Here is a 128252-nt window from a genome sequence, read left to right as displayed (position 1 = left end):
CATTTCATAGAATCCCTCTCTTCCTTCTCTTAGTCAACAAATCCGATAGCTTTTTCTCAATCCTCACTTTCCCTGCCAAACACCCTCTCATCCTTATACTCTATTCTCTAGGATTTCAGGACACCTGGTTTTCCTCCTTCCTGTCTTTGTGGCTGAATCCTGCTTCAGATCATATCTTCTAATCACAGAAATACCTCCGGGCTCTTTACTGGGACTTCTTCTCTTCTCCCTTTATACTATTTCATTTGGTGGTCTCTTCAGCTGCCATGGATTTAATGAGCATTTCTTTACTCATGATTTTCATATCTACCAATCCATTTTAGTCTCTGTTAACTTCCAATCTTATGTCTCCAGCTTCAAACATCTGAATGTCCAAAAGACTCAATATGGCAAAAACAGAACTCATTATCTTTCCCTCTAAACTCCCCCTCCTATCTTTGCTATTACTGTGGAGGCCATCCTCCTCCTCCCAGGTCCTCAGGCTCTCCACTGAGGAGTCATTCTGGACGGTCTCTCTCTACCTTTCTCCTCATTTCAATCTGCCATCACTAATGTGAGCCTCTGTCACTTCATGTCTAGATTGTTACAATAGCCTGCTGGTGGGTCTGCAGGCCTCAAGTCTCTCCCTACTGCAATCCAACCTCTTTTCAACCACTAGTGATTTTCCTAAAACACAGGAAATTAAATCATCAACTCAAGAAATTCCATTGATTATCACCTTTAGGAGATATAAAATGCTCTTTTTGGCATTCAAAGACTTTGATTTGTTGTTGCTATTTAAGTCCCAAATAGAATTACACTTTCTACAGAAAGATTTCCCCAACCCCTCTTAATTCCATTGCCTTCCCTCTATTAATTATTTCCTACTTAATCCTACCTCTAGATTGTTTTATATATATTTGTTGCATGTTGTCTCTCCAGTTTGATTGTAAATTCCCTGAAGTCAGGGACTTTCTTTTGCCATTCTTCTAATCCCCAATTCTTAGCATAATGTCTGGCATATAGAAGATGCAAACAAATATTTCTTGAATTGAAGTTCAAGCACTAGCTTTTTTTGATTGCCTCAACCATGAATGCCATCTCTCTCAAATAACTTGTACTTATTTGCTTTGTAGTCATTTCTTTTTTCTCCTAACATTTTTTTTTCTCCTAACATTTATTCTGTATATACTTTATATAATTAAGCTTCCAACCAAACCTGGGACAATTGGGGTACTTTTGGTATTCAGGAAATGTGACTTATTTTTGGTTGAGAGAATGCTAAGGGAATGGTGTTTATCTGCATAAGGGGCAGAGATAATGTCAGAATTTGGGGAAGATATGTGAAGAAAAAGTCTTAGGATATTGCAGACATGTAGTGGAAACAGGTTTTTTCAATAGATTCTTAATTTTTCAGCCTGTGTCTCAAGAGACTGATGATTTTCCCTTGAGTAACTTTGGGATCTCTGAGTGGAAATTTCATTGCACTTGCAGTAAAAAAAGCTTATTCACTTGTGCATATTTTTATTTAATTAATTAAATTAATTTTTATAACTTTTGATTTCTGTATGCTATTTACTTGAATAAAAGGATTTACTTGCTACTCACTGTTGTGATGACTTTGGGTATAATCAGGGCTTAGTGAAAAGTTGAGCTTCTAAGTGTGAGATAAAGGTCTTCCCTTAAGGGTAAGGAGAGAAGTGGCTTTTATTCTGAATTTATTGTACCCTTAAACTGAGAGGGACAAATACATATACTTCCAACCCAATACCCTTTTGGAAATAAATGAGGGGAAAAAGCAAGCTCCTTTTCAAGATGGAAAATAATTTTCCTTGGAGAAAGATGGGCCGGATGCCAAAAATATCAATTTATGCCAACCATGATTCACATTTAGACAATTCACATGGACACACAAATATATTACATTTATTTCCCACTTGTTTTCCCCTACTAGAATGTAAACTGCTTGCAAGAAGAAATTTGGTAGCTGTCTTTATACCTAGTACCTAGTGTAATGCTTGTTGTCTTTCAATTGTGTCTGATTCTTTATGACTGCATTTTGGGATTTTTTTGGCAGAGATACTGGAGCAGTTTACCATTAACTTCTCCTACTCATTTTATACAAAAAAAAAAAAAAAATGAGGCAAACAGAATTAAGTGACTTGCCCAGGATCACACAGCTGTCATAATGTCTGAGACTGAGATGAGCTCATGAAGCTTGAGCCTACCAAATTCCAAGCCCACTGTTCCATAAATGATTGATTTGTAAATATTTGGGGAGGGGGAAAGGCAATACCATCTTTTTTGGCTAAACTGAACTGATTGCCTGTAAGGAGACCACAGTGACTAAAGATCCTGGGCATTCTTTTTCTTTCAAGCAAAAGAGGAGAGGACTTATCACAGCACTGACTGGAGATCTGAATTTCTAGAACAGTTAAGATTTCTATAAATCTCTCTTGAGATCTTCAGGCAGTAAAAATGGCACTTGCATCAAGAGCAGAATGACTATTCCCAGAAGGCTTAGAAACCTCTGATTGGTTTAGAGACTTTTTCTTTCCTTAACTCAGTTTATTGAGGGAATTCACCAGAAAGTGATTGAATTCTGACTTCTCCAAGAATCTGAGGGAATTGTGCTGAATCTACTTCACTAAGCTTTTTTTCTCTTAAATTCTAATGCCTAGAGCAATCAGTGACAAAGTTTATCACTAAGGATTGCTTTGATATTTAAACACAATAACTACTATTTATTTATTTTTTAAATCGTGGCTCAAAGTGATGAGTTTAAGGATATCCAGAGTTTGGATTTTTTGTTGTAAAATGTTTTGTTATAAAATGTGTGAAAGAAGTTAGATTGGGCTAAAATTCTACAGACAAAGATCACACCCTGGCTTTGCAATTGAGACTCTGAAGTCTGGGGGCTCAAACTTTTTATGAATCCTATTTGCATTCACATTTTAAAGTTTTTTAGCTTTGTAGAGAAAAGAAAACCAAGTGAAACTGGCACCTTTCCCCAGTCCAATACCAGAGCATTTAATACTGGAGACTGGTTGTTTTTTGCCAAGGACTTTTAGATTCTTTTCTCTGAACTAGAAAGAGGAGACTAGGATAGTGAAGCTCTTAAGAGAACGTCATGCCCTGAGGCAGCTATAAAGACTCCTTTTGGATAACTCTAGCCTTAATTGTTAGCATAAATATTACCATTAAGTTATTTGCAGATTAAAACAATTCTTCATGTTTTAAAGAAGTGGCTTTTTCTTTAAATTAAATATTTCTTAGTATTCTTGCTCCATTTTATGACAACTATTTAGACTTCAAATAACAAGTCTTACTTGCTTTAAGCAGTAAAGTAAAAGAAAAAGATTTTCTTCTGAGACAGAACAATAGAGTAAAACTGGACATATTTGTTAGTGGGGAAAGCATGGGCTCCCTTTGCCAACTCAGGTCAACAACAATTTACAGTCTTATAGAATTGCCTGGATAACTAAAAGATTAAATGATGATACAGGGTCACAAAGCCACTAAGAGGGGGAGGAAGGCCTTGACACTAGATCTTTCTAGCACCCAGATCAGGTACACTATTTACCATCTCTGCTGCCTCTAGAACTCAGAGAATAACTTCCAAAATATCTATTTTCAACAATAAATTTAAGTAATATGGAGAGGGCATCACATGAATAAATCCTAAAATTATAATAAAAAAGAAAGGGAGCCACTGTTCATTTATGTAACAATAACTGTCCTGGCCTATCCTGCCTGGAATTGTCTAGTTTCCAGCCACTGGCTCCAGTTCTTACCAATGGCACCTTTGTTGCCCATTTCCATTAACCCCTTAACAAAATAGCTTTTACAAAAGAATAGCAAGAACATGCAATCTCACATGACCCCCTCCAACCCTTGGGGAGGAGGGGGATAATCCTCCTCTGTACCCCTCTGTATACTGTGTACCCCAGTGTCTCTGGGAAAAGAAGGGCATCAGGTTCATAGCTGAGCATGATTCCTATGTAGCACAGTGCCATCAAGTTCCAAGTCTAAAAACCTCCCTATACTCATAGACACACTGACTTCTCAGGACTTCCTAGATGCTTGGGTAACAATACCAGGTCTAGAATTCTGTCTTCAATGCTTCAAGACTCAGTTCTGGGTCTGAGGATTCTACTACCTGGGCCTACAACTAAAAGGAATCAATGCAACAATACAAACCCCCAAGCCTGACTCCCGGGCCCCAGTGAGGTGCTCTTTATAACAGTATTTACTCTGACCCACACTGCCTGAAAGTCAAGGGTATTACCTTTCACTTATTCCCCCCCCCCCCCGTATTTTCTGGTATCCTTAAGGGACTTTGAGAGTATCTAGTCTCTCTCCCATTAGTTCAAGTCCCCACTGATGGTATTCCTTCCATTTAGAAATTTCCTGTATGCCATTTCCATTTAACCACTTAACAGACTTATTTTTTTAAAGGAATATTCAAAGGCATAGTGAGAACAAATAAACAAATACTACCTACCCACGTGTAGGGGTGTAATCCCCTTTTAGCCACCTTACTCTGGGAAGGAGGAGATTAAATTCACAGTTAAATTCAGTTTCAAAATGCACAGCCCCACCAGGTGCCAAGTCCAAAGCGTCCTTTTGCCTTGAACTTCAGACACTTGCTGGGGAGACAACATCCAACCTGAAATCCTGCCTCCTTGGTGACCACAGCTTGTGTTCAGGTCCAGTACCTGCAGCTAGAACGGAAAAGAACCAACACAAGACAACAAAGCCCTGAATCCTGCCAGGGGAGAGACAAAGGCAGTGTTTTCCCTCACCCAGCTCAGTCCAAGGTGTCCGTGCCTTAGGTGAGCCAGCCCTCACCCTTCCTAGATGGAGCTGGAAAGAGCTACAGTGTGCCAGGCTGGGAGTTTTAAAGATGTTGCCTGTTGCAGCTAGCTTTGCAACCAATGGAAAGAGGCTCCTCGAGCCCATGTGGTGGCGGAATTCAGAAGATTTGCTCCCAGGAACAGACCCCACCCCCTCCCCAGGAGAAGGCTTCTGGGCATGCTTGAAGGAAAACTCTGCTACATTTCAATGGTAGCACATCCAAGGCATTGAGAAAGATCTGGAATCTCCCTCCCACGACTGCCAGGCCTAACCTAGATTTGGGGAGAGCAGATCTCAAAGGGTCCAGAAGTCTGTATAATCTCATGACTAAAAGGCCAATAAGAATGGGAAATTATCACAAATGAAATTCTGTAGACATTACCAGGGAAAAAAGTATGATGAAGAGGAAAAACATGGTACTTGTCTGAAGAGACTGTGGTGTAAGTAGAGAAGATAATTAATTTTTAAAAACATTTCTTATTCTTATAAATGTAACATGCACCTAGAGTAATTCCAAGGTATTCATTACTCAGAGACCTTTGTCCGGTGTCAATGTCTCTACTGGATAAATTATTTTTTTTAATCTATTAATAATTTAATTTAATAAAGTAATAAATCAAAAGCATTAAACTAGGAGCAGTAAGGGTTCTTGTAGTTTAGGAGTGAAAGCCATTGGGTGAAAGGAGATGATGCTACATAAGAAGTGCATTATTATTGCTGGAGAAGTCAGTCATTCTCTTAAAAAGTTTGCATAAAAACAGCAACAGGTTCAGAATTGGACATGATAGCGGTAGGCTATAACAACTTCACCAAGCCCCAGAGAGAGTATACTTTGTAAGGGGATGGAGGTGGGCAGGGGTGGAGGTCACTGGACTAGAAAAGGTCTCCGTCTGATCCATACCCTCTTCCCCTGCTTGTGAATTTGTAAAAAGACTTTTCATAGGCCTTCTAGAAATGTCCCTGGGACAGCAGTAGCTTATGGCAATATTTGCTTTGGGAGCAGAAGACAAATTAGAAATAATGCCAACCTTTGTTACTATACCAACTAATATATCTCTTACTAAAAGTGAATTTCCCGGCTGACTCCTTGCCTAGTTGCACTAGTGGGAGCAGCATCCCTGTGGAAGCTCATCAGGTATTTCTCATTTAAAAGTATCTCAAGTTTCCTCTTAGAACTCTGTAGGGAGAAGTTGCCAGCTGCACTCTGGAGACCTAAACTGCCAATCTGAGGGGGTTCAGAAGAGTAGGCCCCAGAGCACCCACTGCATTTTTATGTGTTTAAAAACAGCAATGTACACAACTTCAACATGGAAAGAACAGGAAAAACAAAGACATATAAAAATCTGAACTTTTATCACATATGTTGTTAAATTATGTGGTAAATTTAACACAATTTTTAATAATAATAGCATTTATATAGTGCATACAGATTTTCATAGAACAGGTGCAAATATCTCATTTTATCCTCACAAGAAACCTGAGAGGGAGGTTCTGTTATTATCCTACTTTTACAGATGAGGAATCTGAGGCAGGAAAAGTGATTGGGCCCAAGTCAAATACCTAGAAAGTGTCAGACTGGACTTAAATTAAGAGCTTCCTGATTCCAGGTCAAATGCTCTATCCACTAGATTAACCTAGCTGCTGTTAAAACTGCCCGCTTTATCTATGTTTTTCATGTTTTACTGGTGACAAATTCAATGATGATCTAAATATTCCATGATGGCTTACTTTCTTCTTTTTTAGATCACTATTAATACAGAATTGTTCCCCTATTTCCCCTATTCATAAAAGCCTTCCCTATCTTCAAGCAAAACAAGTGCACATATTGGTCCTATTAGAAAAAATGTGTGCCCTCAGGTCCAATGATCAGGATATAGAGAATCATCTGCATCCAGAGAGAGGACTATGGAAACTGATATGGATCACAACATAGCATTTTCATTCTTTTTGTTGTTCACTTGCATTTTGTTTTCTTTCTTATTTTTTCCCTTTTCGATCTGATTTTTCTTGTGCCGCAAGATGACTGTATAAATATGTACACACATATTGGATTTAACTTATTTTTTACCATGTTTAACATATTTACATATTACATATTACATTACTTGCCATCTAGGGAAGGGAGTGGGGAGAAAGGGGAGAAAATTTGGAACTTAATGTTTTGCAAGGGTCAATTTTTAAAAATTATCCATGTATATGTTTTGAAAATAAAAAACTTTAATAAAAAATAAAATAGTAAACTTAGAGAAAAAATAAAATGTGTGCCTTGTTTTGTATTTCTAGGCCATGGTTTTCTTGATGAAACAATATCTCCATTTAAAGGAGTTTAGAGGCAGGGAGGTAGTGTAGTAGATATAGCACTGGCCCTAGGATTAGGAGGAACAGAGTTCAAATATGATTTCATACACTTGCTACGTATGAGGTATGAGCCGTGTGACCTTGGGCAAATCACTTAACTCTATTTGCCTTACCACTCTCCTTCCCCCCAAATAAAGTAGGAGATAACAAGAACATACATAATAATGTGCCCATATAAGGTAGGTACATTTATATGAGTTGTCTAAATGCCTCTATAAGATGGTATGATAGATATCTCTGAAATATGGTGTACCCCTTAAAGGTAGGCTGAAATTTCTGCCTTGAAAGGGGCAGAAGAAGGACCTGTGTAGGTGTCTGCTTCTTCATCTATCTTTTGGTTGTTTGATTTATATGGTACTGAATACATAAATTAGTTTTGATAGTACTGGTTTTTTTTTTTTAATGTCAGCACAATCTACACTGATTTCTGTAAAGAATATTTTATAGTTATAGTCATGTAGTTTCTGTGTATGTCTTGGTGAAGTGGGTTGTGATCCCTTTGAGAAACTGTATTTCCTATTGATTTGTGATTCCTTTCAGATTGATCTATGATTCCTTTCAGATTCCCAGCCCCTCCTGGCTGAGACATTTCAGTCCAGGAAGCCAGGGCGTTTGATTCACAAATCCTGGTCAAAAGCACCCCTTTGAATTCCAATAGGAGATTCTGCCTTGTCCTAGCTCCCACTGGAGCTGAGCCAACTTGGGCTCTCTCAGCCCCCCAGGTTCTGATCTGCTCCAGTTGTCCCAGCTTCCATTCGGCGATCTGCTCAGGTTTCCCAATCCCCACCAAGACAACCAATATAATGAGCTTCCATCAACTAAGGTCTTTGCAGATGGACTTTGGCAGTTCCCTTTACTGGCAGGACCTTCTGTCCACTGAAAACTGCATTCTCAGTGCAAAACTCCATTTTCCATAGATCTGTCCACTAGAATAATATTCTTTTCCAGTGCCATCCTCTCTTTATTCTCACTGATTTCTCTAATAAGACTTTATGCTTCCAATCCCCATAATAAACATCTTTTATCAATCTAGGTTTTGGGATCCGTAAATTCCTTTATGGAGAACCTCTGCGCCACCAGAAGGGTGTCCCCAAAACTCCTTATCTTTGTGCTGAATCCCAAGGAGTTTCAGGGGAGCCAAACCTATCCATTTGGCTCCCTGAACCCTGATCCTGCCAGTAGACCTTATCATTTAACTCCCTGACCACCAGAAACCCTAATTTCATTTTGGTTCCCCAAATCTAAACCTCAACTTTGGCAAATACTCTAGGAAGGATTTTATGAACTGTGAAGTTATCTTAAATAGAATTTCCTTTTCTATTTCTTCTTACTAGGTTTTGCTAGTAATAACAGATATGCTTATTGATTTAGGTAGATTTTTTGATATCCTGCAACTAATTGTTATGATTAATTTTAATTGATTATCTAGAGTTCCCTAGATAAGTCATCATATTATCTGCAAAAAAGTCATACTTTGGTTTCTATATTGCCTAGGGTTACTCCCTTAATTTCTTTTTTATTGCATTATTACCATAGCTAGCACTTTTAGCACTATGTTAAATAGCCATGGTGATAATTGATATTTTATTCCTGATCTTATTAGAAAGGCCTTTAGGTTATTTCCATTTAATATAATTTTGGCTCTTGTTACTTACTATGTTAAAGAAAAGTTCATTTATTACTACAATTTATAGTGTATATTTTTGTATGTGTGTTTTAAACATAAATAAGTGGGTTTTACCATGGTTTATTATGTTTATAGCTTCCTTTAAAAATTTTTTTTTAAATGTTTATACCTTCCTAAAATTGAACCAGGGCAGCTTGGTGACACAGTAGATAAGAGTGTTGGGCCTGAAGTGAGGCAGACTCATCTTTCTGAGTTCAAATCTGACCTTAGACCCTAGTAGTTGTGTGACCCCTGAGCAAGTCACTTCACCCTGTTTGCCTCAATTTTCTCATCTATAAAACGAGCTGGAGAAGGAAATGGCAGACCTTTGTAGTATCTTTGCCAAGAAAATCCCAAATGTAGTCACGAAGAATCAGACATGATTAAACAACAAAATATTGAGTCAACCTTGCTGTCTTGGTATAACTTTTGCATGGTTATAATATACAACCTCTTTGAGGTGGTTTTATAGTCAAATTGATAATATTTTAAAGGTTTTGTGTTGAATTCATTAAGATTCTTGCTTTGTAAGAACTAATTGCAAATAACTTTTCTCTTAATAGTTGATAAAATTCACTTGTAAATTCATCTGGTACTATTTTTTTTTTCTCTTTAGGAGGTCATTTATGGTTTCTCTAAATTCCTTTTCTAAAAATAATTCATCTTTACTCTTATCTGTTTCTTGTTCTGTAAATGTGGATTTATATATCATATTGTTATTTAGTACATATTAGACACAAATGTATAATATTTATTACTATATATGTTTATATATTATTTTATGCATATATATTAAGTATTCATCCATCTTGCTTAAATATCATTTTGTTGACCTAAAATTAAACAAGACAGTTTCTACTAATTACTTTATTTCTTCATTGTTGTTTCTTTTCTCATTTTTGACTTGGTCAACTTCATTTCCTTATACTCTTTTAATCAAGTTAGCTAATGGCTTAACTATTTTATTTAGTCTTTTTACCATTGTAGTTTCATTTATCAGTCTACTATTGGGTTTCTTATTGTTGATTTTCTTAACCACTTCCTGCCATTCAGATCCTCTTTCTCTCTGTCTGTTTCTCTCTGTCTCTCAGTCTCTGTCTCTGTTTCTCTCTCTCTCTTTCTCTCTCTCTCTCTCTCTCTCTCTCTCTCTCTCTCTCTCTCTCTCTCTCTCTCTCCCCTCTCTCTCTCCCTTTCTCTCTCTTTTTCTCTCTCTTTCTCTCATTGTTGATGATGAAAATGTTTAGAAACATAACATTTTCTCTTAGGATTGCTTTGTAACTCCAAAATTTTGATATGTGGTCTTTGTTTATATTCATTGATGAAATCCTTTCTTGTTTTCATGATGTATTTTTTGACTCACAATTTCTTTAGGACTAAGTTATTCTGCATTTAATTTTATTTTGTATTCTAAAGCTAAACATATTTTCACTTATCAAACAGAACACAAAATTGTATATTAAATTATGTCTCCATTTTGTATTGCTTGCTTTAAAACATATATATGTATATATTTCTACACAAAACTGTAAAAAATTGCCCTGTTTGTGATTTCTTTTGAATTTCCTTTTGTTCACTTTTGTGTATTTAAAAAAAATGTTTCAATGGCCTTCTCTTTTTTGTTACTATTATTTCTTGTTAGTATCACAATTATTTTCTCATCCCAACACTACCACCAATTAAGATTTTTTTTTAAACTTCAGTTATAAATAAGCATACTCAAGCAAAATAAATCTATATAGTAGCAATATTCAAAAATTTATGTTATTTCTATCACCTGTCTCAGGAAATGAGTAATATGCTTCAGCATAGGTCCTACTGAGATGGATAGTTGGTTATTGGTCAGTTGTTTTTGATGTCAGGGATCTTATGTTTTCTTTTCTTTGTTTTTCAATCTTTCAATTCTGTTCAATCATTTCTTACAGCTGCATGGAATCAGCTTGGGACCACCTCCCTAGCTAGTTTCTTATATAAGCTCTTCAATCTACTACCTCCAGAGATCTAAAACTATATGTCTTTCTGGTCATACTGAGACGCTATTGGCTTGTTTACCTATGTTTGCTTTCTGGATGGTTCCTTTTTCTATTGCTCATAGGTTTCTGATTGTTTTTTTTCCTTGTCAATTCCTGAGCTCAATAATTCATTGTAACTTTTCATTGAATTTCTTGATCATTATTTCATTTTCTGCAAATTTCAGGTTTTGTTATAGCAGGTATGTGGAAGGTCAGCTAAGTGTAATCGTGATGGACTTGGAATCAGGAAGACTCATCTTCCAGAATACAAATTCAGAATACTTATTGTGTGATCCTGGGCAAGTCACTTCACCCTATTTGCCCCAATTTTTCATTTGTAAAATGAGTTAGAAAAGGAAATGGCTAACTGTTCCAGTAACAGTAGCCCCAAAGGGGTCCATGAAGAGTTGTGCATGACCAAAAATAATTAAAACAATAACAAAATATGTTGGAGCTAGATAGTTGGTCTCCATTCAATCAGCTTTATTTAGGTCTGAGGGCGATATATTAAAATTCACAATTGATATAGTTTTCTATATATTTCTTCCTATAAATGCTTAACTTTTTTTAGATACTTAGATGTTATGCCATTTGGTGCACATTTATTAAGTATTCATATTAATTCATTGTCTATGGTAATTTCTTTTTGTTGATGGTTTTGAGTGTCGCCTTTTTTGAGATCTTAATGGCTCGTTTGATTTCAGCTGAAGTTTAATATAATTTGCTTTAATTTTAAGATTTAATATTTCAAGTGTTTCTTTTTCAAGTATTTTGTTAGGTTCTGCTTTTTTCTTTTTAAAAAAAAACTTGATATCTTTTATTATTATATTATCTAAATTTTTCTTGGTATTCTCCCCCTACTCCCAGAAAGCCGTCTCACATAATAAAGATTAATTTTTTTGATGAAAAAAATGAGAAGAAAATATCAGAAAATTCCACTGGAAAAAAAATCTAAAAACATATGCAAGGTTTCACACCCATGAATTGCCTCCTCTAGAAGGGGAGGGGGGGAGGGGGGGAGGGGGGGATATCTTTTTTTTGATAATCTTTGCCAATTTGCTGGATGTGAGGTAAAACCTTAAGATTGTTTTCATTTTCATTTCTCTTATTACTAATGATTTGGATCACTTTCTAATTCTTCTTTTGAAAACTGCCTGTTCATATCTTTTGACCACTTATCATTTAAAATACATTAATTCTGCTTTCTAATAAATTCTTTTACCTCCTTTATTTTATGGGTATGTAAATCTGAATTATCTTCACAGTTGTTATTGTAAATTGGGTATTTCCCTATGCCCTATCCTTTTATACTTTTGATACTTCTCTCTCTTTCTTTGCAAAGAAGTTGATGAGAGGCAAGTGAGCTTGACATTAATGGTTTTTATTTAATACAATCTGCTTTCTTCCTGCCACTTTCCTTCTCATCCACATACTCCATTCCTGATCACAAATTCTTCTCCTTTCATTTTTTCCATTTATTCTTCCTTTACAATCTTTTAGAGTTGGAGTTTGTTTTCCACAGGCTTCCTGATTTTCCTTCTCCTTCTGCTTCTTCCTCCTCCTCCTCTTCCTCTTTTTTCTTTTCTTCTTTTTCTTTCATCTTCAGCTCTTCCTCCTCCTCCATTTCTTCTTCCTTCTACTTCTCATTTTCCTCTCCTTCCCTTCCCCATTATAGACCTGATAACCATTTTACCTAGAAAATATATTTTTGTACACATAGTGACTAAATGTGAAGTAGGAAACATAGTTATATTTTCACATTAATCTCCCATAATGTTTTGTTTAATTACATTAATTCATACTGTCATTTTCATATTCATCCTTATGAGAATCCTTATCTTAAGATTTTTAGATTTTTTTTGTTTTTTTTAAAGCAGTTTTATGTGGAGAATGTAATTGGAGTTATTTTCAAAATTTTATAACATTGAATAAACAATTAGGTTTTATTTTAAAGCTAATGGAAAACTTCAGGGGAACAGATTAAAGGCTTGTTAGGTGATCTGTGGCTCACAAAGCCTTTGATACCTGGAACAATTATTTGCAAGAATTTGAGAAGCATAATGGGAGTGAGGAATGAAACACAAAGTCAACCAGATGTTGCATTCAAAGATCTCTCACTCTGTAATTCCTATGAAGTTTAAATGACCAAGACTGATGGAAGTGGGGTCAAAAGGTTTGAATAAGGGAATTCTTATCAATCTGGAACAAGTATGTACCAGAACAAGTAAAAACATAGTTTGGAAATCGAGTTCCTTCAGAACCAGCCAAGGGAGACTTATAATTAATATTATCTAGTGCAAAGGTTTCAGTTTTGCAGAGCCTCTTTTTAAGTATATAGGTCATAAAATATCTCTAAAGGAATAAACACTGACCTGGAAAAACAGGAACCTACAAGATATAACAAATTTTCTAAAATTTGGAGTTTATCACCATAACTTTGTAAAAATAATGCTTCTATGGCTAAATCATTTAACCATCTTACATGTGGATATATGGCTGAAGAGAACTATAACAAGAAAGATCCAAAAAAACTCTCAGAAGTTATTTGGAGATCACTGAACAGATAACCATGAACAAGTATTTAAAGATTCAGTCAGTCATTTCACACATGCCCCAGTTTTGTGCCATTCTGACCCTTTTGTTTTATGTACAAATCCAAGCTAGGAAGATTTAGGAACTATTATATGAAGAGAATGATGACCATCAGAAACTTATTTCTTTCTTTAACAGTAATAGTAATATCCAAAATTAATGCACCAGGGACAGCTAGTTGGTATAGTGGATAGAGCACCAGCCTTGAAGTCAGGAGGATCTCAGTTCAAATTTGGCCTCAGAGACTGAACACTTCCTGGCTGTGGGACCCTGGGCAAGTCACTTAACCCCAGTTGCCTCAGCAAAATAAATAAATAAATGAAATAAAAAGGTGACTCAAAAACAAATTAATGCACTGTCACAAGAATTTAACAACTAAGTATGTGGAGCTAAAACTCAAGTCTGACTAACTTTTTGAGACTGACAATAATCCACTGATATATTTTGCAAAGTGCCAAGTTAGATATTTGCCAAAGACAGCAAGTATCATTGAACAATGATGAAGTTAGCATCCGTTGTTCATCCTTTGGAATTGGGGAGGGTCAATGACATAATGACTTACACATGAATTAGATTTGTCAGACAGTATTACACAAAGTCATCAGCCTTACTCTCTCTTCCAGAATCATCAAATGTAGTGGCAGGACAAAAGTCAGAAGAGCTGGCAATGGCTTGGGAGGGACTGCCTTGGCATTTTTCATGTCTGAGCAGGCCACAAAGCTCACTTCAGCTGCCCTCATGGCCCCAGGAACAAATTGTGCCCATCTGCCTCTTCTGCCAGAGGAAGTCTTTACAAGCTTGGGATAGAAAAGCTTAAGTGACAACTTTGAGATCTGTTGGTCCCTCTCAAGCAAAATTAACCCATACACCAAGACAGTTTACTGGAGCATGTCACTGCATAACTGCCAGCCAAAGAAGACTAACATGGATTCTGAGGCTCTGTTGTTCACATAAGTTCTTGCTTTGGCAGTACATAGATTAAGACTGGAATGGTACAAAGAATAGCATGGCCTCTGTGCAAAGATCACATACAAATTCATAAAACATTCCATATTTCAGAGATATTTCCTCCTTTTAGGTTGGAATAATGAAAAAATATACTTTTATAATCCAAATAAGATCCAGACGTTAGTAAAGAAGCTGGTATACAATAAGTGCTTAATAAATGCTTTGACCATGCCTTGAATTGATTGTCAATTTCTATGACAGCAAAACAGTATTCTTTATTTCTTTAAAAATACTACTTCAACTCCCTAGAAATTATTTTACAGATCTAGAAAAAATAACAACAAATTTTCCTTCATCTGGAAGGAAATAAAGTCAAGAATTTCAAAAGAATTAATAAAAGAAATGCCAGTGAAGGTGGCCTAGCTGTGCCAGACCTAAACTATTTTATCAAGCAGAGGTCATCAAAACCATTTGGTACTGGCTAGAAAATAGAATAGTAAATGGAATAGATTAGGTTCACAAGACAAAATAGTCAATGACTATAGTAATCTAGTGTTTGAGAAACCCAAAGACCCCAACTTTCGGGATAAGAACTCACTATTTGACAAAAACTGCTGGCTATGTTGCTGCCATACTAGGCATTGTACACCCAGGGAAAGAACTCAGGGAGATGACTATGAACCACTACATAGAATTCCCAATCCCTCTATTTTTGTCCGCCTGCATTTTTTATTTCCTTTACAGACTAATTGTACACTATTTCAAAGTCGGACTCTTTTTATACAGCAAAATAACTGTTTGGACATGTATACTTATATTGTATTTAACTTATATTTTAACATATTTAACATGTATTGGTCAACCTGCCATCTGGGGGAAGGGGTGGGGGGAAGGAGGGAAAAAGTTGGAACAAAAGGATTTGCAACTGTTAATGCTGAAAAATTACCCATGCATATAGCTTGTAAATAAAAAGCTATTAAAAAAAAAAAAGAAAGAAAGAAACTAGGCATTGACCCAAACCTAACACCATATACCAAGATAAGGTCGAAATGGGTTCATGATTTAGACATAGATTGATATTATAAGCAAATTAGAAGAACAAAGGATAGTTTACCTCTCAGATCTGTGAAGAAGGAAAGAATTTGTGGCCAAAGAAGAACTGGAGTAGATTATTGAATACAAAATAGATAATTTTGATTATATTAAATTAAAAAGGTTTTGTATGAACAAAACTAATGCAGACAAGATTAGAAGAGAAGCAATCAATTGAGAAAACATTTTTATATTAAAGGGTTATGATAAAGGCCTCATTTTGTAAAATATATAGAGAATTGACTCAAACTTATAAGAATTAAAGCCATTCTCCAATTGATAAATGGTCAAAGGATATGAACAGATAATTTTCAGATGAAGAAATTGAAACCATTTCTAGTCATATGAAAAGATTCTCTGAATCACTACTGATCAGATAAATGCAAATTAAGACAACTCTGAGATACCACTACACACTTTCAGATTAGCTAAGATGACAAGAAAAGATAATGACAAATGTTAGAGGAAATCTTGGAAAAAAAAATAATAAAACTAAAATTAATTAATTAATTAACTAATTAAAAATTACATTGTTGGTAGAGTTGTAAACTGATCCAACCACTCTGGAGAGCAATTTGGACCTATGTCCAAAGGGCTATCAAACTGTTCATATCCTTTGATCCATCAATGTTTCTACTAGGCTTATATCCCAGAGATATCTTAAAAGAGGGAAAGGGACCCACATGTACAAAAATGTTTGTGACAGCCTTTTTTATATTGGGGAAAAAACTGGAAACTGAGTGGATGTCTATCAATTCAAGAATGGCTGAATAAATTATGGTATATGCATATTATGGAATATTAATGTTCTGTAAGAAATGACCAACAGGATGATTTCAGAGAGGCCTGGAGAGACTTGCATGAACTGATGCTGAGTGAAATGAGCAGAACCAGGAGATCATTGTACAAAGCAACAGCAAGATTATGTGATGATCAATTCTGACGGACCTGGTTCTTTTTAACAGTGAGATGATTCAGACCACGTCTGATGATCTTGGGATGAAGAGAGCCATCTGCACCTAGAGAGTGGATTGTGGAAACTGAGTATGGATCACAACTTAGTATTTTCACTCTTTTTGTTGTTTGCTTGCATTTTGTTTTCTTTCTTGTTGTTTCCCTTTTTTTAATCTAATTTTTCTTGTGCAGCATGTATACATATATTGGATTTAATTATATTTTAACATAATTAACATATATTGGATTACTTGCCATTTAGGGGAGGGGATGGAGGGAAGAGGGGGAAACTTTGGAACACAAGGTTTTGCAAGGGTTAATGTTGAAAATTTATCCATGCATATGTTTTGAAAATAAAAATCTAATAAAAAAAGAAAAAAGATAAAACTTCAATGCCCTTGAAATCTCTGAAAAACATAGAGTTCCACTTGGCATTTCCATTGCTGTTGAAAATAAATATATAAGATTTGAAAATCAAAGATTATGTAACTCCAAAACCATAGCAATACCTAAGGAGAGAATATAAGTTCCATATAATATCTAGGAGCAAGGTCACATCAAGTGGAAGTATAGTTGAAAGTATGAGAATTCTACTAGATATCATGACAGCAGCCTCTTGTTTCACTAAAACAATCCTCACCTTCAATTTTCTAAGAATGACACAGCAAGAGTAGATCTCAGGTTTAGTCAGGAAGGTCCTTAGGAGCCATTGAATGCCACCCCCTAATTTTATAGATGAGGAAAATGAGTAACAGATTTGTGAAATGAATGTACCCTGTAGTAATAATAGCCAGCATTTATGTAATGTTTTACAATTTTTGAAGTGCTTTATAAATATTATTTCATTTTATCTTCACAACTATCCCGGGAGTCAAGTGGTATTCTTATATCCATTTTATAAATGAGGAAAATGAGGCACTGAGAGTTTAAATGACTTGTCCAGGGTCATACAGTTAATAAATATTTCAGAAAGTATTTGAACTTAGATCTTTTTTAGTTCAAAGTCTCTAGAATAGGAGAGATGATATAATCCAAGAAACAAGAAAATGAAGCTAACAGATTCAAATTCTATCCCTTAAAGAACTTTTAATGTTGAAACACCAGCAAAAGTTCAAGTAATGCAATAGAGCCAGTAATTGATTCTCTAACATACCAGGAAGGAGATGGAAAAGGAGGAAGAGGAAAAGGAAAGAAGGAAAAGAAGAAGGAAGGAAAAGAGGAAAGAAAGAAGAAGGAGTGGAAGAAGGAGGAAGAAGAGGAAAAGGGGGAGAGAAAGGAGGAGAAGGAATCGTGTAGATTATAATCAAAGTGTTTCAAGAAAAATACATCAACTTGGGTTCTAAATGTGTGATAATCCAGTTGTTCTCAAAGCTGGGAAAGAAGGCTGTCCATCTATATTACAAATTCCAAGATTCCAGTTAGGTTTTAGACTTTACCTTGCCTATGAGGAAATCAGTCTGAGACTCATCTAAATAGAAATCAGTCCAAGAGTGTCTGAACATTCTGTTACACATATTCCATATTCCCATCCACAGTAGAGTCTGAGATCCTTGTGGGAAGAGCCAGCTTTATTTTTATTTTTGGATTCTCAGTGCTAGTAAAAGGTTTTACAGATAGTAGATATTTAATAAATAAATGTTTAACTTTTAAATTTTTTTACTATCAGAAATGATGAGCAGGCTGATTTTAGGAAAGCCTGGAAAGACTTACATGAACTGATGTTTAGGGAAGTGAGCAGAACCAAGAGAACACTGTACACAGTAACAGCAAGATCATGTGAAGATCAACTTAGTTCTCAGAAATATGGTAATCTAAAACAACTCCAAAAGACTTGTAATGGAAAATGGCATCCACATCCAGAGAGAGGACTTTATTGGAGTGAATGTGGATTGATGCATAGTATTTTCATCTTTTTTGTTTTTTGGTTTGCTTTTTCTTTCTCATGGTTTTTCCCATTTGGTCTGATTTTTCTTTTACAACATTACAAATATGGAAATATGTTTACAATGACTGTACATGTATAACCTGTTAGAATGCTAGCTGTTTTGGGGAGAGGGCAGATAAAGGAAGAAAAGAGGGAAAAAATATATCTTAAAAATCTTATAAAAATAAATGTTGAAAACTATATTTTTATATTAATATTTTTTTCCAAATACAAGTAAAGATAGTTTTCAACATTCACCCTTGCAAAACTTTGTGTTTCCAATTTTTCTCCCTCCCTCCCCACCTCTTCCATACTCTGGACAGCAAGTAATCCAATAGGTTAAATATGTACAATTCTTCTAAACATTTCCACATTTATCATGTTGCACAAGAAAAATCAGATTAAAAGGGAAAAAATGAGAAAGAAAAAACAAGCAAACAACAAAAAAGATGAAAATACTATGTTGTGATCTATATTCAGTCTTTATAGTCTTCTTTCTGGATAAAGATGGTTCGCTCCATCACAAGTCTATTGGAATTGACCTGGATCACCTCTTTGTTGAAAAGAGCCAAGTTCCTCACAATTGATCATCATATAATTTTGTTATTGCTGTGTACTGTGTTCTCTTGGTTCTAGTCACCTCATTTAGCATCAGTTCATGTAAGTCTGAATACTATCTTTACAATTGCATCTATTTGACCTATATCGGATTGCTTGCTATGTAGGAGAGGACAGGAAGAATGGGCATCCATTCCAAAAAAATTGGAAAGCAAAGTTTTGCGATATTGAGTGTTGGAAATTATCCTTGCCTGTATTGTAAAAATAAAATGCTAATAAAAGAAAACTATCTTTACATGCAATTGGAAAAGTTAGATAATATTGAGAAATAATATTTACTATGAGCTATATTCCCTAATAAAAGAGCAAACAATCTATGCCTCTTTGAGATTTGCAAAGGACATTACAAACATTATCTCATTAGTTCCTCATAACAACTCTGGGATGTAGTAGCTACTATTAACTTCATTTTGTACATAAAGAAACTGGGATAGACCGAGGTTGTGAGCCCAGAGTCACGCAGCTAATAAGCATCTGAGACTGGATTTGAACTCAATTCTTCCTGCCTCCATGTCTAACACTTTTCCAACTATCTCACCTTTATAGGTAACCTTTATAATTGATATAATTATAATTAGTAAGGTTCATAGCTGTCTTTTACCAAAAAAAAATCTAATTTCTGATTCTATGTTTTCATTTAGAGTTATCTCCCAAATGGCTTATTTTAGTATATGAACAAGCCATTAAGGATATATTTTCTAGTCTTTTACAGATTTATCAAAGATTAGTTAATATATTAAAAGAAGTTTACCATCCTTTTTGTATTTAAGGTAGAACATGGATTAGCCATTGAATTAGATTTATTTTTGTTTAGTTGGTACTACTGAAATAATAATCTTAGAAAAGAGAAGCATAATAAGGCCTAAAGGAAATATAATTATATCAATTAAATAAACTCCATATTTGTTTGTATTGTAGAATGTAGTCCTATATTCATTTCCTGAAACATTTAACAGTTCATTTATAAAGTATAATATAGAGGATGATTTTATACAATTATGACAAAAGATCATTTCCTTTTTGGAAAAGATTACTGAATTAGTAGAGCAGGAGAATGTTCTGGTTATCAATTATTTTGATTTTAACAAAGCTTCTGAGAAAAAAACCTCATACTATTCTTGTGAGAAAAGGGAAAGAAATGAATTGGATAAAAATACAATCAGATGACTTCAAAACTGACTGGATGACCAGACCCAAAAAGTAAATGTTTGTGGTTCAATTCCAGTGTTTTCTGTAATGGAATATCATGGGGAATCTGTGTTTGATCTATGCTATTTAATCTTTATTAATGATTTGGCTAAAGGCATGCTTATCAGATTTGCAGATGGCACAAAATTGGGATGGAAAGCAAATTCAGTGGATGACCATCACAATCTAAAAGGTTAAAGAATTTGGCTGAATCTAGTAAGATTCTATAGAGATAACTGTAAAGACTTTCACTTAGGTACAAAAAAACAATCAATGCCACAAATAGAAGATGAGGGAAGCAGTTGTTCAGAAAAGAATCATTAGTGTTATGTAGCAGCCAAAAAAAAAGTAACATAATCTTGGGCTGCATCAGGAGGGGCATAGCATCCAGGGAGTGATAACCCTACTGTACTTTGCTATTAGCAGACTTCATCTGAAAAATCATGCTCAATTCTGGCCAACCAGATCGACATAGATTAGCTAAAGAACAAACAGGGGAGGGCAATTAGAATGATGAAAGGCCTCAAATTCATGATATATGAGAATTGGTGGAAGAAACTATGCTTAACCCAGAGAAATAAGGACTTGGGGCTGGACATGATAACTATGTTAAGGTCATTTAGATAGTTCTGGAGTTGAATTGGGGGCAATAGAGAGCAGCACTTCAATGAAAAGGTCATCCCAACACATTACAATGGCACAGAGAGCCAATTGTGAGCAGCTCAGTGACAGTGCATGAGGGTGTCTCATGCCCCCACCCCAATGAAGGTAACTAGCAAGATTCTCTATGTTCTAACAGCTGGCCAATCAGTCATGTGTAAATAATTTTTAGCCACTGGATGAAATATAATGTATTGGTGCTGGTTGAAGAAATTAGACATATCTCTGAGAACCAGAGAAGAGCATTCCAGCAATGACTTCCGGAAGGCAGGGCACTAGAAATGACTTCGAGAAGGCAAGATATTAGAAAATATAGCAATTAATGATATTTAAAAGCAAGAGCCAGTATAATATGTAATAGGAATAAACTAGAATATTTTCCAATAAGATCAGAGGTAAAAACAAAGTTATCCATTGTCATCATTTACATTTTTAAAAAATTTTGTTAAAGCTTTTTATTTAAAAAACATATGCATGAGTAATTTTTCAACATTGACCCTGGCAAAACCTTCTGTTCCAAATTTTCCCTCCTTCCTCCCACCCTCCCCCCAAATGGCAGGTAGTCCAATACATAGTAAATATGTTAAATCCAATATATGTATACATATTTATATAGTTATAAAATTAAATTAAAAACTGAGGAAAAAAACAAAATGCAAGCAAACAACAACAGAAAGAGTGAAAATGGTATGTTGTGGTCCACACTCAGTTCCCACAGTCTCTGGGTGTAGCTGATTCTCTTCATCACTGAACAATTTGAACTGGCCTGAATCATCTCATTGTTGAAGAGAGCACCTCCATCAGAATTGATTATCATATAGTCTTGTTGTTGCTATGTATAATGATCTCCTGGTTCTGCTCATTTCACTTAGCATCAGTTCATGTTAGTGTCTCCAGGCCTCTCTGAATTCATCCTGTTGGTCATTTCTTACAGAACAATAATATTCCCTAATATTCATGTACCACAATTTATTCAGCCATTTTCCACTTGTTGGGCATCCATTCAGCTTCCAGTTTTTGGCCACTACAAAAAGGGCTGCCACAAACATTTTTGTACATGTGGGTCCCTTTTCCTCCTTTAAGATCTCTTTGGGATATAAGCCCAGTAAAAACAAAGGGTATGCATAGTTTGATAACTTTTTGAGCATAGTTCCAAATTGCTCTCCAGAATGGTTGGATCTGTTCACAACTCCACCAACAATGTATGAGTTTCCGGGTTTTCCCACATCCCGTTCAACATTTGTCATTGTCTTTTCCTGTCATCTTAGCCAATCTGAGAGGTATGTAGGGGTACCTCAGAGTTGTCTTAATTTGTGTTTCTCTGATCAATAGTGATTTGGAGCACCTTTTCATTTGGCTACAAATAGTTTCAATTTCTTCACCTGATTGTCTGTTCATATACATTGACCATTTATCAATTGAAGGATGACTTGAATTCTTATAAATTTGAGTCAATTCTCTATATATTTTAGAAATGAGGCCTTTATCAGAATCTTTGATTATAAAAATGTTTTCCCAGTTTATTGCTTCCCTTCTAATCTTGTCTGCATTAGTTTTGTTTATATGAAAACTTTTTAACTTAATATAATCAAAATTTTCTATTTTTTGATCAAAAATGATCTCTAGTTCTTCTTTGGTCACAAATTCCTTCCTCCTCCACAGATCTGACAGGTAAACTATCCTATGTTCTTCTAATTTGTTTATAATATCATTTTTATGTCTTGATCATGAACCCATTCGATCTTATCTTGGTATATGGTGGTAGGTGTTGGTCAATGCCTAATTTCTGCCATACTAGTTTCCAATTTTCCCAGAAGTTTTTGTCAAATAGTGAAGTCTCATCCCAAAAGCTGGAGTCTTTGGGTTTGTCAAACACTAGATTGCTATAGTCATTTACTATTTTGTCCTGTGAACCTAACCTATTCCACTGATCAACTATTCTATTTCTTAGCCAGTACCAAATGGTTTTGATGACTGTTGCTTTGTAATATACTTTTAGATCTGGTACAGCTAGGCTACCTTCATTTGCTTTTCTTGACTTTTTATTCTTCCAGATGGATTTTGTTGTTATTTTTTCTAGGTCAGTAAAATAGTTTCTTGGGAGTTTGATTGGTCACCACTTACATTTGACATGGCACTAGAAATTCTGTTTATAATATTTAGACAAGAAAAAGAAATAGAAGGAATAAGCATGGATGAAGAAGAACCATTATTGTCATTTTTGCAGATGATGAATGGTGTGCTTAAAGAGACCTAGATAATCAATTAACTAATAATAACAATTATTAACTTTAGCAAAATAGCAAAAGATAAAAGAAATCTATATAAATCATCAACTCTTCTGTATAATAACAATACAACCCAACAGAAAGAAATAAAGTGATTCTACTTAAAATAACAATTAAATGTGTAAAAATCTTTGGAGTCTACCTACTAAAATACAACCAAGAACTATGTAATTATATTTACAAAAGAAAAGAGACAGATCTCAAAAATTGGAGAAATATTAATTGTTCATGAGTAAGCCAAGCCAATTAATAAGAATGACTTTATTTTACTTATTTACTTCCATACCAATCAAACTACCAATGAATTACTTAATAGAACTAGACAACATAGCAAACAATGCATATGGATGCATTAAAAGTCAAAAATATCAAGGAAGATAATTAATAAAAATGAGAACAAAGGGAGTTTATCAATATCAGGTTTTAAACAGGAATTCTCAAAAGCAGAAATTCTCAAAACAATTTGATACTGGTTAAAAAATAGAGAGTTGAAGTCAGATTGAAAGAAGGGAAAGAAGGAATGAGTGGTGAAGAAACAGGTAGTAGATATAAATCACTTATTTTAAAAGTGAAAGAAAAGACAAATATGAGGTATTAATGAAAGGAAAACAAAGTCATGGAATTAATGGGAGGGATTTTCACATGGAAGAGCTTAAAGCATATTTCCAGTGTTCCTGTCTTACACTTTTCATTTTTACTTTTCAGATTCCAAAACTGAAAATAGCAGAAACTCATAAAATTGGGAAATACAGATGCATTCCATATGAGAACCTTTCATTTAGGAAATGGCAACAATCAAACACTAATTAAAAGTTTTTTCTGAACTTGGTCTCTTCAATTCTTCCCTCGTTTTAGAAATATAAATTTCAGTTAGAGCAAGTTGATAGCTTTGTTCTTTTGAATCAGCTAATCCATTTTTATCTTTTATTTCATGATATTCCAGAATATTTTGTGGGTTAATAACGACAAAAGTAGGAAGCACTTTTATAGCACTTTAAGGTTGCAAGGAGCTATGCATAATGTTATCTCATTTGATCCACACAATAATCCTGGAAGAGCTGGAAACTCTAATATCCAGATAAGGGAACTGAGGTTCAAAGTGGGTAACGTGCACAGGAAGGATCACATACTTAGTAATTATAATGGAACAGAATTAGAATTCAGATCTTCCTGATTCCAAAACCAACCCTGCCTCCATTGTGATTCTTAGCTACAAATTTTATCTGCTTTCCAAATATGTGATTTTACAATTTGTTTTAGACTCAGGTTTAAAAATGTACAGCTTACTTTTTATTATGACCCCTTATGAAATTGAACTCTCATTTTCTCATTAGAGATGGTAATCCTTTTATGATATCCGCTAAACAAACTTGTAAATATCCAACCACTATGATTTTAAGACTTTGACTTGAGTCCTAAAATTAAAGATGTATACAACTCTGAATCCTCAGTAGCTAATCTCATAAGGGAATTTAGGCTCCCTCTTAAGTCTTAAATTCTATTTGAAATGAGGAGGAAATATGACAGAAGTGGTACAGTTATAGTTAGTACTTATATAGCACCTTAAGGATTGTAAAATGCTTTATAAATATTTGGTTGAGAGGAAAAAATAATGATAAATGTTGAGGGAATGTAGGAAAACCAGGACTCTTAATATATTGTTGGTAGGAGTTGTGAACTGATCTAACCATTCTGAAGAGCAATTTGGAACTAAGACCTTTTGTTCCAGCAGTCTCTTTACTGGATCTATATCCCAAAGAGATCATAAAAGAGGAAAAAATATCCTACAGATGCAAAAATGTTTGTGGCAGCCCTTTTTGTAGTGGCATGGAACTGGAAATTGAGTAGTTGCCCATCAGTTGGCTGAATAAGTTATAATATATGAATGTTATGGAATATTATTCTATAAAAAATGGTATGCAAGATGATTTCAGAAAAACCTGAAGAGATTTACATGAACTGATACTAAGTAAAGTGAGTTGAACCAAGAAAACATTGTATAAAGCAACTGTGATGGACGAGGCTCTTTTCAGCAATGAGGTGATTCAGACCAGTTCCAGTGATCTTGTGATGAAGAGAACCATTTACACCCAGAGAGAGGACTGTGGGGACTGAGTGTGGATCACAACATAGTATTTTCACCTTTTTTATTGTTTGCTTGCTTTTTTAATTCTCATTTTTTTTCCTTTTTGATCTGTTTTTTTCTTGTGCAGCATGACAAAAATAGAAATGCATTTAGAAGAATTGAACATATTTATATTGCTGTCTGGGAGAGAGGGGAAAGGAGGGAGAAAAGTTTTGAACACAAGGTTTTGCAAAGGAGATTGTTGAAAAGTATCTTTACATGTATCTTGAAAATAAAAAAAAGCCATCATGGAATCCTGGTCTGAATCCTGGAAGACTGAGTAACCTTGGCTGATTGGAAATGCCAGGTCCAGCTGTGCTACAGAGACACAGTCCTGGTAAGCAGGAACCAACATATCCATGAGTTCATAAGCAGAGAGGCAGGGATGCTGCTGGCTGTGAGTACTTGTTGGAGGGTGGAGCTCTTGGTTTGGGGTTCCTGGTCAGAGGGAAGAGCTGAAGGGAAGCCAGAGATACCATCCACCCCATTCCAGGATTAGAGGTTCTCACCCCTTATTTAAAAGAAAATGAATCAGAAAAGAAGAATCCCACCATAGAAACATACTATGGGAATGGGGAAGACTGGGGTTCATCTTCAGAGGACACTGAAGTAAAAAAAAAGTTTATATATATATATATATATATATATATATATATATATATATATATATAGTATAATGTGAAATGGCTCTCTGCCCAGAGAGAATTTATAGAATAAATCAAAAAAGGATTTAAAAATCAAATAAGAGACACTGAGGAAAAACTAAAACAAAACAAAACAGAACAAAACAAAACTATCTAAGAAAAACAAGAAAATTATGAAAAAAAAAGTTAATCAACTGGAAAAGGAGAAACAGTCCCAAAGACAAAAATAATTCTTTGAAAATTAGAATTGGGTAAGGGGAAGTCAGTGAAGCTATGAGACACCAAGAAATAAAACATTATAAAGAATGAAAAAAATAGAACAGAATAGGAAACATAAGAAAAATGACAGATTTAGAAAACAGAACCAGAAGAGAAAATATAAGAATAATTAGACTGCCTGAAAGTTGTGATCAAAAAAAGGACCTTGACCCAATAATGCAGGAAATAATCCAAGAAAATTGTCCTGGAGAGTTAGAACATAAGGGGAAAATAGAAATAGAAAAACTCAACTAATCATCACCTCAATGAAAACACATAGGAACATTATTACCAAATTTCAAAACCCCCAGATCAAAGAAAAGACTTTACAAAAAAACAAGAAAAAACCAATTCAAATATGGTGGAGCTACAATTAAAATTGTACAGGACTTATCAGCAGCCACAATAAAAGACCACAGATCCTGGAATCATATCTACCGACAATCAAAAGAACAGCCTGTGGCCAAAAAATATCATATCCAACAAAATTCTCTATAATATTGAACACGAAAAAATGGATTGTCAATGAACTTGCAGATTTTCAGGACTTTCTATCAACCAAACCAAAACTTAACAGAAAATTTAACATATAAGAACCAATATCAAAGATCAATTTCAAGGAACTCAATATGGATAAGTTGTTTGTTTTTTTACATGGGAAATTCATAGCATATGTTTAAGATTGACATCAACAATATGACAGCTGAAAAGAAAAAGTGGGGCAGAGTTAAGATAAAAACAATTATTATATCATACAAATGAGATTCAGAGGAAACAAACCTGGAGAAATTTACATGAACTGATACTAAGTGAAGTGAGTTGAATCAAGAAAACATTGTATATAGCAACTGTGACAGACATGACTCGTTTCTAATACTAAAGTAGTAGAACAGGGAGGAAGACTTATAATTCTGAAAACCTACTCACATTGGGCATGGATTAAATAGGCAACATTATATATAAATTGTAAAGAAGTAAGGGGAAAGGGAAAGGAAGCAAAAGGTGAGGGAAGAAAACAAAGGAGGGATCCATGGGTTGGGGGAGGTTAAGTAATAGCAAGATAAATTAGCAGAATTCAAGCAAAGAGTCAGCAGGGATAGGAAAGTTATGTGTGTGTAGGGGGTATGTGTGTATGTATATGTATGTGTGTGTATACACACACACACACACACACACACACACACAAATAAATACATGTATTAACTATATCCTTTCTTAACTATAACTTACTTGGAAGTGGGGAGGATGAAAGGGGGAAAAAAGAATAAAGTAAAAAGGTACGCAGCAGAGAACACAAGAACAATTTACAAAGAAGTAAAGAAAAGATATGGACACTCATGAATATAATTTCTTCTACTAATATATATACTTTCTTGAACTGATATTTGTTGTTATATATTTTGAATCTTCCCTGATGTTTGCTGGGCGCATGACAATGTTCTCTTTTGTTTTGTATTCCTTTTCTGTTTTTTCTTTTTTCTTATTCTGTTTCTTTAAATAAAATAAACTTGGGGGGAAAAAGAAAATAAAAGGCTATTATTTGAAAAAAAATTTTACTTAAAAGCAAACCATGGAGGTAGGCATATATGAAGATAGTTTTATGTTTAAATAAAGCATAACCTACAACAACAAGATAAAATAAATAAATATTATATGATTTGATTCTCACAACAATCATATAGGGTAGGTGTTATTATCTTCATTTTTATAGAAGAAAAAACTAAGACAGACAAAGATTATGTGACTTGTCCAAGATCATATAACTAGTTAACTATATGAGGGTGTATTCCAATTCAGGTCTTCCTGACTCCAGATCTAGGGCTTTAATTATTATACCAATTAGGTTTTCTTTATAGTTATTGTAAGCCATAAAAAGAAGGGAATACATTTTAAAACTTTTTGAGAGAAATGAGATTTTTAAACATATTTAAATATATAGAGAAATATGCTTACAAAAAATAGAATACGACCACAATTAATTCCAAAGAGATTTTTTGAGTTCTGGTTAAAATATACATTTTATATTATACGTATACACACAAACACACACACAAAACATCCAAAATTAATAAAATTGCAATGCATATTAAAGCTTGGCATCCAAAATCTACACAAGAGACTTTCCAGGAAGTGAAAAGCTTAAGAATTGCCTACCCAGCAAATTCTGAAGCAGCAATAAAACAGGACTGCATTCATTATGTACAGCATGTGCATTATATGAAACAGTGTAGTGGAATAAATAGATTTAACTGAAGTCAAAACTCAAATGAGCTTATTAGAGAATTCAACTCTCACCTCATATTTTAGTGTTTTGGCACAACAGCACCATTAAGAAGCTAGCCTGGGCCCCATGCCAAGATGACATTTTACAATGCAAGAAGATAGGATTCTTTGAGAATGAGCCAGAGTGCCTGAAGGCCTGGAGTATATAGTTGCTAAAACATTCTGAAAAAGATTTAAATTCATTTATGTTGGAGAGAGTACCTTTCCAGATTGGTCATATTTTTTTCTGGAAAGCAATTTGGAACTATGCTCAAAGGGCTATCAAAGTTTGTATACCCTTTGACCTGGAAATATTACAACTAGGTCTGTATCCCAAAGAAATCAAAGAAAAAAAGGGGATCTATATGTACAAAAATATTTATAGCAGCTCTTTTGTGGTGGCAAAGAATTGGAAATTGAGAGTAGATTTATCAATTGGGGAATGGCTAAAAAAACTTGTGGTATATAATTGTGATGAAATACTATTAAGCTATAAGAAATGATGAGTGAGATGGTATCAGAAAAATCTGGGAAGGCTTACCTGAACTGAAGCAAATGAAATAAGAACCAAGAGAACACTATACATAATAACAGCAATACTGTACAATGATCAACTATATGATTTATCTACTTTGATGAATACAATGATTCAAGATAATTCTGAAGGACTTCTGATGAAAACTGCTCTCCATGTCTGGAGAAAGAAGAAAGAACTGATGGATTCTCGATGCAGATTGAAGCATACTATTTTTTACTTTATTTTTTTCATAGGTTTTTTTGGGGCTCTGTGTTTTCCTTCACAACCTAATATGGAAATATGTTTTATATGATTGCATATATATATATACATATATATGTATATATATATCCTATGTTAGGGGAGGAAAGAAAGGAAAGAATTTGAAATTCAAAATGATAAAAATGTTTAAAAGTATTTTATGTACAATTCGGGAAAAATAAAATATTATTTTAAAAAGAAAGAAATGAGATAAATATGTTTCACATTGAAACTCTTGGAGTACCTAAAGCTCCCCTCATATGTGGGCCCCCAGAAAAATACCCCAGATTTCAGGACTTTGTTGATCATCACCTGATCAAAATGATGTTTAATAAGCCAATCAATTAACATTAGTTCAAAATGGTGTATTTCATCTAACAAAATAATAAAAGAAGCATTAATAGTTTATATAATTATCTAACTCATTCATATATGTCTGTCTTGTGTTACTTATTAACAACTAGACTATAAAATCTTTGACAACTGAGATTATATATTTTTAAAATATACAAGCATATACACACATATAAAGATACATATATATTTATTTACTCTCTATATCTAATACAGTGTCTTGAACCTGGGCATTTAATTGCTTTCTATTGTATTTGTCATCTAGACTAATGTCTTTAAGGACAAGGACCAGCCATATTATTATTCTTTTGTATTTCGCATAACCTCCCAGAAACTGCTAAAGTATCAACATCTTTGTAGAATTGAATTATTCAATTTTTTTCATTGATTTTAAGACATTTAATTCTTTGAAGACTAGTATTCTGTAACTTGTGACAATGAAACAATACTAGTAGATAATAATTATTAAAAAGAATGGGTGATTGTAAGAGGGAATTGACTCACATTCCCCTTGGAGGCGGGATGAAGTGACTAAATTATGGGTGCCATAAAATTTTGCTGCTTGATTTATTATGACATTTCTGGTCTTGTTTCATTAAATGTTTTTGTATTGAACTCATGTCATATGACTTTATCTAAGGGGAACCTCTGATAGGAGATTGTTAGCTATATATAGACTTGTTTCGCTGCTCACCTCAAAAATAACTTGAATTCTGGGTATAGCTATCAGGATTCTGCATTGAGTTCACTGGAGGAAGAAGAGGAAACCAAGAAAATCTATGTTGAGCTATCTAGGTACAAATACATTTAACATACACACAACACACACAACAACAGACCATTTTCAGCCTTTTGGGGACAGCAATCTCATGTATAAACAATATGAAATTCCTGAACCTCTGCATTAGGACCAATTCTAGCCCAAAGCAAATATGCTGGCCAATATCATCTACATAAGACACACCAAAGAAAGAAAAACTAAATAAAGAGCCCTCCATGTTATCTTGTTTGCTTCCCCTATAGCATGCTTTAAAGTCTAAAGGCTGGCTCAGAAGAATTAATTCAGACATTTGGGTCATGAATAAATCTTAGAACCTTTGTTCCTCATATATGTTCATGACAACCTGTTTAAGGAAGTTTCTCAGAGTCTAGCCAGACATGAAGAACAGGACTAATAATGAGTGAGCATGGCTCCACTTCCTTTTCTCATTTTACTCCATCAACTAATCACACTACTTAATGATTTAAAATTACTTAAGCAGCCACATAATCAACCTATTCAGCCTACTTTCAAGATTAACTGTGTCAGGAATATTACTTTATATGATTTGCATATTTGATAAACATGTCTTTATCCAGGTCATTGATCTATGGGATGTAACTGAATGGGAGGTCTAAAATCTGAGCACTGGAGTAAAGAGGTCAAATTTTGCCTCAACTCACCGTGAGTAAAATTGGTAATATATAAACATAGCCACTTGTTAAGTATTGAAAGAAATTCTTTTTCTAGCTCTAGCTACAAGTCAAAAAGACTTATTTTTGAAGTACAACATAGGAAATCTGGAAATAGTTAAAGTTCTCCTGGAAGGTAAATAATTCCTTCTTCTGAGAGTAGAGGAAAACTACAGTAGATAGTATTGACTTAAGGCAGAACATTGAAAAGGATGCAACAAGGAGGGGCACCTGATGCCATATTCTGGGACCTGGGGAGAGCAGGAGTCAAAGTACATAAAGAGACATAGAAAGATGAATGGGAATGGTACAGTCAATAGCAACTAGTAAAATCTGCAAGAGCTACAGGAAGCATGAGCCACAGAAGAAACAATGCTATTAAGACTCAATGACTGCTGTGGAGAAGAACACTAATATGAAGGCCCCCTGGACACCTCCTCATGGAGATGTCCTTCCTTATTCCACTGTGACTGAGACTGTAGAGGCCCCTGCACAAATGGGTAGCTTTCTGTTACAAAATGTTCTTCTTTTTTTTCTTTTGAGAGACTGATATTATTCATATGTACTTTCCTTCACTTCTAAATACATTTCTTTGTGAACTTGCAGGGTTGCATTTGGTAACTACATACTTAGAAAGCTAGGTAGTGTCAGATATTGATGCTCAAAAATTATCTAGGCAGGGGTAATCAGGAAAACAGAGATATCCCCCACAGTGCACTCAGGTCTTTTATACTGGGAGGGAGCTTTTCTATAAGAATCATACACAGGCATCCAATAAACCATACTGGAACAGACTTCCAACTCCTAATTCCTAGTACTGCTTTTGTTGTTCTTGATGTTTAGTTGTCTCAGTTGTGGCCAACTCTCCATGACCCTATTCGAGATCTTCTTGGCAGAGATACTGGTGTGGTTTGCCATTTCCTTCTTCAGGTCATTTTACAGGTGAGAAAATAAACATGTGACTTGCCCATGTTCAATCCATTAGTTTCTGAGGCCAGATTTGAACTTAAGAATATGAGTCTTGTGATTCCAAGCCCAGTGCCTTATCCATTGTGCCACTTAGTTGCCCAGCTCCATGTTGTTACCTTAATCATCATCATGATAATAGCCAACAATTATATAACACTTTTAAGATTTGCAAAGTTCATGCCCAAAGGGCTATAAAACTGTGTAAACCCTTTGATCCAACAGTGTCTCTACTGGACCTGTATCCTAAAGAGATCATAAAGCAGGGAAAGAGACCCACGTTGCAAAAATGTTTGTAGCACTCTTTTTGTGCAAGAAACTGGAAACTGAATGGATGCCTATCAGTTGAAGAATGGCTTAATAAGTTATGGTATATGAATATTATGGAATATTTTTGTCCTATAAGAAATGATGAACAGGATGATTTCAGAAAAGCCTGGAAAGACTTAACATGAACTCATGCTGAGTGAAGTGAGCAGAACCAGAACATTGTACATAATAACAGCAAGATTATATGATGATCAATTGTGATAGACTTATTCTTCTCAGTAATACAGCGAGTGATCTAAGATAATCCCCATAGACTCAGAATAGAAACCAGAGAGAGAATAATGGAGATTGACTGTAGATGGAAACATGCTATTTTCATCTTTTTTTTGTTTGTTTGTTTGTTTGCTTTTTTTCCCTTGGTTTTTTCCTTTTATTCTGATTTTTCTTTCACAACATGACTAATATGGAAATATGTTTTAAATGATTGTATATGTATAATCTATATCAGATTGCTTGCTGTTCTGGGGGTGTGAGGAAGTATTGGATCTCTAAATCTTACAAAAATGAATGTTGAAAACTATCTTTACATGTAATTGGAAAAATAAAATACTACCAAAATAGAAAAATAAGTTATTTGTTACTTGAACTGACAGGCTCACTGTTCATTTTTGAGAAAATGATGCTCCATGAAAAAAAGACCAGTTCAGCTCATAACTTGATCACACAAGACCTTTTTCTCATGACAACCATTATTCTTTGGTATGCAGCAGAAGCTCTTTATTACATTTTATCATATGAAACATTAAAAAATATATTCAAGTGACCTAACCATTCCGGAGAGTAATTTTGGAACTATGTCCAAAGGGCTATCAAACTCTGCATGCTCTTTGATCTAGCAGATCTAATGGATCTATATCTCAAAGAGATCATAAAAAAGGGAAAAAGACTCAATGTGCAAAAATATCTGTAGCAGCTTTTTTTGTAGTGACAAGGAACTGGAAATTGAGTGGATACCCATCAATTGGAGAATGGATGAATAAGTTATGGTATATGTATATTATGGAATATCATTGTTCTATAAGAAATGACAGACAAGCCGATTTTGGAAAAACTTAGAAAGACTTACATGAACTGATGCTCAGTGAAGTGAACAGAACAGCAACAACAAGATTATGTGATGATTAACTGTGATGGACTTGACTTTTCTCAAAAATGTGGTGATTCAAGACAATTCCAATAGACTTGGGATGAAAAATGTCATCCGCATCCAGTGAGAGAAATTATAAATACTGAACGTGGATCAAAGCATAGTAGTTTCACTTTTTTGTTGTTTGTCTACTTGGATTTTTTTTTCTTATGGTCTTTTTCCCCTTTTGATCTGATTTTTCTTGTGAAGCATGATAAATATGGAAATATGTTTATAAGTAAAATTACCCATACCAATAACTTGCAAATAAAAACATATAATTTTAAAAATAATAATTAAAAAAATAATTAAATGGCTTTGCTTCCAATCAAAAGAAAGAAAGAAAGAAAGAAAGAAAGAAAGAAAGAAAGAAAGAAAGAAAGAAAGAAAGGACAAGAGAGAAAAAATGTCCTCTATTCTAATGCAGATTCATGTCAACATCAGATACCCTTGGGAGAGATACTTGCAAAATTGGTAGCTTTGGAACAGCCACAGAAAATAAACAGTAAGGAAAAGAAAGAAAGAAAGAAATACGTTTATAAGAAGAGCACATGTTTAACCTATATCAGATTTCTTATTTGTCTTAGGGAGAGGAAGAGAAATAGAGAATGAGAGAATATTTGTAGAGTATCTGGCATAAAATAATTCTTATTGAATGTTGACTGATTGAAGAGTCTGATGTCCTTTCTATATCCTAGCATGCACCTCTGCTCATAAAATGTGGGTCTATATGCAGTGCTTACATTCATTTCACAGGGAATGCTACATATATGTACTGGAATCTTGCCCACTCCTCAAAAGGGAAATTGTGATTCTTCCTTGGACAGAAGGAGGGTTAGGTTAGCTCACAGGCTGGCCATGTGTTCTCTTTCAGAGAGAGAGATGCTTGTCATTTCAGTTGTACTCAACTTTTCATGACTCCAAATGGGATTTTCTTGACAAAGGTACTAGACTAGTTTGCCATTTCTTTCTCCAATTCATTTTATAGATTAGGAATGGAAACAGTTATAAATGGCTTGTCCAGTGTCACTTAGCTACTAATGAATTTGAATTTAGGAAGATGACTTTTCCTGACTCCGGGTCTAGCACTTAACCACTGTGCCACCAAGCTTCCCCCAAAGGAGGGAAACAATACTAGAATAGAATACTATTTTTCCCCACTAAATATTGCTGGTCTAGGGCAGGACTGCTTAAACTTTTTCTACTCATGGCCCCTTTTCACCCCAGAAATTTTTACATGACCCCAGGTATATAGTTATACAAATCAAATATTTAGTGATAATAAATCAAAATTATGTGACCCCAAAGTCAGTTATGAGACCTCATATAGGGTCTTAACTTGCAATTTAAAAAACTGGATTCTAGGGGAATGATTTTTTAAAGCTATCTTGTATAATATCTCTTAAGTGTAAAAAAGGTACTCTAACCATACATCCACAGTCTTGATTCCTTGATTCCTAAGACATCACAAATAGTAAATAGCAAGTAACCCCATTTATCCAAGAAGACAGAAAATAAAAATCAGAGAAGTTATACAGACAAGAATATAACAGAAAATATACAGAATAAATGAGCTCTCTTGCTAAGAATGAACTATCTCAGCTCAACCAAGAGAATCTCCAGTCTCACCTAAGGGGAAAACCTTAAAAAAAATCTCAAGGGAAGCAAGATGGAAATGAGGGACATGTTCTAGAATTAGCTTTCTCCTACATGCCTACTGCTTCATTGAGTCTTTCCCTCTCCCTGGAATTGGTCCCCAAGAGCCTAGAATTAAATATATCCTTTCAAAGCAGGTAAAATTAGAAGGGAAATGGTTAACTGGGAAAATTTTATAGCAAGTTTCTCTGATAAAGATATGATATTTAAGATATAAAGGGAATATAAATAGGCAGTTTCAACAATAGAAAAGCAAACTATCAATAATTATATTGAAAAAAATTCCAAATCACCCCCCAAAAAAACCCAAGAAAAATATAAATTAAAACAATCCAGAAACCAAGAGGAATGGAGAAAGGATGCATATGTCCTAACATATTCATACCAGCTATTTTAGTTTTAGCAGAAAACTTAAATTAGCAGTTTCCTGCTGTTGTTTGTCCTTCATTCTAGAAGAGGATCTTAACATGAGGGAGATCATTCCATAATATGCAAGTGAATTGGATTTAAGTGAGGGAGGCTGGGCAAGGTCACCTGCCTTACCTTCCCCTACAGAGCCATCAGGGTCCAGTGGCCAGATATAGATCAGGACGACTGGAGATGGCCCTGGATGCAGAGGGACATCTCAGCCTTTTTAAGCTAAGGTCTTCAACAAATCAGTTTGAGGCTGCACCCATTCAGTCATATAATGGAATATTATTTATGTCCTAATAAATGATCAAAGACCAATTTCAGAGAATCCTTTCAACATCACTGGATATTAGTTCATATAAGTGAGAAATAATGTGCCTAATAAAGCACTTAATAATTGTACTGCCAGGTCAAAAAATGTGCATAGTTTATTAACTCACATATTTATTTCCTGAAGTGTTAGGCCAATTCACAGCTCTCCTAATACATGTATAAACTGATGCACGATGAAGTGGGCAGAACTAAAAGAACAATGCCTACAATGACTGTAACATTTGTGAAGCAAAACTTTGAAAATTATAAGAACTCTGGTCAATGCAATGACTAATTATGATGCTTCAGGACTGATGAGGAAACATCTTTCCTGCCTCTGGACAGTCAGATGATGAAATACAAAGAGATATATATTTTTTGAACTTGGCCAATGTGTGGATTTGTTGAACTTGATTAGATTAACTTATATAAAGGATGACTTTTTAAAATTAGGGGAGGAGAAGCAGAGTATTGGGGAAAAGGAGGTAGCAACAGTGATGCTAAAAAAAAAAATGGAAGGAAGTTCCTGGCACTGTGCCAAGTTCTTTACAAATAGTATTTTTATTTAATAAAAGATTTAAAAATACTTGGAAGAAATCAAAATGAAATTCAGAAGGCAACAAATACAAGAAGTAATCTGATGAAATGCATATATTTTTTAAAGCTATAATGACAATCTTTTTCTATGTTTATATATGAAAGTATATTTCTCATCTTTCAGAAATACAAAAAATCCTAAAAATATAACAATGTAAAAGAATATTGTTTTTCTACATTTATAGAATTCATTGGAAATTCCTATATTTGAAAACTAAAATTCTAATAGAATTAATGCACTCAGGATTATAAATTTAGAAGTAACATTAAAATAAGAAAGTGAAATTATACAAGCTATTTTGTTGAACCTGAGGAGAGACTTGGATTTGAATCCCAGCTCTGAAATTGACTGTTGGGCAGTCACAGAAATATCACAAAACCTCTCTGCCACTTAGTTTTCTTCTGTGTAAAAGTAATAATAATATTGTACTTTCCACCTCTTAGAGTTGTCATGAGAAGAGGGCTTTATGAATGTCAAAATATTGCATGAATACATTGCTCATTTTGCAGGAATGTGGTCCAGATGCCTTGATCAAATGGAGAAATATATGAGAAAGTGACTATACTTTCCCTGTGAATCAAATACCACCATTCTACATGGAACCCAAAGAAACTCAGGTACACTAAAATATTCATAGTAGCTAAAACAATGAAATAAAACAAGCAAACCTTAACTAGGGAATACCTAAAAGAAAATGAAATATTACTGTGCCATAAGAAATGACAACTAGGAAATAACTAAACATGGAGAGATAAAATGGCTTAAGAAGAACAATTAAAAAAAAAGACAATGTAAGTGAAAAGATCTTTAAAAGGAAGCTTCAGTCAATGAAAACCCAATAATAATCTCAAACAGATAATAAAATAGATCTCCTTCCTCAACAGCAAAATGATAGGAGATTATAGGGGCAAAATGCTATTGTTGCTTAACTGTCTTTCTTAAAAATCAATGTCTTTATTTTTACATCACTTTCATTTATGAATATGTCTCCCCTCTATTTTTGTTTTCTGTTACAAAGGAGAGATCTGGAGAGAAGAGTGGATTATTTCTTGAAATGAATACCATGTAAAAACAAAAAACATCTGTTTTTTAAAACTTCATTGTGCTATATACATTTGAGGGGGTTTTTTCTTAAGGAAAGGTGTTCTTTTGAAAAAGGATATATTGGAAAGCCTTAGGGTGTCAGTTAAATATATGCTACAATGTTGTAGAAGGTAGGAAGGTGGGAATCAAAAGAAACTTTAATTCTATCTGGCTTTTAAGGTATAATTTTCTCCTTTGTAGCTAAGAAAGTACAAGTAAGTCAACTTTCCAGATGAACTGCTCCTCTATCCAATATTCTACCTACGTTTTACCTTATCTTTTGCATCTATAGCAATCCTTTCAACTTACTTCAGGTCACATGAACCCTTATTTTTTGAAGTATAATTAGCATGCACCCTACAACTTAATAATAGAAAAGTGCCTTATCCTACTTCTTTGTATTTTTCAAAGCCCAGGCACAATGTCAGACATGTAATTTGGTTTTTAAAAGTTTTCTTTTTCCCCCTCCTATTTTTGGATATTAAGAAATTTAGAATTTACCTAAATCAACTTTCTCATTTTATAGATGAGGAAATAGATCCAAAGAAGTTAAAGAATATGTGCACAGCAAATAGAAAAGAGATATGACCTCAAGTCCTTTACCACTCTGAACTGTGGTGAGATTACTAATTGGTTCAATCCTGAGTTTAAGCCCAATCCACAAGGCCACATGTGTCCAGGTCTTCTTCCAGTTGTCATGCAGCTACTTCTATATTTGTCCTCCCTCCTTTTCAATCAATCAAAAAAAAATTTGTTAAATGCCTACTATGTGCCAGGAACTGTGCTAAACCCTGGAGATACCAAAAAAAAAAAAAAAAAAAAAAAAGGCGAAACAGTCCTTGATCTCACAGAATTTACAATCTAATAGTAAACATGCAAACAAATATATGCAAAGCAAGCTATATATAGGATAAACAGAAAATAATTAAGAGAGGGAAGGCACTAAGATTAGGAGAGGTTGGGGAAAGCTTACTATAAAATATGGGATATTTGTTGGAATTTAAAGGTAGCCAGAGAGGCCAGTAGTCAGAGCAGAAAAGGGAGAGTATTTCAGATGTGGGGTCAGACAGAGGGAATACTTAGAGCCTAGAAATGGAGTGTCCTGGTTGTGGAAGAGCCTAGAGGCCAGTGTCCTTGAATTGAAGAGAGCAAATGTTAGGAAATAAGATGTAAAAGTCTGGAAAGAGAGTAGGGGGCTAGGTTGGGGAGGAGTTTGTATGTCAAAGCATTTTGTATTTGGTCCTAGAGGCAGTAGGAAAATTTTAAGGAGTTTATTGAAACAGAGAGAGAGAGAGAGAGAGAGACAGAGAGAGAGAGAGAGAGGAAAGAGTCATGATGAGATTTGCATTTTAGAAAAATCATTTAAGTGGCTAAATGAAAGGAGAAAGGAAAGACTTAAGGCAGGCAGACCCTCCAGCAGGCTATTACAACAGTGCAGACATGAAACGATACAGGCCTACAATGTCAGAGGAGGATGCAAAGGGAATCTCAATAAGCCTTGGCAACAGTCTGTTTATGGAGAGTGAGGGTTGAGAGGAGTGAGAAATCCAACATGACTTCTGGGTTGTGAGCCCAAAAACCTAGAAAGATGGAGCCCAAAAACCTAGTAGGATGTATTTCCTCTACAAAACTAAGAAAGGGAAAAAAGTTTAGGGGGAAAGATGAATGGGTGTAATTTTTGGACATATCAAGTCTACAGGACAGCATGATTGAGATATCTGAAAGGCAGAAGAAGATGTGAGATCAGAAGACAGCAGAGAGACTGAGGCAAGAAAGGTAGATTTGAGAATCATTAGCACAGAGATGATAATTAAATCCATGGGAGCTGCTGAGATCCCCAAGTGGGTAAATACTATTTTATGCAGTTTTAGAGTGAATAAACTAACAGCCAATATAGAATTAGGACAGTAATCAGTTTCATGAGACCACTGGCCCAGCAAATCCCAACCAAGGTCTTATTTGGGTAATATGGAAAAATATCCCTCCTGTGGATCCAAATTTCTCCAGAAATTAATGAAGGGCTCACTTGGTAACGAATTTATACTCTGGTCTTATTATGTTTACTAACATGTTGAAAATAAATTGAAATAAATGTTTTTCAACTAAAAGAAACTCAAAATTAACTAATCAAAAATATATTCAAACATATACAAAAACTGAAGCTTTAGTAACTGGGGGCTTCTTTTCTTCGTGTATATTTCAGAATTTTTTTCTTCTGATAACTGGATTGATAACTCTCAACTGTTAAACAAAACCCACAAATTCCTCAAGCTTTTCACATGCAAATTATCTATAAAGGCAAACAGGTATGGGAGAGGCAATGAATTTTAGTTGGAAATGGTGTACTTTACTTTGTAGTCATTGAATCCCAGTGATTGAGTTCCCTCAATTGCATTAACAAAATAAACAGGCCTTTGATTCCCAGTACTACAGCAATTGGTTAGGATAACATCAGAAGTCACCATGATTCAATGACTTTTTGGAACACATAGTACTCTAAGCCTAGGTTAAAAAAAAAAAAATCACTTAATACCTGGCTGGTGTTACTTAGCTTCTTTCTTTCTGGTTGTTATTCTATATGTTGCTGATTATATTACAATGGGAAATAGCTATTCCATTTTTTTTTTAACTACTATTGACAGCTTAATTTTGGACATTTTAGACTAAAGCAAATGAAAAGGAGATTAAGCCTATAGGCCCCATTGTTTAATCCCATTGTCTTTTCTTCAGCACACTGAAGATCCAGATTTAGGTCAGGAACATTTTGGCACTGTCTGCCTTCTGAAAGACTTCTGGGAAGTTTGTGAAGCTTGTGGGAGGAGCACCTCCCTTCTACTTCTGGTGACCCACTTGTCCACCTATTAGAACAAGAAAAAACGACAACTAGGTAGAGACATCCAACTCCTTTGGCTGCAAGAGTAGAATGATAAGGAAATACAGAGTACAAAGCTAGGAGAATAATTGATTTATTTTTTAAAGAAGAAGAAAGCTAGAGGGAAGGATTGGTAGAATGCCCTTAGTACAAATAAACAAGCAGTACTAATTTAGGTTACAACATTTTATGTGTGTACTATTCTTTTTAATTATAGTCATTCTGCTTTGTATGTTTTGAGACAATACTCTTAGTATGTGATTTATTTTTACATATTTATTAAATTGTTGTTGTTGTTCAGTTGTTTTTCAGTCATGTCCAACTCTTCGTGACTCCATTGATATTCTGGCAAAGATATAGGAGTGGTTTGCTGTTTTCTTTTCCAATTTATTAAACATATACATATATTTATGCTCATAAATGTGTGTATATATTACACATAAACACATTTAAAGTCTTTAAATATATATTTATATTTGCACATATAAATATATATGTTTTTAATGTGTTGATGAACTGAATGGATGAATGACTTTTTGAGTCACAGCTAGTTACACCATGTTGTTGATCACAATGGTCATTCAGCTTCCCAGGGAGAAACTCTCTTCCATGATCATGGTTTGTACCAGTCAGATGGATCTTGGTGCTGGTCACTATATTAGCTCACATTTGTATTAGGATTCATGAAGATTACTAAGCACTCTCCTCACAGCATTCCTGAGATATAGATCATATAAGTATAAAATTCCTATTTTACACAAGAGGAAACTGAAAATGAGAGTATTTAAGTGACTTTCAAATGGTGTCATTGCTAATTGTCAATGTTGGAATATTAACTCTGATCTTGCCTTACTCCCAATTCCATGCTCGTTCTATTATGCCAAGAAAGTAGTAGACTGTTTATTAGAAAACCATTATTACTACTGCTAAGATACCACAAGCATCATTCCTACTGATATTAATAATAATATCATTTTGCATATTTATTTTACAAAGTTGTCAACATGGCAAAAGGAGAAAGACACTTGGCAATTATTTTATGTGTTTGATTTGTATATGCCAACAAATGATTTATTTAAGATCAAGAAAGGAAAGGAAATTGGAGAATCTGGGTTCTAATCCTAGTTCTATTACCTATTACTTATATGAACTTGGACAAGTTCTTCATCCAGAAAATGGCAGAGGGGGAGATTATCTCTTAAAAATCTTCTAGCTCCAAATCTATGATTTTATGGTAAAATTGTTAGCACCATATACAATACTTTTTCTTTAGCTTGAAACTTTATTATCAAGTACTTGTATTTCCCTTTATACATTTTCAGCATATTTCAGGACAATTGGCACAAGGAAATTGTGTGGTGCAGTGAACAAAGTATTAGTCTTGGGGACCAGTTGAACTGCAACTTAACTAGTTATATGACAATTGACAAATCACTTAACCGAGCTTCAGGTTCCTCATCTAGAAAATGGAGACACCTTTATTACCTATATCACAGGATTATTTCAAGATTCAAATGAGATAATGTATAGAAAGACTGTGGGCAAACTTTAAAGTATTTTGAATATTTCAGTTATTCAAAACATAAAAACATGGTTTTTTTCAATATTATTATGTAAACACTTGTATTATATTTGCAATTTCTGTTCCTCTGCAAAAAAGCAAATTAAGACAAAAAGCATTGCATTTGATTGATATATGTATTCAAGTATGTATTTATCTCTATATAAATATATATGTATGTATGTGTGTATGGCATGTACCTTACAGTAAGGTCACTTATTTATCCTTTGAATTCTCTGAAGATGGAGAAAACAGAAAACTATGAGCAGATGTCTCAGCTAAAAGATCACTTGATAGAAGAAGCCTATTCCCTAGCAATGGCCTCATTTCAAAGAAGCTCTGATAGAAACAAAGTACGATACAGCGAGAGGTGATAAAAGCTGCTAAAAAATCTCAGTATTAAAAAAATACAAAAGATATTAGACCAATGGAAGTGGACTGATATGAAGTAATTCAAAGAGTGGGCAAATTGTCAATTTAAAAAAGTCCCTGGAAATAGCAAAATGATGTATTGCAGTTTGTGCAATATATTATAATAGATATTGTTGCCCAGTAGAATATTAATGATACTCCTTGGCAAGAAAGAAAAAGGGAGTTATGAATAATCAGTTAAGCAGAATATAAGAAAAAATCAATTGCAAATAATATAAAGGATTAGTTGAGTTAGATAATAACTTGTAAGATGATGATTCAGATGGAGAAGGAATTGTGTATTGGTAACCACTGGAAGATCAAGGAAGTCAATTGAGTCCAATCTGGCTCTGTTCAGAGAGAGAGGGAGAGAGAGAGAGAGAGAGCACTCCTTTAAAGCCAAATACGCCAGCTGTGGAGTTCAAAGGGAAAGGACAGCATCTCTAAAGCCTGGAGATATTGATCAGCCTGGGTTACATAAGAGATCAAGAGATCACAAGAGAAATTTCCAATAGGATTATCTGGCCAGTGATGAAGTATATTTATGTTTCAGAAGAAATGGTTACTTATACAATTCTATGAAACTCATTGCTAGAATACATATAATAAATGGTTGACACATAATTTTATTAAGTGGTATATATTATTTTTATTATTACTTGTATATCTATGTATATGTTATAATGTTGATGATATGTTTGTATTCATTATTAGCACAAATAGTTATATGCATTGCTATTTTTTCTGTATTATTCACAATTCCATTATTGTGCATGTATAGTGTTTTGCACGGGACTTATATATTCCTGGTTTTATATATACAAAAATGCTGTCATGTTTATCATCATGTATGACATAGCTTTTTTATATGTATGACTAGCTACATGCAAGTCTAATGTAATCATACTGAATTTAGAACAAAAGAATGGGGTACAAGAGGAGGTCTCTTGGTGGCTCCCCCTGGTTTTTTGTTTTGCTGTTTTTGTCTTACCTCCGTGGGAGACCCAGAAGATCTTGAAGATTGAGGAAAAAACTACAATACCTGAGGCCCATATAAATTCTGTGGGATTTTAAAAAAATGATTTGAGGGGACCAGATCCTGTGAGACAGGGAGCTCAATTAGGAGGTCAGCGCAATAATTTAGGTGAGAGGTGATGAGGGTCTTAATTGAGTTGAAGAATGTCTAAATGAATCCAAGTGATAAAATATGAGAGAAATTGTGTAAGTAAGATGTCAATTGATGGAGACACAGAGTAGAAGGAACTGGAGAAAAACTCTACAATTTTGAACCTGAAATCTTTCAGGAAGTTGTCTCTGACTTTGGCAGAATTAGGAAAGTTTGTCAGAGGCGGGGGAGGGAGGAAAGATAATGAGCTCTGTTTTGGATATGTTGAGTTTGAGATGTCTCTAGATTACCTAATTTGAAATGTCTAATGGCCAATTGGTGATATGAGACTGAAGCACTGGGAGAGACTGGGGCTAGATATTTAGGTCTGTGAGTCATCTGCTTAGAGATGATTATCTGATCTCTCCAGCTGCTGATGAATTTTCTCATGGAGAAAGAATATAGAGAAAGAAGAGAAAAGGGCCTAGGAAAGAACCTCACTAAGACTTCTCATTGGTTAAAAAGCTCTATAAGAAAGCTTAGACATGATTCATTTCTAGAATATTAATGAGATTCTTTTAATAAAAATTAATCAATGGACAAAACAGATATCAAGTAAAGGACATTTCTGCTAATGCAAACACATACAGAAATGTTTAAAATACTAAAGACTTATAAGTGCATATTAACAAATACTTAAAATATAATCCAATAACCTATCATATCTATTAAAGTATCTCAGGAGATAAAGGTAACTTCTGGGGCACTATTGAATAGATGATACACATATCTTAATTCTATATTAGCAGAGCAACTCATCAGATCTTTACTGAGGTTCAAGATGATCCTATAATGGTCATTTCCTCTGAGAAATGATATAATTATAGGAAGGAGCTGTAACTGAGCAGGGAGCACCAATTTATGAACTTTTGGATCATAGACTCACTAGAGCTGGAAAGATCCATTTTTTAGGATCACTATTCAGTGACCTGGGTTTAAAGAAAGAAGTTCAAAACAAAAGAAGTAGACAACGATTTGAAGTCCAGTCTCAGGCTCACCTGAGCAAGCAAGCACATGTTCTACTGGAACTGTACTTGAGTTGTAATCACCATTATTGCTGGGGTTGCATGTGGGGGTGAACTGGTGTTGGATCTGCCCCAAATATTCTAAGGGAAAAAAGAGAGGGCCTTTCCACAGCTCTTATAAAAACGGAGAGGGAGTTTCTTCCACAAGAATCTGTCCTGAATGAGGTTTAATGGCCAATTGTCTTTGACACAATTAGCAGTCATAGGGACATCCAGGGATTGATTAGCAATATCTCAGCACCAGTAAAGCACGGGTCCTTCAGCAAGGGACCATCTCCATGCTCATGGAGCTGGAGCATAAGTTTCATGGTATTCACCATCACCTCCTCCTTCCCACAATGATATTTTGTTCTGGATTCACATAGAACCAATACTTATCCTGGCAGCAGCTTGACCCCAAAGAAGGGACTATTTTTGTACTCTCTGGTTCATTATTCTCTCCTTCCCCACCCTAACCCACTCCATAGTAGAACTCCAAGGGAAAAAAAAAATCTCTAAATAAAAACAAAAATATGGCTCATGTCTTAAGATCTCACCCAAACAGATACTTCATTTTGTTGGGATAGCACAGAAACTCTTGGATCTCAGGTCAGTCTCTATGACTTTGGGTTGTATCTGAGAACTGGCCATAGTGCATCACAGATGACTCACCATGAGAAATCCCTGGAGAAATCCCCTCCCCTCCCTGGTGGAAGTTTCAATGCACAAATCAGGCCCAAGAAAGGAGAGAAGGGTGGAGTCTTTCTATAGCTTTAGAATCTACAAAGCATTTACCAGGAGTTCAGATCCTGAAGCACCTGAGGCTATAGAACAGAGTTCTTTCTTTGAGGGCCTTCATTTGCATAGTTATGTTAAATTGATTGTGGAATAGAAGAACCAAAAAGTGCTAAAAATGAATTTACTAGGTATCTCCTTGCTTTGAGTTGATGACTACAATGTCAATATAATCAGTCAATAGGTATTTCTTTTTTAATGTATTTTATTTATTTTTAATTTAAGGACTAAAACAACCATTGTATACATGAAACTACATACAACATAGTATTCATGAAATATGAAACTGAAAATTTATTATGCACAACTTGCTATTCCTTTTAAATATATACAAAAGTTATCATATAAATTTCTTTTTTTCTCTCTCCTCTCATCTTAGAGTTGGCTACCAATGGACACATATATATGTGTATGTATGTAAATAAATACACACATGTGTATGTAAAATTGTTCTATATGTATATTTCTTAAGGCCTTAAGCCTTAAGGATACTATCCCTGGGAATACAAAGAAAGATTAAAATATATATATATAAAATATATATATTTTAAATATGTATATGTATATGTATACATATATGTATATGTATATAGTCCCAGGCGACCAGAAGTTCACATTCTAATGAGTAAAGGAAGGAAATAATCATTTAACAAGTTCCTATTATGTGCCAGGCACTATGCTAAGCATAAATCTCATTTTACCTTCACAACAACCTTAAGAGGTAAATACTGTTATTATCCCTATTTTACAAGTGAGGGAACTGCAGGGAATAAATAATATGCCCAAGGTTACATAACTAGTAAATGGCTAAGACCGGATTTGAACTCAGGTTTTCTTGAGTCCAGGCCCAGAATTCTATCCATGATGTCACCTAAAGCCTATTATAACACATACCAAATTCTATCTATTCCTTAATTAGCCCCATTTATAAAATATAACCTCGTTGAGGACAGGAACCATATTCTATTCATATTTGTACCTCCACTGTCTATTATAATGCCCAAAACATATGGGTCATTTAAGAAATGCTTAACTATCAGTAACTGACAGAAAGCAGTAGACATTTTGTTTTAAAAAACCACTGTGTGAGGTTGTGGCTTTATGATGTAAGGTCTCCTGGGTGTTGGAGAAGGGGAGGGTTTTGAGCAGCTGTGCAAAGAGGAACGGAAAGAACATGCTGTTTGTTAAAAGAAAATGGCAACTTTGCTTCAGGATTCAGGTTCATTTCCTCTAAATCAAACCAGGCAGGGACCACCTGATTGAGGCCAGAACATCTTGGCTGTTCTTCCTGTTTTCATCTCTGAAGGATGAAATAAATAGAAGCTTGGGGTGAATTCAGCCACAGGTTCAAGGTTTGGAAGAACAAAAAGTCAGCTCATATTTGCTGCAGTTTATAGAGTCTCCATAGATTTTTCTCACGATAGCACAATGAGTTAGGTAATTCCTTGACTGATTAACTCAATTTTATAGGTGTAATAGCAAAGGTTTAGATCTAATGAGAGATTCTTGGGTCTCCTAACTGCAAGCCCAGATTTTCTTTCCAAACAAGTCAGGAGAACAATCAGCACAGGCAATGGGAAGAATCTGAGTTCATAAACTGATATCTCTTAGTGCTGTTTTCCACCTCCAGTTCTTTAGATGGGGAGAGATGTTACCCCATTTCAACTCTCAGAGCTTTGGATGATAGAAGCAGAATGTTCAATGAGGTGGAAGGTAATAGGAAGTTCTGTGCTTTTCATGATGCAGAGAAGTCAGTGCTAATCCACCATGCAATAGAGAACCAGGCTGGGCATGCCTTATTCTTTGGTTAAGGAAGAAAAAGAATACTAAAATATGCTATGTAAGCATTAGTGGGCAGTGGGACACCTCTAGTCAGAAAGTCATAGAACTAAGTTATTGTTCTTATGCAGAAACTCAACTGTCATTTATTAGCTTCCTTCTTTCTTTTTATCTGTATCTTTAAGTTTCCATTGTTTCAAATCTTATTAATTACAAGCGGCTCCTTGAGGTCTGGATTGATGGCAATGGGGTACTAAGGTGAGATGTAGCTTATGGCACAGCTAAATGATACAGTGGACAGATTGCTGGGCTGGGAATCAGGAAGATTTATCTTCATGAGTTCATCTCTGGCTTCAGTCACTTACTGTGTGAGCTTGGGCAAGTGACTTTACCCTTTCTTACTCAGTTTCCTCATCTGTAAAAGGAAACAGAAGGTATTCTCTGCCACAAAAATACTCAACAACAAGAAGTTATGGTTACAATACCCTTTGTCACAACAGTACCCTTTACTGGGTCAGTCCCAACTCTCAGAGAGTTTACAATGACAAAGGGAAATAAAACTTACGTACAAATCAAGATGCAGTTAGAAATCTCACATCCAACATGGTGTTATCTATGAAAGTTCTATCCAGGCATGTGATTCTATTAGGATTCATCATTTCTTCAAATCCTTAGCACTGAGTTCCCATTTCAGACAAATTCCTGCCAGATCTTACCACAATGAATAACATGAAATCACAGCAAACTGAATTAAATTGTAACATTCTTGGCACCCAATGCAAATGGCTCCTGGGAGTTTCAGCTTGCTCCTCAATTAATCCTTTCTGAGTCTCTGTTCTAGCAGAAGCAGGACTGAGCTGATCAAACTCATAGCTTAGGGGCAGTTTATCAGGTATTCAAATTTCTCCCTGGGATGCTCAATGTTCATTTTACTCTCTTTACCACTCACCCCTGCAGCTTATGGATAGATGTCTTTTCTTTTTGCCTGCCTTTGCCATGGCCTTCTTCTCTCTTCTTGATCTTGTGGTTCTAAGCACATCCATGGAGCTACTCTGTCAACTAGGGATTCTAGGCCCTAGAATCTAAGGCATTTCCCCCATCACTACCTTTTTACCTAACCCCTGTTGTTCTTACCCATTTCTTTTTCTTCAAAGTTTTTCAATACATCCTGTGTTCAAAGGTACTCATTCTTGTGCAGTTTTCTGTAGATGCAGTTCCAAAGAAATTATGGGCCTCATGGTGTTCTCTTCCAGATACAATATAAATTTGAATATGAGAGGTAAAGAGGGCTGTAAGAATTTAGAGGAAGGAATAACTACTTTCAGTTGAGAGTATAAAGGAAGAATTCATGAAGGAGAGGCAACATTTTACCAGGCCCTTGAAGACTGAATGGGACTTGGGAAAAAGTAGGGGGGAGGGAATGAACAAGTGTGCCAAGCACTGTGTTAAGTCTCATACAAACTGTCTCTTTTGATTGTAAGGTCCTTGAGAGCAGGCACTATTTTTTGCCTCTTTTTTGTCTCTCCACAGCTTAGCATGCTTGGCACAGCATTTGTGCTTAATTAATATTTCTTGAATTGAAATGACTGGATAGGATTTCAACAGATGAAGATATGAGAAGGCATTCCAAGCACAGAGAAAGACTTGAACTAAGGCCTAGAGACTGTGTTCAGGTATGTAAATTTGAGAGCAGGATGGGACATTGCAAGAAAAGTACATTGGTCATGTAGAGGAATGGAAGAGACTAGAAAAGATGGAGAGGAAATGGGAAAAGTTATTTTAAATTTTTTTAACAAAAGAGAGTTATAGATTAGAAAGATTAATATGGCAGTAGGAAGATAAGAAATGAAAGGCACTAGAATCTGGAAGATTGATTAGGAATTTCTTACAATACTTTAGGTAAGAGCCAAAGCCAGAGAAAAATGGGAAGAATGACATGAATTGATACAGTTAAGAAAGCAGAACTAAGCCTTTAAGATCCCCTCAATTCTCAATCTATAGTCCTATGATTTAAGAAAACAATAATACACCTAACCTTGAGAAATTGTAGCTGGACTCACTCCCTTATCCACCAAAGGACTATTCTACTTTAGACCATGTGGTATAGACCAAGGTTCAAATATCATGGGTCCATAGGGAAGTCTGGTCTCTAATACTTCTTTTCTCACATACTTTAGTTCATTAAATCTCCATCCTAGTGTTCCAGGGGCAAATTATTTAAGATTCAGATTTAAGCTCACTTTTAGGTTATCTCAGAGAAGAAAAAAAAAAAAAGGAGTCAAAAGCTACTCAATAACAACAGGAACACTGAACACTTAGAAGTACACATTTGACAAAAACAAATTGTAAAATAGGATTTGATGAATTAACTTATAATTATTGCTAGGAGATTATAGATAATTAAACCTTATAGAACAAAATGGCAAGGCTCAAGTCAATCCTCTTATTAGTACAGAATATTCCTTTGCCACCAACTAGCACTACTCATTAGACTTGGGATTGTAGGACCTCTTAAAATTACAAGGTCCCTCCCAGACTGGAAATAGTTATCTCAAAACAGGTACTCATTTACCTAAGATTGGAAAGAAACAAACAACACAGAAGTGAAAAAAGTCATGGAACCCCAGGTATAAACTCATCAAGTGGAGACTCCCTACTCTGACTGCCCTATAGCCAAGATTGCCATGATATTGGGCAGAGATGGGCCTGCCATTCCTCAACCCTCATTATATTTACACATATTAGATTATTTGCCATCTTGGGGAGGGGATGGAGGGAAAGGAGGGAAATTTGGAACACAAGGTTTTCAGTGCTGAAAAAATTTCCATGCATATGTTATGGGGAAAAAAAGCTTTAATAAAAATAAATAAACAATTAAAAAATAAAAAGAAAGAAAGAAAAGAAAAGAAAAACCTCTGTTACATGACACCATTTGGAAAGTTGAAAAGAAGGCCAACCAGAAGCTGTTTCTCTTTTTAACAGATAGGACAGAGTTCCCTGTCTGATGCTATCACAAAGAAGAACTAATTGATCATTCAGGATTTTCTTTATCATACCAACCAATGGAGAGTCAAGGAGGCATCATAGGTAGAGAACTGATCTTGAAGCCAAGAAAAACTGAATTCAAGTACCACTTCTGGAACATGCTGGATGTGTGACCCTAGGCAAGTCACTGGCAGCTGTCTACAAATTGCAAAGCAGGTATTGGCATGTGGGAGGGCCTATTTCTGATGCTCATAATCATAGCTCCAATCTCTATCTCTACCAAAGGGAAAAGTCCTGTTACTGCTGGGCCATCACATGACCAGAAGCAGCTAGGGAGTTCATTATCTCCAAGAAACTCAAATGTTGAGTCATTATGTCTCTAATGGGAAGTTTCCACAGGAGCTCTGGACATATATTCCCTGGGATGGCCTCTATTGATCAATTCAACCTCAATACAGTCACTGCAGTAAACACAAATAACATGGAGAGGCAGCTGAACTTTGATGAATTGTAATGACCAGTTATGGTCTTGGAGACCAGGTAATGAAATGTATTCACCTCTCCTTCTGAAGGGAGGATTACTTATTGGGGGATATTGCATATGTTGTCAGATGAAGTCACTGTGTGGGCTGGTTTTTGTCTAACTAGTTTTTCTATTTTATGAGAACCAATTCAATACTGGTGTTTACAGGGAAATAATTCAACACTTTTTTTTAATCTGAAAAAGGATGGCAATGGTAATAAAAAAAAAAAAAGGAGGAGAGATATTTTCTGAGGTAGAAACAATAGGATTTATCAAGTGAATAGATGGGAAAGGGAGAGGGATAACAGAAAAGGAAGGAATCAAAAATGACTTCAAGGTTATGAATCTGAGTGACCAGCAATTAACAGAGATATAAAAGTCAGAAGTAGATTTTGAGAAAATGGGTAATAAATTCAAACTAAGATATCTTTTCTTTGAAAAATAGATGGGGTATTCGTTTAACACCGGCTAGCCTCAATCTTAAACTGGAAGAGACAAAGTTGCTTGCTGAGAATGAGAAGATACAAGATTGGGATCTTGAAAAGAATGGACAAAGTTTTAATCAGTGAAAAGGGAGACTGAAATAGGGAGTCAGAGATTCATGAAAGTATGGTGAATAGGCAATGATTTCATTTGATGAATTTATAATGAAATCAATGACTAGTTTTGTGTCTTTCTTCAGGGGATACAGTAGAAATTAAAGGAGGCAAGTAATTCTAGGGATGCTATTAATATTAAGATTGTCTTTGAAATGGCTGGTGAAGCCTAAGATGGAAGGGGTAGCAAATAAACTTAGGGAAGAAAGGTTCAAAGCATTGGAAGTTTTGATAGGGTTAACTTTAAGAAAAATGAGGGAGTAGTGTAAGGTTAGGAATAGAGAATGTTGTTTTGACAAACTTGTGTATTTCTATATGTCTCTTCCTTTGAAACATTTTATTTCTCCTTTTTCTTATTTTTGGAACACTGTAACCTTTATATTTCCTCTTAATATTACTTTTCTATTTTCTACTTGTTTTTTTTCTTTCCTTTGTTTAGCTCACTCTCAAAACATCTTTCCCCATTCCATACGCCATTCCTTATTTATGATCCACATTCTCCACATCCAGATTCCTTGTTCTGAGTTTTCTACCCACTCTCACTGTCTCTATTCTGTAGACTTTGGGCTTTTAACCTGAGGTCATTGGATATATTTCAGAGACTCCTGAAATCATTTTTATTGACTTAAGTTTAGTATTTTCCTTAATGATGATTTAAAATGTATAATTAATATAATTTTAATTTCACACTTCATTCTGAGAAGAGATCCATAGCTTTCATCAGACTGCCATGGTTCCTTAAAACACCAAAAAGATTAAGAAGCCCTCAAGTAGACCCTGAGTTACCATCCATGTATATTGAATCTGGTTGGTTTTTCTAATTTTTTTCAGGTTATCCAAATGCCTAGGTTGCATATGGAGCTTCAATAAGAAGTGATGTAAAGTATAATTGTTTTAGTTTTTAAAAGGATGAACAAAAATTATGTACAATTTCTCATAACACCAAAAAAGTTTAGAAACCCTTAAGTAGATCCTGAATTACTATCCATGTGGATTGAATTTGGTTGGTTTTTCTGATTTTTTTCAGGTTATCCAAATGCCTAGATTATGTTTGTCAGAAGAGTTTCAGCAAGATGTGATGTAAAATATAATTGTTTTAGTGTTTAAAAGGATGAAACAAAAATTATGTGCAATTATATAGCCTATAAATTAAATTGCTCATGGGAAATGTGTCTTCTTTCTGTACATTCAAAATCCAGTTCAAAGTAGCAGGGAGATGATGGAGAACAAGGACAGCAATAGCTGTAAGCATTTAGCATTCCCCTCCCCCCAGAAGTCTTTGTTCACTCTAGCAACCTCTATGTGTCTATCAAAGCGCTGAAGGTGCACAAAGATGTATTTCTAAAATTCTTTAGCTGCTTGGGGAAATAGGAAAAGCATATATGTATATGTGTATGTATGCAAAATGTACATATTTATCAAAATATAAAGTCCACACATATATGTATACACACATATTTAGCAAAATATAAATCTCCCAAAATAGATGTATACATAGTCACATATTTAGCAAAATATAAAAGTCCACCAAAATATATGTATTATATATATATATATACACATACATACACTTATTTAGCAAAACATAAAAGTCCACTAAAATTCATGTGTGTGTATAAAATATATATTTGGCAAAAATGTCTACCAAAATAAATGTGTATGTGTATGTATATACATACAACATATTTAACAAAACTGTATAAAAGTCCACCTATATGTCTATACATATACTTAACTAAATAAAAAGTCCACCAGAATGTATGTATATATGTATACACATACACACATATTTAGCAAAATTATATAAAAATCCACATATATACATATAAACATATTTAGCAAAATAAATCCACTAAAATAAATATTTAAATATGTGTGTATGAACATGTCCGTGTGTATGGATCAGATCTCAAGAAAATGTTTGGGTTTTTTTTGGAGGGGAGCGCTGGTAAGGGAAAATGGGGGCGGGTTATACACTGCGGCGTTCTCTCCAGCCATACTACTCAACCCGTGCGAAAGTTTTTTTGCCTCAGGCCCCCCCGCCACCTTCCTTTGTGTGGTGCCGTGAGAGAGAGGTGTTGCCTTGTCCAAGTAACACTAATTATAATAAAGAATACATGATAATTCAGGGGTGACCCATGGCCACAGGCCTCTCTAGGCGTCATGCAGGGGAGGCCCTAGAACCGCAGCATCCTTCTTAGGTGCTTGCATAGGCCTGCATCCGGCACAGACAGGTAAGAGGGGTCCCTGACGTAAGAATTTAAAAATCTAGCTCGAATCCCGATGCCCTACGTTCATACAATCTGGGAAATACCTTTGTGCCACCAGGTTTGGCAACCAGGCTGGCCGAGCTCTCAGGAAGAATGAAACCGGGATGGAATTCCCCCAGGACAGGTGGGGGTGGGGAAGAATAGGTAATGGGGCGATGCAAATACAGGCATCTGAGCATGCGCACTCAAAACAATAGAGTTGCTAAGGCCCGAAGGCAGATAGAGACTCTAGGTGCGGAGGGAGCCAATCCAAGAACTCAAGCACGTCTCTTTTTCACCAATCCAGAGTCAGGATTGTATCAAGCAATCAGCGACCCGTTTGTCCAACTCTAACCAATCAGAGAGCCGGCCACTTTGGGCGGACTTTTCAAAAACAGTGAAAACAAAACAAATCAGGGATCTTTAAAGGTCGTGATGCGTCAGTAAGCTCATCTCCTTCCGCCAACCCCATTTTTCCCCTCCCCGCCCCTGCCGGGCCTCAAGACCCCATAGACGATAAATTCCGGGGCTTCGAACGTCCGAGATGGAACCCAATACCTATAAACAGAATCTTTTCAATAAGGTGGGCTCTGTGGAGCCGGTTCTCAAGGAAGAGTGAGCAATTTTAGAAAGGGACTCTTTTTTCTTTCGGACTCGCCCGGATCCCTACGCAGGTCACGTGCCCTTCCCCCTCGGGGGCGTTGGAAGCTCAAAACAAAAACAAGAGACGAGCTCGAGCTTCCTTCCGCGGTGGCGGCGGCGAAGGCCGGAGAGAGGTGGGGGTGGCCGAAGGGTGGTGGGCCGGCGGTGGGCGTCGGACGGGGAAGAACTGGAGCGATGAGGCAATTGCTGTGAGGCCGGCGCTGTAAGGCAGCCGGCGGCGGAGGCGGAGGGAACACTGGGCTACGGATGAATGAGGGCCCCTGAGGGTCGCTGACCCGCAGGGTCCTATAGACGAAGCAGCTGGGCGTGGAGACCCGTCCCCTTCCCCGCGCTCTCCTGGCTAGGGCGCCACGGGGACGGGAGCAGGATCCCCGACACGGTGAGTGGGCGGCTGCTGGGGCTTTCTTTGTTCCCCGGGGCCAGAGCGCCTTACTCCTTTTGCAGGCAGAGGTCCTCCGGAGCCGGCCCTGCCTTTGGCCTTTCTTTGTCCCCCACCTCCCCGGCGCTTAGCACTGTGCCTGGCACACAGTAGGTGCTTAATTCAGGCTTGGTGACACCTGCATACAATTAAGCCCGCTGTCCCTTCCCCCCCACTCCCGGGACTGGCCGGCTGCGGGGGGGAGGGGGGCGGCTGGGGAGGGAGGAGGCGTTCCTGGGGTTGGGGTGGGAGTGGGGGGCTGGCCAAGGTCCGGGCTGCACTTGCTCAATGCCCCCGGCTGGGAAACGCGAAGCCCCCTGCCGGGATCTCTGGTGCTCGGCTCATTTCTCCTTCTCATTCGGCTGCAGATGAAGGACTTGGGAGCTGAGGAGCTGACCGGTCGGGAAGGGGTCCAGCTCTTCCGGCTGCTGAACCTCTACTTGGAGCAGGAGCAGAGATTTCAGCCCAGGGAGAAGGGGCTGAGCCTGATTGAAGCCGCCTCCGAGGTGAGCTGAGGGCTTAGTAGCAACACCCCCCCCCCCCAAAAAAAAAAAAAAATCCTACGAGTTGAGGCAAAATATGCCTCAAGGCATATTGAATGGGCACACACCTCAGATATTTGTCACCTAGCTGAAGGGGCGATTACTCATTGGATGAGTCTTTACAGATTGTTCCTTCTAATTTGAAGCTTCTTTGTGGAATACTTTCTAGGAATTAGACTGTAAATTGGTCGAAATGCCCTCGGGCTATGCACAGGGTACTTATTACCATAGAAACCTATTAATTAAAAAAAATAAACCTGTTCTTGTGCAGAGGAGTTAACATTTATTGGTCAGTTACTAATCCTGGATTAGGAACGCCTGGGTACAAAGGCTACAAACATTTTCTAAGAACCTTCTGTGGGCTAAGTACTGGAGATAAAGAGAAAGGCATAAAAAGTCTGCTTCTAAGGAACTAATTCACAGGCTAATGAGGGAGGGGAGACTACATGCAAGTTGCTATGTGCCCATAACTGAGACAGGATAAATTGGGGCAAGTATCAGAGGGAAGGCGCCTTCTAAGATTGAGGACTGGGAAAGGCTTCTGGCAAAATGTAGGGCTTGGTCTAAGATTTACAGAAAGGGAGTGTTTCCATCCTGTATAAAATGTGGGGTTTGGATCTCTAAAGTCCCTTAGAATTCTAAATCCTATAATCTTGCAGGATTGTGGCAGTTATTGTCTGTACAAACATATTAATTTGATGTAATTCTTTGTTTAAAAGATATGCATTTGTGCCATTGGCCAGTAATGTGTTTCAATTCCTCAGTTTCTTTTGTTTGTTTGTTTTAATTAGATTGAACTCAGCGTTTGGAAAAGTTTGGTTTTGATTTGAGTTCCCTTTTACGATAACTGGAAGTTTTGTTGTCTTGCTTAAAAACTCCCAAGTATTTTCCAGAGTTCTTTTTCACAAAAGAAAATTTTGTCTTCTTTTCATTTTTAATCACTTAAATAATTGGTTGTAAGGAATTTTTAAAATTTGCTTTCATTTTTGTTGTAGAATGAAAACACTTTGTGTCCAAGACTGAGAAATGTTAAGGTGGAAGATCTTAGGAGTTTAGCCAATTTTTTTGGATCACGAACTGAAACGTTTGTCCTGGCTGTCAACATTTTGGATCGATTCTTGGCTCTTATGAAGGTACCAACTACTTGTTTGTTTTTAGTAGGATTTTGTGGTATTTAAGACCAATGCAAGTTGATTCAAACTTTTCTTCAAACAATGAGGTGTGCTAGGTTTGGCAGCTTTCTAGACAGTCATTTGTTCAAGGTAACAACTTGGATGAGATAGTTTTAAAAAAAGAAAAAAGCAAACATTTTACTTATTTTCTATTCACTATAACTAGTAGCGGATGAAGAGAAGAGAAAGACATGCTACATAAATTTATTTTTAAAACTGGGGCAAATAAGGATTCTTTTCATTTGTTTGTAAGGAGGCTATTGTAGTGATTTCCAGCCCCCATTCTCCTGATTATAGCATCAATGAGGTGGTTAAACTGCAAAAGTGTACCCTCCCCAAATTGTAAAACTACAAAAATGTACAGGTACAGAATTTTTTAAGTTCATAAATTTAATGCCTAAACTGAAATTGTGTTTGGGTTTCTTTAGAATATATAATTTTCAAACCAAAACGAACTGTCTAGAATGTATTTGATAATTATCTAGAAACTCAGTGTTGACTGGTTTTGTGACCTTTCCCCCCCAAATACATAAAAATATCTAAGTGAGGTCTTCTTAAATAAAAAATTTACAGCCAGCCACTCAAGCATTTTTAAAGCTCCCACACTTACCTGACATTTGGAGTGCAAATACAATTAACAAAGCAGTTCTGACTTTTAAGAGCTTTTATTCTAATTGAGAAGACAAGTACATATGTAGATAAATGGACTAGTTTTATATGTAGTTGGAAGAGTAGGAAATTTTGATTGTAAAGGTTCTGCTTAATTGAATCTATTTTAAACAAAGAGAAGAACTCTCTGTGACATAGAGGAGGACAGTGTGCATGCTGGGTATGTGGTGGAGCCAGTGTCAAGATACAGATAGGGGACTTGAAGGTTGTTTGTGAGGAATAGAGAGGAGGTCAGTTTGACTGAATTACGAGGAGGAATGAGAATAATGTCATCCAGACTGGAAAGATAAGTTGCAATCAGGCTGGGGGAAGGCTAAACAAGAGTTTCTATTTTATCTTAGAGGCCGAATGAAGCCACTACAATTTGAATTGGGCAGTGGTGTGGTCGGTCAGATCTTTGCATCAGAAAATTACTTTGGTGTTATAGATAGGATGGTCTGAAGTGGAAAGAGACAGTACATTGGGAGGCCAATTAGGAGGTTGCAATAATCTAGGCAAAAGGTTACAAAGGCTTAAACTGAGGTGTCAACTGAAATAATTGCTGTATTTACCCTGAAGTTCATTCTGTTTAAAACAGGATCTGACAAATAGTGCAATAATGTTGTACTTCAAGTTGTACAAAACTTGTAATAGTGTTTGAACTTTAAATATGAGATACTTAACCAGTACAAACAAGTGGGACGTGTTGCTGGAGGAACTGAATTATATGAGTATTGCTGTAAGGAAAAAGAAAGAAGGCAAATGGAAGAATAGTTCACAATCCTTTACGACAGTTAGCAAAGATTTAGCTTATAATAACAGTAAAGAAAGGAATTGGCAGAAAGGGTTTTTATCATATGTACAGAATTTACAGAAAGTAGTTCATGGGACATTTGGTCTTTCTGTATTGTACTAATGATAAGCAATTGCAGAATGACCAGTGTGAACATAAATGCAGTTTACAGTATATTGGCAATGGTTGCTGAGGACAAAGTAGGAGGGAACTTCTCTAAAGAACTTGATAAGATTTTTCAAATCAAATTCTGATACACAAAGACTTCAGTGCAGAGATTGAAGAAGGTGGGGATAGCAAGAAATATTTAAAAGAATATAGTTTAGCTGTGCATACCTTTTGATCCAGCAGTGCTACTATTGGGCTTATATCCCAAAGGAGATACTAAAGAAGGGAAAGGGACCTGTATGTGCCACAATGTTTGTGGCAGCCCTGTTTGTAGTATCTAGAAACTGGAAAATGAATGGATGCCCATCAATTGGAGAATGGTTGGGTAAATTGTGGTATATGAATGTTATGGAATATTATTGTTCTGTAAGAAATGACTAGCAGGATGAATACAGAGAGCACTGGTGAGACTTACATGAACTGATGTTAAGTGAAATGAGCAGAACCAGGAGATCATTATATACTTCAACAACAATACTGTATGAGGATGTATTCTGATATAAGTGGATTTCTTTGACAAAGAGAAGATCTGACTCAGTTTCAATTGATCAATGATGGACAGAAGCAGCTACACCCAAAGAAAGAACACTGGGAAATGAATATAAACTGTTTGCATTTTTGTTTTTCTTCCTGGGTTATTTATACCTTTTGAATCCAATTCTTCCTGTGCCACAAGAGAACTGTTCAGTTCTGCACACATACATTGTATCTAGGATATACTGTGACATATTTAACATGTATAGGACTGCTTGCCATCCGGGGGGGGGGGGGGGAATTGGAGCAGAAGAAAGTGCAAGGGATAATGTTGTAAAAAAAAATTACCCTGGCGTGGGTTCTGTCGATAAAAAGTTATAATTATTAAAAAAAGGGAGAGAGAATATAGTTTAGGAGAAAGACGTGGATTATACAGATACCTCATGTAGCTATGTTTTCAATGCTTTTAAAAGGGGGGAGAGAGTGAGAGTGGCAAATTCTGAATATGGAGAATATCAAGTAATCATAAGTAATGAAACCCACTACATTATAAGAGAAAGAAAAACATTGAAATGAGAATTTTCCCTGAGTAAGCTGTTTACAATCATACAATGAATTCATCAGAGTTAAGATTCAGGTTTTGTTTTTTGTTTTTTGAGAGAGAGAATAATGAGAAAAGGAAGTAGGGGTATAGATGTGACTGTATACAAATGTATTTATAATTTTAAAAATTTTAACTGAATTATTTGAACAAATTGTTGAAAATAAATAATAGGTAATAGAAACAAATGACATTGATAAAGATTATCATTAATTCAAAATTTAAACCATTATAAATGAATTGTCATTATAAATGAACAAAGAGACTAGAACACCTGAGAGAACCTGATTCGACCTGTATTTAAATCACTTGCCAAAGGGAGAACAAGGCCTGCTGAAAACAACACTGACTGATGATGGGTGACAGACAGTAAGGACCAGTATCACCTTATAAAGCAGAGAGAAGCAGTAGAGGTACAATCAGTTTAAAGAAAACTTGGTAAGATATTTAGCTAAACAAAGTCATTTCAGAGTTCATCCAAGGATGAAACGGTAGGACCACAATCAAAAGACAAATGGGAAAGATTTGTAATAAATCATCTCAACAAGCTTTTTCCTGACAAGGTGATGGGACACAATCACACTTGGGCCCTATATCACAGTTCCTGAGGTGGCTCTTCAAACAGTAAAGAGCACTAAATTTGGAGAGCATTGAGTTACTTACTATAGTCTTACTATGACAGATCACATACTTAACCTTCTCTGGGCCTAAGTTTTGTTTTAGTTTTTTCCATTGGTAAAATAAAGGTATTGGATGATAAAGTAGATAAAGTCCTTTCCAGCTTTAAAAATCTAGTCTTATAAAATAGTACTATATATAGCTATATACATAAATATGTATGTGTATAAATAGATATAGATATGTATATTATATACATAAGAAGTAAAATTATAAAATTCCATTGTGCTTATATTTCATTAATTAAAAAAAAAATCAAAATAGCATCTGAAACAATAGAAGAAATTGCTTCCCTACTGTTTCTTTTACTATGTATCTTCCATCTAGCTGTTGAGGATTTCTTAGATGCTATACAACAAAAATAACCCTGTTCAATGAATTGATGATCATAAACATCAGGTATGGCATAAAACAATGAGATGTATTTGCTACTGTGATGGAGGAGAATGTGCAAAAAGTCTAGATCAAGTTGGGATATAATTGTGATGGTGGCAGGGATCGCTAGGTATTCCTGTTTGTGGATGACTGATTGAATCAAACCAGAAAACATTGCAGTGCTTTCTAGAATACTTGACCAATTGAATGAAGAATTCTTATTTCCTAGATTTCAACATACTTTTTAGATCAATATGTGTGTAGGATATACATCCTATATAGAGAGAGTTTATCCTCCCAACTATGTGGGTGTCTGGGACAAACAGAATAAATGGACAACAAATGGGCTGAGAGTTGAAAAGGAAGAGAACAAGCTAGCTGGATTGTTTTCTGGAAATTACAAAGCTCTTTTACTGACCTCATACTTCTTATGATGTCAGAGGCATTCTACTGTTGTTCGATGTGGCAGTGACATGTGGTACACCACTGACTGAAGAAGTAAAGGTTATTAGCATATAGAAAGCAGTAGAGAAGCTTCTGCTGGATTTGACTTGACTCTAATACATAACCAGGGAGTAATTTCAGAGAACAAGAATAAATGTTATCAAGAAATTGTATAACAAGACATAAAATGGACTGGTCCCATAGGAAAAGCGAGGGGGGGGGGAATTCCAGGGGCACAGCCAGAGACCCTCTGGTCTTGAGATGCCAGAGGCCATGAAAGAAGACCCTCTAGCATGGGATGTTGGGTAAACTCTCTCTGGCAAATTCTCTGGGAGAATGTGGTTGAGCAGACAGGAATAGTGGAATCACAGGATCCATTGGAGTAACTGGGAAATGAAACTAGGAGATTAACCATTTACTAAAGAATTTTGATGTTTCTGTTATGAAGTGAGAGCCTGCAGGTTGTCTTCAATGTTTGTTTCAAAAACATAGTGACCAAGTATTCTCATCTTTTTTCCATGGCTGAGAAGAAAAGGTCTTCTTTGGGGTACATTGACACAACAATGCATACACACATTTGAAGCTAGCTAAGCAGATAAAAAAGAGGAAATACTACTTTGAATTCTATAGAAGTTGTGGTTCCAATGTTGAAATACTTGCTGTATTGGGACATTGACATTGATAGCAGAGAACTAACTACTGAAGAAACTTAGGTATGGAAGACAATATAATTCAGTTTCAAAAAATTGGTATCCAAGCAAAAATTTTTTTTTTCAATTTGAGCATTACTGGCATTGTTGAAAAAGGGGGACAGCTGCTTTTTAAAATTTTTATAATTTAAATTTATTGTTGCTGAAAGTTGCTGCATTCTTTGGGAGGGATTTAGAGGTGTATATATTTTTTGAAGTATGAGCAATAGGGGCAACTAGATGGTGCAGTGGATAGAGCATCAGTCCTGAAGTTAGGAGGACCTTAGTTCAAAACTGACCTCAGGCACTTAACACTTCCTAGCTGTGTGACCCTGGGCAAGTCACTTAACCCCAATTGCCTCAGCAAAATAAAGTATAAACAATAGAATCATTGCAACAAGCTTCTTTCTATTGTGCCTGGATTCTTACTGGTTTTCCTTTGTTTTGATAAATATTGGTATAAGAGATTTTTTTGGAGGGTGACAATATATAAATATTTTAAGTACAAAGTTTGAGTTAAGAGGTCATCTGCCTTTACTTTAAATTCTTAAATGAGAAGGGAGTCCCAGATTTTCTAGAAATCATTTAGGGTCTCTGATTTTGAGTGTTTCTATGCATCAAGCTGAAACCTACCTCTCAAGAGAGAGGGCTGTGAGATATCCTCTCTAGTATACTGGATTTGGGATTAGGAAGACTTCAGATTCAAATACTAGTTCTCATATTTATTTATTTTTAATTTATTTATTAATTTTTGAAATTTATTTGTATAAGATTTTGATCTCCTTTTTCCCCCTCTCTCTTCTTACCTCTCCCCAAGATGGTAATCAATCTAATATAAGTTATGCATGTACAATCATATTCAGTGTATTTCTATGTTAGTCATGTTGTGAAAGAATCAGAACAAAAAAGAAAAATCACAAAGGAAAAATGACAGAAGTAAAAATAGTATGCTTCAATCTGCATCCAGACCCCATAATTCTTTTTCTGGATGTGGATAGCATTTTCCATCATGAGTCTTTTAGAATGGTCTTAGATCATTGTATTGCTGAGAAGAGCAAAGTCTATCATAATTACTCACACACAGTCTCTGTGTGCTCTCCACTCAGCATCCAGGCTTTTTTGAAGTAGGCCTGCTTGTCATTTCTCAAAAAACAATAATATTCCATTACATTCATATACCATAATTTGTTCAGCTATTTCCCAGTTGATGGGTATCCCCTCAATTTCTAATTCTTTTCAGTTCCCATATTTAAAAGCTTTACAACCATAAAAAAAATTATTTGACCTGTAAGACTTACAGCTTCATCATCTACCTACCTCCTTAACTGGTAAAATTCAAATGCAATCATGTGTGTAAATTTTTTTGTAAGCCTTTAAAACATGCTGTCAACTGTTCTTTTTTCCCCCTCATCTTTTGCCTTTTTGAGATTTTTAAAGATGTCTTTGTTCTTCAGGTGAAGCCTAAACATTTATCTTGCATTGGAGTCTGTTGTTTTCTTCTGGCTGCTAGAATAATTGAAGAGGAATGCAATATTCCATCAACCCATGATGTCATCAGAATTAGTCAGTGCAAATGTACTGCTTCTGACATAAAACGGATGGAAAAAATTATTTCTGAAAAGTTGCACTATGATTTAGAAGCTACTACTGCCTTAAATTTTTTGCACTTATACCACACTATCGTACTTCGTCATACTTCAGAAAGGTGAGCATAAGTTGGTGTCATGTCCCATAGTTTTATCGTCATCAACCAACATGGTGATGAAGCTTGATGTGTATACATCGTAAAACTGGTTCCTTCTCTAAGTCCAGTTCTGATGCTTCCATAAAGAGCTCTAAATTTTAAAATAAGTTATGGAAACATTTAAAATTTTAGTCTGGGCAATATTTGAATCAATATAAAACTTCTTTTCTTTGATATATTTCATAGGAAAGAAGTATTGAGCCTTGACAAATTGGAGGCTCAGCTAAAAGCTTGCAACTGCCGTCTGACTTTTTCAAAAGCAAAAGTAAGTATCTTTAAATTTTTATTTTTTAGTAACAATATAATTATATACTATGATGAGATCAATATACTGAGGAAATTCACACATAGCACTGTCCTTTTTTCCCCCACAGCCGTCTGTATTAGCTTTGTGCCTTCTTAATCTAGAAGTGGAAACTTTGAAATCTATTGAATTATTGGAAATAATTCTTCTTGTTCAAAAGCATTCCAAGGTAAATTGGCCTTTTTTCTTTTTTTAAGAAGCTTTACTTTTAAAAAGTCACACATAGGGATGAATTTTTTGCAAAAAGAATTTCCATCTTTAGTGGATTATTCTTCATTTTCCAGTGACATCAGAGACTATAGTTCTCTTCTGCTTCCCTTAGTCAGACTTGATTCAGAGTGTTGTGTGTTGCCCCACGTGTTTGGAGGTATAGAGCCAGAGGACTGAAGAGGGCAATGTGGGGATCAGGGGGAAAAAACCAGGACAGATAAGGAAGAAACTTGGTAGTGGGGTAGATGACATCTTCGTTTGCATACATGCTATGTGAACGAAGCTGTATGTGAATGTATATATTCATGATGCTCCTCTTCGTGGATGTGCTTGTCTGTGCCCTGTTTAAGCAGAGGCTTCTGGAGGTCTGGGATCGTTTTGTCCTGTCCACATGGATGGCCACTGCTCAGTACAAAATTGACTCCTCTTGGATGCATCATCAATATGGATTGGATGATTCACATGTTTTGAAGAGCTATTATTAGATGAGGGATTAAGCTTGTAAATGCTTGGCATGGAAGCAGAATGAAAAACAGTGAAGAACAGAAAAACAAAAGTTATGAAGTATATTTTTGCTTTGTGTAGGAGAAAATATTTTAAAAAATAAAAGTGCCCCAAACAGAGTGGTCTGCCTTATTAGGAAGGAAGGAGTAAAGCAGATTTTCCTTGATTAGATGAAGAGGCCAGGTGAATGTTTATATAAGATAATTCTGATTGTGGTTTGGTGAGAAAGTACAGTCAGCAGTTGTAAATTGTCTTTTAGGGAGTTTGTTGGTTAATTGTTTTTCAGATTATTATGGTCCTAAGATAAAATATATACAGTAGTGTATGTGGGATTGGAGTGAGTGTCAGACTTAATAACAATAATAAATAGTTGATATTTATATGATACTTCTATATGCAGGGTATTGTATGTAAGAACTTTACAATTGCCTCATTTGATCTTCACAACAATCCTGGGGGGTAGAGGTATTATTACTATCCTCATTTGTAAAATGAGGATGCTGAGGCAAACAGGTGTTAATGATTTGCCCAGGGTTGTACAGCTAGTAGTATCTGAGTCTGAATTTGAACTTGGGCCTTCTCAAATCCAAGCCCAGTTCAAATCCTGTGTCAGACACTTAGAACTGTGTGACTTTCGGCAAGTCATTTAACCTTACCTGCCTCCGTTTTTTAATCTGTAAAGTGGAGATTAAAATAGCCTCTATCTCCTAAGGTGGTTGTGAGAATCAAATGATATAAGTAATTGTAGAGCACTTAGTACAGTGTCTGGGACATAGTAAGCTCCATATAAATGTTGGCCATCATTATGTTATTGTCATTATTCTTGTTAAATGAGATATAGTATTTATAAAGCACTTGGAAAACATTAAAAAGCATTATATAAATGTTAGCTAGTTTCTCTTTGGTGATTGAAAGTCTTCACGTTAACTGTACAGTAATATTACCAAGGGAACTTGAAAAAGATTAAAATTCTTCCTTAGAAGCAAGTGGTATTATTTCCTCTTATTTGCGGTAATAACTCCTTTCTGAGAAATCTCTTAAGTTATAAAATAAATTTAACAAATACATTATAAAATTTTAAACTATTTAATGTATTTGAAGCTAGAATTCAATCCAGTAAATTTTTAATAAGCACCTTCTATACTAGTCACTGTTAAGCACTGGGGATACAAAAAGTGGCCAAAAAACCGAAACAGTTCCCTTCCCTCAAGGAGCTCAAATCTAATGGGAAGGACAACATGCAAAAAAGTATGCAAATAAAGCTTTCAGAGGACATGTAATATAATTTTTGATAATTGTTCAGGATTTACATTATTGAGGAGTCCTCAATAGATCTTGTAGTCTTGATACTTCTGGCACTCACCTTGGCATTTTGATATATGGAGTCTGATTGATACTATTGTTAAAAGACCTTTCTCGTTTTTTTGACATAAATAAAATTGTATTTTCAGATTAATGATGCTGATTTCTCTTACTGGAGGGAGTTAGTTTCAAAATGCCTAGCAGAGTATTCTTCTCCTGAGTGTTGCAAACCCGACCATAAAAAGCTAGTATGGATTGTCTCAAGACGCACAGCTCAGAATCTTCACAATAGCTATTATAGTGTTCCTGAATTGCCCACAATTCCAGAAGGGGGCTGTTTTGAAGAGAGTCAAAGGTGAGCCAACTGCCTTTTAAATTTCTTTTCAGTTTGACATCACGATAGAACATTGAAGATGTGAAGGACTTTTGAGATCATCGAATCCGATTTCTTCATTTGACAGATGAGGAAATAGCTTTAGCAATGAAATGACTCACTAGAGATTAAGCCAGCTGTGTGTGTGCAATCCCAGTCATGCAGATGTTTTTTCCCTAGGAGTGCTGACTGGAAAGAAAATTTAAATTCTTTTAATTCTGTCTGTCTAACACATTATGTCATCACGCACCCTTGTAAACATTTTATTTAAAACAACATTTTTGAGGCAGAGGAAAAAAGTTATATGTGAGGATGCACACTTGTGTGACTTCCTGTTCTTCTTTTGGTCTTTCTAGTTTAATATTTCCTCCGGAACTTTTGATAGGATCACATTCTTGAGTTTTTGGAGAAATACCAGACCAGCTGATTGTTTGTTAAACATAGATAATATAATTTATTTTGTTTTGGAAGTGCTGGTTAGCTTTCACTTAACTGTAACAGAACCTTGGAACTCAACTTAATCCATACTGTGTAGGATTTCTCTTAATCAGAAAACCACACACACAAAAAAAGTCCTTTTTTTTTAAATGGTTTCATCATGATAGAGATTTTTTTCTTCCAAATGTTTAATAATTGAAATAATTTGAAATGTCCATGAACAGTTTTTTAATGGTTTAATTTTAAGTTATGGCATACTATAGCTTTGAGATAGAATCTTTGGGGGATGATCATTAAATGCAATGTATTTTCCTTTGCAGATGAGGATTTATTTTGTATATCTGAGTCATGGGTTACTATTTATTTATAAAATAAAAGGGTTTATCTACAGTGATCTCTAAGGTCCCTTCCAGTTGTAAACATTTTATGAGATTGAAAATTCATTTCAATTATGATATGTTTCTTTATTTTATGGTAAGATACAATTACAACATATCAGAAAACTATCTTTTTATCTTGATTGCAATTAATAATCCAGAAGTCAAACAATGATAATATACTATTTCTTTGTGGTTGTGAATAGAGCACTAGCTTTAAAAATACTGAAGTCTTGAGTCTAAAGCCTGACTTGGATCTACTAGCTCTCTGGGATCCTGCGCAAATAACTTAACTTCAGTTTTCATCTGTAAAATGGAGATAAAAATAATGCCTGCCTATCAGCATGGGTTGTGAGAGATAAAAATAGTGCTTACCTATCCACATGTGTTGTCAAAGTCGCAGGAGTAAATACCTGTAATCTGTAGAGTACTTTACAAACTTTAGTGCTCTATAAATAGATTGTGTTTTCTAATTGGAGGGAGTAGATGTTGGTTGAGTCCTTGGTATTAACTGTCTCAGGAATAGCAGCTTGTTCACTAGTGAGAAAGTCTGGCACAAATGGTTCCTTTTGAAAGTAACTGAAATATTCTCATTTAAATACTGAAGAATTTACATTGGGAAGTTTTTGAAGGTTTAAAAAAAAAAAGGTGCCTCACTTATAACCTTGTAATTTCAAGATTACATTTAAAGTGGTTACAGAAAGTTTCCAAGTATATCGTAAATAAGATCTTTCTTTTTGCCCCCTTTCAGTGAGGATTCTGGTGAAGATATGAGTTGTGGAGAAGAAAGTTTGAGCAGCTCTCCTCCCAGTGATCGAGAATGCACCTTCTTTTTTGATTTCAAGGTGGCACAAGCCCTGTGCTTCCAATCTTAGAAATCTCATTGTACGAAGTACAAGTTTGGAATCCGCCTACAGGTTTCTAAGCAATAAATAGGGGATATTCTTCCCCTCACCTTTATCTTTCAGGAAGGAGTTGCATGGACTGGATCCACCTACTTTCTGTTTGTTATTCAGATCAGATCTGGCCTATTTTCATATTTAATTCTAAGCCATTAAATGGGTTTATGCTTCTTAGACAAGTAGTGAAAATACTTAGGGTGGCACTTTTTTTTTTCTTCTGAATAGTCATGCTTTTTTAGCTGGGGAGGGAGGATGATTAGGGGAGAGACAATTTAAACTTTGAATTTACTACTTTTTAGAGGGTTTTTTTTTTTTTTTTTTTTTAAGATAAATGCAGTCTAAGTATATATGGGTCTTTTACAACTTCACATAAAGTCTTCAGGTATTGTCATTTAAACATATTTGGGAGTGTGCCTATGCTCTCTTGGCAGGGACAGTAGATAGCCCTTTAAACAGTTTTCACAAATGTGTCTTCATGATGGAGGATACATTCAAACATGTCAGGATATGCTTTTTAAGAATTGAATGTAATATCCAATACAGACCCAGCAAAACTTAAAAATGTAGTAGTCTTGCTCTTGTGCATTTTAATATTTAGAGTCTTAGTTGAAGTTGATATACTAACTACAGAAATATTGACAAGCTAAGCTTGGCAAGTATTTGCATTCTTTTTAAGTAATTTTTAGCTCTTTAGTTTATTTTAGTGTTTAATAAAATCAGTAATCAGAACTAGTTTTGCATGCATATGTATAAAAGCTCTTAGTGCTGGATAAGGTTATTTCATAGAACTGGGTAAATGTGGATGTGACAACAAACACATGGTTTTGTTGCATTACAAGTATATGCTCTGAGAATACAGGAAGTTAATAGAATGTAATTCACATTTCAAGAATAACGGTATTAGACTGGGGGGCCAAGGCTGAAATATGAAGTAAAAAAGATGTCCAGTAGTGTGTGTGTGAGTAAATGTCTGTGCTGTAGTACAGATGTAAGAATGGTGATGTGTGAACTGATAAACTTTGTACACTTTGGGTTTTGTACAAAGAATGTATTTTAAAAAGTTTACAAAATGTACATAAAAATGTAAATCTTAAAAAATGTACATAAAAAGTACTGTATTTTTTTACATTGTGTAACTGTAGACATTGCATGTAGATATAATTTATTGTGTATTCTGTATCATAGAAACTGTATATTGATGACTTGCTTTGTTTCTTTTCTACGTAAATTGGCCTCTGATAGTTGTCTTTCCAAAGTATAGTTGGGGGTGATCTGACAGATTGCTACTCAAAATAAAGGAAAAGTTAATGAAGCATAATATATTGTATTCGTCTCATTTCTGACGCTCATTTCTAAACAAGGATCCATTCCTTTACTCTCCCTACCCCAAATTTTAAATAACTTATTGTACAATCTCAAGAATTAGTTTGATTTACATTTTTCTGATTAGAATTAGTTCTGTTAACTTCACTTCACAGTCTGACTTCCCTTTGTCTTTCCAATTTGATGTCACATTTTACTTTATCACATTTTTCTGTTTTGCCATAATCTTTGTTAATCTCCATATATTGTTTCCTACCTCCATGTCTTTGCATAGGGTATCCCCTGTGCCATAATTGACCCAAGAAAGATGAGTTACTGCATCGTAGTTGTTTCTTTGATGGGAGAAGGGGAACATTTTTTAAGGCAACTCTGGAGGACTGGCTTTATGACCCCCTAACTTCCTTCAGCCAGCCTGCTTTGGCTGCAGTTAGATCAGTAGCTAGCCAGTTTTCAAGAACTGATTTAAGGTTTTTAGGGTGTTTACAACTCAGAAATCAGCAATTGCTGAAAGTCATAGCTTGTGTTGTTTGTTGATTGTCTAGACCTCTTATGTGTGTGTGTGCCTAGAGTTTCTTTTTTTCAGAGAACCCACTTGTTAAACATTAACTAGCACATCCCCTGTGTTACACAATAATAATTTCTTGAGCCTCAGGAGTGCAATAAAAGGCTAAGGGAATTAGAGCACCAAACTGGAGGCATTTATATATTGATTTAGGTTTGCAAATTTTACATCCATTATCTTATTTGAGCCTCAAAACACTCCTAATCACCTTTAAATGCCACTTGGCTTTTTCTATGGCCCTTTTATATCAGACTATGGCTTACGACTGGGAAGATTAACTGGTGAAGTTTAAAAAGAAATTGGGGAATACCCAGCAGCTATTAGAGCAGATTTGTCCATTTAGATAAGGTAAGGGTAGAGGAAATGCAGAGAGACTGGAATAGACTTATCCGAATCACTGGTTTGGAAAATGAAAAAGGTACCAAAATATATAATTGAGTGCTAGAAACAAATACAGGCAGTTAAGTGGCATAGTGGTTAGAGTGCTGGACCTGGAGATGAGAAGACCTGAATTCAAATTTGGCCTCAGAATCTTTCCTGGCTGTGGAACCATAGTTAAGTCACTTAATCCAGTTTGCCTCAGTTTCTTGATCTGTGAAATGAGCTGGAGAAGCAAATGACAAGTCACTCCAGTAGCGTTGCCAAGAAAATCCCAAATGAGATCAGATCAACAACTAAACAACATGCTGTTACTATATATACTATTGTATTGATTGTGTATGTGTGGTGATTTAGTCCATAGTAAAGCACTAATAATATACAACCTAAAATGAAACCTAAAAGTGTACTGGACGTTTTGTTTTCATGATGTTGCTCTCTCCTGGTTCTATTACCACCTGTCAAATTGCTTCTTGTCAGTCTTCTTTGCTGGATCTACCCAAGGCATGTCTGCTAATGGTCACTGTCATTTAAGTCTCAGTTCTGAGCTCTTTTCTCTTTTCCTTCTATACTATTTTGCTTAGTGATCTCATTTGCTCCCATGAATTCAGTTATTATTTCTGTGCTGATAATTCTCTGATCTATCTAGCCTCCTTTGTATTATCCAGCCCTACCTGATCTTTTTTCTAATTTCCAGACCTGTATCAACCACTGACAATATCTCAAAAGTGATGTACTAGAGTCATCTTAAACTCAACATAGTCAAAACTGATTGTCTTCCCACCCACTCCTTACATCCTATTCTCTTTATAACTTCTACAATTATTGAGGACATCACTTTGTATCCAGACTCACAATCTAGAAGTCACCCTCAATGTCTCATCGTCTCTCACTATTCCCCCCAAGTCCTGTTATTTCTACCTTCCTAATAGCTTTTGGGTATACTTCCTCTTCTCCCAACACATACAGCTACTCTAAAGCATTGTTTTTGCTATTCTTCAGCATTTACTATAGTGTTTGATCCATAGCAGGAGCTTAGTAAATGCTTATGGTTGACTTGGAAAACCCATATTTTCCACTTGTGCCTTTTCCCCATAGTTTCCATTTACCAAGTCATTTATAAGAGTCTGCTTCTTTAGAATGAGGCCCAGAAGAGTCTTGAAAGAACTAGGCCAGCTGTCAGTTTTTCATCCTGGATCCTAGATCCTAGAAGTTTCTGCGTCCATTAGAACCAGGTTTAATGCAGCTTTTGGCAGGTGCCATTGGGTGATCTGAAATGACTTCTAGAACAGCGCACTTCCTAAAATGGCAACATGGCAAGATGCTTTTGGAGAACAAATGTTACTGGGCCCTAGTTAAGGGAGATGAAAGGGAGTTTTCAGGTCCTGCCCCACAATAAACTCCTTCACTCCCATGCCCTTGGCTTTGATTAGGGAACCTGTTTTACTGTGCAGGTGCAAGATTGGCCCTTTGTCTATATGTGCTGAGTTTTCTATCTTCCATATGCTTTCATACTTGTTTTTCATCTCAGGCAATAGATATCATAATACCCCAGCATGAACTTTCAAAAAACTGGGTTTTTTATCTTACCTCAGATGATCAGGTTGATTGTCCCATCTCCTAGAGGTTTTAGTCTAAGAAATCATCACTGCCCCAAGCAACTGAATGAAATCACTGAATAACTACAACATTTTTAATGCCTTTGTACTAGTAGCTTCCCTGGCTTCCTTCAAGATAGCTCAAATCCCACTTTCTTCAGAAGGATTTGTTAATGTGTTAATTTTTAATAGAGTTAATGAGGGCCAATAAATTAAACATAAGGATCCATACTGGCAGCATATTGACTTGGAAAAACATATTAACATTATCAGCTATTGTATTTTAATTTATTTTGTTAATTATTTCCCAGTTTTATTTAAATCTGATGTTACCAGTGCTCAAAGTAGTATGAAATGCATGTGGACCTCTGATATAGACAGTTCCTTCCAAAAATGGTCTGAGGAAGAGGGGGTAGAATTATTAGGAAGTATTTCAATTTTTAATGACACAGAGGAGCCCAAACTGTCATTTTTATAATTATGGTCAACAGGACTTCATTTGGAAGAAAGGTATTTCTTTAGTAATCTTGAATCCCTAGAATAAGGTGAAGGAGAGTCTTTAGCCAAACCACACAGGAAAAAAACTTTATTTTTCATTGTTATATTTGTTCAATAATGCCTGACTCTTTGTAAGTGTCAGTATTTGGTATTATCTACCTGATAGGATTCGCAGAAAAGAGCAAATTTTTGGATGGTGGTACAAAGAACATGGTAGGCTGGTAATATGGTGTGATTTCCTCTTCAACCTCTAGGAAGGTTTATGTGCAAGAGTTCTATGACTTATGAACTATCTTGATATAAGTAATTCTTATTTGTGTGGCAGATCTGATACTTGACATTGCTCTCAGCTATATTTTTTTGTTTGTTTAACATACTTTAACTAACTTGGGAAATAATTAAGAAAATATCATACAATATTGTATTACAATATTAATATGTGGCTTTCTAAGTCATTATGCAGTGAACAGGAATCATCATCTATAGTTCAGCAGCCCTGTTTCTGTATGTAGGCAAGTAAGACAACATCATGAAGAAGGTGTTGACTTTCTTTGATAGGAATTCCCCACCCTCACCAGGAAGTTCCTTATATTAGTGAAATCATAGGTCAACTTTTTATTCCTATTGTTTGGTGTTCCTCTTTCAGTACTGTTAAACTTAGAATTGTTTTAGTATTATCTTAGTAGCGGAGGCTCCCTGGAAAATCTAGGGGGGATTTACCATTGAGAAATAGGATATGGTACCAATGGGGCTTATTTTATGTAGATTGGGTTAGTTTCCCTTTAAGGAAACAGGTGGTCATTCTTGATATCACCATAGGTTTGCTTCCCTTGCTTAGTTGAAGTACAGAAATCCAAGTCAATGGGGAGTTGTCAAAAGTTTTAGTGGAATGCCCTTTGTGCTGTGGGAATGTATTATTGACCTAGATGATGGTTGAAGAATCATTCTCTTTGTTAAGCTTAGGACATTGTATTCTTTTATTCTTCATCACTAACAAAGTTTTTATTGAATTTTATGGTGAGTTTCTGATTGCCCTCTGACTTGAGTCTGAAATGATCTGAATTTGTGATGTATGTTTTTAGGTAAGCCTTCAAAAATGTTACCTCAAGATGAGCTGGAAATGAGGTTACCCACACCCATTGACCAGGAAGTTTCCTTCAAAGAGATGACAGACTTGAAAAGGAGGGTACAGGTTTCTTATTACTTAATTAGGAGTATTAAGAATACACTTCATTCTTTATTTTAAAAAGTCTGGCATCTGGACTGAGAATCTCTCAATCTCTCTCCCTCCCCCTCTCTCTCTCCTTCTCCTTCTCCTTTTCCCTCTCCCTCTCCTCTCCTTCTCTTTCTCTCTCTCTTTTCTTTTTTGCTTCATAAATGTTCATTTTCATTTTCTTTTTTTTATTATTATAGCTTTTTATTTTCAAAACATGCATGGATAATTTTTCAACATTGACCTCTTGTAAGACTTTGCACTCCAAATTTTTCCCTCCTTCCCTCTATCCCCTCCTCTAGATGGCAAGTAATCCAATATTTGTTATACATAGTTTAAAAAAATATGTAAATCCAATATAGGTATATATATTTATACAATTATCTTGCTGCACAAGAAGAATCAGATCAAAAAGGAAAAAAAAATGAGAGAAAATAAAATTCAAGCAAACAACAACAAAAGAAGTGAAAATGCTATGTTGTGAACCACACTCAGATCCCACAGTTCTCTCTCTGGGTGTATAATGCCTTTCTTCATCACAAGACCACTGGAAGTGGCCTGAATCATCTCATTGTTGAGAAGAACCATGTCCATCAGACTTGATCTCCTGATTTTGCTCATTTCACTCAGCATCAGTTCACATAAGTCTCTCCATAGCTTGAGATCTCCAGCTGGAGACAAGTGAGATTTCATAGCCAAATCTCAGTGAAACAACACTCTACTCTGTAAATAAGAACAGTAACATTGCTTCCATACTATTTTTTCCCCTTGAAGGTAAGGGTTTCTGCCTTTTTCAAAAGAGTCCTATTTAAAAAAACCTATATATTATGAAAAATAAAAGAAGATTCTTACTCTTCCCTTGATGGAGAGAGAAGCATGCAACAGGGAAGAAGAGGAAGAGAATTAGCACTCTCTGTGTGCTGAGAGCTTTGCAAACCTGGGAGGAAGGTGCTATTTTTACTCCCATTTTATAGATGAGGACTCCAAAGCAGACAAAGCCCAGTCACACAGCTAGTAAATGAGGCCAGATTTGATCCATGGTCTTTTTGACTCCTGGCTCCACTATCCCAGATAGCTGCCTGGGTAATTTTGTGCCCAACAGATGAGCATCATTCTGAGCAGTATCCAGAAAAGGACAGTCTGGTAGAAGCTACAAGACTAGTTTAATGGCATTCAGCTGAGCCATGTTGGATGGAGATTATGAGCCCACGGACTCCAGATCCAGCTGGCTTCTAGGGTAGCTTTTTGCGAGGGGCACTTTCCCTGGGATTTGGGAGTTTGCCAGTATGACCTCAAGGAGATGATTTCTTACTACAGGAGTTATTAAAGGTAAATATGTTAAGTCATAAAATATTTCTATTTGTGTTAGCAGATAAAAATGAAGGAGTTTTTGAAGCATTTAAGTCTCCTACATATCACTGAATCAGAGAAGCAGCTGTGATGTAGTATATAGGGAGCCAGCTTCAAGGCATAGATCCTATCCCCGATATATCTGGATGGCATGAACTTCCACGTGTCCAAGAACTTTTTAGCATCCCAAGAAGCTTCCTGTAATGAAGTTGCAGAGGAGACACTGATCTGGAGGGAATTCAATCATCAGCTTTCCTACCCTTCCAAAAATTCCTAAAATTAGAAAACCTTCTTAGATCATCAAGCCCAACTTTTTGCTAAATGCAAGAATTCTCTCTTTAATATCCTTGAGAAGGAATTATATAGAGAGGCTGTTTGAACACGTGGGTTACCCCCAAAGCAGGATAACATAAACACTGGACGTGTAACCTTCATCAGAACCATAATGCCAACAATGCTAGAGCTGAAGGGACCACATAATCTGGATCAACTCCCTTGTTTTTTTTAACTAAGGAAACTGAAACTCAGAGAAAATATGACTTGTTCAAAAGAATCAGTACTCGAATCTAAATCTCCAGAGTTCTGGTTCAGACAGATGACTGCATATAGTCATGTTTTGTTCTTGTCATCTTAAAATACATGAATTAAGTCCTTGCTTTCTTTGTTTTTAATTAAAAGTTTTTATTTTCAAAATATATACATGGATAATTATCAACAGTCATCCTTATAAAAGCTTGTATTCTAATTTATTTCCCTCCCTTCCTCCTTCCCTCCCCCTCATACGGCAAGTGATCCAATATATGTTAAACATGTGCAATTCTTCTATATGTATTTCTACAATTAATGTGCTGCAAAAGAAAAATCAGATCAAAAAGGAAAAAAATGAGAAAATAAAATGCAAGCAAACAACAATAAAAAGACTGAGAATACTATGTTGTAGACTACACCCAGTCCCCACTGTTCTCTCTCTGGGTGCAGATGATTCTTTTCATCGCAAGACCATTGGAACTGGTCTGGATCGTCTCATTGTTGAGAAGAGCTGTGTCCATCAGAATTGATCATCGTATAATCTTGCTGTTGCTGTGTACAATGATCTGATTCTGTTCATTCACTTAGCAGAATCCTAGTTTTCAAGAACATCACAATATACTCTAATATATCAGTGAATCTGTGTTCACACTGATGAAGGTATATCTTCCAGTGATGCAGTTTAAAATCTAACTACCTTGTGTCTGTTGTCCATATCTTTCCATAAATTCACCTTTGGGAGATGGGACACAATATCCTGTGAGGTCTTGGAATACCTTTATATAAATACATTATAGTTTATATTGTGACTATTCTCCAGTTATTGGGCATATATATTGTTTCTAATTTGTTAAACTTACATATTAAAGAGCTACAAATATTTTTGTACAGATAGGTCCTTCTTTCTTTTTTTAAGGCATTTTTAGGACAAAATCCTAGTGGGGGAATTAATTTATCAAAGATAAGACCAATTTTATGATTTTTTTTGTGTACTGCCAAAATGTCCTGAAAAATATTTGCATCAATCTGTAGTAACAGTGACAAACTGGTTATAGTGTCTATTTCCTCATAGACCTATAAAGACTGCATTTTTAAAAAATATTTTTGCCATTTCAGTGACATTTCAGTGCCATTTCCTGATTATCAGGAAATTTGAGTATCTTCATGATTTTTTACTATTTTAATTCTTCCTTTGAAAACTGTATATTCAATATTATTGACTTAATTGGGGAATGTGTAGTAACATTAATATATGTATCAGTTTCTGATGAATTCTGTTTGCCAAACTTTTTATAATTTACTTATTGTGGATATTCTTTTCTCAGTCTAGCTCTTTTCCTTTGGTTTTAGAGATCTTATTTTTTTTTGTTGCATTTTATATTTGTATAATCAAGTTGTCTATTGTTTTATATGTATATACACACATATATAGTTGTATATAATTCTAAAACCAAGTTCATTGATTATATATATGTAGTGTACATAATTGTATAATCAAGTTCACTGATTTTATCTTCAATAACTTGTTCCATATATTTGATGAAAAGTTCTCTTCTCTCCCATAGACAAAGGTTAAATTTTTTCTTTTTAAAAAATGCTTCATCTATTAAAAATTTCTTCATGTCAACAAAAACTCTTATCTCTAATATCTAGTATCTATTTCCAGGGCTCAGCACGAATAAATTTCATTGAAGTAAGGATAGTGTCTTTTAATTAGAAATGTAAGGAGAGAAAATTTAGTTTTATTTTCCTCCAACTCAGCTAATACAATCACCGGATGTAATTACCAAGTGTTAATGTGGTGATGAGGCATTAGCACCTAGTGATTCCTTTCTAGTTGTGAAAACTTCTATCTCAGTTTGAGTCAGAAAGGAGCAATGTCAACAAAGAAGCAGTGATGGAGCACTCCCCCAGGAGTAGCTCAAGAGAGAGCTGGGGAAGAACTCAGCTCTTCACTTCCTAGTGGGGGGAAGAGAATTTTCTCTTCTCTATCCTCTAATCCTCATCCTGTTGAGGACTGCAATGAGATCTAGCAATTACTCATCTACAAGGAGACACCCTATCTAAAAGCAGTTGAAGTCTTATTGGTCCCATGTTGACATGTAAGCTCCTTGAGGGCAGGAACCAGATTTTTGTTCTTCTTGTATCTCTTGTGCTTAGTATCGGGTCTGGCACATAATACATGTTTAATAAATGCATGTTGACTGACTCATGAACCAACAAAATGCAAAGTGTCCCTCAGGCTAAAATTAAATCTCTTCTTTTAACTTCTGCTGTATCTCAGATAGTGCTGGAATTTTCTACAATCATGGGGGATATACAGTTTGGTCAAGATCATGAATAATTGCAGTTTATCTGAATAATAGAGCATGGGATTGAATTCTGTCTTTGACACGTGTGATGATGAGAAAAAAATTAATATTTGATTTTTGGTTTCTTCATCCAGAAAACAGGGATAAAAATATTTGGAAGTATTATTATGTCATAGTGCTCTGATGAGGCTCAGATAAGATATTATTACCTTAAGGCACTATAGAGAATCAGGAAAACCTGAGTTCCAATCTTGCCTCAGAGGCATCCTACCTGTCTGACCCTGGATAAATTAGGTTCTTCTATCTGCCTGCAGTATAATTTCTACCTCTCAGAGTTAGGGATCAAATGAAATATTTGTAAACTGCACACAGAAGACTTTTAATAATTGTTTGTTTCCTTTCTCTCCTCTATCATTATTACTTGGGAGCAGAGGCCCAACGGTACAACATCCTCTCATTATTATATAATCACTCATTAGCTTAATTTTGTTAATTTCTACTTGGAAAACAAAGAACTGAATTTTAAGAGAAGAGGACATAGTGAGTCAGTTAAGAGCATTTATTAATATTATTATTTATTAAGAGTAACATGTACCAGGTACTGGGGATAGAGAAAAAGAGGTAAATACATGATCCCTGCCTTTGTACATACATACATACATATATATATATATATATATATATACACACACACACACACACACACACACACACAAATACAGAGAGGTGGGGAAGGGAGAGAGAGAGAGAGAGGAGAGAGAGAGAGAGAGAGAGAGAGAGAGAGAGAGAGAGAGAGAGAAGAGAAAGCGAGAGAGAGAGAGAGAGAGAGAGAGAGAGAGAGAGAGAGAAAAGAGAAAGAGAGAGAGAGGAGAGAGAGGAGAAAAAGAAAGAGAAAGAGAGAATAGAGAGGAGAGAGAAAGAGAGAGAAGAGAAAGAGAGAGAAAGAAGAGAAAGAGAGAGAGAGGAGAGAGAGAGACAGAGACAGAGAGAGAAAGAGACAGAGAGAGAGAGATGGGAGATAATCCAGAGGGAAGGCATTAGTAATTAGGGGGGATTAGGTAAAATTGGTAAAACTGGTATTTAGTAGGTCCTAAATAAATGGTTTCCTCCCTCTTCTTTATCCCTATACCACTGTGAACTGAAGCCTTGATAATGGATCTGCTCCAGCCCTTCCTAACTGAACTGGATCCAATGAATGTATTTCCAGTTTTTGAGCCTAGAGTCAAATGTCATTTTTGGACAACTTAATGACTATCATTAATGCCTAAATAATCAAGAGTTAGTTGTTTTCAAAAACTCCACTTACAGTGTGCATAAATGAAAACCTATCAAACAAGATTTAAATGGAGTGAGATCCCTTGGGGTTTCTTTTTCTTTGGAAGATGTTGAAGAGGGTACTGGACCACAAGTCAGAGAACTTCAGAGACCATCTCATCTAGCTGCCTCATTTTCAGGGGTGGAAACTAAGATCTGGAGAATATGACATGGAAGTAGTCAACATCAGAGTAGGATATGAACTCAGGACCTCTGACTCCAGAGCTAATGTACAACATTAATAATTGCTAGCCTTTGAATAGTGCTTTAAGGTTTGCAAAGTGTTTTGCAGTTATTATTTCATTTGCTCCTCAGAACAACCATGGGACATGCCTTCTTCATTATACAGATGAAAAAATTGATAATGATTAAGTCTCTTGCTCAGGCTCATTTAGCTAGTAGTAGTCTGAGTCCAGATTTGAACTAAGATATTTCTGAATCCAGTTCTAAAGCTCTGTCCACTGAGTCACCTAGAAATCTCAGTGTCATATTAACAAAAAAGGCACTGATTTAGAAATGGAAGACTTGGGGTGGATTCTATAAAATCAAATACCATGGGATATTGAGCAAGAAAATTTCAACTCAAAACTGCAGGAGATGACCAATCTATCTGATCTTCAGTTTCTTTATCAATAAATTCAGCGACTTTGACGGGCCCTTTAAGCTCTTAAGAGTCTAGGAAATACATCTTTAGCTGGCTTGTTGGGATAATGTCTTTAATATTTACTACTCCTTTCAATATGGATTATTTTTTTTCTTCAGACAAGAAGTAAAGCAGCCAAATGAGGTATAGAGATCAATGTATGTATGTGTATATATATCCACAAATTTGTGTTTATGTATATATGTTTAAAAATCTATATGCATATTTTTGTATGTATGTGTGTAATTTAAAATCATGAGAAATGACTGTAATTGAAAGTAATTTTGAGATATATTTCTGAACTTCTCTTAATGACCTTTTGAGATTATTCAAGATTTACAATCCATTAGTTATTGAATTTTCTTTCTGTGTTCCAGATACTGTGGAAGACATGACAAGAATACATAATTCTTGTCCTCATGAAGTTTGTAATTTACTCAGAAAGTTAAGATGTACACTTATGAAAGAAAAGTTAATTTACAGGAGACAAATTACAGGAGACAAGACAGCCTAGGTGGCTTGTGTAGGGATTTAGACAAATGCTGATGAAGCTCAGGGAAAGGTTGGAGCAATCAGGGCAGGCTAGCAGCTTGGTCTTGAAATCTGTCCAGGTATCAAGTGGGAAGAAAATGGAAGTAAGTAGAGCAATTCAGACAGAAAGGCTCTGAAGTAGGGATGTTGGAGGAATACTTGGAGGATGGTGGGAAGACCAGCCTTGCAGGGTTTTAGAAATTGTTTAAAAAAAAAAAAAAAAGAGCTTGAGAAGGAAATGGTAAACTGCTCTAAAAACTCTGCTAAGAAAACCCCAAATAGGGTCATGAAGAGTCAGACATGACTGGAATGACTGAACAACATAGCTGAAAAATTCCTAAATCTCACAAAGATACATAGATCCAAATGGAATCAGAGCATTATTTTTGTCTGTGCTCGTTAAATCATGATAATGCTTTTTCTTAACACATTAATCACATAAAGGGGTTTTTTTGGATCAAACATGCTCGTCATTTCTATCTTCTCTGATGACAATTTGTTTTTCTTGCAAAATTTAGCAATTGGGTTCAAAACATTTTAAAACTCTTTTGTTTGGAAGATTTTTAAACAAGTTAGAAAATCCTATTTCCAAAATATGAGAGTTTTTAATAGGTAGATAGGGAAGATTCTGTGATTTCATTGGAAACCTCCAAATAACTAATCTATTAATAGCTAGAATTTATATAGTCCTTTAAAGTTTGCAAAATCCTTTATAAATATTATCTCATTTGATCCTCTTAACAATCCTGAGAAGCTAGCACTATTATTATTATTACACATTTACACTATTTTGGACAACATAAGTTTCAGTTTGGTTTGGTTTTTTTAAAACAAGATGTTAACAACATCTTATTAATCTGGTGTTGATTCTCAGGAAGAGCTTAGGCAAAAACCTGCCTATTCTCTACCATCTTGGATCCACTCTAGCTCCATCTTGTTAATTGAGATGGCTTTATACCATCATTAGCTAATATTTTAAGGCATGACAAATGCTTAATGTAAATTTCATTCTTAATGACAGTGAATACAAATCTCTATTTTAAATCAGCTTCTACAGTTTTTTGGACATCTTCTTGTCATAATTTATTGGGTCTATTTTGTCTTTATTTTTTCATGTGACTGATGAAGGCATGACTCATGTCATGTAGGACAAGGGTCATCCCTGCTGTATTCTTCCTTCCTTATTACTAGCATTCTCTTTATGGGAATCTCTAAACTACTTGTTTATTTGTGAGAGTAAGTTTGGTTAAAACCAAATGATATAAACCCTCAGTCCACTAAACCAGACACAAATTACAAATTACAAATTACAAAACATCAAAATATCCTGATGTGGATAAAACTAAGTGAAAATGTCCATGTAAGACCCTCCATATTGTGGGACTCTTCCCCTAAGATACTTCACCTACCATGTGAGACACATAGCATGACCATCTCACATACAGATTGTGTAAAGGTATCAAGGTCAGTTCATATATTCAATATCAGTAAAGTTTAAATTTTTTTCTTTTAAGTTAAAAATTAGATATTAATTTTTTTTTTTAGATTCTGACTCTCCGTGACCCCATTTGGGATTTTCTTGGCAGAGATACTGAAGTAGTTTCCTTCTCCAGCTCATTTTACAGATGAGGAAACTGAGACAGACAGGTTTAAGTGACTTGCCCAGGGTCACTCACCTAGAAAGTGTCTGAGATAAGATCTGAATTTAGGAAGTTTTTCTGATTCCAGACCCAGAACTCTATCCACTGAACCATCTCACTGCTTTAATTATTCTAGTATAAGTCCTGTATAGAATGTCATGTGCCATACTTGGGTGTATTGAAGATCTTTTTGTCATGAAAGATATATCTAGATAAGAAATGTTTATCTTCTCCCTCTCATTTTTCCTCACTAGTGTGAAAGAATCATTTTTCTTTTATAAGGCTTCTGAATTGTAAGACCCTCCTGCAGAGAGATTGAGTCAATAAGACCAACTGCCGGTAGAACAGCATGGAACCTCATTTCACATATGGGCTATGCAGGAAGTGCTACGGGTTTTCAAAACTGTCCCACTGGCAGAGGAAAAAATGTAAAAAATAGAATTGTAGAGAGATCAGAGACAGTTCAGAATGGAGATGTAAAAAAAAAAAAAACAGGATAGTAAGGATTTTAGAATGTTAGAAATAGACGATTCTTCTTTGATGATAAACCCAAAGCTATTGAATCATGGTGTAAAAAGATATGGAAGGAGAAGAGATCTGAGTTTTTTTGAATAATGAAAATAACAGTAGCTAGAATTTATAGGGTATTTTAAAGTTAGTGAAATGATTGTCTCATTTGATCTCACAATAACCCTATTAGGTAGTCACTATTACAATCCCCATTTTACTGATAAAGAAACTGAGGTAGAGGAGTTAAGTGACTTGTCCAAGGTCCCCCATACACACACAGAGAAAAAGAAAAACCAAAAAATATTATTTCAGAGAAGTTGATCGATTGTGTGTCATATGCTAAATGGAAATCAGGAAAGACAGAAAAAGGTCATTTAGAACTGCCAATTAAGAAATCATTGGGAACTTGGAGAGAACAATTTCAGTTGGACAGTGAGGTCCAAAACCAATTTTAATAAGTTTAGAAGAGGAAGAAGCGAAAGTTTAATTTGACTTTTTCAAATTTAGTTGAAAGAGATGGGGTAATAGCTGATGATAGAGGCTCTAGTGAAGGTTTGTTTTGGGCAGAGGTTGGGTGGCAGACTCTTGGGCCTATTTGTAGGCATTAGGGAAGGAGCCATGAGATAAAGATTGAAAATTAGATAGTGAGAATGATGTTCTTGGCAATCTCCTGGAGAAGACAGGAAAGGATGGGATTAAGGGTGCATGTAGAGGGGTTGGTTTTGGCAAGAAAGACCACTTCTTCATCAAAAACTGGGGAAAAGGAGGAAGACAGCATGTCAGAGATGTATGAAATAATTAAAAAGGGAAAAGAGGAAGTTCTTGACTAACAATAATAATGATGAAGATGGTTTGCAAAGTGCTTTAAATCTATTTTCTCATTTAATCCTCACAACCACTCTGTGAAATGGATGCTATTATTAACATTCCTGTTTTACAGGTGATGAAAGTGAGCCTGAGAGAAGTTAGGTAACTTGTTAGTAAATATCCGAGGAACTCAGATTTTCCTAGCTTTTAAGTCCAGCACTATTTATTCATCCACCTAGCTATCTCAGCATCTTTTTTCTTTTCTTTTTGATTATATAAGGAAAGTTCCTTAACTAATAAGGTGGGGAGAGAGGGTTGCCAGGGTAGGCTTTAGGAGAGAATAGCTTTGGAACTGTTGAGGAGATGAATAGCAGAGGTCATTTTCATCTGAGAGGAATAAAAGAATTGCCTTGCTGCAGAAAGAACCCAATTGAGATGTGATAGCATAAATCTGTAGTGGATTCAGCACTTTTTAGTTTAGTGATTTTTCTTTTATTCTGTTCGACAGCATTTGAAATTGTTAAAATAAATAACATAATAAAAATTTAAAAATACTAGTACTGACAAATATATTTTGGGATGAGATTTAGTTTTTTAAGGTGTTAATGTGTCCATATTAAGAGACAACCATTTAGCAGTTGCCTCAGCTTTCCAGTGAATTGTGCAATTCCTGATTCCAGGTATAATGAAAAGAGACTAGATTCTCACTCCACCTCAGCTAGGCTAAGTCATTTTTACTTCCTGGGGTCTGGGCTTTCTCTTCTAAATTAAAGGCTTGAATAGTTGACTCCAAACTGTTTTACATTGCTAAAGCAGACAAGGTTGATAATCCCTAGTTTTTGACTTCTGTCAAAATAGTCTTTCCCTGCTTTCGGCATAGCCCTTGATTATTCCAGAAAATCTGGTTTGACTCCAGGATCTCCAATTTGTTCTCTCAATCTGGAGTTGAGAGAATATCCTGTGGAGGTGTTAATTGACTCGCATTCACCAACACCTCCAGAAACTTCCTGGGAATGAGAATTTGGCACTTTTCCTTAACATTACAAAGATTAACTCCAATGACATGAAGAATAAAGTATAAGACCACCCTGTTTGGGAGATCTATCTGCTTGGATACATATTTTTAGCTGTAACTTTTATAGCTATTTTCAATTTCTCAAAAAAAAAACTACATCAAACTTGGCTGGGATGTTGAAGGCCCTACTTATCTGTATATTTTAAATAATTTTTGTAAATCTGTGGCCTACTACCACTAAGATGTATTTTGAAACAGATGAAATAAGGTCATTGATAAGGATGTGTGTAGATATCTTAGTCAAATAGCATTTCACTTAGCATTTATGAAGTGCCTACTATGTGCTAGAGGGCAAGTAGATAGTATAGAGGCAGGAAGACTCATCTTTATGAATTTAATTCTGCCTTCCAACTAGCTCATCTATAAAATGAACTAGAAAAGGAAATGGCAAACTACTCTAGTATCTTTGCCAAGAAAACACCAACTGGGGTCATGAAGGGTCAGATAAAATTGAAAAACATTCAAAGAAATCTCAGTAGACTTTGGACAGAAAATGTATCTAGAAAAAGAACTAAGGAGACTGAATATAAATCAACACATTCTTCATTCACTTCTTTTTTTGTTTGTTTTTTAATCTCTCCCATGTTTTTCTCTTTTACTCTGATTTTTCTCTCCCAACATGATTCATAAAGCAGTGTGTTTAAAGAAAATAATAAAAATTTAGTATCTTAAAAAAATAAGAAAGAAAGAAAAATGGGGGTTTTAGGTAGCACAGTAGATAAAGCACCAGCCCTGAAGTCAGGAGGACCTGAGTTCAAATTTGATCTCAGACACTTAACACTTCCTAGTTGTGTGACCCTGGGCAAGTCACTTAACCCCAATTGCCTCAGCAAAAAAAAAAAAGAAAAAAAGTTCAAATAATAATGCTTAGTCATTATGTATTAGGAAGCATGCTAAGTGATGGAGATACAAAGAAAGGCAAAAAAGCAAGCAGTTTTTGCTCTTAAAGAATTCATACTGACTTTATTATTATTATATATATATAACAAGTGCCATGAGAATATGTATTAGACTAGTTCAGGTATAAGTTGTAATAGCAGCAACATCCAAGCTTTTTGGGGTCACCCACCAACTCAGAGCTCTTCTTCTGAATTTGCTTGATTACCAGGTGATTTTTACCATCTGTTCTTCCTGTTAATATTGGTTTTTTTGAACTCTGGTAGTCTCAGAGAACAGACACCTAAATTCTACTAGTGGAAATACCAGGCAGGGAGAGAAAAATTACCCTTTGGAATTTATCTTAGGCAGGGCTTGAGTTGGGGAAAAGAGAAATTGGGTAAGTTCTTACCAGCTCTGATAATATTCTACATTATTTTCTCTAACTCACACTTTGATAGGAAGTAAAGGCAAAGAGAGGTCCAAAAGTAGTCCATTAGTCCAGTCACGGAGTCAGTGAGTAAGTCTGGTACAAACTCTAGTAACCATCATTACACAACAATTACATTATTGTTAATCACCTTGATCCTTCTAATAGCCCCAAGAAGTAAGCATTACAGGTTCTATCACCCCGTGGAAGGGGAGGAAACTGAGACTCCTGGAGTAGTTAAATGGCTTGCCTTGGGCTAGCAAATGACTTACCCAAGAGGCTGGAATGAATATATTTATCAGTGGCAAAGCCACTGATAAATGACAGGTGGAATTTTTGTTTTGTTTGTTTTTAGCTCCTTGCACAACCATCCATTCTACTTCAGCCTTAACATTCTCATGTTTACAATGATTGCTGACAAAAGATCAGAAGAGATATTTCTAAAGTGCTTATGTTGACATCCATTTCTAGGTTATAGTTGAATAAAGTACAAAAATATCTCCAAATTGACACTTGTCAGAACTAAAAGCATTGTCTCCTGGTGTATTTTTTCTTTTTTAGGGAATTTATGCCAAAGAATGATGGCGAGGTATATTTTGTTGGGCTCACTTATGCCTTCTTAGAGTAGCCCTTCCCTTGGTTTGCTTGGATATTCCTTTCTTCAGGTCACCAGGGTCCATTGTGGTCCTGAGTGACTGTCCTGCTTCTGATGAATTGACAAGTGTTTGAGCTTGCTATAATGATGTCTTCTCCAAAGATGATACTTAAAAAACTATTTTTTTTCTCTGCCTGATTTTTTTTGACATGTGGTTGTCCTAGGAATGTAGGGAATTTCTTGAGAATCTATGGTTCTACAATGGGAATATCAAACAAATGTGTGGAATCCACTGAGCAATGTTATGGTGAAAATTACCTAGTTGATGGGCAGCAGTTATCCCTTCTTCCTCCATGTTCTCACTGTTAAAAGATGTCATGCCCTTTTTAATTTAATTTTTTTAACCATTTAAAATTTTTTTCTCAGTTACATGTACATTTTTTAACATTTAAAAAAGATTTTCAGTTTTAAATTTTCTTCTTCCCTCTCAGGGAAAATGCAAGCAATTTTATATTGATTATACACATGTAGTCATGGAAAATATTTCCATATTTGCAAAAGAGAACACAGAAAAAATCCTAAAAAAATAAAATTAAAAAAAAAAGCATCCTTCAATTTGCATTCAGATTTCATCCGTTTTTTTACTGGAGGTTAATAGCATTTTTTTACCATAGATCTTTCAGAATTATCTTGAATTATTGTATTGCTGAGAACACCTAAATCCTTCATGAGTGACCATTATAAAATATTATCATATTATATGCTATATTCTCCTGGTTCTACTCACTACATTTTGCATCAGTTCCTGTAAGTCTTTTCATGTTTTTCTGAAAGCATTCTGTTCATCATTTCTTATAGCACAACAGAATTCCATCACAATGATATGGTACAATTTGTTCAGCTATTCCACAATTAATGGACATCCTCTCAGTTTACAATTTTTTGCCATCACAAAAAGAGTTCTCATAAATATTTTATATGTATGTTATTTACCTTTTTATTGGATTTCTTTGGGATACAGACCTAGTAGTGATATTGCTGGACAGATGGTATATGCAAAGGGTTTTATAGCCCTTTGGGCACACTTCCAAATTGCTCTCCAGAATGGTTGGATCATTTCACAACTCCATCAGGAATGGTATGTCCTTTTTAAAAGAATCTACCTCAAGTCCTGTGCCTGCCTTTCTACAAACAATTTACTTGGATATAGAAGATAAAATCCCCAATTTTTGTTTTTCCTCTTGATTATGGTTGTATGTTTCTTTCACCCCTGCTCAGGCTTTTTGGATAATGCAGCCAAATGGAGCTGGTTTTCCCAAAGTCTGGGTAGGCACATACCTATATACTACACAGATACTAATAAAGAAATCTTGACATTTAAAAAAAGAAAGAAAAAAGAAAAGAAAATTACCAATTTAACCCAAACAGGATAGATAGATGCCTGCATTCTTCAAATCCCAATATTAAAACTAGAATTAACCTTAAAGATATACTAGTCTAATTCTACCCCATATTTTGTAGATGAAGAAACAACCTCCCCCCCAAAAAAAAAATATTAAGGGACTTATATAAAGTCTTATCTCAGGGCACTGTCAAAAGTGACTTTGTAAAAAATTGTGTTTTTATGTCATGTTCATTTCTGAAGATAGTCTTTACCCTCCTACCTCCCCAAAACTTACCTTATAATAAATATCTTTAGAAGATGAGAGGAAGGGAGGCAGATAGATAGCACAGTGGATACAGCATTAATCCTGGATTCAGGAGGACCTGAGTTCAAATTTGGCCTCAGACACTTACTAGCTGTGTGACCCTGGGCAAGTCACTTAATTCCAATTGCCTATTGAAATCAATCAATATATCACTTTTATGACAGGTGTATGTCAAATCCCCTACCCATAGTTTCCCACTTCTACTAGAAGGGTAATTATATTTCTTAATTCTGCCCTGGCACATATATAACACTTTGCACTTAATTAATACTTGTCAGTTGACTGATAGATCATTGTAATTACAGAGAGTGTTCAATCTGGGTTTTGTTGTTCTTACCCTTTATATTATTATCATCACTGCAGGTAGCATTTTTCCTGGTTCTATTTACTCCACCATGGATTGTTGGATGTATATAATTCTCTGAATTCTTCATGTTCATTATTTCTTTTAGGAGAATGATAATTCTATTGCATTCATGTACCACAATTTGATTAGACATTTCCTAATTGATGATTAAACAAAATTGGGAAGTCAAAGAGTGAGCCCCTTTCAGACCTGGGACTTGGAAACCTTCTCCTTTCAACATCTTCCTTAGACTTCTCAATAACAACGACAACAACAACAATAAGATCATAGTTCTAGAGCTGGAAAGAACCATAAAATCTCATTTTACAGATGAAAAAACTAAGGATTAAATAGTTTGCCCAAGGTCATAGTAGTAATGTAGTAAACCTCAGAGGCAGAATTTGTACTCAGATTCTCCACCCTTGAACTATTGTTTTTACCAAAAAGTGTACTAAAATTTTCCATATCAGGATTCAAATTCAGACCACTTAGGTGAAAATTGGGAATCTTAATACCTAGACCACATGAGACACTTGATAGATGTTTTGTATAGAGTTCTCCCTATCATTTTGTGTGCATGTCCCCAACCCTTTATGTTGAGCACCTAAGATTTGATAAAGCTCAGAAGAGAGAGACAAAAACTATAGTAGAATTGGTGCTGAATTCAAGGTCAGAGTTGGAGTCTTTTAGGGAGAAGACACCAATGCTTGCAGCCCCTTGGTAGGACTGGCTGATCAGTCCAGGAGCCCTTCTCCATAAGAGCTTACCTGGATCACAGCTAACCCAAGGTCATCACCAAGGCAACTGACATATCCCAGCCTGAGCTGAGATCGCCTAGATCCAGGGCTCTGCTGGAGCCAGCTAGAACTTGCTTCTAAGAATTGATTGGTAAATTTTCAGTATACTACAAAGGAGGGTTTAATTTCTTTTTTTTTAATTTTGGTGATTATCTACACTTAAGGAAGTAATGGAAAAAAAACATTAATAATACCAATTAAACCTGAAAATGTATGATGCATACATTCCTCTTTCCTTCTCCCTTCCCCTTCAGCATACCACTCCCTGGATCCCAAGTTCAAATTCTTTTGTCATGAGTTCCTGTTCCAGGGACTGTTTGTCTGGGGAGTCAAGATTTACTCTTCTGTTTGCTCAGTTTGGCAACCAGGACTCTCAAAGAGCCAGTTCCTTCATTTTCCAGATGAGTAATCTGACATTCAGAGAATTTAGATGACTTATCCAGAGTCACACAGTCAGTAACCACCCAAGGCCGGATTTGAATTCATGAGTTCTTTGACTTTCTGAATCAAGTGCTTTATTTACTTACTTATTCTGCCCTGTCTCAGCATTCACACATGTTGAAGACCCAGAAAAGAAAGTTCTTTGGCATTGTTGAATGATTTAACCTCAGAAATAGATATGATTTTATTAATAAAAATGACATTAATGAAAATTCACTACCATCTTCTTTGGCTCTGCACCCTAAGGACTTATAAACCCTGACATTTACTCTGAAGCTGAGATCTTCTGCAGGTGTTGCATGGAATTTCCATTATAATGTGAACTTCAGGAGAGCCTAGATGGCCACTGTTCTGTCTCTGTCCCCAGTGCTTGGTACATAGTGTTGTTTGTTTTCCAAGAGGATCGATGGTATCATGAATGATGTCTTGACTCATGGTGAATTAGGTTTAAATAAGGTGGATTTGAACAAAATTTTCAGCCTCACTCTCTCTTCAAAGACCAGTGTCAGGACAAAAGTCAGCTCTCCTGGAATACAGCTCTTGATGTTGGTGTCTGTAATATCTGACTAAGTTTCAAGCACTCCACGGCACCTGCTTCATGTGCCTTCATGGTTCTTGGAACAAATTGTTCTCATCCACCCATTCTGCCAGGAGAAGTCTTTACATACTGGGAGTAAACATCCTCCTGACAGCCACAGGATTTAGCCAGTCTGCTGAGACCGTTTTACCAGGGTGTACCCTGGTAATTACAATTGGAAATGGTTCTTAACCTCCTCCCAGGTTCAAAAATAAATTATTGTCTAGAGCTTAAGTGAAATTGGCCTATAGGGAGCATGCAGAGAATAGGATCCCAGACTGGGGTCTCACATGCATAATTCAGCATTTGGTGGTATGGAGGTAACAAACTTCCTGTTAACCCAGTGTTGAAAAGTTATGGTGTTTTGGCATTATTTGGAAAATCCTGAGTAGTTCCTTAGTCTTCTCCTTGACCCATAGCAGGTATGTATCTGCTACAGATTCTTGGACTCACTAGATGAGAGTTGAGTGCCAGTGGACACCCAAGATGGATAAAGAGCACCAAAAAGCCCTCCTACCAGAGGTGCTAGCCCTCCTTGACCACCTCCTTGACCACCAATGTTACAGATAAACATTTAGTAAATGCATATTCCTTCATTCATTTGTCTTTTTCTGAGGGCCATTTCCCCCAAAAAAGCTTTTCTCTACAGAAAAGGCTTTATTTGAGTCAAAGGGATCCTGCTGGGTTAATAAACAGAACAGTAACTCCTTAATCCACCTCAAAGTTATGAAATTTCTTGTTTTGTCTGGAACTACGCGGCAAGGTAGGTTATTCTTAGCAAGTTCCAAACAGCCAGAATGTCTGTAGATCTCAGCTGATAATTAATGATAAAGCCAGATGACTGATCAATCAGGTTACTGACTTCCTGCCAGGATATGAAACAGCAGGGGGCTGTTGGGGGAAAGGAGGGGAGATTAAAGGCAGATAAGACTATCTAGGTGTGCTGAATAAACATGAATTTTTACACCTTACAAAAAGCATTTGCCTCTTGACTTTGTGTAGAAATGAATCGGTCTGTTCTTAAGAAAACAGCAGAACTTAAAAAGTTAACATCTTGACCCAATAAACTCAGCACTGGAGGAGAGAGTAAGTAGGTTTAAGACATGGTTGGGCCATGGCACTGAATAATACGGAAATAAAGCTGATGACAGATGATTCATCCAGGCAGGACAATTTCATAATACAATTACAATTGGAAATGGCTATTAACCTTCTCTCTGGTTCAAAGGTAAATTGTTATCTAGAGCTCAGGTGAAATTAGAGTATAATCCCAGACTGGGGTCTCACATGCATGATTCAACACTTGGTGGTATGGAGGTAACTTCCTGGCTGCTCTTGTGAATGTGGTGACCCAGTTGAAAGTTTATGGTGTATTAGTATTATTTGGAAACTCTTGAGTAGTTCCTTAGTCTTTTCCTTGCCTATTGCAGGCAATGACACTGGAAAAGAGTGTTCTGTCACTTAAAAGGAGAGAGAGCTCCTGGCCGTTCCTCTCTTCAGGTGAGATCACATAATTACAATGTTTTCAGTGAGGAGTGATACTCCACCCAAATATCATGGCTACTCTCTAGCTGTGAGCCTAGAATGCAGGGGGATTTAGTTAGATGAGCATATACCTGGTCCCCTGACTGCCATATCTGCCTTTGTGTTTTTTTTGTGTGTGATTTGGGGTGAATGAGTATCTAACCCAAGATGGACTTGTCCAGGAGTGGAGATAGTCTTGTGAATTCAGGAGATCTCTACGTCCTCGATTCTTCTGGTCAGGGCTAAACAATAATAAGAGGAAACCTGACAATAGCTGCACTAATCTTACATTGAATGGCCACTGACAAGAGAAGTGGTGTAAGTCTGCCTGCTTCATTAGCAGACACATACCAAGGTTGTTTGGATAGTGCAGAACCAAAGCGAAATATGTCAGCAATTCCACAAACTACTTTATATATCATTTTAGGATTGGATATAAAAGTGATTAGCAATGCTGCTTGTTTAATTTGTGGGGCTATCAATTCATAATCCTGAAAATATTTTGTTTTAGCATTTCTTTTTTGTATAAGAAATTAAATCCTTTCCTAGACCTGATTCATACTGAACTCTGGGTACTTTTTTACTCTTTTTTTCTTTTGGAGAAACCCTAGTAGCTAACACCAAGTTATAATTAAATCATTCCTAGAATACAATAATCAGGATTTAATAAACCAAAGAATATGAGAAAAAGAATATGACACAATCTCATAATTTATCTCTCCCAGGTTTAAACTCAATTTGGCCCATATACTTAAGTTCTCAGCCTTTGTAGATCTAGTAGTAATTCTTTCATAGTTTTTTGGTAATTATTATGAAACTATATTTATTTGACAAAGGCAGTATGGTCCAGAGAATTTGGATCTGACTTTGAATCCTAACTTTGTCACTTACTACTTGGGCACTTACTACCTTACTCTACCAGTTTTTTCAGTCTTAGTTTTGTTATCTATAAAAGGAGATTAACAATATCACACCTCACAGTTACTGTGAGAATTAAATGAGAGATAAATATAAAAGTACTTAACCCTATTATGATTGTTATTATTGCTATTATTAATATACTTATTACCATAATCATTATTATTGTTACCTGTGGGGGTCTTGGAAAAATTACTTTGGGGTAAATTTTCATCATCTGTAAAATGAGGAGATTGGATTAGGTAACCTCTAATCTCTTATCCAGCTATTAATCTGTGATCCTATTATTATATGGCATTAATATTAATTATTGAAGCCTCCGGGATCTGCTTAAGCATTTGGGGCTTTGTCATCTAAAACATGGGTTTGGACTAAACATCCACTGAGTCCACTTGCAACAGCAAAATTCTGCATTCCTATGAAATGTAAGAGAGAGATTTTAGAAAGTCCAGGAAACTTGACTATTTGGTGGAAGTTAGTTATATCAGCCTTTGATAAACAGGTATAATTACATCATAGTTGATCATGTCTACAAGGTTGATTACCAATGGAAGGGAGGGGCAGTTCTTGAGACTCCTGTCTGAAAACTAACATCAATATTATTAGTCACACAGCTTATCCCCTTGGTAACCTCAGGAAATTGCTGCCTGACTTGGAAGGCCCAGCTTTAGAATATGTAAAGAGAAGCTGACTAAGGAATTAGGAAGTATTCTATTCAATGATGGAAGGATGAGAAGGCCTGTCTTTTCCTTTTTATTTGAACAAAAGCATTTTGTAAATACTGGCAGCTGGAGTTTCTCCTGGTATTTCCTCCCCACTGACTCTCAGATGAGTGGGTGGTGCTAATATATTCCTGGTTTCATAAGTAATCAAAGTGGATTTTAGTCCTTGGCTTTGTGATGCCCTCTGTCGGTATGATGGGCCATTTGCAAATTTGTGTATTTGTATATTTGTGTTTCAGTCTAGCGAGACTAATCATGCTAAATATAAATATCATTGCCTCATATGTGGAAAAATAGCTATACATCTTTCTCAGATAGAGTAGAGCAAATGAACTGGAACATTTTAATTTTTATTTTGCATTTCTTGGCTATTTAGATCTGTGATCTCTTGTTCTTTGGGTTGAGGATTGATGTCAGAAGTAAAGTTTAGTTTTTGGTTTAGTATTTCTTTCCCCATTCTTCTACTGAGATAGAACTGGTTTCAAGAAGGTCTTGAAGATGATTTACAAGTTAAGCTCAGGGCCATCATCAGTCATCCTGACCCATGTCTTATCACTGGCCCCGTGACTCTGGAGGAGAGATGAAGCTGGTGGTTTTGCATGACTCTCCATCATTTAAATCCAATTTACTTGCAAGTAAAGACCTCCTGATGTCCTTGGTCTTTTATGAGAACAGAAGGAAGAATAACATCAACAAGTTAAGCCTTTAAATGCTTGGGATACAAAGCAAGCAAAAAACAGATCCTGTCTTTAAGAAGCTGACGGTCTTATGGGAGAGAAAACATGCAAAGGAATATGGACAAGTAAGATGTATGCAGAATAAATAGGGAACAATCAACAGAGAAAAGGCACCGGAACTAATGGGGGAAAACTACTTGTAAAAGGTGAGATTTTTAGCTGGAACTTGAAGGAAGTCCAAGAGACAAAGATGAAGAGAGAGAATTTCAGGTACGGGGAAATGCAGCAGAAATACTTGGCGATGTCATATAATGTTTGAGGAAGAGCAAGGAGGTTAGGGTTAGGGTCACTGGATCATAAAGTATTTGGAGGAGTGAAAGTTGTCCAAAGAACTGGAAAGGTAGAAAGGGATCAGGTTTTTGAAGCCAAACAGAGGATTTAAATTTGATCCTCAAGGTAACAGGGATGAGGAACCACTGGAATTTATTGAATGGATATAAAAGTATTTGAATCAAGTCTATCTTTTTCATAAGTGGACATTTTGGTTGTTGAAATGGACAAAAAAAGAACTTTTGTATAAAAAGAGGTTGATAAAAAAACCTTGACAAGAAATACTACCTCTCAGATAAAATAGTATGAGTATGAGTACCAGATAGAGAAGTGCCCCTCCTGAGATAAGTATCCTAAAAAGACCTGTTCCGAGGCAGAGTAATGACGGAGGTAAAGATAGCCGTAGGGAACCGCCATTTAGCAGCTCATTTGCATGTGACCTTTTCCATTTAAACAGCAGAATACACAAAAGGACTGGTTATAAAACTGTGATTCTCCTTTTTTCTACTGCTTGTTTTAATAAGCCTATGATTTCTAAATTCAGAACATTATCTTTAAAGCTGTAGATAAATATCTTTAAAGCTCTTGCTTTTCTGTGATTCTTCTTGAACTTCTTTTTATTTTAAAACGATTTTATGGCAATCTTTTTTTTTTTTTTCATCATTATGCTATCTCTTTCTCTCCCCTTCAGTTTCTCCCCTCATCAGAAATGGGGCAGGCCATATCCCCCTCTTATGATGTATAATCTAAAACATCTGGAGAAACGTGGTTCCTAGAGGTAAAGCATCTGTGTTGTGAGTAGGGAGAAGAGAGGCTCCAGCAGGGGCTGTCTCAAAATTGATGTTGGGAGAGAGACAAACAGACAAAAAGAGACAGAAACAGAGAGAGACAGACAGACAGACAAAGAGAGACAGAAACATAGAATAATAGAGAGAGAGACAGAGAGAACAATAAAGACATCATTCTCCATTTTGGAGCTATATGGGACAACAGGATTGCCCGGTGCACCTGTTCTTTGTCTTGCCTTCCTTCTGAGATTTTAGTGGGTTCTACTACTCTTGAAGGGTCATCAGATTTATTAAATGCCAAGGAAACTGCTAGCTAAACAGCAGTTAATAAGACGGGCCATACTTCACACATATTTCTCTTTCCTTTCTCATCTTTGCTTCCATGCTGTGAGAGAGTAGCTACCATAACTACCCAACTCTTTCAAGATTTTGTTTCTTCTTCCATCTCATGATGAGTTAAAGAGATTTAAAAATAATAATCAAATGTCTCAAAATAACCAAATAAAAGAAAAGAAAAATATGGCTAAATAAAAAAAAATACATGGAGAAGAAACATATATGCTTCCCATATATCTTTGTAAAATATTTTGAATGAATAGTTTTTTTTTAATAATAGCTTTCTATTTTTCCAAATATATGCAAAGATAGTTTTCAATATTCCTTTGCAAACCTTATGTTCCAAAATTTTTCCTCTCTTTCCTCCCTGCCCCCTCCCCTAAACAGCAAGCAATCCAATAAAAGTTAAGTATGTGCAATTCTTCTAAACATATTTCCATATTTGTCATGTTGGACAAGAAAAATCAGATCATGAAAAGTTTTTAAAAATTTTTCATCATGCATACTTTAAAAAATACTCATTTATTATGTTTATACATTTTAAATGAAACCAGTGCTGCAGGTAACAAAAAAATCTATGCCTATGAAGCATCTGAGTCTCTAACTCAAAGATTTCCTAGACTATAAGTTCAAAAGAGGGGGAAATGGCTTATAATTTCATTCTATAAAAGGAACAATAAACTCGACATATCTATTATCATTTCATCATGAGGTTATGTGTTTCTTTATTTAACTTCATTTTACTGATGATTACCATTTCTTGCATTTGATATTGTATTAAAATTATTTTTAAGTGCCTTCTTTTCTTTTATGAAGAATTAATACTACAGCACAACAGAGAGAAAAAATACTGAACCCACATTCAAGACAGGAAACTCATTTTCAAGTTTTAACTCTCCTACCTTCTCAATTTCTTCATCAGTCAGATAGATACAACATTTATATTTTGAAGAGTTTGATCTAATACTATATATAAGAAATACCAAGTGGATAAAGAATGGTCACCTCAACTTATGATAGGTAACTGAATAAGCTTTGAAAAGGATATATAAGTATATGTTGGAACTCTTCAGATGGATAGTGAACTGGACTCAGGATTGAGTAAGAAAAAGAAAACATACCGATTCATTTTTTATAAATTACATAGTACTTTCAGTAATGTCAAACTGAGATCTGAATTAAAAACTCATCTTTTTAAAAGTGTTATTCTTCCAGTGGAAAAAATATGGCTTTGAATTGTAGAATATTATAATCTTTAAAGAATCAAAGTTGTGAATGCCCCAAAAAATAAAAGGGTGGACGCAAGTAAAATATTTCCAACAATAATGAGAACACAAGAAGAATATACAACCAGGAAACACATAATCAGGAAATGTGTTGGGCAGTCAGCCATCTAGCAAGTTTAGAACAATAGATAAACAGTCAGAATATTGCAATGGCCATTATGCTAAAAGATTTAGAGAAAGGCAGGTCTCCAGTATGTTAAGTGGGAACCTTGATGAAGATTCTATGACAGGTCCTGGATGAAAATCAAGAAGAAGGCATGGATACAATGAGATTTCTTTTGTGAAAGGGAGTCCAACTTTGGTGTCATTGGTGACATCATGTAACTACTAAAAACTATTTATGAGTAATATTTTACATTTCCTATAATATAGGTTCATTTTGGGGGATGCTCTTTATAAACTTTCAATCTTTGTAGAACTTTGCATTATTGCATTTCAGGTTCTTAATTACAGATAAAATTAACTTAATATTAAAAGTAAACTAAACTTGTGAAAGTTTAGCAGGCATAAAATGACTCATGAATAAGATTGATCAAATACTATCCAAAGTCAAAATTAAGTAAATAGTTAATTTTTTTTAAATGGAAAAAATATATACAAGGAAGTCCAATTTTAAAATTCAAAGTATTGTAGATGTCTAGAACTCATGGAAAGAAAATCTTATACATGGATGGGCACAAATACGATAATGTGGGAAAAAGTCAATCAACGAGCATTCATTAAGTGACTACTGTGTTTCAGGCACTATGCTAAGTGAAAAGTTTATATGTGAAGCAATTCTTTTCTCAGTTTGCTTAAGTAGTCATTATTTAAATATCTAATTAATTGAACTATTGCAGCAGTTGTCACATTTCAAAGAATAAAAGAAAACCTTCTTTCAGCAGAATACCCCATGTTTTAAAGAAATATACATTTTTGGTATATTTTAATGTAAATTTTTTCCCACTTGGGTTGATAGAGTAAATGTCATCTCAAAAAGTTTTATTAATGAGAATGCTATGTTGTTAATCTGCATCTCAACCTCCTTTAGGGGGACCTTGGATAGCTGATGATGATTCTTTTTTAAAAATTAATTTTCAAATTAGAAACTTGACCGCCATCAAGAAATATGATTATTTCTAGATGTAAAGAACAACAAAAAAATATTGTATCTAAAACTGCAAATCTCTAATGTATTCTTTAAAAGATTCATTTAATGTTGTAGAACTATTATCACTAATATACTTATGTCCCCTTTTTGAGCTTCCTTTTGTGTATGTCAGTATTTCATTGATTCTCTTTTCTCTTTTTTCACTATCATGATCATTATCCTTCATGATTCTTCCTTGCAACTCACATTTCTCCTCTCTGACACCCTTCCTGCCGATAAAGGTCTAAGTCTAGAAATTCCTAAAATTTTTCTACCCAATTTGTTTTCCAGATTAACTGCTTTTGATAGTAGATACCTTACATAGTTTTCAATCTTTTGACTTTGTTCTATTATTTTTTATGGAATCATTGTTTCATTCTTTTGTGTAGGGAGTTCATTACTTGCCTAAGGTTTTCTACCTTTTACCCTAAGCTTTCTCCTTCTTATAAATTTTTATTATTATATATAGATCATAATCATATGTTTATAGAATTTTTCCTTCAAGACTTCTAATTTAAATTTAAATTTCATTTTAAAAACCGGTTTTTTTCATGTACTTTTAGAGTTTTATGGCCAAACCAGTTTTTTTTCTTTAAGACTTTATTTGTATTTCTCATGGAATTACTCTTTTCTTTGAGGTTAACCTCTTGTAGAATGACTCTTTTCTTTTCTTTTCTTTTTTAAATAGCTTTTTATTTACAAGTTATATGCAGGGTAATTATGCAGCATTGACAATTGCCAAACCTTTTGTTCCAATTTTTCCCCTCCTTCCCCCACCCCCTTCTCTACATAGCAGGATGACCAATGCATGTTAAATATGTTAAAGTATAAATTAAATACAAAATAAGTATATATGTCCAAACCGTTATTTTGCTGTACAAAAAGAATCGGACTCTGAAATAGTATACAATTAGCCTGTGAAGGAAATAAAAAATGCAGATGGACAAAAATATAGGGATTGGGAATTCAATGTAATGGTTCTTAGTCATCTCCCAGAGTGGTGTAGCTGGTTCAGTTCATTACTGCTCTATGGAAATTGATTTGGTTCATCTCATTGTTGAAGAGGGGGCCACGTCCATCAGAATTGATCATCATATAGTATTATTGTTGAAGTATTTAATGATCTCCTGGTCCTGCTCGTTTCACTCAGCATCAGTTTGTATAGGTCTCTCCAGGCCTTTCTGAAATCATCCTGCTGGTCATTTCTTACAGAGCAATAATATTCCATAAAATTCCTATACCACAATTTATTCATTCTTCAATTGATGGACATCCACTCAGTTTCCAGTTTCTGGCCACTACAAAGAGGGCTGCCACGAACATAGAATGACTCTTTTCTTTGAGACTGACCTCTTAACCATGGATAACTTCACTGTTTGTTGTTTTTTTCTTCTGTTTGTATATCTCTCCTGCTTTAGTTTCTGGATCAGTTCTTTGTGCTAGTATCAAGCACTGTCTCTTCTATTATTCTTGAATGGAGTGAGAAGGCTTTATTTGGTCCCTCTCGTCTGTACCTCTGGACGAGATGTCTAGGACTAGGTCTTGCCCATTGCCACAATCTCTGGCTTCTTCTTCCTTTCCTGATATCTCATTGTGGGTGTTGATTTTAGTCCATCTCCTCCTCCTTACTAAATCCCCAACCAGGACTTAGTTCCATTCCTGCTAATGCCATGAAAGAAGCTATTTTGATTTGGAAATATTACTGGTTTTAGGCCTCCTGGGTAACCCCAGCATGCACAGTTGTTGAGTTGACTATTTCTCCTCCTGTAGCTCCAAATGCTTCCAGGTATGTCTATTTACCTGGGGCTATGACCTATGGTGGGAGGTAGCTACCTTTCCCACAATGCTGTTTGACTGGCTGATATCCTACTGACTTCTGTCCTGAATCACTGGAGCTCATGCTACCTCCCAAGGGTTCCCCTCCTGTGGGTAAATATGTTTCAGTTCTTGTGAGATGGAAAAGAGTTCAGACTCCATGGGCACACTGCTGACTTCTAGGTGGGAACTGTAGTGATCCCAGTTAAAGGAAGAAACCCCAGGAAACTTAAACAAACAAACAAAAAACTATGTCAGGGGAAAATGAGCAATTAAAGCCCAGAATCTCTTTCTGAATCTGTAGGGAGCCTGAACATTAAGTTGCTAATTCCTAAGGAGTCTTCCCTCATTAACAGGAACTAGCACTCAAATCTTAGCGTTCACTCCTTTCCCCATTCCCCTAGTTTTGCTTGTTCTAGAGAAGAACTCTATAAAAACCTACCAATTTTGATTGGAGGCATTTTCCCAGTGGGGTATTCCCAGTTCCACCTGGGCTCCAGCCAACAGATCTAACCAGTTTCTACTGAGTGCCCTTCATTGTTAAGGATATTCTCTCAAAAGAGCTAACTAGCTTTATTGCTGTTTTATTATGAAAATCAAATGAGACAATATTTATAAAATAATGCTTAGCATAGTAGCTGGCATGTAGTAGGTGCTAGATAAATGCTTATTCCTTTCTTTCCCCCTTCTTGTTACCCCATCTGTGCACATCTGCATTTTTAAAACTTTACACTGAAGTGGGAGGCACTTGAACCAAATTAGGGATAGGTTTTCCTGTTTCAGTTCAGGAGAAAGGTTCCTAAAACTGTCTATCACTTAAATTTTTTTTATATACATAAGGATCAAAATTTTCAGTTTTATACCCCAAACTAGAAACTGAGCTTTTAAATAGTGGGTGGGGTGGGGGGAAATTAGCAGCCCCTTATCGAAACATACTCTCAGGTCAGTTTGGAACCACAAAATAACTGTTAAGTTTTTTTTTTTTTTTATTTTGAGTGAGGAAAGGGGAAATAGGGTGAATATCTATGGACCCTGGATTTTCTGAGAAGCTGATGAACAGACTAAAGAAAAAAAAATTCTTTAATGACTAAAAGTAATGCAGTTCAAAACTCCTTTTTTGTCTGCTTGGATCCTAAGAAAACCCCAAATGGAGTCACAGAGTGGGATATAACTGAACAAAGAAATGCCTTTCAAATATTGACTTGAAGGGGAAAGGGCAATCTTCTCATAAGTTCCTTGAAATCAAGTATTGCCTTTTGCCTATTTTTAGAACCCTGGGACTTAGTACCAAGTCTGGTATATAGTAGGCAACTTATGAAATGTTTTGATTGATTGACTGAATCATCCCCCCAGTAATAAAACTCATTTGTAATGCATGGAGCTATTCTTTCCCTAGAAATGGTCCTATCTCAAAAACTACTACAACTTCTCCAAGAATGCTCTTTATTAGTAAACTAAAAGGTTCAAAGGCAATTTAACAAGCAACTCTCTGACCTGAGGATCTACTGAAAATTTTTCCTAAAATTCCCACCAAGAAATTGAAACAAAAACTTTCCAATTTAATTTTTTTTTCTTCAGGGATTCAAATATAGTTTTTCCTCAAGATAGGAATAAAACCATGTGAGGATCAGTTCACCTAAGCTTCTTCATGCTAAAATCTCTCAATTGTTACTTTAAGGAACCACTTTGTCTTCAGTACTCAATCCCTCAGCTCCAAGATTAAACCCATGGTGCCCTTTAAATTGCTGTGGGTACCTTCACTTGCAGAATCGTTAGGAGTGTTTCTTCAGCAAGAAATTTAGGAGAATAATTTACTCAATCTTAGTAGCCAGTAACTTGTTCTTTCAGGCAATGGCAGCAGCATACTCAACTGGCTGAACTCTACTGAATAATAGATTATCTTATGTGGGAAGTAGGGTGGAAGGGGAGAGATGGGGGAGAAATAGGAAGAGAAGGGGAGAGAGCAAGAGTGAGAGGAGGGGGGGGGGAGAGAGAGAGAGAGAGAGAGAGAGAGAGAGAGAGAGAGAGAGAGAGAGAGAGAGAGAGAGAGAGACAGGGAGAGAGGGAGAGAGAGAGAGAGAGAGAGAGAGAGAGAGAGAGAGAGAGAGAGAGAGAGAGAGAGAGAGAGAGAGAGACAGGAGAGAGGGAGAGAGGGAGGGAGAGAGAGAGAGAGAGAGAGAGAGAGAGAGAGAGAGAGAGAGAGAGAGAGACAGGGAGAGAGGGAGCACAAATGAGTGAAGTATCTCCTCTATAGAGGAGATAGAGAGACACAGAGAGAGAGGGACAGAGAGACAAAGAGAAAAGAGAGCAATGGATAGAGACAGAGAAGAGACAGAAAGAAAGAGAGAGAGAAAGCAAGAGAGTGATGGACAGAGATACAGACAGAGAAAGAGAGAGAGACAGAGACAGAGAAAGAGAGAAACAGAGACAGCAAGTGAGCCAGTGATAGAGACAGAGACAGAGATATAGAGAGATAGAGAGTGAGAGAAAAACAGAGAGAGAGAGAGAGAGAGAGAGAGAGAGACAGAGAGAGAGAGAAAGCAAGTGAGCAATAGACAGAGGAAAGTCAGACAGAAACAAAGGAGAGTCAGAGACAGAGACAGAGAGACACACAGAAAGAGACAGAGAGAGGGGGGAGGGAGGGAGAGAAAGAGAGAGAGAGAGGAAAGAGAGAGGGAGAAGGAGGGAGACAAGTTTAATGAATAACAAAGTGATAAATAGAAAATTTTTGCACTTAGGGCAGATAGTTACAGGTGATAGCAGCTCACTTGGTATGTGGATGAAAGAAGGGGAGGAAGTATAATTTTGAGGTAAAGCAAATTTTCTATTCTGCTGAAGGGAATATGATGAAACAGGGAAAGAATTCACTTGGGACAGAGGAAGTGGCAGAAGAGAGCAAGTTTTTGCACGTCTTAGGTCATAGGTCAATTCTTTTAATGTTTGGTGCTTTGGGGCAATGTCCCAGTTGCTTTCACCCTAGTTATGGCTCTGAGAACTAGTAAAACCAAGAATGGACTTCTGAGGAGGCTTCTAACAGTGTAAACATACAAAATTAGTAAAAAAAAAAAATCTATAAATTGAAGATAAAATTATCATTAGTAATCTTATAGATAAGACCAAGCATTCCTGAAAATAAGAATTAAATTGCCTCCTCCTGGTTCTGATCAGATCAAAGCTGATACAGAGCCATATGGGGTTCCAAATTCCAAACTAAATAGAGATAGGTTGTCTCTGGGTATTCCACCGACTACTGGAGCATCGCTTAGGGCTCTTCCGGTCAATCAGAGAATGATGATAATAATAAAGATAGAAGACCCAGGCCTGTCTAATCTTCTCTTACTTCTGTTCCAGTCAGGTGGTTTATTGTTATCCTTATTCCTTCTTGTCCTAATCTCCTGCCTATTCTTTGGCACTCCCAAAGTTTGGAGGCATTTTATCTTTTGCATTCCAAGCTCTTCTGGCAGATTTGGAGGAGAATGGCCCCCTATATCCTCTTTTAAAGAAATAAATACATATCTAAGGTTTGTCCATGTTAAAAGAAAATTAATTTCTATAATCTGGTCACCTGACCCACCTCTGCCCACCTTTTTACCACCAACCTCTGGTTCAAATAGATCTAAAAAACGGAAAATCAAATTACACCTCCCCTGTCTTTCCTTCAGGTAGCACAAAAGTAATGGTATGTCTAGTGATAAAGATAACTAAATAAACAGTATCCTAAAAAGTCTCACTTGCTTGAACAGGATAAGAGACCAGAACACATTGAGGCACTGTGTTGGGGGGCTTTAGTCACTCAGCTCTGGAGTGCAAGGGCCCTACGTGATGAGTGATGGGTCCCATACCCTTCTATATTTAGACATTCCCAGCCTTGCTTCATATTCCACTCTGGTGACTACTGAAAGCCAGGCACGACTCAGGCTGGCCTGATAGCTTAGGGTCAACACTGGATTGAAATGAAGCTTTCATGAACCGTATCCCAGTTAACACAAGTGTGGACAGGATATTCAGCAAGAATACAGCCCTGGCTCACGTAGACAAGGCAGGGCCCTACTCATCTCAAGTGAAAACATATAATTTATGCCTGTGGGCATGTGACACATTTCATGGGGATTTTTTTTAAAAAGACGTATTTTTTTTTCTCAATAGCATTTTCTTTTTCCAAATGCATGTAGAGATAGTTTTCTAGATTCATTTTTGTGTTCTAAATTTTTCTCCTTCCTTCCTCTAGACAGTAAACTGAAATTTTCCTTTTAGACATATTTCCAAGAAAAATTCAGATCAAAAGGAAAAAAACAAATAAAAGGGTAAAAATACTATGCTTCAATCTCCATTCAGTGTCCATAGTTCTCTCTCTGGAGGCAGATGGCATTTTCCAGCCCAAGTCTAGTATCATCTCATTGTTGAGAAGAGCCAAGTCCATCACAGTTGGTCATCACATAATCCTGCTGTTTCTAGGTACAATGTTCTCCTGGTTCTGCTCACATCACTCAGCATCAACTCATATAAGTCTTTCTGAAATCAAAGCTAATATATATTGCATATAGACAGGTATATGGTACAGTGGTCAGGTAAGTGGCTGAATCTGGGATCAGAATCAGAATCAGAATCAGAATCAGAAAGGCTCATCTTCCTAAGTTCAAATCTGTCCTCAGACACTTACGAGCTGGGTGACCCTGGGCAAGTCACATAATCTTGTTTACTTCCGTTTCCTCAAAAATTTTGGCAAATCCTTGCCAAGAAAACCCCCACAATAGGGCCACAAAGAGTGTTAGAACATATGAAAGTTTATCGGATGTTGTTTATTATTATTATTTATTTTCCTTAAGATAAAAGAAATGGGCTAATCTTCCTTTGTGTAATTAATAAATGTCAGGAGATGTTATGGTCACAAATAGGGTCACAAGGAATGTTATTATGACTAAAAAGTGACTGAACAACAATAACAATGTGGTACAGTGAATGCCTGAAGTCAACTAGACCTGAGTTCCATCCCTGACTCAGATACTTATTGGTAATGTGACTGTGGGTAAATCTGTAAAATGGGTATAATAATAACAGCTACCTCACATGATTATTGCAAGACAACTTGGTGACATAGTGACTAATGCACTGGACCTAGACTCAGGTAGTCCTGAGTTGAAATCTGGTCTCAAACATTTACTAGCTATGTAACCTGGCACAGTGCTTGGCACACAGTAGGTGCTTAATATATGCTTATAGATTAATTGATCCTGGGCAAGTCATTTAAATTCTTTCTGCCTCAGTTTCCCCAACTGCAAAATGGGGAATAATAGCACCTACCTCCCAGAGTTGTTGTGAAGATTAAATGGGATCATACATATTTGTAAAGTGCTTTGCAAACCTTAAACCACTATATAATTGCTAGGTTATTATTAATCATAATAATTCATTATTATTCACATATTATTCATTATTAAGAATAAAGAACATTATTCTTAATAAACAAAAACTGATTATTTTTAACTTAATTTTTTAAAAACTAAAGCCTTTTATTTTCAAAATATATGCATAGATAATTTTTCAATATTAACCCTTGCAAAACCTTGTGTTCCAATTTCCCCCCTTCCCATCCCTCCTCCCCTAGAAAGCAATCTAATATATGTTAAATATGGTAGTTTTATTTAATTTATTTAATATTTACTTAACTGAATATTCAACTTATCATTTATTTATTTATATTTATTCAATATATTTATTAATTTTATTTAATTTAATAATAATTTATACAGAATAAATTAAATAATTAATAATATATATTTGACAACTATTTAACTTAATAATTAAACTTTAAAATAAAGTAAGATAAAACTTTGCTAAGGACTCTTTTAAAGCAAATTTTTCCCCTTCTCCTAAAATATTATATTAATGTTTTCAGCCTTATTTTTAAGGCTAAAAAATGCATCTCTCCAACTGGTTGCTCTTCCTCTATCCATGAAAAGTGGGCAGTGGAGCTAAGGTTTGGTAACCAGATGGTATATCTTTTCAAAATTTGAAATATTATCTCTATTTTTGCTTTTTGATTCACACTTTTTCTCCTTTCCCTCTAATTTTACCTGGCTCCGTGACCAAAACATCAGCAAGTCATCTACTATACAAGAAGGAAAGATGGGGGGTGGGCCACCAATAACCACAAAGAATCAATCATCTGGGTCCAGCAGAGGCAGGCCAGACTTAGTTGTACAATGCTAGGAGAGGCCAGTGTCCTGAGCTTCCAGAAGCAAGAGGGAAGCTCTCAGGACACCATGTGGATGGGCAGGATAGGTTGCTCTCTTTGAAATCTATCAAAGATTTGGGTGTCAAATGGCCCAGGATATAGTTATCTGCCTATCAGAGCACTTGGGGGGCCCAAAGGTCACATACGGCCCACTGGCCAGTGGTACTTTTAGAGTGATCCTTCCGATCTGGTGCTGTCCTAACTGGTGCCCAAAGCAATCAATTCTATTAATAATAACAAATAATAATGATAATGATAATAGCCAGTCTATATATAACAGTTTAAAGTCATAAAATACTTATATAACTATTATCTGTTCTTTACTTCACAACAATCTAAAACTATTATTATTTCCACTTTAATTTTATTATATGTGCTGCTGAAGCAAGCAATATTATCCCCATTTGACAGATGAGAAGACAGAGTTTGGCATTATTTACCCAAATTATACTAAGTGAATGAGACAGGATTTGAAGTTAGTAAGCTTTTCCTAATAACTCCCTATTAGGCAGGCCAGCCAAACTAGAGGCTGATGATCTCAGAATGTCCCCTGGTCTTGGTTCCAAATATTCTTTCTGGGATTAGGACATCCCACCATGATCTCTCATAAAATCCTAATTTGTGGGATATTGTTTATTATTATTATTTATTTTCCTTAAGATAAAACAAATGGGTTAATCTTCTTTTGCGTAATTAATAAATGGCAGGAGATGTTATGGTACATTGAAGTGATGTTGTTTAATTCCTTTGAATTCCTCAGAGAGTGGTACTCTCCGGCCTCCCCATCCCCATCCCATCTTTAGATTGCTACTGTTGTATTACCATGTAGTGACTTAGGATGACAGAACTGGAAGAACTCCGAGATTACAGAGATTCACCCTACCTGAACCTCATTGCAGTCTATAACTTCTCCAGCACATAGTTGGTCATCCAGCTTCCCCCAGAGAGTCAGTTAGAGAAAAGCCTTTATCTCCTGGGGCAGCCCATGGCACCTCTTAATCATCTTTTTAAATCTTTTCTTACATTCAGTCCAAATACACCACCTGATTCCTTCTGCCTGTGTTTTCAGGGACCAAACAGAATCTTTATCTCTTCTTAGTGATAGTCCTTCAAATATTTAGACAGCTATAATGTTTCTCCCTTGCTCTGTTTGGCTTTTGAAGGTCTTTAGAATATGATCCTTCCTTCCTTTTCAGGCTTCTTAGACGCTACTATCCATTGAGTATTCTGAGATTCAATGACACCAGTTTTTTTTCTCCTTCTCACACACTCAACCCTCCATTTCCTGCCTCCATGTCTTTTCCTTGGTCCATGTCTGGAATGCTCTCACACCTCATTTTTCTTTTCAGATAAATATATGTAGCTTCTTCAACTGATCCTCTTCTGGCATGTCCTATAGTCAGTGCCTTCAACGTCTTGCTTTCAAAAATATGGTGTTCAGTCTTCTCCTCATACTTCAAGAATGGTTCTTTTTTTTTTTTTTGTAGTATTCCAAGACCAGCATTCTTTTATTATAGCTGCCAGTAGGTCTTTTTATTTATTTTTGTAATTGAAGTTTTTATTTTATTTATTTTTCATATTCAAGGATAATTTTTCAACATTGACCCTTACAAAACTATGTGTTCCAATTTTCTCCCTTTCCCCCCATCCTCTCCCCTAAAGGACAAGTAATCCAATATATGTTAAACATGGTAAAATATATATAAATCCAATTTAGGCATACATATTTATACAATTATCCCCAAGATTATTCTTCAATAAAGCGGTCATACTGAAACTAGTCATCCTGATCTATATCTGGCCATTGGACCCAGATGGCTCTGGAGGGAAAAAGGAGGCAGGTGACCTTGCCCAGCCCTCCCTCCCTTAAATCCAATGCACTTGTTTTACCTCCCTAATGTCATGGTCCTCTCCAAGAACAAAGGACCAACAACAACATACTGAACCTATACTCATACCTTCACTGTTCTGTTTTGTCCTAGTGTATCCACAATACTTTCATCACATATAATCTTGACTCTCCAGGAAGGGAGCTCCCCCAGCCTCTCCCTCAATGGTAGATACTGTGCCTGCTATAATCCCTGTTATATTAGTTTTTGTTACTGTCCTTTCAGTCATTTTTCAATCATGACCACATCTAAAGGGTTCTTGGCAAAGATAATAGAGCACTTTGTCATTTTCTTCTTCAGCTCATTGGAAACTGAGACAAACAGGGTTAAGTGACTTATCCAGGGTCATCCAGCTAGTACATTTCTAAGGCCAGATTTGAATTCATGAAGATGACTTCCTGACTACAGGTCCAATATTCTTTTCATTAAAATACCTAGCTGTTTTAGGAGCTCAGAATTAAGTTTCTTAGTCCTCTTTTTTGGAGGGATACACATGAATGCTTCAGTATTGATATTTGTATAATGTCCTACAATTTGATTAAGATTTTTTTCAGACCCTGAGATTTTCCCAGTACTTTAAAGATATTGTCTATAAGCGTCTTCTATATCTTACTTCATATAAAAAGTAGAAATTATGTCTCCATGTGTCAGTGAATAACAGTTTTTATTCTCTACATGCTGACACCCAAAAAAGGAAATGTTAAAGGAATTTTTGGAGCGTTTTTCTGAATAATAGAAAATGTCAGGCTCTAGGATTTCAGCTTTCAATGATAGTTTCAGGATTTGCTTGTAATTTGGAACTTTTAAGTAGGTATCTGAAAGTTATATTAGAATCCTTATGGATTTTAGAAGGGAGACTTTCAATTTCTTCCACAGCACACTCCAGAGCACTACCATTGGTCAAATACTGTTATCAAGAGAAAAGCTGCTGCCTTTTGTATTTAGGCCATCAGAAAGTTATTTCATTGAGTTGAGATTTACTTCCTCCCCTCTTCTCTGAATCTATGAATTCTTGAGAATTGTTTCAATACTTCTTAAAGAAAAATTCAATTTTAGTACCAGCCCTGAAATCAGGAGGACCTAAGTTCAAATTTGATCTCCAGACACTTAAAAACTCCTAGCAGTGTAACCCTAGGCAAGGCACTTAACCCCCCCAAAAAAAGAAAGAAAAATTCAATTGGTATACAATGGCTAGGAATTTAGGAAATTTAGCCCAGCCTCTATGGCAGGACTCATACTAGATATCCTTCCTACTACAATCCACCCCTTGGCAGTAAGGACCTAAAGGTTTTTTTTTTAAACCCTATACTACTTAAATGACTTTCAGATCATCTATGCTTATTACAAATCAGGCTCAGATGTAATAAAGTAGCTAAGAGGTCATTACTTTTTTGTATGTAGTCTCTGCCAGTGCCAAAGTCATTTATAAACACCCGTTCAGTGTTCCCCAACTTCCCAGCCTGGACCTTCATCTCTCTGGCACCCTCATTAGGGAGATATCACTTTGCATGTTTAGAGGCTCCTTATTACATTTCTTTTTTCCAATAGAGTTGATTGGAGAGTTGCCAGAAAGCAAAACTATGTCCTCACAACTTTACTCTTAGCCCTTCCTGAAGAAAAGTGCCACTGAAAATTGTACTAACAGTATCACAAAAAAAAAGCTTTATTATCTCTTTCATTCAGTAAGCAAGGATTACAGCAGGATAATTTTTGCTATGTCCTATTCCAATGTCCACTCCTCTGGCACTCATGTTACTTATAAACATAAATTCACTGTTGGGAACACTGCTGGGAAAACTTAAAAAGTCTGGCAGAATTAGAGTTGGACCTCATATCATATAACTATAAATCAAAACAGACTAGTTGTGTGATTCTGAACAAGTCACTTAATCCTGTTTGCCTCAGTTTTCTTATCTGTAAAATGAGTTGGAGGAAAAAAATGGCAAACCATTCCATTACCTCTGCCAAGAAAACCTCAAATGGGGTCATAAACAGTTGGACATGACTGAAATGACTAAACAGCAACAATATAAAATGCTGATTATTTGTGTGGATTTATTTTATATTCTACAATTTTTTGAAGTTATTTTTAAAAATCATTTTAGTTGACTCTTTTGAGTTCTTTAGATAGTGTTTTATCATCTACAAAAAGATATATAGATATTTGTTTCCCTCAATTTTTTTTTCTTATCATAACTATTATTTCTATGTTAGAGAATAGTAGAAAAATTTTTAAATTTTTATTTTTAAAATTAAAGTTTTTTCAATGAGCAAAAATCTATTTTCTCTACCTCCTAATTCCCCCTCCTTAATTAAAAAGAAAGACAACTAAAATCCTTAAAACAAATACACATAGTTAAGGAAAATGGATTTTGGCTCTTGGGTTTAGATATATAACTATTTAACATATTAAAGAAAGCTAAATTTATTCCTGTTTTCTCAGAGAAATAAGTATTGTCCAAGGTATGTGAGAACTGATTCAAATTTATATATATACATTATATATACATATGTATGTAGAATACATATACATCATATTTGTACATATATATAAACATACAATATGTGTGTATCACATACATGTATATGTATTACTACTGGCTACTCCCTTAGATAAATGGTGAAAGGAAATGAACAAGAAGTTATCAAAGAAAAAAATCTAAGCAATCAAAAATTAAACAAAAATATTCCAAATTGTTAATAATTTGATAAATGCAAATTAAAGCAACTCTGAGATTCTGCCTTAAGGTTATCAGACTGACAAAGATGATCAAAGAAGGAAATAGTCAAAACAAGCACACAGATCCATTGTTGATAAAGCTACAAATTGGTATAGATATTCTGGAAAGCAATTTAGAACTATGCACAAAATCACTAAACCGTGCATATATTTTGAAAATTCAGCAATACCATTACTAGGCTTGTACCCCAAGGAAATAAAAAAGAGAGGGAATTTATATATACACATATATATTTACACATATATGTAATATCTATAGCAACTCTTTTTTGTAGTAGCAAAAAACCCTAGAAACTAAAGGATTGTTTACCCATTGAGGAATAGCTAAGCAAATCATGTGTGTGAATGTAATATGAGATTATTGTTCTATATTTTGAAATTGATAATTTCAAAGTAAACTGGAGACCTTTGTGAATTAAGACTGAAGGAATGAGCAGAACCAGAGCAATTTATGGAATGATATAAATGTTATAAAGAAAAACATTTTTGTAAGACTTTAGGATTCTTGTTAAGGACAAAATGTGAGGGATGAAGTCAGGGGATTCATCTTCCCGAGTTGAAATCTGGCCTCAGATATTTACTAGACTCTGGGCAAGGCACTTTACCCTGTTTGCCTTAGTTCCTCATTTGTAAAGAGCTAAAGAAGGAAATGGCAAACCATGCCAGTATCTTTGCCACAAACACACCAAAGAGGTCAGCCACAGGGAATCAGACATCACTGAAATTATTGAAAATCAATAAAAAAATGATAAAATCACAAATCTAGAGAAATAAACTAGCCACTTCCATACATAGATGTGATGGATTTAAAAATCCAGAAAAAGACATATGGACATGGACAATATAAGAATTCCTTTTACTGAACTATGCATTTCTATCATTAAATCTTTTATTTTTTTATTGTTTAAAAGAAGGGAGTAAAAGGGAGTAAAAATTTAAAAAAAATTTAAAATTTAAATTTAAAAGAAATGCTAGATTTTGTCAAAAGCTTTTCCAGTATTTGTTAATATAATAATGGTTTTTTATTATTAATATGATCTATTATATTTTTAGTTTTCATTAAATTGAACCAATCCTGCATTCCTGGCATAAATCCAACCTGGTCATGGTGTATGATGTTTTTAGTATTTTGTTGTAGTCTTTTTTTTTTTCCGCTAATTTTTTTTTTTTTGCATTGATATTCTTTAAAGATAACAGTCTATAGTTTTATCTCTCTAGGTCCTAATATAAATCACCCACATCTTCCCACAATTCCCTTGTTTAATCTTATCTTACATTATTTTTTAAATTGCATTTTTATGGTTCATGGAGATCTTATTGACCGAATCACTGTATTGGTCTGAATTACACCTGGTGCAGAATATTTGAAATCGCCTGGAGGAGCATTTGCAATGATTTCATGATTAAATTCATTGTTGAAATATGGGAATAGCAGTCTCAGATGACTGGTGAACCAGAGAGAAGAGTCTGGTATGCTGTCACTACAACATTGTTAGAAATATATAAGAAAGGGAGGGAGACCTTGTAGTCTTTAGGGAGCTAGCCCAATGAATGCTTAAGGACAAGATAGAGAAGAAAATAAAAATAAATTACTTTTGCATATTCAGTGACTAGGTTATTGTGAACATATTATGAGTCCTAGAGAGTTGATGTCTGTATGGGTACCAGGGATAATGGTTACTAAATGGAACCCTTTGGAGTGGCTTGAACCATCCCATGTAATTGATATCAAACTACTGTATCTGGGAGGAGGGAAGGGATTAAAATATCTTTTCCTCTTGGAATGGAGATGAATATGGCTGCCCAGGGTAGGACTCTTGAGGCACAGCTACGGTGAAGATGACAAGACCCCATGGTCTGGTGGGTGTAGTAACAGAGCAGATGCCGGTGCTCAAGGGTCCAGGGGATGCCAAAGCAGAACAGATGGTGAGGTCTGGTGATCTAGAAGGCACATTGATGGGGCAGATGGCAAGGCACAATTTTTCCCTCTACAATGACCTTTTAAATTTGCACACCAAATGATTTTTTAATGGTGCTCTCCATCCTCCTGATTGGTTTTGAGCATCTAGTGACTTTTACAATTTCTAAATTATTGGATTCCTTATCTTCTGCCCATAGAGACTGGGGCAGGTTAGAATGCTAGAATTTTCTCTGAGAGCTCATCCTTTACAAGCAAAAGTGCTTAACATGTTTACTGAACCATAGTCTCAGAAGAATCACAATTATAAATGAACAAAAAAGTGGAAAGATGTGTGGGTGGGTGTTACACAGGCTTCATCACATCACCAACAATGACTTGCAAATGAGAAATGGTTCAAAAGATTTATGCTTAGAAAAGAAAGCCAGATGGCCAGATAGTCAGATCAGGGGATAAATTGTGGGTTAACAGATTGATGCATATATTATCTATAGAACAAAGATGGCTAGACTGGATCTCTGTGGTCCCAAATTTAAATATGACAGTCCTCTTATCATTTTCCTGTACCTTGAATTGGCTTATTTTTTCAGAGGAACAACCCTTTTTCCAAACACACTTTTGTTGTTGTTGTTGTTGTCATTCTTTTGTTCATAAAACCATATTCTGAGACTTTTTAAAAAAAACTAACATTAGATGTTATGAGTGGAAAACTCAAAGTAAAATGTATAATTATGATTCAAATCCATTTTAAGGAAATTCTGCCTCCTAAAACACCAAACCACAGAATAATAGGCACTTGGGAATTCTTGTTTTTGGATGTCTCATTTTCTTTTGCTGCTATTGTTGAGTCATTTCTGTCTCTTTGTGACCTCTATTTGGGGTTTTCTCAGCAAAGATAGTTTGCCATTTCCTTCTCCAGCTTATTTTATAATTAAGAAATTGAAGCAAAAAGATTAAGTGACTTGGCCAAGTTGGCACATGGCTAGTTACATTCTCTGAGGCCAGATTTGAATTCCTGAAGATAAGTCCCAGAACACTTTCTACTTTTTTCTAAACTACCTATCTCACTTTGTAAGGCATATCAAATTGGTAAATATTATTTGAAACAATTAGTAGGAACTTGATACCTCTGTCTTCCTCAAACTAAAACTAATTAATAAATCAAAAAGAGAACTTGGTTCATGATCAGAGATGGAGGGAACATCTCTGAAAATGTGTATTTTAATGATTTTTAACAAATCATCTTAGTGGAATCAGAATGAGGATAATCTCTAATTTTTCAAAAATTACATAATCACATACCTCTCTCCTAAATTCTTCCTCTGATGTCTCATGAATCTATTTTTTCTTTTAAAAATTTAATCTCATTTTATTTGTAGTCATTTCCAAATTCTCTTCGTCTCACTTTCCCTTCCCTTAACCTATTGAGAAAACAAAAAGCAAAAAACAAATTCATTACAAATATGTATAGTCAGGCAAAACAAATTCCTACATCAGCTATGTATGTATTTGTACACATATGTGTGCCACGTGGCTTGGTTCTATGACTTAACTTTCTTTGGACACGTAACCTTTCTTTGGACACTCTAGCAGCACTGGAAACCTGTGAAAGTGTTAATCTTCATTGGGAAACAAGGGATTTCCTTATTTGGGAATTCCTTTATCAATGAAATTTCCAGTCTACTACTAATTCCTTTAAAGGATTTGAGTATTTACATGACTTTTCTAGGGTCACACAGCTATGTGTAAGAGATGGACTTTAAGTTTCTCTGAATCTAAGACTAGCCTCCCACATTTATTAAGCACCTACTCTGTGCCTAGCATTGTGCCACGTATTGGGAATTCAAAGGCAAAAAGTCTTTCCTCAAGGATCATTCATTATCTGCTAAGTCATATTGTCTTAAGTATTAGGTGGTAAAAGAACACTATTGTGTTATAAGAAATGATGAGAGAAATGGGTTCAGAAAAACTTGGGAAGGCTTATTATGCAAAGAACCAAGAGAACATTGTACACAGTAACAGCAAGATTGTAACAATGATACTTTACCCTAACTAATACAATGATCCAAGGACTCATAATGAAAAATGCTATTTATTTCCAGAGAGAGAACTGATGAACTCAGTGCCCTAATTGAAATATATTTTATGCCTTTTTTCCAGCATGGAAATATGGTGTTTTTCCACATGTATAATGGATATTGATGAGCTAGATGGTTCAATGGATAGAGGGCTGGATCTGGAATCAATTAGCCTCATTTTCCTGAATTCAAATCTGGCCCCAGACACTACCTAGCTGTGTGACCCTGAGCAAGTCACTTAACCTTGTTTACCTCAGTTTCCTCATCTGTAAAATGGCAGAGAAGGAAATAACAAACCACTCCAATTCTTTGCCAAGAAAACTCCAAAATGAATTGCACATATTTAACCTCTATGAGATTGCTTGCTGCCTTGGGGAAGGGGAAGGCAAGAGAAGGGGGTGGGGGTGGGGGAAATTTAGAACATAGTTTTCCAAAAATGTATGTTGTAAACTATCTTTTTGTGTATTTGGAAAAATAAAATACTATTAAAAAAAAAAAAAACCTAAAAGGGATTAAAGAAAAAGAAGTCAGACACATGTGAAAAATGACTAAACACTAACCACCGGCAACAATAAGATGTGTCATTTTGCACGCCTTATCAAAAGGTGAGAGGCTGGAGGGAGGGAAAGAATTTGGACCTCAAAATTTAAAAATGAATGTTAAAAGGAACAGTTTAATTTAAATAAAAAAATAGATGGTGACTCAATGAATGTTAGCGGTTCTAGGATCAAGGCAGCACAAATGAAACTAGAGTAAGGGAAGTAGATATGAAAAATATATTTTTTAAAATCAGCTGTCAGCCTGAGCTAATTGGTGATCGGCATTAAGGCAAAAATAGACCTTTTGAAAGTTCATAATTTCTGACAATGTGTAACAGTATCCTCTTTCTGTAAGATTTGAGTAGCCATTCTCTTGCTCTCTAGCTTTAGTCAATGGCGGCACCCAGTGGTAGAGTTTGGAAAAGGTTCGCTCAACAAAAATTCACTCTTGGAAGCAATTATCGAACTGCTAGAATAAAGAATAAAATCAATTTGCCGAAAGTATAATCAGATGTGTTGTTTTTTCGCTTTTCACTCACTCTAAACACCCCCCACTGGGAGACAACAAGAGTCTAGAGTGCTCTCTGTTTATTACCAAAAATTTATCTGATTTCTAGCCTGTGCAATGAGCAGTCAATACTTAGAAAGCATTTATTAAATGCTTATTATGTGCTACACTGTTAAGTGCTGAAGATACAAAGAAAGACAAAATAACCGCTAGTTTATGCTCTAAAGGAGCTCACATTCTGATAGGGGGGATATATGTAAACCATGATGTGCAAACAATGTGTGTATATGTATATATATATAAACATATATATATATGGAAAATAGGGGATACTCTCAGAGAGAAGGTACCAAGATTAAGAGGATTGGGAAAGGCTGCTTGTAGAAGCTGAGACTTAAAGGAATCCAGGGAAGCTGGGAGGCAGAGACAAGGAGAGAGAGCATTCCAGGCGTGGATAGGCAGCCAGAGAAAAGGCACCAAGTCCCGAGCCAGAGCATCACTTAGGAGGAACAGCAAGGAGGGCATTTTGTGAAGGAGGCAGAGATATAAGAAGGTTGGAAGTGTAGGGAAGGGCACTCTTGTGGCTAGCTTTGAAAGCCAAGTGGAGAATTTTATATTTCATCCTGGAGGCAATAGGGAGCCACCGATTAGACTGATGCTTTAGGAAGAGCGATTTGAAGCTGAGTGTAGAATAGCCTGAAGTAGGGAGAGACATGGCAGGCAAAGTCACCTGCAGATACTTGCATTGGTCCAGGCAGAAGGTGATGAAGGCTTGCCCAAAAGGGGTAGCCATGTGAGAAGAAAGAAAGGGACAGAGATGGGAAATGTTATAAAAGTAGAAATGACCAAACTTAGTAACTGATTGGATATGGGGGGGGGGGTGAGAGAGAGTGGGAAAGTGATCCTCGTGTTGTGAGCTTGGGTAACTGGAAAATAGTGGCATCTTTGGCAATAACAGGGAAATTAGGGAGAGAGAAGCATTTGGGAAAAAACCAATGATCTCAGTTTTGCACATGGTGAATAGAAGATGTCTCAGGATACATAGTTTGATTTGTGATGTCCAATAGGCAGTTGAATCTATGAGAGATGATATCACCATGTGAAACAGTATAAAGGAAGAAAAAAAGAGGTGTCAGGTTAGAGCCTTAAATTATATCCATGGTTAGCAGGCATGCCTTGGACGAAGTCCAAGCAAGGGAAACTTAGAAGAAGGGATCAGTGTGATAGGAGGAGGATCCAAAGAGAGCAATGAAAATCTAGCATTTGGTGATTGAGAGTGTCAAAGAGCAGACAAGTCAAGAAGAATTAGGACTGAGGAAAAAGACCATCAGCTTTGAGCAGGAACTAAGTCATTGAGCAAATGATAAAATGAAAAGTTTCTTAGCTCGGAGCAAAGGACTGAAATTGGGATGACACTTAGACACTCTTGTGCCTGGTCTTCTTTCCTGAATTCCATTAGCACCATCTTGGTTTAATGTGGGTTGAATTTCTGAAGTCAGCTGAAGCTCAGCCAAGGCCTTAGTTCTGTTAAATATCAAACTGATTGGACAGTGTCCTGCCAAGAGTGAGAGAGAGTTGTCATCTATTTGCTTGTCTGAGTGCTTTGAGACTTGAATTTGGGCCTGAAATTTCCTTTTCCATGGTTGAAAAAAGAAGTGATCTTTTAAGTTATGACTTTGTTCGAAATTCAATAGCAGCCTCTGGACTGAGGCAGTTTCCTGATGTTTACTCTTATTGTTGCCAATATTAGTGAAGGAATGAATGCTTATTCTCCATCCTTCAAAGCCATTCCAGTGAGTTTTGTGAAGAAGATTTAAGTGTGTCAGACCTCTCCAGGATGGATATCCAAAATGTGAACCCGGAGCATTTTTGACATTCACAATAGAGCTCAGTGAGAATTATATGTTCATGTTACACTGACCTTGTCTTCAATTAAAGGAAGAAAATTCATTTAAAACAGCAAATTCTTTGTTAGCACACCATTAAATTTGAAACTTGTCTTGATTGAGAGATGTAGAGCCAAACTTTTCTTCCTTTAATTCACCCTCCTAAAAATCAAGTTGTTAACTAGGCAGATAGAAAGAAATAGGAGATCTAATTTATATCTCTTGTTTCACACTTTGGTTAACTACAAACTAGTTACCTTCTCTTTTTTTTAGGTAATCAGGGTTAAATGACTGGTCCAAGGTCATACAATTAGTAAGTGTGAAGTTTCTGAGGCTGGATTTGAATTCAGATTAAGGATTTCATTACTCGCTTCTTTTTTCTCTTTTTCCTCCCTCTGAATATCAAGGTGATTAAATGCTGCTGTTTTTCCAATTATAGTGAGTTTGGTAGATAAATACAGATGGTTTCTTCTTCCCTCTTTCCTTTTCTTTTCAAAACCCTTTTGGTTAGTTTAGCATAGTTTAGCATAATTAGTTTCTTCTAAGGGTAAACTGAACCACAAATATTCAATGTTAAATGATAAGCTCGTGTTTCCCTTCATATTTTGTTGTTACATTTTTAGAAATCAGTCTACTTTGTTGAATGAATTCATCTAATGCTCCCTCCCAAAATACACTAAATTAGTTCTTTTCCTCATTTCATTTTCTAGGACTCTTCTGTCTGATCCTCTTTTATGAGCTTTGCCCACAAATGCTTTCTTATACTCTCAGAAACCCTCAGATGAGGGGAGACTTCTAAAAGACATACATCTGTCTGATTGGTCATGTCATACCATTTGGACTTTTTCACTTTTGTTTAATGAATGTGAATATGTGTGAAATAATTGCTCTCTTTTATGTATTTTTATAAATGTTATATAACAATAATTCTGGAAGGTAGTTGCTATTCTTATACCCATTTTACAGATGGGGAAACTGAAAGGGAACAGAGTCACACAGACATCAAGTGTAGGAGAACAGATTTGGATTCATGCTTTCTTGACTCTAGAATCTAGAATAGATGCCATCTATCAAATAAATTCCTTCTTACTGTAAAAAACTTTTTTTTATGATTTAAGTTTACCTTGGCGGAAAATTTTGTTTTGTATTTAAAACTTTATTAATTTTAAAACATTACTTTTAGGAATATCATTTCTACTTTTCTTTCATTTAAAAATCTATTTGTGCACTGTCTGAATTTTGTTGCTAACTTAAAACATGTTACTTGTTACTCTTCTATTACATATTATTATTGAGTGATATGACATTTGATTTAAGTTATTCTATTTGGGATTTTAATAAAGTTCTCTTGTTTATTATCTCATCAAAAATCAACCTGAACTTTTACCAAAAGTATAGAATATTTTGTAATAGAAAGCATGGAAATTACCAGCTTTTCTTTATATATGGGAGAAAGAGAAATGCCATTGACAATAACCATATTTGAGAATTCATCTGCCAAGATACATGCAGGAATTATATGTATAAAATATAAAGCACTATTTACAAACATAAACACAGACCTAAATAATTGAAGTAATAATTATTTCTTCAATAATTATTGAAATAATTATTACTCATTATTGAACCATGCCAGTATAGTAAAAAGGACAATATTATCTAAATTAATTTATAGATTCAGTGGCTTACCAAATTGTCAAAGGATGCTTTGTAGAACTAGACAAAATAATAGCAAAATTCACCTGGAGGGATAAAAGATCAAGAATATCAAGAGAAATAATGAGAAATAATGAGCGGTGACTAGTACTACCAGATCCCAAACTATACTTCTAAGTAGTTATCATCAATCAATGAGGAAGCATTTGTGAAACCCCTGCTATTTGCCAGGCACTGGGTGAGACACTGATAATATAAGTACAAAGAATAAAACAATTCCTACTCAGGAACTTACATTCTAATAGTCAAGACAATATGTACTGGCTAAAAATTAGAAAATTTTAACAATGGGACAGATTAGGAACACAGAGTCCAGAACCAATCATAGTGTTGGATACACGCCAAGACCCAAGGTACTGTGGAAGGACTCACTATTTGATTTAAAAAAAAGTCCTCAGAAAGTAGAAAGAAATCCAACATATATTAGGTGTATACCAGCATTTTCTACACATCCCACAATAAGCTCCAAATGGATACAAAATCTGGAGAGATAAAAATGATAGCATAAAGAAATTAGAGGTTCAAGGAAGGAGAAACATTTCATAATTATGCCTTGGGAAAGAAGAGTTCTTCACTAAAGTAGGGATGGAACATCATAGGAGATAAAATTGGTTTTTTCAGCTACAATATTCTTTTAAAAAATAAAGCATTACAAAACTTCTCAAATTCCATTCAGACTGATCTCTTTCCATTTGGTTCTGGACCTGGCTTCTTATTCATCAGTGGCGCCGAGCCAAACCTGCCATGTGTAAAAATTGGAATGAACCAATAATTTAACAATTTAAGATTGCTGTCACAGTTGTTTATGTTATCTGTAGTGGATTAAGATGTTCTGTAAAATGTCTTGTGGAGAAGCTGCAAAGTCCCATAGAAGGCTGACTGGGTGAAAGTCCCTCAGAGTTTTCTTCTGAAAATAGTAGTTTGGGTCAATTGGAAGAATACTCAATCCTTCCTTGGGAAAAAGAAGAGAAAAACAGAGAAACCTAATAGAACTTTGGGAGCAATTATCCATTTATCAAGGCAGTTGCTCCCAGATGAATCAAGGACATGATGGCAGATGCTATAGAGCCAGTGATAAACTTGGGCTGTGACTGGGAAACCTGGTGGGTTGGAGGAGAGAAGGAGAGGAAGTCTGAAAGTCTAGCAGAATGAGAACTGGGGCCATACTATATGTTAGCTCCATGTCCTAGTGTTAATACAGATTGTGTTTTTTCTAATCATCCAGTTTTTAAAGCCTATAGGTAAAGTTTAGAAACTTCTTGTACCCACTGTATTCTTTGAAATTTGTAAAAATCCTTGTCAACTAGTAGTAAATTCTGAATCAGCTCATAGTAAAAGTCCTAAGGTGTCAAAGCAAGAAGTAGGATGGTTTCCTGAGCAGCAGTCATTTCTGAAAATTAGCTTCCTGTGTGACCAGTGTGGGTCTTATAAAGATTAGTCTGTTCTTTACAGTCTCTACATCTGTGAAACTAGTTTGACTTGAAGAGTGCAGTGAGAAGAAAAACATATTGTTTGTCTCAATTTTTAACAAGTCAGCTTTCAAATACCATGAACAACAAGACAGCACAAGCAGACATTTTCTCTGGTCCCTAATGACCTTTCAAACTTCTCCAAAATAGAAATTATATACCAAAGATAAAGCAACTTCCATTGCTACCATAGTCTAGGACACCCAGAATCCAAAAGACGGTTATAAAAAGCAACCAAACTTGCACTGACTTGACATTCATCAATTCTGAGCTCACTCATCATTCCTCTTTTACCTTCCACATGACAGGCAGCCGGCTGCACAATGACATCATATAGACTCACATCAAAAACCAGCCCTGTACCCCAGTCCCATCTCTATGTTTCCAGTGCCATGGAGATCCACTAAAAAGCCCAGATCTTTTTCAGACTTTTTAAACCACTGTTTAGTAATGTTTCTCCTAACCTGCAGTGCAGTACAAAGTTGCTTTTTCTATTCCAAGGATAAAATTTCCTATTCTTCCATACTGAACTTAACCTTATTAACTTCATCTTCAAACTTTAACTCATCAAGTTCTGATTCTGTTCTGTCTGGGATTGGGTTTTGTGTTATCTACAAACCTGATGATAATACTGTCTGTGCAATATATTATTCAAGTTACTAACAAAGATGGTAAATGCCATAATTAGCCCTCCATCAGAGACCTCCCTCTCATATCCAAATCTTTCAGATTGATCTTGAAACAATAATGAATGAATACTGAGTGTAGCCATTTGACCAGTCCCATGTCCAGCTTACTGAATATCAGTAATTATATGTTATCAATACCTCTTCATCTTCTACAAAGGAATAATTTAAAATACTTCATCAATTATTTGACTAAATTCTAAATGAATTTTATCTGTCACATTCCCTCTACTCTACCAGATTAGAAAGTATAATAAAAGTATAATAAAAAATAAGGGCAAAAAAGATATTCTGGTATAGCATATTCTTGATGAAACCAGAGCTAATCACTGCTTCCTTTTCTAGATATTTCTTAATAATCTCTTTAATGATTTATTCTCGCATTTTCCCAGGAATTCCCTTGATATTGAAACATCATATATGTAATATTGTTATGGGCATCATTGTGCAAAATATCATATATGTAATATTGTTATGGGCATCATTGTGCAAAATATATTTGTCTGGAGAGTTGACTGGATTATATTTGTCATTTGTCATTTGGGAAGGGAGGCTTTCAAGGAGGTCATAGTTTAAAGAGAGAGAAGACATGTATATAATTATGTGCAAAGAAGTTATATACAAGTTAAAATGGAGATAATATGGAGAGGGAATTCACTAGTGTTGAAAATTAAAAAAAACTTATTTAAAAAGGTACAATTTAGTGATTTTGGGGGGAGGCATAATTCCAAATTGCTTTTTTAATTCATTCAAAGAGCCAATAATCTCACATATTTAGGGGAATGATTGCAAGGTTAGCTAGCTAAAACACACTGGTTACAAATAGCTGCTATTTATGAATAGAAAATGCTAATATCCTTTCATATACCTAGCTCTACTTTTTCCCATTCCTTCAACAATTCAACCATGCCATCTCCTACTGTGCTAATGCCAGTCAGCCCAGGGCAGTGGTGTTAGGCTTGCAGGCCAAAAGAATGTGGCCTGAACCAGATTAAAATGCAATTAAGAAATATTTAATAAAATAAATAAAAATGCAACAGAACATAGGTAGTGTTATTATGTATTTTTTTCTAAGTCCATTTGCAAAGTAGCCAGGTGGCACAGAGCGTAGAGCACTGGGTCTGGAGTCAGGAAGACTTCTTCCTGAATTTGAATCTGGCTTCAGACACTTACTAGCTGTGGGACACTGAGCAAGTTAGTTAACTCTGTTATCCTCAGTTTCCCCATCTGTAAAACGAGGAGATGGCAAATCACTTCTGTATCTTTGCTAAGAAAATCTCAAATGGGATTGTGAAGAGTCAGACAGGATTGAAATGCCTGAAAAACAACCACAAAATATCCCTTTCATATAAGGATGGTTGAGATACCTGGAGAGCATTAATTTGACTGACGAGCATTTGAGTACTGTTGCCTTTTGACAGCTTAACCTGGGACTTGGGCATTCTATGCTCTTGGGGTTTTAAAGATGTGCTTCCTGCCACTTTCTGATGATGAGATTTGATAGCCAGCCCTTGGGATCTCCAAATAGTGTCTTTTTGAAGCTTTAATGAAGACTCCATTCCTGATGCCCCTAATATTGGGCAGTTGTCTCAACAGAGGTATGATCTACTATTGGTTGGCTTGGTTTGTTGCTGTGGCATCTGGTTGCCAGTGAAATTGGCACTAAATAGCTAAAAACTCTTCCTGAAGGTCCCCAAGGAAAGTCAGCAGAGGGCTCTGCTGCTCTGTCAAGAAAGTGCTCATCTCAGTGCTGGACACCCTCCCCCATCTGAAGACTGCCAACTTTAAAAGTCACCATAGTATGATTAAAGGCATAATCAGTGAACTCAGCGGAGGAAAGAGAGAACAAGCATTTATATTAAGTGCCTACTCTGTGTTAGGCAGTGTGCTACTTTACATATATATCATTTGATCCTCACAACTACTATGAGAGGGAGGTGCTATTATTTATTTCCATTTTACAGTTAAGGAAACTGAGAAAAGCAGAGATTAAATGACTTGGTTAGGATCATATAGACAAGAATTATCTGAGGTCTGATTGGAACTCAGAACTTTCTGACTCCAGTTCCAGTGTTCTGTCCACTTCAGAACAACACAGTATTCTCTTTCATGCAGGCTGGCAGTGCCTTCAATGTGCAAAAGACAGTTTGCATTTTCCAGTGAAGATCTGAGTTTTCTTCTGGTCCCCATGCAGGGCTTCAGAAGCAACTTGTAGCCTCATTTGTCCAGCATTTCTTGGGACTTCTGGGGTGGGAAGGGGACAGAGCAATTCTTGTTATTCATCATGTCCAAATCTTTGTGATTCCATGGATCATAGCATGACAAGTCCTTCACTAACTCTCAAAGTCCATCCAAGTTCATGTTTACTGTTTCCATAACACTATCTATCCATTTCATCCTTTCCTTTTGCCTTCAATCTTTCCAAACATCAGACCTGACTTCTCATTATATGGCCAAAGTATTTAAGCTTTACCTTCAGTATTTGACTTCCAGTGAACAGTCTGAATTAATTTAACAAAGTACCAAAGGATTTAATTTCCATGTTGGAACATTGCAATGATCTTGAAAATCTTGACTGGTATAAAGTCATAAATGAATGACTGAGTAAAGAAAGGGATGAATGAAATGTTTTTGCTTCCTCTGGGTCAAGCATTGGGTATATGAACAGATAAGACAGATAATCCCTGTTTTCCAGAATTCAGTCTAATAGGGAGAGGTCACAAATACATGAAGTTCTAACTGCAAAGAAGTTGAAAAGGTTCAGTAGTCTTTAGGATACAGCAACAAAGCAGATGCCACTCTATATGTATTCTTTAGTGTCATTTCCATTGGTGGGTGAGGGGGGGCCATTTCTTTTTATGTTGAACTATTTAGATAGACTTGCTTTAGATTTCTGTGTTGTATATCTTTATCATTTCTACCAACATCCATTTCCTGAGATTTACTGATCACAGAATAGAAAATTTCGATTACATCAAATTAAAAAGCCTCTGTACAAATAAAACTAATGCAAACAAGATTAGAAGGGAAGCAACAAACTGGGAAAACATTTTCACAGTTAAAGGTTCTGATAAAGGCCTCATTTCCAAAATATATAGAGAACTGACTCAAATTTATAAGAAATCAAGCCATTCTCCAATTGATAAATGGTCAAAGGATATGAACAGACAATTTTCAGAGGATGAGATTGAAACTATTACCACTCATATGAAAGAGTGTTCCAAATCATTATTGATCAGAGAAATGCAAATTAAGACAACCCTGAGATACCACTACACACCTGTCAGATTGGCTAAGATGACAGGAAAAAATAATGATGAATGTTGGAGGGGATGCGGGAAAACTGGGACACTAATGCATTGTTGGTGGAGTTGTGAACGAATCCAACCATTCTGGAGAGCAATCTGGAATTATGCCCAAAAAATTATCAAATTGTGCATACCCTTTGATCCAGCGGTGTTTCTATTGGGCTTATATCCCAAAGAAATACTAAAGAAGGGAAAGGGACCTGTATGTGCCAAAATGTTTGTAGCAGCCCTGTTTGTAGTGGCTAGAAGCTGGAAAGTGAATGGATGCCCATCAATTGGAGAATGGCTGGGTAAATTGTGGTATATGAATGTTATGGAATATTATTGTTCTGTAAGAAATGACCAGCAGGATGAATACAGAGAGGACTGGCGAGACTTACATGAACTGATGCTAAGTGAAATGAGCAGAACCAGGAGATCATTATACACTTCGACAACGATATTGTACGAGGACATATTTTGATGGAAGTGGATTTCTTTGACAAAGAGACCTGAGTTTCAATTGATAAATGACGGACAAAAGCAGCTACACCCAAAGAAAGAACACTGGGAAACGAATGTAAACTATCTGCATTTTTGTTTTTCTTCCCGGGTTATTTATACCTTCTGAATCCAATTCTCCCTATGCAACAAGAGAACTGTTCGGTTCTGCAAACATATATTGTATCTAGGATATACTGCAACATATCCAACATATAAAGGACTGCTTGCCATCTAGGGGAGGGGGTGGAGGGAGGGAGGGGGAAAAAAAATCGGAACAGAAACGAGTGTCAATATAAAGTAATTATTAAATAAAAAATTAAAAAAAAATATTGTCCCATAAGCTTCATAATTGCCAAAGACTTCTAAAGGGGTTCATATAACAAAAAAAGTTTGAGACCCTTCTCTAAATGCAGTTTCTATAGAGAAAAATAAGCCGGTGCTTAAATAAGCCAGTGTTTTCTTTTCTTTTCTTTTCTTTTAAACTAAAGCTTTTTATTTACAAAACATACGCAAAACTTTCTGTTCCAAATTTTTCCCTCCTTCCCCCCAATCCCTGCCCAGCTGGCAAATAGTTCAATACATATTAAATATGTTAAAGTATATGTTAAATCCAATATATACAAATATATGCATGTTTATACAGTTATCTTGCTATACAAGAAAAATTAGATCAAGAAGGAAGAAAAAGAAAAACTGAGAAAGAAAGCAAAATGCAAGCAAATAACAACAGAGAGAGTGAGAATGCTATGTTGTGTTCCACACTCTGTTCTCATGGTTCTCTCTCTGGGTGTAGAGGCTCTCTTCATCACTGAACAAGTAGAACTGGTTTGAATCATCTCATTGTTGAAGAGAGATCACGAATTGATCAATTTATAGTCTTGTTTTTGCTATGTATAATGATCTCCTGATTCTACTCATTTTACTTAGCATTAGTTCATGTGGGTCTTTCCCAGTCTCTCTGAAATCATCCTACTGGTCATTTCTTACAGAACAATAATATTCCATAACATTCATATAACTTATTCAGTCATTCTCCAATTGATGGGCATCCACTCAGTTTCCAGTTTCTTGCCACTACAAAGAGGCTGCCACAAACATTTTTGCACATGTGGGTCCCTTTCCCTTCTTTAAGATCTCTTTGGGATATAATCCCAGTAGAAACACTACTGGTTCAAAGAGTATGCACAGTTTGATAATTTTTTGAGCATAGTTCCAAACTGCTCTCCAGAATGGTTGGATCCATTCACAACTCCACCAACAATGTATCAGTATCCAAGTTTTCCCACATTCCCTCCAACTTTGGTCATTATCATTTCCTGTCATCTCAGCCAATTTGACATGTATAGTGGTATCTCAGAGGTGTCTTAATTTGCATTTCTCTGATCAATAGTAATTTGGAACACCTTTTCATGTGACTATAAATAGTATCAATTTCTTCATCTGAAATTTGACTATCAATTGGAGAATGGCTTGATTTCTTATAAATTTGAGTCAATTCTCTATATATTTTAGAAATGAGGCCTTTATGATCCTTTGGATATAAAAATGTTTTCCCAGTTTATTGCTTCCCTTCTAATCTTGTCTGTATAGTTTTGTTTGTACAAAAACTTCTCAATTTAATATAATCTAAATTATCTATTTTGCAATCAGTAATGATCTCTAGTTCTTCTTTGGTCATAAATTCCTTCCTCTTCCACAGATCTGAGAGGTAAACTATCCTATGTTCTTCTATTTTGCTTATAATATCATTCTTTGTGTCTAGATCATGAATTCATTTCGACCTGATCTTGGTATATGGTGTTAGTGTGGGTCTATACCTACTTTCTGCCATACTGATTTCCAATTTTCCCAGCAGTTTTTGTCAAATAGTGAATTCTTATTCCAAAATCTGGGGTCTTTGGGTTTGTCAAATACTAGATTGCTATAGTCATTGACTATTTTGTTCTGTGAAGCTAACCTATTCCACTGATCAGCTTCTCTATTTCTTAGCCTGTACCAAATGGTTTTGATGATTGCTGCTTTATAATATAGTTTTAGATCTGGTATAGCTAGGCCACCTTCATTTGCTTTTCTCTTCATTGATTCCTTTGAAATTCTTGCCCTTTTATTCTTTCAGATGAATTTTGTTGTTATTTTTTCTAGGTCAGTAAAATAGTTTCTTGGGAATTTGATTGTTATAGCACTAAATAAATAGATTAGTTTAGGTAGTATTGTCTTCTTTATTATTGTTATTTGACCTATCCAAGAGCACTTGATATTTTTCCAATTGCTTTGATCTGACTTTGTTTGTGTGGAAAGTGTTTTGTAGTTTTGCTTATATGGTTTCTGACTTTCCCTTGGCAGATAGATTTCCAAATATTTTATACTATTGACAGTTATTTTAAATGAAGTTTCTCTTTGTATCTCTTGCTGTTGGATTTTGTTAGTGATGTATAAAAATGATGATAATTTGTTTGGATTTATTTCGTATCCTGAAACTTTGCTAAAGTTGTGGATTGCTTCTACTAGTTTTTTAGTTGATTCTCTGGGGTTCTTTAAGTATACCATCATATCATCTGCAAAAAGTGTTAATTTGGTTTCCTCATTACCTACTCTAATTCCTTTAATCTCTTTTTCCTCTCATTGCCAAGACTAGCATTTCTAACACAATATTGAATAATAATGGTGTTATGGGGAACCTTGTTTCACCCCTGATCTTATGGGAATGGGTCTAGTTTTTCCCCATTACATAAGATGTTTGCTGATGGTTTTAAATAGATGGTATTGACTGTTTTAAGGAAAAGTCCATTTATTCCTCTACTCTCTAGTGTTTTTAATAGGAATGCATGTTGGATTTTATCAAAAGCTTCTTCTGCATCTATTGAGATAATCATGTTTTTTATTAGTTTGGTTATTGATATAGCCAATTATGCTAATAGTTTTCCTAATATTGAACCAGCCCTGCATTCCTGGTATAAATCCTACTTGGTCATGGTGTATTATCCTGGGGATGATTTTCTGTAATCTCTTTGCTAATGTTTTACTTAAGATTTTTGCATCAATATTCATTAGGGAGATTGGTCTATAATTTTTTCTCTGTTTTCATTCTATCTGATTTAGGATCAGTACCATATTTGTGTCATAAAAGGAATTTAGTAGGAGTCCTTCATTCCCTATTTTTTTTCAAATAGTTTATATACTATTGGAGTTAATTGTTCTTTAAATGTTTGGTAGAATTCACATGTAAATCCATCTGGTCATGGAGATTTTTTCTTAGGGAGTTGATTAATAGCTTGTTCTATTTCTTTTTCTAAAATGAAACTATTCAAGTAATTTATTTCCTCTTTTATTAATCTGGGCAATCTATATTTTTGTAAGTATTCTGCCATTTCACTTAGGTTTTCAAATTTATTGGCATAAAAATTGGGCAAAATAACTCCTAATTATTGCTCTAATTTCCTCTTCATTGGTGGAAAGTTCTCCCTTTTCATTTTTGAGACAAACAATTTGATTTTCCTCTTTTCTTTTCTAATCAAATTAACTAAAGGTTTATCTATTTTGTTGATTTTTTCATAAAGCCAACTCTTAGTTTTATTAATTCAATAATTTTTTTTACTTTCAATTTTATTGATCTCTCCTTTTATTTTTAGAATTTCAATTTTGGTATTTGATTGGTATTTAATTTGTTCTTTTTATAGCTTTTTTAGTTGCAAGCCCAATTCATTGATCTTCTCTTTCCTTATTTTATGCAAGTAAGCATCTAGAGATACAAAATTTCCCTTTATTACCACTTTGGCTGCATCCCACAAATTTTGGTATGTTGTCTCATTATTGTCATTCTTTTGGACGAAATTTTTGATTGTGTCTATGATTTGCTGTTTCACCCACTCATTCTTTTTTTTTTTTTTTTTTTTTTTTTTGTTTTTATAATAAATTTTATTTTATTTAATAATAACTTCGCATTGACAGAATCCATGCCAGGATAATTTCTAC

The 128252-nt window shown here is 35.6% G+C and overlaps 1 protein-coding gene, 1 long non-coding RNA gene and 1 other non-coding gene across 3 annotated transcripts; 2 read left to right on the top strand and 1 right to left on the bottom strand.

Annotated features, from left to right (window-relative positions):
- Positions 1-12234: 12234 nt before the first annotated feature.
- On the bottom strand, positions 12235-53677 carry LOC127539869 (uncharacterized). Its single transcript, XR_007948038.1, has 2 exons — positions 53494-53677; positions 12235-12562 (listed from the first exon to the last, which is right to left on the bottom strand). It is a non-coding gene; the product is annotated as an uncharacterized LOC127539869 (long non-coding RNA).
- Positions 14416-14519, top strand: LOC127542210 (U6 spliceosomal RNA). The gene has a single exon (XR_007948595.1). It is a non-coding gene; the product is annotated as a U6 spliceosomal RNA (small nuclear RNA).
- Positions 53678-54141: 464 nt separating the features above from the next.
- Positions 54142-68565, top strand: CCNG2 (cyclin G2). Its single transcript, XM_051964271.1, has 8 exons — positions 54142-54470; positions 54878-55015; positions 56047-56184; positions 62548-62798; positions 63024-63102; positions 63212-63310; positions 65307-65512; positions 67097-68565. The coding sequence occupies exons 2-8, from the start codon at positions 54878-54880 to the stop codon at positions 67218-67220; spliced, it is 1035 nt and encodes a 344-aa protein (XP_051820231.1). The 5' UTR covers positions 54142-54470; the 3' UTR covers positions 67221-68565.
- The last annotated feature ends 59687 nt before the right edge of the window (positions 68566-128252 follow it).

This window comes from Antechinus flavipes, chromosome 6, assembly GCF_016432865.1.
Source record: "Antechinus flavipes isolate AdamAnt ecotype Samford, QLD, Australia chromosome 6, AdamAnt_v2, whole genome shotgun sequence".
Taxonomy (NCBI): Eukaryota; Metazoa; Chordata; class Mammalia; order Dasyuromorphia; family Dasyuridae; genus Antechinus; species Antechinus flavipes.
The sequence above is the reverse complement of the archived record's forward strand: the minus strand, read 5'-3'. Positions and strand labels throughout refer to the sequence as shown.

Bases quoted from the DNA above. Each gene is read 5' to 3' on its own strand.
- CCNG2 (XM_051964271.1), top strand. From the start codon at position 54,878: ATGAAGGACTTGGGAGCTGAGGAGCTGACCGGTCGGGAAGGGGTCCAG. The intron at 55,016-56,046 runs GTGAGCTGAGGG...TTTTTGTTGTAG, and splicing joins TGATTGAAGCCGCCTCCGAG to AATGAAAACACTTTGTGTCC. The intron at 62,799-63,023 runs GTGAGCATAAGT...TATATTTCATAG, and splicing joins CTTCGTCATACTTCAGAAAG to GAAAGAAGTATTGAGCCTTG.